This window comes from Drosophila grimshawi, unplaced genomic scaffold, assembly GCF_018153295.1.
Source record: "Drosophila grimshawi isolate 15287-2541.00 unplaced genomic scaffold, ASM1815329v1 contig_1377, whole genome shotgun sequence".
NCBI classification, from domain to species: Eukaryota; Metazoa; Arthropoda; class Insecta; order Diptera; family Drosophilidae; genus Drosophila; species Drosophila grimshawi.
In genome coordinates this window covers 11,669,078-11,806,810 of record NW_025062900.1, presented here as the reverse complement: position 1 = coordinate 11,806,810, position 137,733 = coordinate 11,669,078, and the positions used below count along the sequence as shown (strand labels likewise).

The 137,733-nt window shown below is 39.3% G+C and overlaps 23 protein-coding genes across 30 annotated transcripts; 14 read left to right on the top strand and 9 right to left on the bottom strand.

Annotated features, from left to right (window-relative positions):
- The first annotated feature begins 30 nt into the window (after positions 1 to 30).
- Positions 31 to 3,942, top strand: LOC6562279 (transportin-3). The gene is made up of 5 exons (XM_001988408.2): positions 31 to 231; positions 325 to 1,401; positions 1,498 to 1,664; positions 1,733 to 3,094; positions 3,552 to 3,942. Exons 1-5 carry the CDS (start codon positions 118 to 120, stop codon positions 3,610 to 3,612), a joined length of 2,781 nt encoding a protein of 926 aa, XP_001988444.1. The 5' UTR covers positions 31 to 117; the 3' UTR covers positions 3,613 to 3,942.
- Positions 3,943 to 4,029: 87 nt separating this feature from the next.
- On the bottom strand, positions 4,030 to 8,692 carry LOC6562280 (putative gustatory receptor 28b). The gene is made up of 4 exons (XM_032735811.2): positions 8,048 to 8,692; positions 5,834 to 6,547; positions 4,405 to 4,962; positions 4,030 to 4,269 (listed from the first exon to the last, which is right to left on the bottom strand). The coding sequence occupies exons 1-4, from the start codon at positions 8,690 to 8,692 to the stop codon at positions 4,141 to 4,143; spliced, it is 2,046 nt and encodes a 681-aa protein (XP_032591702.2). The 3' UTR covers positions 4,030 to 4,140.
- Positions 8,693 to 10,040: 1,348 nt separating this feature from the next.
- LOC116805231 (putative gustatory receptor 28b) lies at positions 10,041 to 10,727 on the bottom strand. The gene has a single exon (XM_032735813.1). It carries the CDS (start codon positions 10,725 to 10,727, stop codon positions 10,041 to 10,043), a length of 687 nt encoding a protein of 228 aa, XP_032591704.1.
- Positions 10,728 to 12,617: 1,890 nt separating this feature from the next.
- LOC6562281 (sarcosine dehydrogenase, mitochondrial) lies at positions 12,618 to 15,610 on the top strand. The gene is made up of 3 exons (XM_001988410.3): positions 12,618 to 14,223; positions 14,284 to 14,426; positions 14,500 to 15,610. The coding sequence occupies exons 1-3, from the start codon at positions 12,643 to 12,645 to the stop codon at positions 15,455 to 15,457; spliced, it is 2,682 nt and encodes an 893-aa protein (XP_001988446.1). The 5' UTR covers positions 12,618 to 12,642; the 3' UTR covers positions 15,458 to 15,610.
- A 3,042-nt stretch (positions 15,611 to 18,652) lies between these two features.
- On the top strand, positions 18,653 to 25,351 carry LOC6562282. 2 transcript variants are annotated; one of them, XM_032736075.1, is made up of 2 exons: positions 18,653 to 18,790; positions 24,354 to 25,351. In XM_032736075.1, exon 2 carries the CDS (start codon positions 24,390 to 24,392, stop codon positions 25,047 to 25,049), a length of 660 nt encoding a protein of 219 aa, XP_032591966.1. In that variant the 5' UTR covers positions 18,653 to 18,790; positions 24,354 to 24,389; the 3' UTR covers positions 25,050 to 25,351. The 2 variants fall into 2 exon arrangements, with proteins under 2 accessions (XP_032591966.1, XP_001988447.1); XM_001988411.3 differs by having other exon boundaries at positions 18,691 to 18,790; positions 24,363 to 25,302.
- Positions 25,352 to 26,886: 1,535 nt separating this feature from the next.
- On the top strand, positions 26,887 to 28,337 carry LOC6562283. The gene is made up of 4 exons (XM_001988412.2): positions 26,887 to 27,060; positions 27,117 to 27,414; positions 27,764 to 27,970; positions 28,046 to 28,337. The coding sequence occupies exons 1-4, from the start codon at positions 26,902 to 26,904 to the stop codon at positions 28,165 to 28,167; spliced, it is 786 nt and encodes a 261-aa protein (XP_001988448.1). The 5' UTR covers positions 26,887 to 26,901; the 3' UTR covers positions 28,168 to 28,337.
- A 1,559-nt stretch (positions 28,338 to 29,896) lies between these two features.
- LOC6562284 (protein pinocchio) lies at positions 29,897 to 46,176 on the bottom strand. Of its 2 annotated transcripts, XM_032736663.2 has the most exons (5): positions 46,008 to 46,176; positions 44,964 to 45,282; positions 32,543 to 32,618; positions 30,844 to 31,093; positions 29,897 to 30,777 (listed from the first exon to the last, which is right to left on the bottom strand). In XM_032736663.2, the coding sequence occupies exons 2-5, from the start codon at positions 45,280 to 45,282 to the stop codon at positions 30,574 to 30,576; spliced, it is 849 nt and encodes a 282-aa protein (XP_032592554.1). In that variant the 5' UTR covers positions 46,008 to 46,176; the 3' UTR covers positions 29,897 to 30,573. The 2 variants fall into 2 exon arrangements, with proteins under 2 accessions (XP_032592554.1, XP_001988449.1); XM_001988413.3 differs by lacking the exons at positions 44,964 to 45,282; positions 46,008 to 46,176 and adding an exon at positions 34,203 to 34,568.
- Positions 46,177 to 46,243: 67 nt separating this feature from the next.
- Positions 46,244 to 49,843, top strand: LOC6562873 (TBC1 domain family member 23). Of its 2 annotated transcripts, none has more exons than XM_001988415.2 (3): positions 46,244 to 46,479; positions 47,013 to 48,375; positions 48,789 to 49,843. In XM_001988415.2, exons 1-3 carry the CDS (start codon positions 46,463 to 46,465, stop codon positions 49,488 to 49,490), a joined length of 2,082 nt encoding a protein of 693 aa, XP_001988451.1. In that variant the 5' UTR covers positions 46,244 to 46,462; the 3' UTR covers positions 49,491 to 49,843. The 2 variants fall into 2 exon arrangements, with proteins under 2 accessions (XP_001988451.1, XP_032592553.1); XM_032736662.2 differs by lacking the exon at positions 46,244 to 46,479 and adding an exon at positions 46,642 to 46,791.
- A 625-nt stretch (positions 49,844 to 50,468) lies between these two features.
- LOC6562874 lies at positions 50,469 to 57,238 on the top strand. Its single transcript, XM_001988416.3, has 5 exons — positions 50,469 to 50,882; positions 54,658 to 55,131; positions 55,192 to 55,417; positions 55,839 to 56,143; positions 56,215 to 57,238. The coding sequence occupies exons 1-5, from the start codon at positions 50,681 to 50,683 to the stop codon at positions 56,334 to 56,336; spliced, it is 1,329 nt and encodes a 442-aa protein (XP_001988452.1). The 5' UTR covers positions 50,469 to 50,680; the 3' UTR covers positions 56,337 to 57,238.
- Positions 57,239 to 61,743: 4,505 nt separating this feature from the next.
- On the top strand, positions 61,744 to 65,187 carry LOC6562875 (sialin). 2 transcript variants are annotated; one of them, XM_032736004.2, is made up of 6 exons: positions 61,744 to 61,848; positions 63,008 to 63,243; positions 63,497 to 64,277; positions 64,373 to 64,659; positions 64,722 to 64,913; positions 64,976 to 65,187. In XM_032736004.2, exons 1-5 carry the CDS (start codon positions 61,809 to 61,811, stop codon positions 64,908 to 64,910), a joined length of 1,533 nt encoding a protein of 510 aa, XP_032591895.1. In that variant the 5' UTR covers positions 61,744 to 61,808; the 3' UTR covers positions 64,911 to 64,913; positions 64,976 to 65,187. The 2 variants fall into 2 exon arrangements, with proteins under 2 accessions (XP_032591895.1, XP_001988453.1); XM_001988417.3 differs by having other exon boundaries at positions 61,745 to 61,848; positions 64,722 to 65,187.
- Positions 65,188 to 65,651: 464 nt separating this feature from the next.
- LOC6562876 (5-methylcytosine rRNA methyltransferase NSUN4) lies at positions 65,652 to 67,320 on the top strand. Its single transcript, XM_001988418.3, has one exon. The coding sequence runs from the start codon at positions 65,698 to 65,700 to the stop codon at positions 67,228 to 67,230; it is 1,533 nt and encodes a 510-aa protein (XP_001988454.1). The 5' UTR covers positions 65,652 to 65,697; the 3' UTR covers positions 67,231 to 67,320.
- A 186-nt stretch (positions 67,321 to 67,506) lies between these two features.
- Positions 67,507 to 68,973, bottom strand: LOC6562877 (general transcription factor IIH subunit 3). Its single transcript, XM_001988419.3, has 5 exons — positions 68,711 to 68,973; positions 68,467 to 68,647; positions 68,209 to 68,404; positions 67,725 to 68,143; positions 67,507 to 67,660 (listed from the first exon to the last, which is right to left on the bottom strand). The coding sequence occupies exons 1-5, from the start codon at positions 68,826 to 68,828 to the stop codon at positions 67,588 to 67,590; spliced, it is 987 nt and encodes a 328-aa protein (XP_001988455.2). The 5' UTR covers positions 68,829 to 68,973; the 3' UTR covers positions 67,507 to 67,587.
- A 119-nt stretch (positions 68,974 to 69,092) lies between these two features.
- Positions 69,093 to 69,912, top strand: LOC6562585 (vacuolar protein sorting-associated protein 29). Its single transcript, XM_001988420.2, has one exon. It carries the CDS (start codon positions 69,210 to 69,212, stop codon positions 69,756 to 69,758), a length of 549 nt encoding a protein of 182 aa, XP_001988456.1. The 5' UTR covers positions 69,093 to 69,209; the 3' UTR covers positions 69,759 to 69,912.
- On the bottom strand, positions 69,868 to 76,976 carry LOC6562586 (adenylyl cyclase-associated protein 1). Of its 3 annotated transcripts, none has more exons than XM_032735908.2 (6): positions 73,236 to 73,617; positions 73,017 to 73,141; positions 71,710 to 72,073; positions 71,095 to 71,648; positions 70,518 to 71,038; positions 69,868 to 70,449 (listed from the first exon to the last, which is right to left on the bottom strand). In XM_032735908.2, the coding sequence occupies exons 1-6, from the start codon at positions 73,580 to 73,582 to the stop codon at positions 70,366 to 70,368; spliced, it is 1,995 nt and encodes a 664-aa protein (XP_032591799.1). In that variant the 5' UTR covers positions 73,583 to 73,617; the 3' UTR covers positions 69,868 to 70,365. The 3 variants fall into 3 exon arrangements, with proteins under 3 accessions (XP_032591799.1, XP_032591801.2, XP_032591802.1); XM_032735910.2 differs by lacking the exons at positions 73,017 to 73,141; positions 73,236 to 73,617 and adding exons at positions 74,360 to 74,736; positions 76,315 to 76,326 and having other exon boundaries at positions 70,023 to 70,449; XM_032735911.2 differs by lacking the exons at positions 73,017 to 73,141; positions 73,236 to 73,617 and adding an exon at positions 76,916 to 76,976 and having other exon boundaries at positions 70,023 to 70,449.
- A 373-nt stretch (positions 76,977 to 77,349) lies between these two features.
- Positions 77,350 to 78,735, top strand: LOC6562587 (protein ALP1-like). Its single transcript, XM_001988422.3, has 3 exons — positions 77,350 to 77,603; positions 77,660 to 77,772; positions 77,836 to 78,735. Exons 1-3 carry the CDS (start codon positions 77,367 to 77,369, stop codon positions 78,635 to 78,637), a joined length of 1,152 nt encoding a protein of 383 aa, XP_001988458.1. The 5' UTR covers positions 77,350 to 77,366; the 3' UTR covers positions 78,638 to 78,735.
- A 242-nt stretch (positions 78,736 to 78,977) lies between these two features.
- Positions 78,978 to 81,330, top strand: LOC6562588. Of its 2 annotated transcripts, none has more exons than XM_043214493.1 (5): positions 78,978 to 79,301; positions 79,356 to 79,653; positions 79,715 to 80,110; positions 80,176 to 80,618; positions 80,676 to 81,247. In XM_043214493.1, the coding sequence occupies exons 1-5, from the start codon at positions 79,112 to 79,114 to the stop codon at positions 81,221 to 81,223; spliced, it is 1,875 nt and encodes a 624-aa protein (XP_043070428.1). In that variant the 5' UTR covers positions 78,978 to 79,111; the 3' UTR covers positions 81,224 to 81,247. The 2 variants fall into 2 exon arrangements, with proteins under 2 accessions (XP_043070428.1, XP_001988459.2); XM_001988423.3 differs by having other exon boundaries at positions 78,980 to 79,301; positions 80,700 to 81,330.
- A 494-nt stretch (positions 81,331 to 81,824) lies between these two features.
- On the top strand, positions 81,825 to 84,123 carry LOC116806258. Its single transcript, XM_032742481.2, has 5 exons — positions 81,825 to 82,114; positions 82,169 to 82,466; positions 82,528 to 82,923; positions 82,990 to 83,354; positions 83,489 to 84,123. The coding sequence occupies exons 1-5, from the start codon at positions 81,925 to 81,927 to the stop codon at positions 84,064 to 84,066; spliced, it is 1,827 nt and encodes a 608-aa protein (XP_032598372.2). The 5' UTR covers positions 81,825 to 81,924; the 3' UTR covers positions 84,067 to 84,123.
- Positions 84,092 to 86,895, bottom strand: LOC6562590 (ATP-sensitive inward rectifier potassium channel 12). The gene is made up of 6 exons (XM_001988425.3): positions 86,483 to 86,895; positions 86,205 to 86,382; positions 85,199 to 85,594; positions 85,016 to 85,122; positions 84,623 to 84,959; positions 84,092 to 84,557 (listed from the first exon to the last, which is right to left on the bottom strand). The coding sequence occupies exons 1-6, from the start codon at positions 86,713 to 86,715 to the stop codon at positions 84,483 to 84,485; spliced, it is 1,326 nt and encodes a 441-aa protein (XP_001988461.1). The 5' UTR covers positions 86,716 to 86,895; the 3' UTR covers positions 84,092 to 84,482.
- Positions 86,896 to 87,532: 637 nt separating this feature from the next.
- LOC6561585 lies at positions 87,533 to 101,345 on the top strand. Its single transcript, XM_032736298.2, has 5 exons — positions 87,533 to 87,911; positions 97,420 to 98,281; positions 98,832 to 99,717; positions 100,238 to 100,496; positions 100,641 to 101,345. The coding sequence occupies exons 2-5, from the start codon at positions 97,477 to 97,479 to the stop codon at positions 100,998 to 101,000; spliced, it is 2,310 nt and encodes a 769-aa protein (XP_032592189.1). The 5' UTR covers positions 87,533 to 87,911; positions 97,420 to 97,476; the 3' UTR covers positions 101,001 to 101,345.
- An 880-nt stretch (positions 101,346 to 102,225) lies between these two features.
- Positions 102,226 to 103,026, top strand: LOC6561586. The gene is made up of 3 exons (XM_001988427.3): positions 102,226 to 102,395; positions 102,525 to 102,710; positions 102,780 to 103,026. Exons 1-3 carry the CDS (start codon positions 102,344 to 102,346, stop codon positions 103,007 to 103,009), a joined length of 468 nt encoding a protein of 155 aa, XP_001988463.1. The 5' UTR covers positions 102,226 to 102,343; the 3' UTR covers positions 103,010 to 103,026.
- A 228-nt stretch (positions 103,027 to 103,254) lies between these two features.
- LOC6561587 lies at positions 103,255 to 103,852 on the bottom strand. The gene is given in 3 exon segments (XM_001988428.3): positions 103,255 to 103,466; positions 103,524 to 103,703; positions 103,705 to 103,852. Coding segments are annotated over 3 exon segments (477 nt in total). The 5' UTR covers positions 103,798 to 103,852; the 3' UTR covers positions 103,255 to 103,262.
- Positions 103,853 to 105,069: 1,217 nt separating this feature from the next.
- On the bottom strand, positions 105,070 to 123,027 carry LOC6561588 (probable G-protein coupled receptor CG31760; the record flags this gene model as incomplete). Its single annotated transcript, XM_032736592.2, is given in 14 exon segments — positions 105,070 to 106,413; positions 106,918 to 107,105; positions 107,170 to 107,419; positions 108,177 to 108,385; positions 108,854 to 108,998; positions 109,063 to 109,172; positions 113,747 to 113,900; positions 113,961 to 114,262; positions 114,812 to 115,120; positions 115,122 to 115,194; positions 115,716 to 115,917; positions 121,291 to 121,477; positions 122,840 to 122,978; positions 123,026 to 123,027. Coding segments are annotated over 14 exon segments (3,126 nt in total), but the record flags the coding sequence as incomplete, so codon positions are not given.
- LOC116805218 lies at positions 109,684 to 111,885 on the bottom strand. The gene has a single exon (XM_032735757.2). It carries the CDS (start codon positions 111,883 to 111,885, stop codon positions 109,708 to 109,710), a length of 2,178 nt encoding a protein of 725 aa, XP_032591648.2. The 3' UTR covers positions 109,684 to 109,707.
- Positions 123,028 to 137,733: the final 14,706 nt, after the last annotated feature.

The window sequence follows — 137,733 nt, the reverse complement described above, 5'->3', positions numbered from 1 at the left end:
GCCGATTGCCGACGCATATCGACGCACCGCCACAAATTCTTGCAACAGAAACAGCAACTTTGGTAATAGAGATATTAATTAAATGCTTTGATTACAACTAACTGCAAGCCGAACGCAATGGACACATATTCGGCGGATGTTGTATATCAAGCGATCAGTGCACTATTTCAAGGCACCAATCCCAAAGAGCAGGAGAAGGCAAACAAATGGCTGCAGGACTTTCAAAAATCGGTAAATTTTTGCCACACTTCGAGCGGAACACGGCATGATTTTCTTAGCACTTACGTTGCATGTGGCAAATAATTAATCATTTTGTATAATTAGATCTTCTCGTGGACCATTGCGGACGAGCTGTTGCATCAGAAACGCGATTTGCACGCCAATTACTTTGCCGCCCAGACGATGCGCAACAAAATACAGAATTCGTTCAGTGAATTGCCGCCGGAAACGCACGAAGCTCTCCGAGATTCGCTGATAACGCACATTGGCCAGATCGATGATCAGACAGACAGTGTGATTGTTACCCAACTGAGTCTGGCCGTCGCTGATCTGGCACTACTCATGGCCAGCTGGCAGGAGCCGATCAGTGATCTGTTAAAGGTGCTCGCACCGCATCCGGCATCAATTTGGCCGCTGCTCGAGGTGCTCAAGGTGCTGCCGGAGGAGATTGATTCACGATTTCTGCGACTGGGCGCCAACCGGCGCGAGGAGGTCCACAAGCAGCTGGACGCTAGTGCCGAGTGTGTGCTGGAATTTCTGTGCATGTGCGCACAGCGCGAGGATCTCGATCAGCAGCGGATTTGGCGAGCAACGTTATGCACGTACAGCGCCTGGCTGGTCATACACGCCTTCCCGCTCACCCACATCTGTGACAATGCGCTCTCCCAGCTCGCCTTTCGCCTGCTTAGCCAGCCGGCGGAGACGTCGGGCAAGCTGCATGACAATGCCACCGAATGTGTCTGTGCGCTGCTCAGTTGCATGGCCACAAGGAGCGGCAGTTTGGACGGGGATGCACAGGTGGCGCGCATCTTTGATGCCGTCTGCCAACTGGAGACGGCATATCATTTGAGTGTCGCCCACGAGGACACCGATAAGACGATTAACTATTGCCGCATCTTTACCACACTCTGCGATACGTTCTCGTTTGACATGTTCGAGCAGCAGCAGGCGATGAAGGGACTGGATTTAGTGCTGCTATGTGTCGGTCATTTCGATTATGAGGTCGCCGAGATCACATTTCATTTGTGGTACAAGCTCAGTGAGGATCTGTTCCAGCGCTACGATGACAAGCTGACGGCACGCTTTCGACCCCACATCGAGCGACTGATCAGCGCCCTTTATCGGCACGCACAAATGGAGAGCGATCACGACGGTCTCATCGAGGAGAATAACAATTTCTACGTAAGAATCAAGTTTAATTTGAGTCGGTTGGAATTTAAGCTGCTTTCCTACACATTAAAAATCGATTCCATTTCAAAATGTATTCTTCTTTTGCAGGATTTTCGACGGAAGGTCTCCGATCTGTTGAAGGATGTGGCCTTTATTGTTGGTTCCGGTGCGTGCTTTAAGCAAATGTTCATCATACTACAGACGCCCAACACAACGTGGGAGTCCACAGAGGCAGCACTGTTTGTCATGCAGAATGTGGCCAAAAATATACTGCCGTAATCTATTTTCCAAAAATTGTATCCACTAGTTGAGCAAGCTAATAATCTTTGTAATCCTTGTGCAGGGATGAGAACGATGTGATACCCAAGGTGGTGGAGGCGATACTCAATATGACGGATCAGACGCACATTGCAGTGCGGTACACATCGATAATGCTGATTGGTGAGCTCTGCGACTGGATTGAGAATCATCCGGAGCTGTTGCAGGCCGTGCTCAATTTTCTGCTGTATGCGCTGCAGCAGAAGAACGGCTTGGCGCCGGCGGCGGCGATTGCGCTAACCTCCATCTGCTCGGCGTGCAGACAGAAGATGGTCTGCCACATCAGCGGTCTGGTGGAGATAGCGCGAAGCTTGGACAGCTTTCAGATCAACAACGATGTGGCCATTGGGCTGCTAAAAGGCATATCGCTTATATTGACGAAGTTGCCCCGAGAGCAACTGCAACCAGCACTGCGAGAGATTGTCGGCTTTCAGCTGCAGCCGCTGGCGCAGCTGCTCGAGAGCAGCCACTGTCCACTGGCGAAGGGGGAGCGCAGTGATCCCGTCTATTGGATTGATCGCGCCTGTGCGATTATACGCCACACGAATCCTGATGTGCCCGACAACGTGGAGCATCCAACAGTTGCAATATTGAACGATGCCTGGCCCCTGATCTCCCGAGTCCTGGACAAATACCAGAACGATCTGCGAATCATGGAGCGCACCTGTCGTCTCATCCGCTATGCGGTGCGAATGGTGCGCAAACAGGCGCTGCTCCTGCTCGAGCCGCTGATCAAACAGATCGTTGTGCTGTATGCGGTGCAGCATCATAGCTGCTTCCTCTATGTGGGCTCTATCCTGGTGGATGAGTTTGCCAAAACGAATGAGTGCATTGCCGGGCTGCTGGAGATGCTGCAGGCGTTCATCGAACCGACATTTGGCCTGCTGCAGCTGGAGAACGGTTTGCGCAACAATCCGGACACCGTCGATGATTTCTTTCGTTTGGCCTCCCGCTACTTGGACTGCTGTCCGCTGCAGCTGCTCCAGAGCAGCCTGATCACGCCCATCTTTCAGTGTGCTCTGATTGCGTGCTCGCTGGATCATCGCGAGGCCAACTCATCGGTGATGAAATTCTTCATCAATCTGCTGACCTGGGGACGCAGCAGCAATCATCGGCATACGGAATGTCGACCCCTGGTCACAGAGCTGGCCAGCCAGCATGGCGGGGCGCTAGTCATGAATCTGATACAGGCCTCGGTGTTCCAGTTGCACTCGTACATGCTCGCCGATGTCGCCGAGGTGCTCACCGAACTCAAGCAGGTCGTGCCCCATGCCCAAATTCAGTCCTTCCTCGCCCATGCTCTCGATGCGCTGCCCAAAAAGAATAGCGGCGGCTATGTGACTGCCACACAACAGCAACTGGATGAGTTTAGCAACACGGTGCTGAGGTAAGACTCCCCAGCTATTAGTAGATATAATCGATTCGGATTTTGTTTGGCGGAGTAATCTTCAAGCTCTAAAACTGTTTATAAATATTCCTTAGCTGTTTGTATTGCAAATTAGTCTCTGGCAAATTTATGCATAACAATTAATGATTTTATAATTTTTAAAACTATTCCATGAGTCCCAAATTGATTGTATTTTGGCTAAAAGTAGTATGTCTTTTGAATTTAACCAGACAGAAAGCATGGCTTATATAAAAAATAATAGTTTGATGGAAAATCTTGTAATGCTCATAATTTTTTTTATTATTAATATAATAAAACCAGTTTTTGTTTCTAAAGACATCTTTATCCCGAGCTATTCTAAATACATATAAGAACAAAGATGCATCTTGCCCCAAAATCATATTATTTTATCTTGTTTATTCCGATATATAACAATCTTTATTTTCTTATATTTCAGAGCTGACACCACAAAAGCCGTTTCACAAGCACTGAAAACATTTACGCGACTCTTCCGTTGAAACCACCGCATTCGCATTGCCGCACCAGCAAGCAACGGCTCACCGCAGAGGGCCTGAATAATAATAATAATAATAACGATAATAATATGAGAAATTGTACATTTAAAATGATGTATACGCAATGTTGAGCAAATGCTGCCGCTTCTGTTGGGTATAGTTGGGTTGGGTGGCGCAATGATTTCACAATTGAATATACATATTATATTATTTTGCGTGCGGTCAACAGATCCTCACGTACAACGTACAATAAGTTGATTAACTTAAGAGCACACTAGAAACTAATTTATAAACTGACCTAAAATATACAATAACAATGTTTAATGACGACAACGATTCATTTCGGCCACATCTTTTACTTATTTTGTGCGTTTTCAATCGCAAATCGAATTTTCAATATATATATATATTTTTATTAGTTTATTTAAAAATGTTAGAAACTTTAGCGGCACAACGTTGAACATAACATTAACACATATTTTCACCATCTCCAGATTCAGCTCTATCCTCTCTCTATTCATCCATAAGCAACTAAATCGTGCGATTCGTCAAATTTTGAAATGTTTCACAGCAATCGAATCCATTTCCATTCTCATTGCTCGGCGAACTTGTCGTAAACTGCAGCAAGATGATCAAATAAGTAGTTAAAGCGCCGCTGATCTGCAAAATATAAGTAAAACCATGTTCGAATTTTGCAATTGAGATTAATGGAGGCTTGGCAGATAACAAGAAGTTGTCTCTAATTTTGGGGATTTTACATATATAATAAATTTTAGTTCCTTCGAGTGAACTCACCGTAAAGTAGAGCGAGCGATCAATGTTGAAGAGTCCGGCGGCTGTAAAGTTGATCTTCAGATGCATCAGTTGCATTGAGAACTGTTGCAGCTTCCTTCGGACTTCGGCGCTCTTCGCCTTGTTGAGCAGTGAGTGGACAATGGGGCCAGTTTTCTCACTCTTCTTAATCGCCCGATTGCTGCCCTCGACAATCGATATGATCGCTATCAAATACAATATCATTTGGCATGAGAAAAATGTTACAAATTCAACCGTTTTGAATTTGCTTTCCCGCTTCGATTTGCCCAGCAGCGTCTCGAGCACATAATAAGCATCAAAGACGATGATTAGGAAAGCAATTGAAATGATCGTTAGGAGCTGATAGGTGAAGTATTTGTTGGCCGTGGCAGCTGCCTCACAGATCAGATGATGTATCTCCATCGACTCCTGTATGATCTCAACCGGATCCTTTGTCACAATGGTGTACATCGAAAATGAGTCCAAACATTGAAGAGATCGTTGTTTCTGCACGGCTTTAATGCTACGCGTATCCCACTGATGGGCCAGATTCTTAAGGACCTGCAAGGATATTGAAGAGCATATAGAAGTCAGACGAGAGTTTTTAGTTTTAGGGTAAAATCTAGATTGACAGAAACTTAGAGTGAGAAAATTTAAAACGATAAATTGCTGTGTCTATTTGAAAAATGTTTTTAACTAAAATGGCAATTCCACTTTTTCTTTTAAACTTTTAATAAACTAGAGTTACGGTTTAATGCAACCCGTCACGTCCAACAAGTTAATTCTTGGTTGTTGTTAAATAAATAAATAAATGAATAAATTATAAAGAGCACGACTCTGCGAGTTTGAGAGAACGCTTGTAAGTTATAACTCGCAAGGTGGGGGTTTGAGTTAATTAATTTAATTGAGTTCGGTTGAGTGCAAAATATAATTATCCAGTTACAAATACTAAGACCACTAAGACCAAATTGGTAAGTGGACAAGTTTTACTTGAAGGACTTTAAGTTTTGCAACAGTTTTTGTTTTTTTGGTGCAAGTAATAAGTCCTTTGGGAGGCATCACTTGTGTTGCGAAACAAAATGTTGGCATCGCGGCAATGTGAAATAAAAATAAATAAATTTATTTAAGTAAAATATTTGAAAATATAATAGTTGAAACCGATTGAAAAACAATTGAATTTTTCTTAGCTCTGAGATTTTTAAGCAATTATTTTTCATATCAGAAAGAAATCTTGTAAATTTGCTATTAGCTTATCTTCAAAATGCAAACATCAATTATTATTCCACAATAAGTTCAAGAATAGTTCGTCTTAAGTCTTAAGAAAATGTCTTAAAAATATACTTTCATTGTATTGCTCATAAGTTTAATCATAAAAGCAAGTAGATAAATAATTTTAGTTAACAAAACTTCTAATCTAATTCCATGTTCCCACCTTGTTGACCATTACGAGCCGCATTTCGGTCAGGTATGTGAAGCAGGTGAACATGGTTACGGCAATTGCAATCACGGTGTGCTGAACTATGAATGTGAAATGAAGTGGCACAGTTGGATACACTTCCGATAGGTACAGCCCGGCGAAGGTGCCACACGAGAAGATGATGTTGACAAGGAACATAAAGATCATGTCCGCATAGCAAAAACGCAACACATTGCTATACATGATCTTAATGCCGACGCTGTGCAGCTGCAGATCCATGGTGTGGAACTTTTGCAAGCACTGCTCGAGTCGATGCTTGGGTATGATGGCCGTCAGATAGATGACAGTGACGCCAATGAAGCCGCTGACAATCTGCAACATATCGCCAAAATATGTAATCCTCGACCGAAAGAAGTAGCTGGCAATCGATTCGAAATTGTTGCGTATTGTCAGGATATAGCAGACGGCATAGAGACCAATGTGAACACTGCCATTGGCATAGCCAAACCACGATTTCTTAATGTCCAAGCGTCCACTGTCACTATCACAGCCCACATAGAACGAAGTCAGGCCCAGCAGATAGGTGACATGGAAGAGCGGACGCAGAGACTCGTACAGCTGTTTGGCGGACAGAAAACGACGGACGCGACTACGCAACGGGCTTTCCCTAACCGTTCCCAGTTCGATTTCGACATCAACCGTATCATCCTTTGCCATATCCAAGCTGGGCTATCCGGGTCGACTGCACAGCTGAAGCGTCGCGCGATAACTGAGCAAAGGAAGCGCAAATAATTTGCATACAGCCTGTTGTCTGTTTGGTAAGGTGGAGCCACAATTCCTTCGTGCCACTCTTGTTGACTTTGAGTGGATATAATTTGAGCAACACGAATACGAGAATGTGAATACGATTACGATATGAATGGTGGTTTGAGTATGTCAGAAATTTAATTAAGTATTGGCTTACAGCTCTGCCGTTTAATTAATGTCCATTTATAGGTGACTTGGGACCGTTCCCAGGAGGGATTTACTTACGCACAGGAATCTAATTAGTTGTGCGATTTAACCACATTTAAATGTCTCACTTTTCTTTTCTCTCTCAGTATGCAAATTGTCGAGGAAAGCTGAGCACCTTTTTTGCTAATTACTCACTAAATGATAGCTGTCTGATACGAAATTTGTGTTTCAATTAAAATCTGAAATAAGTGCTTAAATTTAGTTATGAAAATAATCGATTTGAAAAACTTTAAGCAAAATGTGAACGGGCCTAAAAATGTGCTTAATTTTGACAGTGGAAAATGCTAACCAAAATCATGTTTTCATTTTTAAGTGTATAACTATTCTGGAGGTCAAATCGTGAATTGTGAAAATCTTTTAAACCAGTGCCTGGATGCGCTTTTATGAGAGAAAGATTCAATAAGATTTCTAACTAAAAAACAAGTTAAAAAATTTAAGTGTATAATTATTTTAGATGCGAAACAATCGTGGCTTATACAAATCGATTCATTTTTGGCTTTCGATCCCATTCCTCAATTTTTAACCTTTTACTATATTTCACATGCGCACATTTTTATGACTACAACCCAATTATGTTTATGGTGTCAATAAATGAGCTGCAATATGTTGGCATAAATATTTATTGTGCTCCGGGAAATTAGCAACAAAAAAAAAACTTGAAGAAGCTAGTAGTAGATAACACTAAAAGGAATGGAAAAGCTTGTAGTAGTTTTTGCTTCCGTGAAAATTATGAATTATGAATGCCGTAAAGTTTATATAAGCGGCAAAAATATTTTCGGTTTGGCATTCACAAGATTGGGTATATAGCATGATGAGAAGATGCTCGTGTTAATCATTAAGACGAGCCTTAGTTATATGGAGCTCACTCAAATATTTTTGTGACTGGTCATTAATGTGTTTACCTTTGTTGTTTTGGTGGCCAACGTAACATGTGAGATAATATCGAGTTGTTTATCCACAATTTTCATTTATTTTTGTTGTGGTGAGCCCCCCAAAAGAATCTATAAATTTTTATTTGCAATTTCAAAAAATAAATATGTTCTTGTAAGACAAGAAACTAGGCGTCAAAAGCACATAAAAAAATGTCGTAAAAATATTTATATTTTGACAAACATAAATGAAGACAATAAATACATAGATAGCTAGTTATTCTGTACTAGTTTCACTTCTTGCTCAGACCCCCAATCCGGAGTCAATTACGCTTGGGTAACTTACCTGATTTATAATGCTCATGCGTCGCTCAAAACTGAAGGCAATTATGCAGAACAAACAAATGGCAATGGAGACCACCGAATGTTGCAGGAAGAAGGTTATGCAGACGCAAAAGGAGGGTGTAACGCCCAGCGAGACGAGTAGCTGGAACACGCCCACAAAATAAACGCCCAAAATGAGCAGTTTGCAGACGAGCAACAGGATCGAGTAACGAAAGATCCTTGAGTATTTCACACGTATTCCAATGTTGGCAAAGTTCATATCGAGACTGTGCAGAATGGTCAATGTGCGCAGCAGCTTGCAACGCTTCAATATCGCCGAGGCATAGATTACGGCGCCAGCAATGAGTCCATTAAAGATCTGCAAGCGATCGCCAATTGTTGAGATCTCCGTGCGAAAAAAGTAGCCGACAATGGATTCGCCTTGGCGGAGCGATGAGATGTAACAGAAGCCGCACAGAACGATGTAAACAAAAATGTTGAAGATGCCAAAACAGGACATTTTCACATAGGATTCGCCCATTTTGCGACGCACCACATGGAATGGTGTCAGACCGTACAAGAAAGTGAGAAAAAATAATGGACGCAGTGCCTCATAGACTTGCGACGATATAAAATACCTTCGCACACGATGCAACGTAGTTGACATTTTTTTATATTTTTGCTTTGATTCTGTTCCTTTATTTGTATTTGCGACAAAACACAACCGTTCGGTTCGGAGTGACAACTCAAACTGCAGCCAGGACGAATCGGCAGCCAGCGGCAACCGAGCTGCTTTTTGTTGTGATAACATGGAACACAATAAAAACAAAGCTATAAAAGAGTGAGAAAGAGAGATAAACAAAGAGGGAGATGGAATGAGTCATTCAGTGGCAGCGAATGTGTAACCGAAGCGAAAGCGCGTGCGAAAAATTTCATTATGATGTTTGTGAGCCGGAAGTGCGAGGACCTCAACTCAATGAGGCAACAAGTGTGCGTGTCCTTGAGCCAGGCATCCTTGCAGCATAATCAAACAGTCGCCGCTGCCATTGTTCAATTTAGTTTTTCCTCTGCCCTTTGAAATGTGATGATGACGAAAGGGGGAGATGATGCGAACTAGCATTGCCAAAATGATAGCATGACGAAAAGAATCTTCAAGTTACCCATAAAATTTAAATGCGCAGAACTATTTTTAATTTGGGCTTTTCTTTTACCAGAATGAATTTAAAGAATTGTCGCAGAATAGCTTGTAATCATATTACGCCTATGGGATAAACAGGATAAACATATGTATTTTAACCCTTCTGGATAAACATATGTATTTTAACCCTTCTGGATTAGCATATATCTTTTAACCCTTCAACAACCCTTCAATTTTGTACTCACTCAAATGGGTTTTAGGTATTAACAAAATTTGTTTAAAAATATTCTGTTTCTTTCAGTAGTTGAATGTCTGCAAAAGTGTGATAAAATAAGTGTGTTGCCCAAAGCTTGTCAGTTGTTTTGCTGAAGAGTACATTATCAGCACATCATCTTGACTGCCATGAGTCCAGATGCAGACACACACACGCACAGGCACTCATAGATACACACACAGTCGCAATTGCAGACAGTTTTATGGCTGAGCCGCTTACGAGGCGTATACGCAATATTTAATATGCAATGAGGCATTAAGGAAACTTGCTATGCAAAACAACTGAATGATTTATTTTCGCTTGACTTTTGAATGAAGTTAGGTACTCGAAAGGACTCTATTTGGGTTTAACACCAGACCGGAAACTCATTTAACAGATACAATTCTAATCAGTTTCTCAATTGTTATTTAATTCCTCTGCGAAACTTGAATAAGAAATAATATAAATAACAAAACTAATTTTAAATAATAATAAATAATAATTGTGAATTAAGTAAATAGTTTCACATTCTAAACATTAAATATTTGAAAATTATAATAGCCAAAGAATACATATAAATATAAGTTGATAAAGTTTTGTTTAAATTGTAAGCAAAGAAAATGCTTACAATCCACTTACCTTATGCAATAGTCTCACGCGACGCTTCACGGATACTGCCAGCAAGCAGAACATGCAAATTGTCATCGATACGACGATTAGTTCATAGAACGTGACGAAGGTCAGCTCCCAGGAAGGACGCACCTCCATTTGAGCGAGGCACACGACACAGATTGTTATAATGGCTGCATCCAAGATGGTGACTAGCAGCAATACTACTGCAATAGAATACTGAACCTGAAAGTAGTCGACGGGGTTTTCGAGACGCCGCAGACGTCGATCGATCCGCACCAGAGTCTCAATGGCTCGTCGCAGATGGCGACGCATAAGGAGCGGCATAATGAAAAGGACCACAGCGGTACCGACGCCAGCTATATCATGGAGTCGGCTGCTCACCTCCGAGATGTGATTGCGCATGAAGTAGCCAATTAGGGAGTCATTGTGCCGATGGGCGTGCCAATAGCAAAAGGCAAACATAAGCCAACGAATGATGGCATTGGCAAATCCAAACCAGGGTTCACGCACCATCTGCTCGCCGTAGCAACCGTCACGGGTCACATAATATGGAGTTATGCCCAGCAGCAGAGCCATTCCAACAATCAGCCTAATGCTGCTATAGAAATCCTGAGCTCTGAAGATGCGTCGCAGGAAGCGCTGCCAAAATCCTGGCGACCTTGAAACGACGCGTAGCATTTAACGATGCGGTGGCCAACGAAGCACTGAATACAAATCAATTGTTTGCATACTTTGGGGGAGTAACAACCTAATCTCCATTCGTCTGAGCTCTTCCTCTTATCACAGATTAAATATCGAGTATCGTAATCGCATTAGAGTGCCTCGCCAGTCAAATGAGCAATGTAATGAATTAAATTCGGATTCCATCTAGCTATCAAATGTCCAGCAAATGGGCATAATGTTTGTAGTGCGAAATCAATTAAATATTGCAGATTATTGTCCATTAAGTACTTAATCAAAATGATTGTAGGACTAGTTGCACAATCTCTCCAACATTTTCCAGAGATATTGAAATATTAATAAAGCGCTCAATATAGGGTATTTACTCGTCGATCACTCTCCATATGTCAGTCGTATTTGTCTATTTACTTTGGTATTGGATACATTTCATTTCCCGTTTTGGGTGTTATCATCGTGCTTAGCTAATTGCTAATGACGAGTGCTCAACTGAGTGTTTTAGTTTCCCATGTAATTATATTTCAGTGAGTAATTGATCTTTAATGGAGCAAGTTGTGAATTTCAAAGTGGGAGTTTAATTTATTCAGTCAAAGTGATGGCAGTTGTTGCAAGCTAACACAGTTAGCGAAGCACATCCACAAAATAATCGTTTTAGTCATCGTCGTTTTCATCAGCTCCAACTTCAACTGGGTTGCATCTTCAACAATGCAAACGGGATTGCATAATGAGACCAGCTTAATGAGCTGACGCTGACAGCGTCACCAGTTTCGTGCAACAATTCATGCACCTATCTTAGAATTTTTGTCGCACAATTTGCTAACAATAACAATAACGTTGACAGCAGCAACAACAACAATCAAAAGCAGCACAACAACAACCACAGCAAGACATCAACCAGTATTCACAGCAACTGGCAGCAATAACTATACAATGCAGCCACATCTTGTTTGTGTCTGGTTGTGGGTCGATGTGGTTCGACACACTTCGACTAAGTCATCTCAGCAAGTCCCCCAAAATTCTGCTCCAATGAGGCATGCGGCACATATTTCCACACATGCCTCATATTTCGTTAATACATTTTCCACTTTAAAGAAGATTTTCAGTTGCTGCGTTAGCTGATTATTTTTTTTGCGTAAGTTGAGCACATAAATAGATTTAAAGAATGCTTGACTGAGGTAAGCAATAGTATTATACAAATATATAATATATGAGACAGCTCTCAAGCCGTTTATATTATATTTTAAAACTGTTATCAGTATTTGGCGAGCCGAAATACAAATTTCGTATACGAATTTACTACCCTGTACTATTTTTGGCAAAAGGTAGGTTATATTCAGCAATTCAAGAATGTGCAAATAATACTTATTAAATAATGGAATTGAATTAAAAAAAGAGGCTAACACCAAGCGATGGACAAACACTTAATAAATTATATTAAATAAAATTAAAATTTGTTGATTTTTGATTAAAGGTTTATTATAATTTTTATTGAAATTCTATTTAGTTATATTTTATATGATGTTTACATTATTTTTGAAAACTTGATGAAACGATCGACACAGTATTAATTTCAATGTGAAGATTCAAAAAACAATGATAAGCATAATTGTTTTTTGTTCGGTTTGTGTATATTTTATGTTTTTAAATGAGCTAAGTTGATGTTAAATATTCATAAATAGATCTTTTTGTCTGAATTCGCTTGATAACGAAAGTTCAACGCGCCACCTGTCGGCTAGAATCTGTAAGTTTCCGTTGATAATGAAAGTGGGCATGGCATTGTTAGGATGATAAGACCCTAGTTCAAATTGAAGCTTATCACCACAAGCTGACCCCTAAGTTCAGGTCTTGATGGCGTCTCTGATCTTCCTCGTCCGCTGCTCAGCTTAGTTTTCACTTGGAATTCGAAGCGATCGGAATGTGGCGCACTGGAATCGTACAACAGGCGGCTCGTCAGGATTTGAGGCGTGTTTTTGGCCGCAATAAAAGCCACACCGCAGGTTCAGCGCCCATCCTTCCCAAGTCCGCTGATGTGGTTGTGATTGGTGGCGGGTCAGCTGGTTGCCACACGCTCTACCATCTGGCCAAGCGGGGCGTGAATGCAGTGCTCCTGGAGCGAGCTCAACTTACAGCGGGCACCACATGGCATACGGCAGGTCTGCTCTGGCGTCTGCGTCCCAGCGATGTGGATATTCAGCTGTTGGCCAATTCGCGGAATATGCTGAAACAGCTGGAGGCAGAGACGGGCTTGGATCCGGGCTGGATACAGAACGGTGGCATCTTCATAGCGCATAATGAGACACGTCTGGATGAGTATCGTCGATTGGCAACGGTTGGCGCTGCACTGGGCATTGAGAACGAGATATTAACGCCGGAGGAGACACAGAAACTCTTTCCGCTGCTCGATCCAAAGGCATTCGTTGGAGCACTCTACTCACCTGGTGATGGCGTCATGGATCCAGCTATGCTTTGCACAGCTTTAAAGCGCGCGGCAACCCACAATGGCGCTCAGGTTGTAGAGAACTGCGATGTCCAGGAGATTCTCGTCGAGGAGGGTACGCGTGGTGCTAAAAAGGTTGTGGGCGTGTCAACGCCTTTCGGTAATATACTCACCGACACGGTGGTGAATGCAACGGGTGTGTGGGGTCGTGATCTGGTGGCAAGACATGGCACCCATCTGCCCCTGTTGCCCATGAAGCATGCGTATATTGTCTCCGAATCGATACCGGGTGTCCGTGGTCTGCCCAACATAAGGGATCACGATTATTCCACTTATTTCCGGATACAGGGTGATGCTATCTGCATGGGTGGCTATGAGCCGAATCCCATACTGCTCGATTCGGTGGCAAAGGACTTTCATTTTGGTTTGTATGAGCTGGATTGGTCGGTGTTCGAGACGCATGTGGCGGGTGCCCAGAAATTGTGTCCCGCTTATGCCAAGTACGGTGTGAAGAGCACCGTGTGTGGCCCGGAGTCCTTTACGCCGGACCACAAACCGCTCATGGGTCCAGATCCGATGGTGCAGGGTCTAATGCACAATTGTGGCTTCAACTCGGCGGGCATGATGTTCGGTGGCGGATGTGGTGAACAAACAGCGCTGTGGATCATTAATGGGCAGCCGGATTTGCCCATGTTCAGTTTTGATCTGCGAAGATTCACTCAGGAACAGGGTCGATCCATCAAGTGGATACAGGAGAAGTCGCACGAGAGCTACGTGAAGAACTATAGCATGGTGTTCAAGTACGATCAACCGTTGGCCGGACGAGATTTCCAAAAGGATCCCCTGCACGAACAGATGCTGCAGGCGAACGCCTTTATGGAGGAGAAACAGGGCTGGGAGCGACCCGGTTTCTTCCTCGGCTCGAGCGTAGACTCTGCTGGAGTGTTACCCTACGACTGGTATGGCAGCTATGAAAATCAACGGCACAAGGACAGCAACTACGAACGCATCCTGGAGGGTGATCTTAAATACAGCACTTTCTCCGAACATCATGATCTGGTAAGTGAAGCGCTTTGTGGAGACATTCAGGCAACCCTTATTCACTCTTTTCTCTTACAGATTGGTGCCGAGGCCCTGGCCTGTCGCAACAATGCCGTTGTCTTCAACATGAGCTATTTCGCCAAGCTGCTGCTCACAGGTCCTCAGGCCAAGCAAGCTGCCAACTGGCTCTTCTCGGCCAACACAAATCGTGATCCCACCAAGTGAGTAAGCCATATGTAGAGAATTGATTATAGCCTGAAAATACTCTACTATTAAATTCTTTTTGTCCTTTAGAACTGTCTACACTTGTGCCTTGAATGATGCTGGTGGCGTTGAGGCGGACGTGACAATCAGTCGCTTGGCATCTGGTTCCGGTCAGGTGCACGATCCCAAGTTCGAGGGTCAGGGCTACTATATTGTGGCTGGAGGTGCCTCGGCCTATTACACATACAGCCTGCTCCTCAGCGAGATACGGCGCAAGGGCTTTAATGTCAATTTAACAGATGTCACTGCTGATCTGGGCGTCATATCCATTCAGGGACCCAATAGCCGAAATATTTTGCAACCGCTCCTCGACTGTGAACTCTCCGATGAGTATGTGGCGCCCAATAGCACCCGATTGGCCAGTTGCAATGGGGTTGGAGTCCGACTGCTGCGTGTCAGCTTTGTCGGTGAACTGGGCTATGAACTGCATGTGCCCAAGGAGCATTGTGCTACTGTCTACAAAGCTCTGATGGCTGCTGGTGCGGCACAGGATCTGCGAAATGCTGGCTACCGGGCACTGTATGCGCTCAGTAGCGAGAAGGGCTATCATTTGTGGAGCTTCGATCTGAGATCGGATGATACTCCCTTTGAGGCTGGACTCGGCTTCACGTGCCGCAAGACGGGCGACTATCGCGGACGTGCCGCTGTGGATCACCAGCGTACGCACGGCATCAAGAAGCGCATGGTATACCTCACTCTGCAGGAGCAGATGCCCATTTGGGGCCTCGAGGGTGTCTATCGCAATGGTGAGCCTGTGGGCGTGCTGCGACGAGCCGAATACGCTTACACTCTAGGCAAATCTCTCGGTCAGGCGTATATCTCGCGGCCCGATGGCCAAAACGTCGATGTGGGCTATCTGAAGGCAGGTGACTATGAAGTGGCTATTCTGGGCAAACGCTACAAGGCCGATTGCCATTTGCGCAGCCCCTTCGATCCCACGGGTCAAAGGGCACTCGGAAATTACGAGTCCATCAATATAAATAAATAATAATTGAACTAAAATGCTTTATGCTAAAACAATGAAGTTTTACTATCGATTTTGGGGAACACTTTCTGAACTTAAGATAACATTTTCTGAGATCTGATTGAATGTGAAAGTGTAGAAGTGACAATATATCAATATATATATGTATATAAATGATTTGTATCAATGAGCGTTGCTCTCTCTCAGTCTCTCTCTCTCTCTGTCTCTCTATCTTCGCTTATCATCTCATCTGGCTATTCTTCTCCAAGGCCATACATTTCTTACGCTTGACAGCAGGTCTATAAATCAATCGAGTTATCAAACATAATTTAACCATTTACGCCAAGGCTTTAAAACTATTTGTAAACAAATTTCTTTCGATTTTTAATTATTAGTATTTTGTTTGCCGAACTATGTCTATTAAAATAATTTTTAATGATTTCTTTTTGAGCAAATCGTTTTAAAATATATTTGCTATAAATCATAACAAATATGAAGGCTCTTCAAATATTAAAGCAAACAATTGATCTTTGCTTTGTTTTCAATAGCTTTGATGGGGTTCAGGTTTGCCGCATAAATTTTTCCTTGAAAAGTGTTGAATTCTATTTGTTTTCAAAAGCGAATTATTGCAATTTGATGTTATCTTTTTTTTCAATTTATCTCAGGGCCAATGGCTTCGTCTTGGAAAATATTTAGATAAACTTGAGCTCGGCTCAGCAATTACATATTTATACCGTTTCGAAATACACGTCGGGCACGTTGTGGTACTACTAATTATAATCTGACTTTCAGTTTCAGAATCTTCCACTTTGCCACGTGATGGTGGCAAGTCAAAGTCAGTCACTGGGTTATGGTAATGGATGTTGCCCCAGCCTCAGCCTCAGCCGCAGCCGCAGCTCAGTAGCAACAAAGAAGCCAAAGCCATGAATCTGCATAGAGACAAGTTAATTAGCTCTCTGAATGGCCGCAGACACCGCAGACAAAGTTAATTATGGCCATATAATATATATATGTGCCATTGTAATCTATCATTTTGTACGCTTTGTGCACTTCTTGCTGTAGATTCTGCCGTTTAACGGCCTTGCCCATTAGGCATTAATGGAGGTGGGTTGGGATGGGGTTAGCGGGGCTTAAGTGTGCATAGGCAATTGTAATGCCAATTAAATGACAACACATTTCTTTGACAATGCCCAATTTTCAAAATAAAAAATAATATCGTTACATAAAACCAAAGCAATTAAAAACTGTCGTGCTTAATGACGAAAGATTGACATCTGGCTGATTAAGCGCGAGCACCTCAGGTGTGGGTTGCATTAGAGAAAAGTGAAAAGCAGCCAACACAGTGAATGATAAATACATATATGTATATATATATATTGTCTACATACGAGTCATATAAAAATATGGCTACATGTAGAGTATTAAATGATGCAAAGGCCTCGAGCAGTTAGCTTCATGGTAAGCGGCTTTAATATCACCCAACTTTTGTTTGGCTCCAAATTGTTGAAATTGCCTTCATTGCCAGCGCAATTGCCTGGTGGGGGTCAGTTTTGGGGGGGCTCCAAATCTAATTTGCTGCAGTCGCCACAGTCATGGGATAGGGCGCTTGAATCATGTTTTATATTCGACATCACCGTTTGCAAGTCAGCATCAAGTTAACGGGCACTTGGAAGTAGCAAACCACTTCAAGTTCAAGTTCAGGCTACCCTCATTAAGTCAATCGAATGAGCGAACAACAACTGCAATTTGGCAATGTTCACACTTGTTGAGTTCACACATCTAAATCGGCTGCTGGTTGATGTATTTGGGTTTTGAGTTTTTGGGTTTTTGGCTGCACAAGACACTTCAACGAATGCGCTCAAAGTCAAGATGCACAACGGCAGCAATAATTGCGTATATGAGTAATTTTAATCTGTATTTCGATTGCTACTGACTACTATTACTTCAATTGAAATCAATTGCAATTAAAAATTGATTTACTCAACGACCTTGTTCGAAAATGCACTTTGAAGATGCGTTTTGCGACTATTTATATGTTTTTGAGGATGCGCTTTTGCCTTGTGGTGAACTTGAAATTTGAAAGTGTTTGAAATTGCAATGAGTTAAGCATAAAACACCTGCTGGCATTTTCGCAAATTCATAACATAAAAAATTAATTAACATGTTTATGGCACTGTAAAACAACATTAATCATAATCTTAATAATAAAAGTAATCATAATAATAATAATAATAATAATAATAGTGGGGCTGCAACAGCTTATGTCAGCAGATGATATTTAACGCTCTTGGCTTTGCCTTTAATACTATTATTATTTTTTTTTTAATTTTTGGCTAATGATGCTCAATTGGTGCCGGAAGCATTAGCGCTTCATCGATTTTACTGACATTATTGACACAGTTTTTTAACCCCCCGCTGTCCAGGCCCCTTCTTGTTGTTGTTACATAAGTGAAATGTAAATAAAAAAAATAAAAAAAGAAATCACGCAAGTATTTTCTTTCATTTGTTATATGTGCCGCCAGGGGACACAACAAGACAGGCAGACAACAAAACGAAATAAATAAGTAAGTTAATGAAAAAGTGAATCAATAATCGTTTGTATAAACAAAACGCATAACGGCGTTAAAATAGTTTGCATTTTTCTCCATAAGCATTATTGATGCGAATGTTTTTCACCGAAAATTCGCAAAGCGTGCGAAACAAAAGACTCTGGCAGCAAACTTGTTGTCGAGCCTACGGACATGTTGTACGAACAGCAGCTGGCAACTTGGCAACATGACAACATTTCCAACCAACTGCAGCTGAAACCTAGCACAGTGACACAGTTATGTGCGAATAGATATATGTGGTATGTTTGAGGTGTAATTTACTAACGATTCGCTCGCCCATAACTCAATTAACAATGAGATGTCCAGCTGAAGTTTGAGTGTAAATCGTTTTTGGTTTAGAGCACTTGACTTGGCTTCATCTCCGTTTGTTTTAGCCATAACCAGGCATACACACACATAAAGCGCGGTTTGAGCCTTGTTCGAACGGCAACCGCATCATCAAAAGCTGCTCGTTTTATGCTGTTTGCTTTAGTTGTTGTTGGCTGGTTGTGCAGCTATAGTTTTGTTTTTGTTTTTTGTTTTTTGCTTTTGTTTTTGCTTTTCGTTGCTTTTGCTTTTTGTCTTTGTTTTGGCGACAAGCTATAAACCGTGGCAAGATCGTCGTTACGTTCAGTTGGTAAAAGTGAAGCGTTGCGTGCGGTTGTCTTTGTCCACACATATAATAAAAAAACAACTAAAATATATAAGTACTTCATACATTATTCTAGTTCAACTCTCAATCGCCGCTGACTCGTCTGTGGTGTACAAGGTGATTATCTGCGCACATCCTTCAAGGATAATAGCTCAAAAAAAAAAAAACTGTTGACATTATTACAAACCGTTCAGATATGTGTCAAGTTTGTGTTGTGAATTATTCGGTGTTATTATATGGAATGGAAAGAAAAGCATAGAATATTTCAGAGAAAAAATCTTTGCTATTTTGTCTCCAATTGAATTTGTTTACCTAGTTGCAGTAATAAAATAAATAAGTACTGTTGAATTGTAGAAATGTTTTTATTTTAAGTCGAACAAAAAGTACGATGATTTGAAATAATTATTTAGAAGCAAATTATGTTTATAAATTAAAGATGAGATTTATTGTCGATCTTTTGTGCTTATAGTAAGTGTAGTTTAATAGTTATAATTTAAAATTGGAATTTTATTAATATTAGAATAGTCTATTTTAGATATGACTTTTTTGAGATTTAAATAAAAGTGAGGTCCAAAAGTGATAATAAAATCAATTCTTGTCTAAGATTTAACTTAAGCAAACAAACTATTAGATGAGTAATTAAACTACTACTACCCGAGGCCAAAAGCATACTAGAATATATGTAGATAAAGTGGAATGTATACATTCTTAAGTGAATTGTATTTGTAGTATATATTTTTGTCTGGTAAATGTAATCCTCTACTTTAGCCTTGTGTTTGAAAAGCCCTTCTCCAACAAGACGACAACTTTAGTTGTTTGTTCGATTGTTGCATTAGAACTATATGCATTACTAATGCACTTATGGTTCCATATTTTCCGAGGTGCTTATCTTGCAACAGTTAAACATGCCCCAGTTTTTGGCTACTGTGCTATTCACACACATGCACACTGCGTAGGTGTGTTTGTATGTTGTGTGTGTAGTGGGAGCCAACAAATTGCATGCATTCAAGCAGAAGATTGCGCAATATGTTTTGTATTTGGCCACCTCAGTGCAAATGAGCGGAAAATCCCATTTTCCAGCCGCATGCAAATTTGAGTATTTATTTTACGTTTTTTTTGGTTTTATTTTTTTTTTTTTTGCAATATGCCAAAATGTCAGGCTCTGGTCATGAGCTAACTGCTACTGCAAGCAGCCTGAAGTCGTAAACATAAAACCTGCGCGTGTAATGCTTTATGGACTGCTGACATAAATACCGGACAGATAACGCCAAAATAATACCAGAAAACAACAAAAAAACACAAGCTCTAAATTGAATCTTTTATGTATTGTGGTAAGCAGCTGGTTCTGTAGATTACCCAGCTGATGTGCAACTTTTGGGCATCCATCGTGACCAAATAATGCAGGCAATCTGCCGAAGAGCTGTAAGGCAACAACGTACAAATTCCACTAAAGAAATCGCAAGTCACGTCCCTAGCAACTGACAACTGCAATTTGAAGGCTGCCGGAATGGAAGCAAATAATTTATTTTTTTGATACAGCGCGAAAGTCGCACAGCATTGCATTGATCTCACAACAAAGCACAAAGACAGACTCCCAGAGGAAAGTTATTCACCGAAAATCACATACAATTCCATCTGTAATTTTAAGTGTCTTTTTTGGTTATTTTTTTTTTGTTTTTTTGGGCTGCGCCAGCATTTGGGAGTGTGATATATGTGTTAAGACCCAGTGCAGAGTCAGAAAAAGACACGATCATTAACTTGACTTAACAGTTAACCTAAACGAGTCATGCTCTTCAGCCATTACAGCTATGATTTAAGTTGTCTTCTCTTTAGTTGGTTTTGTGTTTTTGTGCCTGCCACTCTACAAATTGTTAGTATTTATTCAAATCATTATCAGCATTGCGTAAATTTCTTGTAGTTTTATCGCATTAGGTACATGAGAGTAGTCTAAAGAGTATCTGCTTAATCACATTGCACATATCTTTTTTTTAGTACATACACATTTTTTTATGTCATGACCAAAAACTGAAAATATTTTCACTATCATTTCGTGACATTGTTATTGTTATTTGTTTTGCTTTTTGGACTTTTTTTTTTTGCAAGAGGAAAAATAAAAAACCTGAAACTGATGCTGTTGCTGTTGCTGTCGCAGTTGCTGTTGTGCAGTAAAAGTAACGCACCTTGCCAGACCAACCTGACAGCTCCTTTGCTGGCTGGCTGGCTAGCTGGCTGCTTCATCTGTCCCACTGTCCCATTGGCTCACTGTTCCACTGTCTCGCTGTCTTCACTGCTCAGTTGTCTGCTCCCAAACTTGCTTACAACCGGCTGACTTTCTTCTACAGTCTGTCCAGTTTTTCTACATCTTATTTGCGCGACTTTGTTTACCAGAAAACCTCTTACGCTCCTCCACACACTCTTGCTGCGTACCTGGCACCTGGTTCCAACTGGTGCCAGTTGAGGCAATTAAAAAGACGCCGCTGTTGCATCCGCATACAACTTTCTTAACAGTATGCGACGCATCCTGTTTTGTCAACAGCCCTTTCAAATTCTAATTCCATTTTCTATTACAAATATTGCGACATTGGCCAACTCGTTATTTCGTTATTTCAGCCTGTTTCGAATTGACAACAGCGTTGTATAAACTTCGCAAGAACAACAACTGCTTGGAGCAGACCTACTTTAAGCCAAGAGGCGCCCAGTTGTTGTTGCCTCCGCAACCAGTTACTATAGTTAGTGTTCTTGTTGCTTTTGCCAGTTGCTTGAGGTTAGCAAATCCGTCTTCTTTATATTTGCTGTCATCGGTGCATCAAGCTTAGCTAAAAAAAAAACAAAAACTCGTCTCACTTTTGCGTTCTACATACGAGTACTAGCCAAACAATACAATCGTGCTAAAAACAACAAAAACCAGCACCATTATAGACAACTGATTTCTCTGGCAAATGAATTATGACAAATTACCTGCTTTTTCTATTGAATGCCTATTTACAGAAAGCTATGCTTAGTTTTAGAACAAACGAATAGAAATTTGTAATATATTTAATCATATTTATGGAAAATATTTATACCATATATAAAGGTGGTATTTTTACAGATTTGTTTCGCATGTTGTATATTATATATTATTACTATTTATCTCTATATTAAACTTTCCATCTTCATTGCTCAACTTGTAATTAACTCTTTCTGCAATTAAAAAAAAATTATAATTAAAATCGCCTAATATCCATGGAAGTCATGAAAGCCACCATATCTTATTGGGATCTGATGAAAGCATTAGTTACAAAAATCAATTATAAGCAAATCCGTTGCAGGCGTTACAAATTGCATATAAATTGTCAAATATTGTTTGTTTTATAGCATTTCATAAAATTCAGCAGCCAAATTGGCGAACATCTTTAAGCACATTACGGGTAATTTATAAACAACATAAAAAATCAAAGACTAAATTGATAGGCGCATTAAAACTCGTGATGCATAAATAAAAATAAAAAAAAGCGATTAAAAAGGAAATATATAAAATTACACAAGCATGAAAACCAGTTGCTCTTAGATGATAGATTTGGCTGCGAAAACTGCATAAGCCTGCGATTAATTGCCATGTGTATATGAATATTCAGGTAGCCAAGTGGATGGCAGAAGGAAAAATACTCGGATGGGAGTACGAATGCAGCTGCATGAACTGGCCAAAACTCTGGCGGATGTCACACGGCATGCCATGGAATTAATTTCTTAGACGCAGACATATAAACACACTGACGACACAGACAGTTATTGGAATGTTGCACAGATGTGCACGGTTAGTGGCGAAAAAAGCAAAATTTCAAACATTTAAATTGTTGTCTATTAATTCATTTGGCTATCGAGCTTGCCCTGAAGGTTAAATTGTTTTTGCATCTTTTTTGTCGTTTTGCTGCCACTTATATAAGGAATTAAGTGTCGTTTGAATTGAAGAGCTCTCCACCTATTAGTCATAACTGTACAAATGTTTATATAAAATATATATACATATGTGAAATGCTACACGATTATTAAAATTCGAACTGCCTTTCTCCCGAATAACCGATCCACGCAATTAACAATTGCCTAAAAATACAAAAAAAAGACAAGAAAATAAAAAAATTATACATTCAATGAAATGCGTTAAATGATAATTACATAACAATTTATAAGCGTTAACGAAAATCGACAAAAACAATTCAAATTGGCCACTACAAAGTGAAGAGCCTACAATTGTATTTAAATTTGGTTTTTACTTTATTTTTTTTTTTCAAATTTTGTTCGTAGCTCTTTCGCCTTACCCACAACAATTAGCTTAACAATAAATACACATGGCATTTAGGAAGAGCAAGTGAAGAAACGGAAATTTGAATTACAAAATTTACAAGCCGTGAAAAAATATAAAAAAAAAAATACCGAAAAAAATATCAGACAATTGCGCGTGGCACGAAAAGATAAAAAAAAAACAAAACAAAACAAGCCAAAGTCGTTAGCACTGTTATCAGACGGAAGAGTCAAGTTGGACAGTTGGATAGTCAGCCAACTGTGTGTAATATATGGCCCAACAACAGCAACAACAACAATAACCCACTACAACAACCCATAGACAGCAATGCAACTTTCTCCATTAAAGCCAAGAAAAAAATGGTTTTGGTATGCAAAGACACACTCTGACTCAAGACTACTAGAAACCGTCAAGTGTGGCATGTGCCCCGTCTCATAGAGTTGTCTTCAGGTCTCGTTTCTGTTGTAGTGCAGTGTTTGCGCTTGTTTTTGGGTTAGGTCAGTTTTGAATTCGGGTCTGGGTATACCATCGAATTGGGTAAAGGTCAAGAGTTAATGGTTGTCCCAAATAGTTGCTGGCAGCAAACAAATCTCATTTCAGGTTTGGGTTGCTTCAAATGCTAATGAAGAAGAATATATTTCATGATTGATTGACTTAATAATTTACATTTAAATTGAGGTTCTGAGGAAAAATAATTACTTTACAGTATGTAAAATTCAAGGCTAACTTGTTGTTTCTCATATTGATTAAGATAATCATAATGGCTTTAAGTCATAACTTCTAATTGTAATAAACATATTTATGTAAGCCCCATCTGCTGTTACAGCTGTCATCAATCGACCAAAAAATTAACATACAATTTTGCTTGTTTTTAGCCATAACTAATGGATGATAGCGATATAAAAAATAAATAACATAAAACAATAAACTCATTTGCATATACTCAGTTATTACAAAGAACCAACTTAATAGAGATTGGATAGTTGCTAGTCGGAATTCTCAGATGCTCATTGATAAAGGGGGTTGAGTTGCATTGCAAGGCCGTTGTCGAAATGGAAAACTACTCAATTAGGCAAAATGAAAATCGAATTGTACGAATTGACAATTGTCAGCGACAAATTCCATACATACAATATACATATATAAAAAACAAAACACAAATCAATACAAAAAAAGCGCAGTCAAAATCGCTCAAAAAATCGATAGACAATGCCGAACTGATATTTCCAATCACTGATTTCGCACAAAAAGATGTCGACTCATTGAAGCGGAAATGGGTTGGGCAGGTTTTGGGCCTACAACCAAATTAAGCCAAAAATTCAGTTTCAATTTGCGCTTAACCGTAACCGCATTGGCGTTTTTGATTTTTGTTTTTTTTTTAATTTTTTGCACTTGCAGCTTTTTTAGATTTAAACCACCCACTCAACAACAATAATGTTTGTGCTGCGCACGTTGCTGCTGCTGGCAGTGAGCGCCACTGTGGCGCTGGCCCAGCGTCGTCTGGCGCTGCCGGATCCGCGCAGCTGCGCCAATCGTGTGAGGCATGCCACCTATCGTGATGCCCGTGGCGTCTCGCATTCATACTTCTTCAGCTGGGAGCATGCGCCGACGCGCAGCTTGGAGGTGGACTGGCTGGATGCGCGCAACATTTGCCGGCGGCACTGCATGGACGCCGTCTCGCTGGAGACGCCACAGGAGAATGACTTCGTGAAGCAGCGTATCGCTCGTGGCAATGTGCGCTACATCTGGACATCGGGCAGAAAGTGCAACTTTGCTGGCTGCGATCGCCCCGATCTGCAGCCACCCAATGAGAATGGTTGGTTCTGGTCTGGATCCGGTGGCAAGATTGGTCCCACATCGCAAAGGAACACTGGCGACTGGTCGGCAACGGGCGGTTACAATCAACCACAGCCTGATAATCGTGAGGCTGCGCAGGGCAATGATGAGAGCTGCCTGTCCATTTTGAACAACTTCTACAATGATGGCATCAAGTGGCACGATGTTGCCTGCCACCACATCAAGCCCTTCGTCTGCGAGGATTCCGATGAGCTGCTCAACTTTGTGCGCTCCCGAAATCCGAATGCGCGTTTGTAATTCTAATACACTATGATAAGCTTAAAATGAAGATAGAAATGAAAAGAAAAACAGGAAATACAACAAATATTTATGTAGCATTAAACGGAGCAATGATTGATCGTCTGATTGACGGATTGATCAACGGCTTTCCACGCGCTTTTTGGCCAATTCCATTCATATTATTTTTATGCTTTTGTTTGCAACAAATTTTACAAGCAAAAATTTGAATAACATTTCCGTGTCGATTCGCGCATGAAAAACAAAATTGTTAAATAATTTTTAAAAATTGTTAATAAACATTGAAATTGAAGCGATAACAATGCGATTTGATTTTTCCTATTTCGAAGTACCATTGAATTGGGTGTGTTGCCTTCTTATAGAGAACATCTTAAATTTGTACAAATGTTTGGGTTCTCAAATGACCTCATAATTCTTGAATGCAGTTCGATAGAGCTCAGAATTTAGGAGAGCAAAAAATAGATCTCGGAAACTACAAGGCCTGTTCCGATGTCCTTTAGACCCACAGATAGTTCTTGGCGTGCATATTTTTTTAATGCAGATAGCTTTGGCTCTTGCAATTCTAACGAACCATGTCCCTTAAAAATCTGTAAGCATTTGGCAGAGTTATAACTACTCTTGTAGACAGTATAAATATTCCTAAAAGAATGCAACATTAATCATTTCAGTTGTTCCCAACAATGTTTCCAGTATAATTGAAAAGCCCAAAAGTATGCATTATGTGTTTTATTTATTTTTCGGTTAGTGATAATCTTTACTACAAAATGTATATTTTCATTTAACTCTCTTATTAATTAATTAGTATTGGTAAGTTATTCAGAACACAATTTCCATCTTCAATATGTATATTTAGTTTGATTTGAATTGTTTCATCTGTAATGCATCTGTTTTCGTCTGTAAAGAACAATTCTTATATATGCATGCATTTTATATGAGATTAAACTGCCTGACACAGAAATAAATGCTAAAGTAGTTCAAACAAAATGTATTGTTAAAGTTATATTCTTCAGCTTGAATCAACACCGAATAACAAATGCATGGTCACTTGAGTCCTCTGCTTTCAATGGAAATGGTCTCGTAATCCCATTTTTTTTTGCTTTCCCTACCAGTTGTGATTATGGTTTCATTAGAATTTGCCTCTTCCGTTTGCAAAATATGCACCCCAACTTGGCAACTTTCACAATCCGTGGCACGGCATTTTTGCACATCATTTGTATTTATAGAAAATAGGGTATAAGGGGTCGATTGGAAGGACAAGCATTCAATAAATTTATAATCGAAACCTTTTGTCGAAGATTTGAGCTTTAAGGAAAATAATTGATAATTTTGTTTATAGATATGTACATAAACTTTTTTTTAAAACATTCTGACTTACATAAATAATAATAATCTAATTGTTTTTAATGATTTCTTATTTTATTCATAACTGCTTAAATACATATGCTTTTAACTATTTTGGATCGAGTTTATTAAAAGTAACTATTTCAAAATGAGGATGTTATTTTAATCAATTTCTGAATTGTATATTACCAGCAAACAGAGTATCTCACTCGTCGATGCTGCTTGCGACTTCTCTTCCTTGCTCACGTATTGTTGTTGGTGTTGTTTAGCAATCTTGACTTGTTGACACAAGGTAATGAGCCAGTCCGCCATTTGCTTGCTTGCATAAGGCAACAGCAGCAGCAGCAGCACAAATACACACACACACACACACATAACTCATCCACACACACTCACACATATTTGTCTGTAGTGCAGATGCTCTTGTACTTTTTATAGCATACTTTCGAGCGGTGCACAAAATGCTAGAGCGAAAACCACAACCATAGTTTGCCGCAGTCAGCATCAAAACATGGCCAACGTTGGAGGCTTTGAATACGGCGAGAAATTGGCAGCAGTTAGTGGCGTTACGAGCAGCACGGCTTTGGCCATACGCAACTCGACAATAATAGCACATCGGTTGTCCATATATTTGCCGCAGCTGCTGCTGCCCTCGCGAGATCCACAAAAGGTATTCAAAAGTGTATTGTGTATTGTGATCTGTTCGCTCTAATGCCTTCTGTCCAGCTCATCATGGAAATCAATTGCCATGTGGCCCAGTTCCGGGAGCTGCTCATCTTCATTGGTCAGTCGCGCGATTCGCCGGAGCTGCGCGAGAAAATCCGTAAACTGCGACGCAGCTGTGTGGATGCCTGCAAGAATTTGGCCCATCTGATAACGCCACAACGGCGCCACTGCCTCGTCAGTCCCAGCGAGAACAGCAATCTCTTACTGCTCTACCACCTGACGCAGCAGTTTCGCCACGAGCTTATCAAGAGCCATCGCCTCATTCAGCTGGTGCCGTACGACATGTCCGAGTATTACGGTGAGTAGCAACAGCTGACCTAGATTCAATATTTTTGTAAATGGCCAAAAGGCCTAAATTTGAACCGTGCAAATGTAATTGACAGGAAAAAAGAAAAGCTTTTATAGATCTCTCTGGAATAGGAGGCAAATGTTCTCTAATTCTACACAAATTGATAAATAAATGTGCCTAAAATTAATTCAATTAAAACTACTATGTATAATAACTTGTACAATAAATTATATTTAATTGTTAATATTGTAGTAGGTATCTAAGGGAGATTCAGAGCTGGGGAGACGATGTCTCCTAGTTGGACAGCAACAATCCGAACATTTTGATTCATTTTGAACTAATAGTTTTCCAATCTTAGCACCCGCTCGCACAGCCCCCTCGAATCTGGGCAATGTCATTAGCCAGATATTGTTGTGCAAGCAAATTAATCCGGACTTTCAGCAGGAGGAGCTGTGCAGCATTAGCAAGGATGCGCAGGAGTTGAGTGAACTGCTCAGCGACCTACAGTCACATTTGCCCAGCCCCGAGGCATCTAGCGAACCGGACCTGCACCTCTCTCACAGCGGTGAGTAAAATGCAGTGTGAAATGAACGATATGAGTAGTATTCAAGCCTGATTTACTCACTCCCCTTGCTTGCAGCTGGTGTTAACTTGGCCTTCATGAATGCACCGCCCGCTTGGTATAAACAGCACCGACGTCGCAGCTGTCGCAGTCGCAGTCTCTGCTGTTGTTTTAAGTCATCCCAAGCGAATTCACTTTGAAAATTGACAGAAAGCTGTGCAGTATCTACATGTGAGACCTCTTAATACCCTATCAATTTCAATTTTAGTGGCCATTGTGCCATTGTTTGCTCAAAAGCTTACGTATCAATAAATTATAGTATTAGTCTGTCATTAGTTATCTGCAATCGCACAGGAAATCCAGAATAAAGTTAGAACTGATAACGATCGACTGTCTAATTCATTGAGAAAATATTACTATGGCTAAATATATTTTATGACAATAATCACAAAAGCTAAAGCCATAGGTTATCTTCATGAAATGTTATATTAATATAATTAATACATTGGACTAATCCACTAATTGAATAGGAATTACCGCAAATAATCATTGCTGTGAAAATTTGTCTTTGTTCTTACTGGAATGCTTTAATTCTATATGTTTCGTTAACTTATCTACATCTTACATAGGAAATTCCACAAAAGCATTTGTTAACATTGATAACGCTTAGTAATTCTCTAAAAGTGCCTCGTGACTATATTTTTCTGGAACGCATACAAAAATGTGGTTTACTCTTTTATATATATTTATATCTATCTAAAGTCTACAAATATGTAAAAACAAAATTGACCTGAATTAAATTTTTTCTTTCTTTCCTTTTTTTTTTGTTATATTTGTTATCTATGCAAACATTTCCATTATACATATTTAAATAATTAAGCTCTTAGAAATGGTTTTTGTGCACCTTTTACATTTTCCGGTAAATTAGGCGCCCACTCAGCATTTCATAAATATAGATTATATCATAAATTAAAAAAAAACAACGGTAAACTTTCGCCCACTGTTTGTAAAAATGTTTACTGCAGTATTTTGCAAACCTGTAACCAGCCAACAAGGAAGTGAATGTGGCACAAGGAAATAAACAAATTGAGTGGGATAACGCTGAAGCGGCAACACTCAATAAAGGACAGCTTTACAGATTTACAAGCAATTTGCTAATAAATACTCAAAAAGAACGAAATAACAATAATGCTAACTACATACATAAATACACACGTATATGTATACGAATATGAGCCAATGCCAAGTCAGGCGGATAAGATGATGAAATCTGTGCCCATTTCACTGGCAACCTTCAAAGGCCCACAAGACCCACAAGTAGATTATCTGGTGTATTGATAAGGTGCACGAGTTATATATTTCTGAAATGTGCAACTCATGGGCAAATAATCTATAAGAGTAAAGAGTTCTACATACAAGATTATAGAACGCGCCTCCGAATAAAAAAATGTGTTTCATTTGATTTTCATTTTTGAATATATTTTAATTTTAAAAATATGCTTTTGTCTTTTACAAAACATATCTCTACATTAAAAATATATAATATATGAATGTGTATATACTTTTATGGAGTTCTATATGGTATATATATATATATATGTATAGGTGTATATATAAGGTATAAACTTCTAGTATATGTCATATGGATTTTCACAGAAAATCTTCAACTTTCTTCTTTGAGTAATGCTTACTTTCCAATTGTTTTTAAACTTTAGTTTAGCATATATTTTTTCCTTTTTCTTATTATTTTTTTTCTTGTGCGTTTATTTTGCGCTGTTTTCTGTGTTGAGCATTAGGCGTTCTATGGAAGATTCATATTATTTTGCATTTCCAACGAATTGTTAATAAATTTTTAACTTTTTTTTTGTGCACAATAATTTGGCATTGTTTTTTTGTTTTTACACGAGGCAAAAAGCAACAACAAACAACTAAAATGTTAACAATTATATTTTTAGATCGTTGGACTCTCTCTTTAGCTACAAATATTAAATTCACTATTTGATTACAAAACATTTTTCGTGTTTTTTTCATTTTCTGGCTAATATCACCGTTATCACTGCAGAGCTCGATTTGAGCTCAAGCTAAATGTAGTCTCTTCTTTTTGATGTATGCGCGTGTCTGTGTGTTTGTGTATGAGTGTGTATCCATGTGCGTGTGCGTGTATGTGTGTGTGTGGTGCCATAATTACAGTGTAAACAAATAATTAATTAACTGCTTAACGCTAATTCAACACAAGCTATGAAAACTCAACGCATACACAACAACATTAACATTTTTTTGCGTATAAGAAAAGAAATAAAAACGCTAAGAACTTATAAAAAAAAAACCTTAGTTAATTAAGCACTAAAATTTAAATATGAAGTGAGAGATTCCCCACTCGCTCCCACTCTCTCTCCCTCTTTCTTTCTCGCCTCCTCTCTGCGTTTGAGTGAGCAGCTAATGCAGCATTAAAAATAAAATGTGGTGGACTTGTTGTTTGTTGGCTCATGGCTGATGATGTTGATGATACTTTTGTGTGTGTTTTAGGTGGCGCCAAAACTTCAGTTGTTTGAAAAGGAACACTGTACTGTATATAAACGCTGCAAGGCGAGAGATCGCCTTTTTCTTTAGATGCGCGTAATTTTATTAGTCGACGTCGACAGCTGCTCCAGACGCGAGCACAGTTCCTGTGCGAGACGCAACTGATTCGCCGCGGCAGCGGCACAGGATGTTGCCGAAGCTGTGGCTGCTACGGGCATTTGCTGCATTGCCATTGCCTCCGGAAAACTGAGGCAAACACCTAACCAGCGTGCCTTGCCACATGCATGCGACTGCAAAGAACAAAGCGAATACAGATTAGCTAATGGTTTCCACTTATTGTCAAGTGTCACACTCACCATAGCAAAGTCACGTTTCCATTGCACTGCACACTGTCCATCGCAGAGGGGGCAGGGACGATCGAGGCTATAGCCACCGCATTCGCTGCAGTCGAGTGAGACATGATCATCGGTCCAGGAGACGCCGCACGTGAAGCAGGAGCCCAGATGCTGACGCAACTCCTCAATGGTCAGCACACTGTCCATGCTGATCTCCAACGGACTGCCTACCAAATCGGGCAACGAGGCAGACAGACCCAAGTTGTGATGACTGCAAGAGAACAGAAGAGAAAAGCAAAAGATGAGCAACTGTTTTCATTTCAAAAGAGACTGAGAGTGTGACTTAAATTTATTATAATTTTCAGCTATTTCCTCTGACTTAACACATCTGAGAAGCTTATATTAAAAGTAAAAAGTACACAAAACGGCCTACATTTATAGCTGTCTGGGATTCACAGCAAGTCTGAATAAATTATGATCTAATGAGCACGTACCCCTTTTTTTTAGGTGCATTAAAATTATAATGCGACGGAGACAACTTCTAGCTGCAAGCTTATAGTAGCTCAGATAAAAGGTGCAGCCCCCCAAACCGCACCTGGACGCCGCACATGCCATGACCTTGCACGGTGGGTGGACATTGGGGCGAGGCGTGCGTCGTTGTCATTGGCGTGATTATGATAATGAGCAGCGTGACGGCTAGACGGCAGAGACAGAGACAGAGGCACAGGCAGAGGCAGCGGCAGCAGCGTTTCGGGACTGTACAAACGACGACAACAACAACAGCAGCAGCAGCAACAACAACAATAACAATAGCAACAAATGTGACACAAGCGGCAGACGGCAGCTTTCGCTTGATCATGTGAGCGACGCATCGTCGCCAGCTTTTATTGTTAGCACCAAGAGAGTGACAATTAATGAGTGCGCAGAGAATGGAGAGCGAGAGAGAGAGTGTGTGAGTGTTGGGGTTTTTTTTTTACATACGTGGATGATGCCTTGTGTCTGATAAGGACAACAACAATAATGCAGTATGCGGCATTTTGCTAATGACAACAAAGACTGTGCCAAATTGTGCTATCGTTGCTACTTGTTGTTCTCTGCACTTCGAACACGATTAGATTGCAAAACTATGAATGGGGCGCCACGCATAATCAGAGTCATTTAACAGTCACTGTTACAGTCACTGTTACAGTCACTGTTAACACTCAGCATTAAATTCCCCATAACTGACCCTGACTTTGTTTACAACGCAGCGAAATTTCGCGCATATATCGAACATATCGAAGGCTGCCGAGAGGTGCAAGCGGGCAGGGCCACATTTGGTATTGTTGTCATTCAAAAACATAACAAAAAACGGAAATGGGGCTTCCAGCTAATTTGTGTTGTGAATCACAAGGCGTATGAGCAATCTGGCCATAGATAGAATGTATCTCATTGTGTTGTGTTTTGTGTTAGCACTGATTAGCATTAGTATCTATAGTTATCTTGAATTGAACGCTTTTAATTATAATTATTACCAAAGTCACACATTTCGTTTGAAAGCTGTATGAATCAATGCAGGTACTTTAAAAACAGTTCGTTTTTTAAATACGATAAAAACAAAGAAGTTAAGTTACGTTGAAACTAAAAATAAATGGCTGACCAACTCTTGTCGCTATACCTATTATATCTTATGTATAATATAATATAATATCTATAATAAAGATCTTAAACGGCTACTTACGCCAATGGACTGCAAATGTCGGCAATTTGGGGGGCATGTACGCTGGCACTCGACATTGTTGCTGTTGTTGTTGGTACTGCAAATGGAAAACCAGAAATAAGAAAAATGTTAAAAAAAACACAACAATTAACAAAAGTTCAGTATAAGGGGGGTTATATAGGGGGGGCATCCATATGTCAGGGGCAGAGTACAACAAAAATATACACAGGTAAACAAACGCACGAAGGTAAACGAGCTGCTTGTGTAGCTTGTATTGGGAAGTTTATTATTAAAGCTAGTTGTGTATGCGAGTGTGTGTGTGTCTGTTTGTGAGTGGGGGTATTATAAAACACTTAAATGTCAAAAAAATAAATAAAAAAAATAAAATTGCATGACAAAACCGCAACGAACCGTGCACAACTGTACTCGATGCCTTTCTGTATACGAAAAAGATGACAAGCTTTATGATCAATATACATTTAAGTACATGTACATATAGAAAATGTCAATAGACGACATTCTTCTTCAATCCGAAAAACAAGAAATAATAGTTTCGCTAAGATAACTTCAGGAAGAGATGGGTTTTTTTTTGTTGCTGCTGCTGCTCCTAATGCGGGACACAATTTGTCACAAAGCTTTTAATACGTTCCGAGTAAGAAAATGTTATAAAATTTGAATGGCAACCAATAAAATCCGGTTAAAAGCGGCCCGCTATGGCTGTAAAGGCCACAACAGTTGGTATAACGCGATGCGTCATATCTCAATGAATGTTGTTTTTGGTTACTTTGCTGTTAAAACCCAATTTAAATTTAAGTTTTAATCTGTGCGTATAATGTGTATGGTTTTCCTTCTTTTTTTTTTGGTGGTAATTTTACATTTGCAGCTAAATTATTTATGAAAGCTTGTAAATGTATATATAGTATATATACTGCACTGCTAATGTATTTATAGCTTATGTGGTCGGCACGAGCGACATGTCTACCGTCAATTGTGATGCGCAATCTTGCTGATTTTGGCAGCATTGCAAAATTTGTATTTTTGACACTGCGAGCGCGACGACAGCACATGACTGTGTTTGCGTTGCTTGGCAATAATATTATACGCTTATACGCTGCTGTCATTCTTGTTGTTGCTGCTTCGGCCCGTCTATATTTAGTTGATCATATGATGCAAAGTGTAATCAAATTTGCGTTATGTGCGAAATTTCAAGCTGCGACCAGAGGCCAGACAAACTGCAGCAGCAACGAGGAGTTGAGCGAAACGCCATTTTACAGCCTGCTAATGTAAATGTTATGTTAATGCTGCCAATGTTAACTGAATGTTTCTTTCTTCTTTTTTATAGCAAATTGCAAATGGGGGATAAAACTATGCAAAACTCAAATATAATTTTTTTTTGCACACGCCGCTTGCACTCAAGCATACACATTAATATACAGACCAATTTTCTGTATATAGATATATATAGATAGACTCAGCATGCAATGCGGTAGCCACAACTCACAACTAGTTGCATTTAATTAAGTTTGATGTGATTTATTTATAGAAGGGCAGTCGCACACACACACATACAGACACACATACACACTGAGGCAGCACAACAGAATGCAAGTTTTGTTTTGCTGTCCCTGTCTCTCTGTCTGTCTGTTAGTGTTGAGTTTACTGTGGGCACGGAAATACTTACAATTTGTTTTATGGTTGTTGTTGTTGCTGTTATGGTTGCTTTTGTTTCAACAGTATATCTGATTGCTAACGGCGCAAATAATTTATTATGCGCTATTAATAAGCCAAATTGGGATTTGTTGTATTATAGTTTTTTTTTTTTGTTTTGTTAGCCTTGCGTAAGCGACAACAATGAAATTGCTTTGACAATTGCTTTTAAATATTTAATTGCAATTAATGGTTTGATTGGTTTAACTTTTCACACGCGTAGCACGTTCGCAACAGTTAAATATACACAATGGTTTATGTTCATTAATATTGTGACAGAAGCTGCAGCACACTTTTATAGTTGGGCTTTTTTTTATAGAAACGTTAATTCGTAACAAAATAAACTTTCTGTAGTTGATGAGCTAAAAGCCAAAAGACCAAGTGGCGTGCACGACAACACAAAATTGACTCAAATGAAGTCGTCGCTCGGCTCGCGTTGCTTTTATAGCAAAATCGGCGAATGTGTGCGAGCGAGTGCGCTACACACCGAGAGAATCCGAACACAAAGAGTGAGCGCGAGCAATGATAAACAGTGAGTGAGTGAGTATATTACCGATATTGCAGTCCCTGTTGCTGAGTGCGCGTACGAGACAGAGAGAGAGAGCAAGATCGCGCGCACATGTATATGGAATGGGATGACAAAGCAAAGCTAACGAACTTGTCAGCTCGAAATTTTAACAGCACCAGCACCAATACATTGACAAGCAGCAACTGCCTACGGCATAGGGTAAATCAAAGTTAATGCCAAAAACTCATTCAGTTGATGCTGGCCAAATTCGCCAGCTATATGCGAGTATTTATGTAGTTGGCAACAGGCCATGCCTTATGATAAGCATTAAAAGAAAATATCACTTTTTCCTGTCTCTCTCTCTCTTTCTCTTTGCTATCAGTCAGCGCACTTTATCTGAGTGAGCAGACATTGAGAGAGCGATAGGGAGAGAGAGAGAGAGAGAGAGAGCGAACGAACTCCCGCTCGTTTAACGGTTAAATATACAAGGCAATACAAAACAATATTGACAGATACAAATACAAATATATATGTACATATATATTGAGAGTGTAATACGTATACGCTGCGTCGAACAGGTCTAGTACATTGACTAAATGTAAACTCGAGGGGTTGTTGACGTAGGTAATTTGGACAAGTCAATACAGACAAAAAAAAACAACACCACGCGGCAACCACCGTCAGCAACGACAGCCTTTCATTTGAATAACAAATCATGTTTTTTTTGCTTGTGACAGGTAGTCCAGGGACGAGAATTGCAGGCACGTGAAAGCGATAGGGGGAGAGAGAGAGAGAGATCCTCAAGTTGGATAAGAGGCACATAAATTACATGACCTGCCCTTTATGACTTAACTGGAACTGTTTATCCTAAATGCTTATCTAAAAACGAGTTCGTAATCTTATCGACGCATGGCACTATAGCAACTATAGCATGAAATCTAAAACACCTGTAACGGTACAATTTCAAAGTCTAAATGCGATCTAAATATATGTACATATATACAGATATATAAATATATATAGGGTGCTCTAGAGGTACCGCAACTGTAATGGAAATTGCCAGCGCAAGTGCTGCAAAGCAACTAAAAAATATTCGCATGTTAATAGGAATTGTTTATTTTTTTGTTGCTGTTTTTTAATCTTTTTTTCTTTATTTATTTTATTTTTTTGCACTACATAAGTCGCGCGTCGCGCCAGCCAGAGCTCAAATTTCGCTAGGTCTACGAAAAAGAAAAACGGAGCAGTCAGATCAACTTAAAATTGACCCTCGCCAAAAATAATGCAATTCAGCAACGACGACAAAGCCAACGTCCAACTAAAAACTATAAACAGACTCTCATAGAAACACACACATTTATACATGCATTCGTATTCTAAACAATTGATCTTTATTTAGAAAGGCGAGACGATACTCATGATTATCATGATCATGATCATGATCGTGATCATCATCTTATTTCCATAGTTCATTTGTGCTCCGGCCCACTTTTCGACTGACATTCAACTTTGAATGCGACGCAGTTTCATTTGTGATTTTTTTTCTCTTTTTTTTTTTTGTTATTATTATTTTGTGGGAAGGGACCATTGTCATCTGAGAAGGTCGCGAGGCAATTACTTGAAACACCTCCGAACTCATTCAAAACATTGCGTCAGACAACGTGAGCGATATTAATATGAACCAATAAGCCACAGACAAATGGAAATATATAACAAACCAAACCAAATAATATTTAAATATTTATTTTTGCAAACCTTTTAAAAAAAATGTTGAAGTGCACTCTGCTCGTATTTGTTGTGTATTTCTGGTACACATTTGAGTTAACTGCTTGAAACAGAAACATGCATGATGTATGCACAGGTAGTTCAAGGAGTGCCTGCATTCAGGGTTATTGCAACTAGCATCCCTGGTATGCATTCATTGAAAGCAATCGAGAAATTGAAAACCAAACTTGAACTTAAGCTAAGAATGGCCTTTGAAATTGATCTACGAGAATGATTAATTACAAAAAGAGTTTATGACTCTCTCTCCCACTCTGAATAAATATCCCGCGACGAAGGCAAGACTGTCAATGATAGAAATCAAAGCTGAGAGTTCAATAACCGACCATCAATTTATAAACTTGTATTTGACCTCAAATATACATAAGTATAGATATATATATATATATATACATAAAACTAAAGTCTGCCAATATAGCAATAAAGATCTCATTATTCAAAGAGCCACCCTCGCTGGGCACATGAACAAGTGCGGCTTGAAGACATGCGCTTCCTCTTTAAGTCATCTGCATCAGTTGAAGCAATTCGCCTTTTATTTCATTTGCTTCAGATACGCAGCTATGCCAACAAAGCTGCGCCTGCTAGTGCCTTTCAATTGTTGTGCGATTTGTGTAAATAAATAAATACATATTTACATATGTGTATTGGTTTGTTGGTTGGCTGGATGTTATGAGCTGGGATCTGACTAGCACCAAATGTACCCAGCTAAATATACAAATGCCGTTGACGTCAATGCGCAAAAGCCGGGAAAAACAAAAGCAAACAAAACTACGCCCCAAAAAAGCAAAATGCAAAAGAAATAATAATATTTATATGTCACAAACAAGAAGAAGACAGATTTCGAATGCATTGTTTTGATCATGAACTCAAAATTGGATGATTCACGATGATTACGGAGAATGAAACAGAATTCTAGTTAACAATATCCAACTAAGAAATTCCGGGTTAACGGCGTCAATCACATGTTAATGAGTTCAACACAAATCGAAACGAGTTTTATAATATATATATATATATATATAAACATTTTGCGGGGTTTCCTCGCTGATAGATTTATGCAAACAGAATGTTTTAACAATTGTTTATATAATTAATGGGAAAAAATATCTCAAACGTAGTTAGCCCAAGTGTATTGTGCCTCTAACTAAGCACGCTCTTCTATTGAGGAAAGCCGCCGTTCGATCAAAAATGAAAAACAAATAAAAATTAGCTTTTAGCACACGAGTTGACAGATAGATGGGTGAAGAATTGCACAGCTGTTGACAATGGCAATTAGAAGTGTGCGAATTATAAATAACCGACAGGAATGAGAACTTTTCTCGATATCGTTCCGTTCTACTCGAATACAATTTGCATTTTGCAAAAATTCCGCTTATTAAATTTGCATGCATTCACAGAATGATCTGCAGAGAGTGAGAAATTCCACAAGTTGGGAGAATTTCGGCTTAATCATTTCAAATTAAAACGTAAAGATTGTTTTTTATAGTTAATGAAACTAGCTCAAAACTTGAACTATGATATTAACATACTAGAAAATTGGCAAGCAAATGCAAGGTGGTTTTGACACACTGTTAAGAAAATCCGTTAAGTCAACATCATTAAATTTATAATGTATGTGTAGCTTTCCACATCAGGGGCTATAAAAATTGCAATGTGAGAAACGACAAAGGCCAATGCCTTATCTTTATAGCCAGCATAATCGATATTTTATTGATTGATAAGGTTGGAGTGCATACCAGTTGGAATACAGCCGGTAAACCAAAGGAATTTGGGTGGGTAACACACTTGTTTATTAGGGAAAGTTTTTACTTTATACTTCATCAATTAATGTACTGTAATAAATAATTAAATATAAACAAAAGAACAGATTGTAAGGCAGTTGTTTATTAAGGAAAGTGTTTACTGTGTACTGCATCAATTATATTGTAATCATAATAATATATAAATAAAATACAAATGTACTTGATTGATTCGCACAGAATATTACTTTTATATTTTGAATTATTGTTTGTTATTGCAAATCGTGTTTATTATTTTCGATTTTTGTTTTTATTTAAGAATTGACAGGGGCGTATTTATAAGAGATGATTCTAGAAAACATTCCTGCTGTGATTCAAACACATTTCAACTATTATTGAAGCTAATTTGCAGCACCCTAACTCAATTTGCAACGCTATTCATATTACAATAGACGGGAGGTCAGTTGGAATATAGGCAGGCAGGTAGGCTTCATATACAACACATATTTATGTGCATATGTATCGCCATATCCATTGCAGCATCCACACAAATAATAATATTATTATTCTTGGAAATTGTTATAAAAATACTCGTTGAGAATTGCGTCATGTACGTATATGTATGTATATATATGTCAATCTGTGTGTTTATAAATATATATTTAACTGATTGTAGTTGTTATAATATAATTGTACTTCGTTTACAATGTTCAGAAGGAATTGCCCAACAGGCGAACGTCAAAAGTCCACGTCAAGTACGTAAATCTGACTTACATTTGCATCAGAAGTCGCTAATCGATCAGTAAATAAAAAATCCCAATAAAAAAGTGGAACAGGCCCCCACCTAGGGAGCCCCCAACACCTTATAGAGGTTAATAGCTGATGTAAATACAATTTGAATTTAACGAGTTGAACATATATAGACAGTGATGCTGATCAAGAATATATACTCAACCGTTTTTCTGCCTGTCTGTTTCTAAAAATCAGTCCTTTAGTCTTAAGGTTATCTATTTATATATATATATATATCGCCAGTCTATTGGAGTATGTAATCTTTGGCGTCTGAGGCCTAAGACAGTTGTTTTTTCTTTATTTTCATTAAATATGAAATTTATTATGTTCCTAACTCTTTGAGAACTCCTATGGTTTTTTAATTTTTGAAACTTGGAGGTTTGTCTTTCGCTTACCAACTATAATTTGCAAGCAATGTCAAATTAAATATTCATATCTTATATTTGATTGATTTATTTGTTAGTCAACACGCTAGTATAGCGTGATAAGTCGTAGAAAAACAAAAGAAAAAATCCCTATAATGCAGTCGGTCAACTCTAGCTTAAAATTGGGTAAACAGTGCAATTAACAGTTTAGTTTGAATTAACACTTAATTTATATGCTAATTACACGCGACACAATTCAGTTTAGTCCGAATAGATTTAGCTAAGGATGGTTTCAACTGCTAATGGATACTTCTCAACCTATATGTATATATAGTATGTAAATATATGGCAAGTATGCCTCTCTGGGCAACTCAAGTGGTCTGACCGACTATTTAGTTGACGTTTTCTTTTATTATTCTTTAAAAACATTTTAACTGGCTGACGTCGTCATGAAAGCAACTTGATGATGAGCATCTTTCCGCTGGCATTTGTGTTAGATTTGCGTCGCACGAATCGCTTATACACACAGAGTGCGAGTGAGAGAGAGAGAGAGACAATGAGAGAAAGAGAGGCACGAAGGGAAAGAGGGAGAACTGACTGAGCTGTGAGTTAAGTTTCCAGTTTAAACCGATTGCTACTAAATAATGGTCGTAGTCGTTTCTCATTGCTCGTCACACGATACAGTCAGTGTGTGTGTGTTAAAATTGTAAATTGATAAAACAATGAAGCGCTGCAATGAAATGAATGAATGAAGCGCAATTTAAATGGAAATCAATATGTAGCATATAGTATTGTATACATGTAGCATATATATATATATATATATATATATATATATATATATATGTATATATATATATAATATACTATATTGTAAAGAATGCGTTGTTGACTGACCTGCAGTTTAAACTGTGTCCCAGCCCTGAGCCACTGTGAATGCCAAGTGGTTTCATATGAACCACATTTGCGCACGTTCCACTGACACTCGACGTCCGAGGCATTAGAAGGCAGCCAAATCAGCGGCGGCTCAAGTAACACCAACGTTGAGGTTTTTACCAGCTGTCAGCCAAACGAATCGGTTAGAGCTTTGAGACAGACAGACAGCCTCTCAACTGGCGCCAATTTGTATTACGAATCAAAAGCGCATCATGCCACCTATCCTCCCATTATATATACATATGTATATATATATACGTATGAAACAGGCGACAAAAAGGTCAAACTCAATCATCGAATTGCAAATTCAAAAAAATTTATTTTATTTGTATTATTATTATTTTTTTTTTTGAATGTGAGGCGACGCGTGGACATGACAGCTTATCAGCTACTTCAAAGTAATAACCACAACAACAATAATAACAACACAGAAGTCAAGTCGGGACGGCCTGAGCCGAGACTGAGACAGCGGGCGAGGCTGTTGCCCCCCTTCGTGTCATATACTTTGTGTGATGATGATGTCGGCAACATTTCAATAAACCAAATTTGAGCAAAAAAAAAAAAAAATAATCTAAAAACACGGCGGGCAACAATGCTTAACTAAACGTTACCCAGTAGCCAAGTTTTAAGTACAGCTCAAGGTGTAGATTTTTGAATAACTTAGTGGTTTACAGTAGAATCGGTTTGGAGTTCTCAGTACACTTATGTAAGCCAATTAAGTTACGTGTGCATGAAATGAGATGTGGGCAAAAAAAATAAAAAAATAAATGAATATGCGCATTGTAAATAATCAGATAAAAAATTTCAAAGAGTCTATCTATTAAAAGCACTGCAGGTATATATGACTAATCCATACCATATACCATACTTGGTGATTCAGTTAAACAATTTTACACTACATTCCACTTGTGAACTGGTCATTGCCAGTTGTTAAAGTAAATAAATAACTATGCAATCTGCCATGGAAAAAACATAAACATTTGACAGCTTATGCTTAGCTATTTGATATTTACTTGTTAAGTATTCGATTTTATCCGATTGTTATTCAGTTGATATCCAAATGCAAATACATAATATTCGTAATTGAAATGAATATCGAGTGCAAATTAATAACACCGTATATTTTCCCAAACAAATCTGTTACTATCAAATACAAATATGATGTGTCTGAGCGGAAAAATATTTATTTGTATTTAACACTACATTTTTTCGCTGAATTACTTGAAAGCAAAATGCGAAAGTATAATAATAATAATAATATAAAGTAAATAAAGAAATTGTTAAGCACTACCTGGTTTTTTCCGGTTATTTCCTTCCGTAGTAGTTGTCTGTTAAAACTGATTAGATCTGGATTCTTAGGTAACTCTGAATGTAACATATTAATTCCTTATAATGTATATGCTGCGTCTGCCTCAAACATGGGGTATAAATAGTCTGCGCGTGGCATACAATTTGCTTTTGTCTATAATGAGCATGGGAACATAAAAAACATTAAAAAAAAACGGCGAAACAATTTCGCATGCACAATCAACCAGACACACCACGAAGGAGCAAGGGATAAGTGGGAGGCAGAGAGGCGGGCTGGCTGCGGGGTAGTAGTGCGAAATTGAAAACGATTTTATTTTTAAAATTTGTCATTACGTTTGTCGTTTTAATAAGCAAAATTTTATGTAAGCAAACAAACAGCAAAAAAAAAAAAAATGGGGAGGAAAAAAACTCATGGGAATAAAAACTTTGGCACCAAGTGCAGTTCTGTGCAGTTTTTTAACGAATGACAATCGAGACGGCAATAACGATGGAGTGGGGGGAGGTCAATGTCTGTCGCCGATCATCGAGCAAATCGTAGACAGACTAATGATGTAAGTGAGTGATATTCTGTAAGCAAATGTTGTTGTTGTGTCTGTGATTCAAGTGATTCATTAATTAGTGAGAGTGCAAAGATAAAATGCAAATCATGATCACGCAATGTATACGATAAGGGACGAGTCTAATTATAAAGATAAGGTAATTACATTGGGAAAGACCAGCATAAGAGCACCAAATCGTTGACTCATTGCTAAAACATTAAAGTGCTCATTTATAGAATCTTAAGTCTAAACCAATACACCAGATTTCAATAGAAGTGCAAAGCCTCTCTTTATACGAAATACTTGGAAATGTATGATAGCATTCTGTTCAATGTTTATTACATGTGTTTTAACGAACTGACGATAAAAGTTATATTATATGCACATATAATATTATAAAGATATAGTGGCACGAGTCGCTTTCCTACTTATTTGAAATCTGACTCTAAGGCAAACAATCGTAAGACTTCTGTTTCTCAAGGCTTATGCAATAACCTCTAGCTAAGGGTTAAGTAATACACGTTAAATCCTATCTAAATATTTATAGTGTAGATGCGATAATAATTATTTCAATAACATTCAAGACCGTATTTATTTTGACTCAGATGTGCTCTGATATCGCTGCAAAATTTCCAAATGAATTATAATTTGATTCTCTTTTTCTTTTTTGGGGTTGAGGGTTATGTTAATATTAAATGTTTATTTATTTGTATAGTTTTCTGTAAACTTTGTGCCTTATAAACAGCAACAAACCAGATTCGAAAACATATTGCTATATTGTAAGCAATTTCCCTTTACTTTCCTGTTCAGCTGTCAGCTTTTGACACGCAAGAACAACGTGGCCGATTAGTCCAATTGCCGGCTTGTAAGTTTCCTAAACGATTTACACGTGTCGACTTAAATTAAACTAAAATAAAATAACAAACAATGGACTTTGCAGTAACACACGCAATTGCGCGTTTAAACAAAAAAAAAAAAAACAAATGTGCTAAAAGTTTGCACAATTTCTACGGGTGACCAGGGCACAGGAGAGCAACTACTGCTGATAGAGTCGTCAACGTTTGGTGGAACAAGTCACATGAGAAACGCGTGTCTTTCATAAATCTAATGCGACATCAGAAACGTGTGAATAAAGCAGACGCACGCTTTGTTTATATGGTTAATCAGATCGCAGATAAACCCAAAGGCAGACACAACAATTAGCACACAACATGTTTTTCAGCGCCGGTAAAGGCCCCATTCACATAATTTGACGGATGCTCAGTGGGTGTAGCATTTTTTTATAAAGCGAATTAGAAATGCGTAACACTTTAAGGCAGTCAGTTCCGACCGCATAAACATATACATATAAATAGTGGACGATCAGAAATTAATATTATTTCCAGAAATGACAACTACTTCTGATCAGTAATGGATGTCATTATAAAGCAATTCATTATTTTCTCATATGATTGATGTCGGTTTTAAATTTAGAAACTGAAGCTAAAAATAAGCAGACATCGATTATTTTATTTCGATACAAAGTGATCCAATATAAATTGGCACAACTTCGAGGAATTATAACTATTTCGCCAGTTTGTATGACTTTCAAAAGGGAACTACATTTGCAATCGATATTTAGCGAGTGACAAGCTGTGACTTAAGATCTTGATCATCATGACAAACACATTTTGATGGATTTCATTTGTAAAGCAATTCATTCCTTTGCCACTCCATTTAATCGATTTCTTTATAATTTTAGAAACTTGAGCTAAAAATAAGCAGACATCGATTATATCATTATCGATTACAGTTGCATTCAGAAACAAAGTGATCTAATATAAATTGATGGCCCAGCATTTGGAATTATATATTTTATGGCGGGGCGACCCATTTGAGCGATAAAGCTAACTATCGCTGCCAATTGATGTTAATAAAAGTGTGCGCCTGTTTCCGCTCAATCATCTGTATGTACAAAAAAAATAAAAATTGCAAGTGGGTCGCACAAAGAGCACAGGGACGCAATATGATTATACATATACTATATATATAAATATATATATATATGTCTGCCATACGTTGACGTACGTACGTGTGTTTACTGGGCCACGCCCACGCACCTGTTAATTAGCGAGCGATTGGAAAATAACGCAGCTGATAACACATTACTAACTGCCAGTCAGCGCCGTCTTCGCAATGACAAACATTGCGAATAAAAAAGTTTCCAGTCCGAGTTTGAGGCCTGTTATTCTATCAGTAGAATGGCCGATTGGACGATCGTAAATATTTATAGAATCATAGGTAGGCAGAGCTCGGCTCGTCTAGACTATAAATAAGTCGAATAGCCAACACGTTCCAATTATCAACGTCTGCTAATATTAGTCTGTTTGCATAACATCTTTATGATATTCCTGCTGTATCTATAAATAACTTAATTTATTATTTGCATGGCAATTCATTCCAACAGGAATATATGATTAAGTACATATTGCTTCTATTTTTAGTTAGTAGATGTTTAACAGTTGCAGTTAATCAACTGATACACTATTGAAAATAGGGGATACAAATGATGTACATATTTATATCATTTATACATATTTTTTATATGATTAGGATATTAAATTTGAACTTCTTCAACTGATAAACTTTTGAAAATATAAATTGATGCTGTTATTTGACAATGAATATGGAATGAGGGCAATCATACATACATACATAAATATTATATAATAAGGAAGATTTGAACAATTGATGGTTTGCTGCTGATAATCATAATTGAATCAAGCTTACCAATAAAATTTAAATTCCTTAACGCAGCAGCGCAGCTATTTGTGGCTGTTGTCAACTTGTCAATAATGACTGCCGGGGGTCCGGAGCAAAAGTCCGGATCATCCACATCAAAGATAATGCCGTCATCCCACTCCGTTACAATTTGCGATGATTTTGACAGCTGTTTTTGCTGTTTCTGAGCTGTTGTCGATGCCTGCAATTGCTGCTGCTGCTGTTGCTGCCCGAAGCTGGTGTTATTGTTAATATTGCTGCTGCTGTTATTGCTGTTGTCGCTGGTAAACGAGTTGTTGTTGCTATTTGCTGCAGCGCGTTGTTTCATCTGCAAGCAAAGAGACGCTATTAGTCGCAAGTAGCGGTGTGTGTTGTAAGTACGTGCAGCTATGCAAATGCCAAAAATTACACGTGGCTAAGTGCAAAGTCAACACAAAATACTCGAGCCGACTAAACATACACTGCACCGCAGCTGCGAATTATATAATACAATAAAAAAATTATTATATAACAATCTATATATAATGTGCGTACTATTCACATGTACAACTTCATCATGTTTAGCTTCATTTTTATTAATTTTATTGAGAACAGTGTGTAAAAAGAAGACAAATTAGTTTTTTTTAGAGCAAGCCATAAAAGGGAGTGTGAGAGAGAGAAAGATAGGGGGGAGTAAGAGTAACAGAACAGGACAGGACAGCTGTTGCTGTCTGGCTATTAACACAGGAGTTCAAAAAACAAACACAGGCACACACACACAAAGGCTCACATGAATTGAAATGCCAAGGCGAAAATATTGCAAGTATGCCGCTTGGCAATGCAAATGCATATGCAAAAAATCAATAGATGCACTATTTAGGTGAAGGCTGCATCAATGTGTGCATCTGTTTGTATACATGTTCACATATATACATATATGTGTATGTGTGTGCCATTTGTTGTAGCAATGCAAAAAATAACGCATTTGTTTTTGTTTTTACAGCTCTGTTTGGCTTGCATCTTTGTGTGTGTGTGTGTGTGTGAGAGCTCGGGGGCACTTACCCCAAGCCTTACCTTAGTTCGAAGACGTTTCACCAGTTGGCCAGTGAAGAGTATTTTCTGTCTACAACAGCAAATAGTTTTCTGCACTTTAAAAATTTTATTTTATTCACAAACTGCTACAGCTGCATTGACTTAAAGCGTTTAAATTCAATGTTTTGCTCAATTTTGCCAGCGGACTAAAATCATTAGCATTCACAGCGAGACGGCAACACGCAAACAGTTGGCAGCACTCTTGTTGTGTTGCACAAATATTTATCGACATGCCACCACAGATACTTCCAATAAAAAAACATTAACTCATGGTAGAGCAATTTTTTTTGGCGAATATTAACAAAGTTCTACATTAATAACGTGCCAAAAATGCACAAAAGTACGTTGCAGCAGCTAAAAAGTGTGCAATAAAAGAAACTGAAGCATTAAAATCGGCAGCAACCTTGCAAAACAACTGTATATGTAGCGTGTCGGCCATGGAGGAGAATATGTGGTAAATAAACATTGACAAAATCAGTCGCAGTCGCATCTGCAGTTTCAGCTTAACAGTCGACGTCGGCAACAACGCCGCGTCAGTCCTATGTAATGTCATCAATTATTGTAAAAAGCTCTTTATTGAGAATTGTTATTGAGGACTATGTGTCTGATTGGCCTTGCCGTGGGGCTGTTGGGTGACATACCGTTGCGATAGATAGAGAGCCAGATAGTGGAAGAAGACGGTGAACAGCTTTTGTCTTATCAGCAACAGCTGTGCTAATTGGACACGTTGAAAGCAGCGCAAACAAACGCATTACCAGTTCTGAATGTGAGTGTGAATGAAAGAAAGCTTTGAGAGTTCACTGATCAGTTGACCGAAGCTTTCGCATTTCTGTTACACTCACTCCATTTCTCTTTAACTTCTGGCTTCAAAATCTTTGCTTTAAATTGACATGAAACGATTTACTTGGGACTTAACTCATTTAAATAAAAATTGTATTACATTTAGAAAAAATAAAAGAAAAATAAATAAGATCTTTTTGTATGCAGGATAATTGAGCTGGAATCGGCGCTGTTGGATGACTGCACGGTGAATGAGGTTTATGGGATATGTCAGGGGAAGCAGTTACCGGAGGCACTGCGTCCGGATGTGTGGCAGGTGTGCCTCGATGTGCGGCACAAAAGCGATCAGATGTCGCTCTTCAATGAGATCTACGATCTTCCATTTCAAAGTCAATTGCGTGAGGATTGCAAACGGATTGTGGAACGCATGGGCAACGATGAGGAGGACAAAGTGTCCGTTGTCTCCGATCTAGAATCGATAATGACATTCTATTGCAAGAATCGTAATCTACAATATGAGCCAGAGAACGGTTGGATTGAACTACTCCTGCCGCTCTTCGCTCTCAAACTGAATCGCTCCGATACGTTCAATCTCTTTGAGGCTATCAGGGACACTTATATACCAAAGGGTTGCAAGCCCAAGGGCAATGTCTTCCACGTATTTCGTTTGCTGCTGCTCTACCATGATCCGGAGCTGTGCACCGTGCTGGATACGAAGAAGATAACACCCGATCTATATTCGCTGACATGGTTCCAATCACTGTTTGCCAACTGCAGCAGTTTATCTGTGATTATCGCCATGTGGGATTTATATTTTCAGAATGCCGACCCATTTATGGTCTTCTTTTTGGCTCTGATCATACTGATCAATGGACGCGATCAGATAATGGCAATGAAGACGTCATCCAAGGAGGACATTATGAAATTTCTCATCAATATGCCGTGCGCTTTGGAGGTGGATGATGTTCCAGATTTTTGCTCACTCGCCCAATACTATGCGCTGAAAACACCCTCATCCTTCAAGACGGACTATCTGAAGGCGCTTTATGGCAAACAGAACGATTCGCCGCGCAGCCAGGAGGAGTCCAATAAAGTATCACAGGCTCTTTGCCTGCCTGTTTCCGTCTACGAACTGGTAGAGAATTCTGCCACCGAATTCCCAGTGCCAGATGCCGTTCGATTCTTTCTCGTCGATTGTCGTCCAGCTGAACAGTATAATGCCGGCCATTTGTCAACGGCATTCCATCTCGACTGCAATCTGATGCTGCAGGAGCCGTTGGCATTCGCAACAGCTGTTCAGGGTCTGCTCACCGCCCAGAAACAGGCCATTGAGGTAAATTCAAATGCGGGCGGTGAGCATTTGTGTTTCATGGGCAGCGGCCGTGTCGAGGAGGATCAGTACACGCATATGGTGGTGGCCTCATTCCTGCAAAAGAACACACACTACGTGTCCTTGCTCACCGGTGGCTACGCCTCCATCCACGACTATTTTGGCGATCACATGGCCGATTGCCTCGAGGATCACAGCGTCAGCAAGTGTCTCGTCTGTCAGCAGCACAATGTGAAGCAGGTAATTTGTATAATTATATTATCGAAACGCAAATGAGCTATGTCCTTATAGCCTTGTCCCTTTCTCAGTTCATCTAAGCAGTATAACTCAGATTTATAATCAAAATTTTCCATTTTGCCAATACCCAATAAAATAAAATCTCTACACAAAGTAGTAGTAATCCAAGACGTTTTGAATCCAAAATCTAAAAATATTTCTATATAAAAAATATATATAAAACAATATTTTTCATTAAATTTGATTTATTAATCTAGGCTTATTTGCAACTTAGAATTGCCTAAATTTTGAATGTCCCTTTTTAAAAATTGTTGATTTGCTTTAACCAGTTACAAATAAGTTAAGTTTAATATGTTTGAGGATGTGTTCCTTGGTCAGATTTAAACCTGTGACTAATCGCTATTCCATGTCCACAGTCAAAGACCGTGCCGCTGAAAGCGCCAGCGACTACGCCGTCCTCCTCCGATCTGTTTAGTAAGTTCTCCGCAGCCATGAAGTCCAAATCGGCCGAGGTCAAGGGACGTCTGATGGACATCATTGTGAATCCGAGTGGTGCAAATGGTGCACCCAACGCCGGCGGCGCTTCCAGCAACGGAGCCCAATCGTTGCCCGCCCAGGAGCGTCATGTGAGCGCCAAGGAGCGCAACGGGAAACGTTATCGGAATGTGGCGCCCGTCTTCAGTATTGACGATGAGAACGAGGATGCCTACGATGGAGATGAACGTGATGCGCCTCAGCCGGCCGGCGATACGAAGGAAATTGTCAATCTTAATCAATATTTCAAGACGGCGGACATCATCAATGCGTTCAAGTGTCAGGATGTCCATATAAATGGCTATATGTACGATAGCCATCTGATAATAACGCCCACACATCTGGTGGTGTTGCGCGAATTGGGACGTGGTCAGGCGCAGATAATGGTCCGAAGACCGCTGGCGAGCATTGTAAAGATCACAGCCAAGAAGCGACATCGCGATTTGATCACATTCAAATACGGATTTCCCGATGGCGATGGTCTGCTCATCACCGACATGGATCGATTTCTCATACCAAATGCAACAGAGGCCACCGCTCTGGTCTCCAAACACATTGTGCAGGTGCTCGACAATGCAAAGTAGTGGAGATCGGGACTTGAAGTCCCCCATTAGTCACGCCTTATGGTTAATCCACATCCTTATTTTAACACACACAGGACACATACAAAAAGCAATGCGTTTCGCTCTGTTCTCTGAGAACGGTCTAATTATACTAACTATAAATTGGCAATGATTTCCTTCGACTAGCTGACAAATTGTAGTCTAAACTTTTAAATCAATGGGACATGCTGCAACTGTAACATACAACACACTTTACCGACAACAAAACAAAACAAAACAAAAACAGGACGACGAAAATTAACCTAATTAAAATTGAATGCGATTTGTTCTAACCCAAAACTAAATTCTAAGTTCAAATAAACGAAATAAACTTACCTTAGAAGCCTTGAGACTTACAATATGTAAAGATTATAACAAATATTTATTACAATTAAACAACGTATAAATAAACATGTATTATATTCGACAAATCAATTCAATTAAATTCAAAAATGTTAAATTAATTCATTTAGAAGTCAAATCGTTTGCAAAAGGCCGTCTTGCTTTTGACAAAGTTGTGGAATTCCGTTAAGGTAGCTCAGTTCATACAATGTTCATTACTAAATAGCGTCACAAATAAACTCGTAATGCGTTTATCGAGTTCACAAATGGAACCAGAGAAGACAACTCCATTAGGCATTAGCAGAGGGCAACAGTTTTCACAAAATTTCTGATATGAGAGGGGCATAATAATTGTGCTGTGCAGACATGGAGCAGGCGCAATGCGACTCCAAGTTGGCCAGGCTCTGTGGAGCTAAATACGTAAGCAGGCAGTTGGATTCGTTCTGAGTTTTGCAGACGGCCGCAATTCTTATCAATGACAATGACGTAGATGGTGGTTTCTGTGTGCAGACAGAGACAGAGATAGACAGATGTTGCTGCGCTGGCCGTGTCTGCAAACGGAATTTGGGGCGATGGAACATTAAAAACTGTTGCACTACGCCAGTAAGCAGACAGTTCATTCAGAACCATCACAGCACGCGGAGCAAAGCAGCCAACAAGCAGCCTGTACTCTGAACCCCAACGGGCCAAACAGTTGAAGAAGCAGCAAATAGCAAACAACAAAAAGGGTCAAACCTGATCAGACCCATAATTGGGACACTGAGCAAACCCACTTAGTTTGTCTGTGTGCCTTGTGTATTTGTTATTTGTGTGTGTGCGTTTCGGGAATAATGCAGTTGCCATTGTCATTGTCAGCGGCCGGAAATGGGCATTGCTTGGGGCTGGGACTGCTGCTGCTATTTGTTGAACTGGCGGCAGCGGTGCCAGCATCTGTGCTCGCCCAGAATACGGAGCTATCCACCAATGCGAACAACAAGCTGCAACAGCAACAGCAACAACAGTTGCAACAGCAGCAACGGGAATTGCCGGCAGGTGAGTGTTAAAGTTCAATTTTTCCGAGTGCGTGGGTCTTGTTATATGTATGTAAATGTGTCTGTTTATGTGTGTGTGTGTGTTAGAGTAGCCTACGTCAGGCCAACTTGTAGTTAATGCTAAAGGTCATTCGAAAATTTCATGTTTGAAAAATGGACACACGTCCCATGGCCCCACGGTATTGTAAGTGAGTGCCGCATAAGTGTACAGTAAATACTCACTAAAGTGTGCAATTCTGTATTTTTGTGCAGGCCACAGCGGTTCACATCGCAAGCTTTAGTTTACAAATAAGTTTCGATTGATTTTTTATTCAACAGAAGCGCTAAGATTTAAGAAGTCTAAAATTGTGTTTTATTATGTTATATCTCCAAAACATGATTCCGATTTAAGTGCAAATGTTCTCGAATAGCAGTTTTCACAATGTAAATAGTTGACAAGAGCTTGATATCAAAAAATATATTAAACAGATATATGCTTCAAAACTAAATATATTTATATCTACAAATATTTAAAGTGGAAGATTGCAAAAAAATTATAAATATATTTTTTGTCATCTTTTTTCATACATTTTAAAAGACTGCTTTTAAATCAAACATACATATTAAAAAAAAAAGAAGTATGTTCTCTAATTTTTTAAAAAAAATTTTAAAAGATTTTACTTCATTTAAAAAAAAATAATGAATTAATAAAAATACCTTTAAGAGACAACGTTTTTTTTTTAAAACCAGCATACATATTTTAATTTATTATTATTATACCTTTAAGAGACAACGATTTTCAGATTGTGGAAAAAACATAATGAATATGTAATTTTAATTTTATAATATCAGTAATAAAGTACTGTACACAAAAATTGATTTCCATATTATAAAAGTACAGCTGATTTTCATATTTCTTTTCGAGTTCAAACTGGTGAATCGGGCGTTGATCTTCAGTGTGGCAAGCATACGAGTATTAAATCAATTTTGAACGCATTTTATGCCAATTTTATATGTAAACTAAAAATTGTATAAAACTCAATTCAGCTTAGTTGTGATTTACTGTACATATGCATATTTGTATGTGTGTGTGTCTGTAAGAAACTTGTAAGTTGAGCACATTAAGCAAAACGCCCACGCGCGCGTTTAAAAACCAGAAGGCAACGGACCACCTAGCATCCTGTCTGTGCTCTCATCTCCGTTTTGCCCCACCTATCGCAATATCCCGCCCGCTTTCCATTTTCCGCTGTTGGGCTTGCAGGAAATTGCGTAGGTGTTTTTGCCGCAGAGGCAGCTCGACAGCTGGTGAGCAGCAGCAAGCAGCAAGCAGCTTGTAACTCAGTCGACTTTAGGCAAAAGATATTTTTTGGTGCTGTCATTGTTGTTGTCAATGTTGTAGTTGTAGTTGGGTGTTGTTGATGTTGCTGCTTTGCACTGCTCGGCGAGCTGGCTTATTGTAACATTACAATCATTGCGAGTCATAATACAAATGGATATGGATATACACACATACAAACACACACACACACACGTATGTTAATACGTGTACACACACCTACGCAATGCGTGGGCGGCTGCTGCACAAAATGGCGGACAGCCTCCTTGGTATGCAAGTGGGGCGTGTGTGTGTCACTGTGTGTATGTATGTGTGTGTGTGTGTGTGTATGTATGTGGGCGCGATTTCATTTCTATTTTTAGACTTTGAGTGGAGCAGCCGTTTTTGCCGTTTGCTTTTTGCTGTGTTGTTTTTTTGTTTTCGTTGTTGCCCTGACGCCATTTGCCTTTCTTTGTGTTGGTTTGCTTAACATTTTCAAGGCTCGCTTAAAAGTATGCAACACATTTTTGTTTGCCGTCAAGTCGCCAATAGAGCTCAAATATCTGAGGCGTTGTCGCATATTTCTTGCTTTTTACAGCAGCAGCGGGACATTCTTTATGTATTTATATATCAATATAATAAATACATATTTAAATATATATACGCCTTGTCTTTGATTGTTGCGAAAGTAGCCGTTGTGGTTTCAGAAAATAATCATTGAAGCTTGTCAATTGCAAAGTCAACGCCATGGTTGACCGCAAAGTAAAGTTGGCTTTGGCTGGCCATATTTTCATTTTGATGTCGCAAAGTTTCCATATGCCATTATTATTAAGTTATTTTCAGGCCGAAATGCCTGCGGACGTTAATTGTGTTGTTGCCAACTTGCTTGAGCTTGATTCTTGTTATTCAGAGCAGCTGCTAGCCCTGGCCAACCACGAGAACAAGGGCCTCCAGCCACAGGCCACCGCAATCACAACTCTGTGCACAACTGTGCGTGTGTGCGTTTGTGTTTTATGTGTGTGAGTGTGTGTGTGGCAAAAATTGAAGAGCAAACAACTTGTTGATATTTTTACAGTTCACTGAATATTTTCATGTTAGGAGCGACAACAAAAACAACACTCGAGGACAATGACAACGCGTAGGACGACGTCAGCAAACGTCAGCGCATATAATTTAGTTGCCTGTTTTATTTATTTATGTATGCCCCGCTAGCACTGCTGCCTCCCAGTGCACAATTTTTCTCGCCGGAGGACATCCAGACGAAACTGGGCAGGGAACGAATTCATTTTTTATGTATATATGTACATATGTTCTTGTTTTTTTTTCTCTTACTTTCTTGTTTCATGTTGTACACATTTAGCCAAGGCTCAAGGCTCATGACGGAGCTCTTAGCAGCATTTGACAAGGCAAACATATGGTCAAGTTGCTGACAACGGGCACCATAATAAAATGCTTATGGAAACTGGGTTACTTTAAATGAAGGCCACAATGTACCTAAAAGCTTATTAGCCCAATATATATTTATTGGAAATGTATTAATATCGCATGCAGCTTTCACTCAAACGAGTTAATAATGTAGTCCAAGACAAATCAATAAGTTTGAAATAAAAATTTCTGAGGAATTAAATGTATTAATATTTCATTCAAAATGATAAAGGAATTTCCATTCCATTGCAATCGGTTTAGTAATGACATATAGTTTGGAATTTTTAGGCAGATAAATATGGGTTTTTATCGCTGGTCTTTCCAAATGCACAATGATCAAGCATATTTACGCAATTTTTATTACTGAGCGTAGTATGTACAAGCAAATAAATCATTGTTCATCAATTGTTTACCACTTGACACTCCGATTGCACAAATTGTTATCATAAAAATCAATTGAAAACACCTCTCAACAATATGGTGTGCTGAAAAGATAAACCAGGTCACAGGAAAATCCCCATAAAAATGTGGAGCGTTAATCGAGTTGTCCCATAGAAAAAAAATTGAATATAAAACACTTCTGATATGTCTGATAACCGTTTGGGGCTTGGGGCGATGGACATGTGCGTTACTCATGACCATTTTCGCATGGCAGTTGGTAGTTAGTTTTGCCAAGTGTTAACTCAACTTTAATTGCTGGATTATCAGGTCCAGCTAAGTCAATTCAATTAGCGTTTCCGCAACGCTGTCGCTACAGCAAATATGATTAGGGATAATGATGTCAATGGGTATTAGTTGTTATGGGGGAGGGGGAATAAACCAACTCAACTGATATTGCATAAACATGACTTTGACAGCGCTAATAGCAATTAGCAATGCTGGCGATAATAAAAAAAAAGGTAGAGAAGGAGAGAATATGAAACAAATTATGGTGGCCAGCTTGGCTAATTGCATTTGGCCTCCGCCGTTTTATTGAATCAAGCAGCCACATAAATTGAAATTCGCAGCGACGCCTAAAAGCACGCAACAACAAATTACATTTAATTTTCTATTTCAGTGAAACGAGGGGAGGATGTGACGGCATCCAGTGCGACCATAGTCCCATCAGCCGATAAAAAGTCAAGTCCGGAAATTGTGCCCGCTACTTTTAGCAACTCACCGGCCCGCAGCGTCCCCAACGGCGAACAGTCGCAGCAGCAGCAGCAGCCTCTAGGTGGTATCTATGCCCTACCAAGCAATGATGAGATACTTGCTGCTGTCGCCGCTGCCACCCATAGCAATCAGATGGTGCAGAGTGAGCCGACGGCTCTGGAGGAAGCGGTGGCCAGCTCCACAATGCGCAAGCGTGGCATTAACTATGAGTATAATCCGTATATGGCCGTTCCGGTTAACGATTATAGCAGCGATGTGCCCAGCGGTGTTTGGACCGATGATTATGAGCCCGCTGCGCCCATCAACTATAACGGCTATAATAACTATAACAATGAGCGGGAAATGCAGGAACTGGATGACTATGTGCCAGAGCGACATGGTAAGTACCATTTTCATAATTCAAATTCTCGCTTTAACTAGAATGTCTATCTTATCGCAGTCAACTCACAAACTGGTCGCAGCAAGGCCTATGATAATCTACAGAATCTGCTGAATGCTGAGGCCTATCTAGAGAGTATTCCGCTGTCGGTGCCACTTACCTATGCCAATCGCAATTACAACCTGGATGAGCGCAACAAGCGTGGCATCTACTATAATGCGGCTGCTGCTAATGCTCCCAGCGAGAATATCAATCTGAACAAGTATCGTCGCTATGGAGATATGCGGTATGTCTGAATTTTATCTTAAATACCATAGAAATATTTTACATTATACAATTTTAAAGCTTACACATATTCAAATATCTTCAAATTATTTGCTTAGCTGATGAGAGTACTGGGGAACCTTTAGGCGAATAAATGACTAAATAAAAGCAAACAAAGTCATATAAAATATAATTGTTTAGGGGGCTTTAATTGAGAGTTCTTTTTGCAGAAAGTTTTCAATTGTTTTTAGGTAAATATGTTTCTTTTAAAAGAAATCCCTTGTGTACATTTTGGAAGGCAAGCAAATCTTAAAGGATAGTTGAAATTTTATATTCTCGATTGCATACACATATAATTTAACTTATTTAAAAAATGTATGAGCCACACAACTGCCATAATAATAACCAAGTAACTTTCATTGCTTTCTCCCTTCCTTGCACAGTCTTAAGCGTGACGCCACCAAACTGACACCAGCTGATATGCTAGCCCTCGTTGCCCTGGTTGAAGCCGGTGAGCGAGCACGCAAGGAGAGTGATGTGGATAGCGCTGTTTCTGTGCCCCTTGTAGACGCTGAGGAACTGGATTATGTGCCTGCTGGCAGCTGGGTGGATGCGCCCCTACAGCAGCAACAGCAACAACAGGCGTCACCCGCTCTGGTGGACTATTATGGCGTGCCCGTGGACGCGCAGGTTGTGCCCAAGTATGAGTATGTGCCACGCCCACAGAAATACGTTGCCAGCAACAGCCGTAAGTGTATCCTTGAGCATAGTAAGTGAAACTATATACTGATTGCTATATTCCATTCACTCACTTTTCAGGCTTTGGCTCCTCCAAGCGATTCATGGTGGCCAAGAAGAAGCGTTCGGTTAACCAGAGCCAGTACATGAACGAACCGGTGGGCGAACGTGGTCCCAGCTATTATGGCGAGAAGTTCTACTAAAGGGCCCGAACGATACTTAAGTAGAACAAGCCAACGAGAAAGAGAGAGAGAGAGAGAGAGAGAGAGAGAGAGAGATAAAGGATAATTGGAAAAGAGAGAGCGAGAAAAGAAAATAAAAGCTTTTAAGCTGAGCTTTCCATTTTTATTGGTAACCCTATTCGAAGAGAAACTAAAATTCCCAATAAATTTATCGTTGCCCAAGTTTGCAAATAGAAATAAATAAATACAAGAAAATTACAAAATATTGAATTTAATGAAAAAACAAAAGAGTCAATGTCAAATGCAATTTTTGAATTTGAGAAAGAAAATTAAATATATCTATGCATATAAAAATATGAGTATTGTATTGTCAAGAACATAATCAAAACCGATGTTTTTAAAACACTTACAACAGGGTTGACAGAATTTGTCCAATGCGAACTTACCTATGCCTAAACTAATCTAACTTCGATTATACCTAACCTTACTTTAATCAATGTCAATGTCTATGTCAAGGTCTTTGACCCCCAAAACAAACTGTACAATTAAACCAATGAAACGCCAACACTATCAGTATATAGTTGTCTAATATCAAAACTAGAGGCTTCCCAAGTAGTACAAAAAGAAAACTAAAAAAAAAAACGTAAAAACGAAAATACTATTTAAAATTGAATGAATCGTTTATCTACAAACAAAAACAATCGATAGATACGTATGATAATTACTTTAAAATGAGCTCAGCGGCAACAGATTGTCTGTCAATTTGCTTTAAGTGTTTTTTAATTTTTTTACAAGGAGGAGGCGCCATTACACTGTACTACACTATTTACACTATTTACTGAGTGAATAGCAACAACTTTTATGCAGATGCAGATGTTGTCTAACAAACTATTTAAAATATCCATGCAACTTAAAATGATATATTAGCATTTATATATATATATTTATTATTTATAATAATCGAAATATATGTATACAATTATAAAATTATGCATACTATTTGTCAAAAATTAAGTGGCTCAGCGCATAACATATTGAAAATATACTATGCCGGTTTAAGCAGCGGCGTACGAAAACGCGTTTATTTATTTTAATGAAAATTGTCTGACTGTTTTATTGAAAACATTGAATAATGAAATATATATATATATATATGTATATATATATACATATATGTATATATGTATGCATACTTATACATACTTATATACACATTTATTTCAAAGTATATTAAAAATTATAAATAGCTAAATACAATGTGTGCGTCTAACATACCATAATACTTATAAACACTCGAAAGAAATTACATATACAATTTTGAAATATGTATTTTTTCATTGGGTCATCAACAAATATTTTGGCCTTTTATTAATATGTTATCGTATATTATGCGAGCTTAATTTTTATTAGTTTCACATATAAAACTGATTTATGATTAATTTCAATAAATAAAAATATCTTTGGTTTGAAAAACCTCAAATTAAATGCTTTTATTATTTATTAAGTGGTTGATACAGATAAGTAAAATTTCGCTATTTTATTTGCGATATTCGCACAGTTTTTGACTGCTGTTAGTTCTATAACAGATTAATATGTTTATCAGCGAGTATTAAATACGTCAAAATTATGCATGCAGCTGCCATTTTCTCAGCACTATTCAATCAATAAACTGCCTTTTCAAGAAATACTTATTTTTGATCGATTTTTGGCAACAACAAATCTAATTAGATTTCAGATTACTATCACTAAGCCCTATGATGTTATTATTTAAGCAAGCTATAACCATGGGAAAGAACAGCCTTAGGATACTCACCGGTCTATTGACAGGACACTGTAGACTAAGAAGTCACCTAACTAAACTAGGTATATATAGTAGCGATCTGTGCAGGTGTTGTGAAAGAGAGGAGGAATCCTCGATGCACATCCCAGCAGAATGTGTCGCCTTAACTAGAAGAAGGCATAGCATCCTAGGGATGCATGTTTTGAATTTCAGAGGGAACTGGGGATGATGGAAGGGGGCACAATAGATCGAGTAAGTCGCGGTAAGTAAGTTTAATAATAATATTTTACTTTATAATAATAATGTTATTATTAGACATTCTCACAACTCGACACACTAGAAATAAAATATTGGCATGCAAAGAATTTTAGCTTGTCATAAAAATAACATTCGATAATCCCATTTTAATTGCTGCCAGCACACTCCTATATCTGTTTCTGTTTCCAAATTGAAACTGTTGTATCTTGGCCAATAATTGTCCAAAGTCCGAATTTCTGTTGAGTTCTGTTCTGTTTCTTACTGCTATAAATATTAAACTATAAATATGTAATAACTTCCTGCCTATAACTGAGTTATTAGACAGGCGCCATGTACTTAAATATAGACAATTCAATAAATGACAGTGTTGATTTGTGTTAGTTGTTCCATAAAACAATGACGTCACAAATGGCGCAGCAAAAACTACGCACGACAATATTTACAGTGAGAATCTACATCGAATTTTGATGTGGCATATTTGGATTCTGTTGTCAACCAGACAGTAACGAAGACTCGGAGATGTCTGAAAAATACCCTGGAATATAAGTTTTAATTGCTCATAACATCGAAACATAATATTTATGATCAATAAATATGATTATAATGTATTGTAACTATACAGATACGGGTTACTTACAAAAAAAGTAAATTATTATTATAATTAATGCACTGAAGTCAGAACAAAAGCGCCAACATTTATAGATGCGTGAGTGATATACACTTTCTACGTAATCTACCCATTGATAAAATTATAGTCTGAAATTGACAATTTTATTGTCAACGAACATTGGAAATGGAGTAAAATAAACGAAAATTGGCAGGCAATTCAATGAAAGGCAATTAACAACTAAACGAAATTAAATAGATGGAATGAAATATAAGCATATATACGGTTTTTATTGAAAGTATGTGCAGAAATCTAATAAAAACCAATTAAACTGTCTATAAGCGGAATACACGCGTAAATATAAATTGATAGAATTGATATGTCTTGAATTATACCAATATTAATGCTGTACCATATTTACAACTTCACAATAGAGCAGCATCCATCGAGGCATAGAACGCACCATCCATGTCCACGTCCCAGATCCACCTATTGTCGGAATTGGAGAAGTAATGGCCCATAGAGCCCGTCACTACACAAACAAAAAAATAAACAAAAAATGCATTAGAATTAGCTAAAGCAAATGAATAAATAACTATGTTGCTGACTGACTGTACGAATATGAAACACACTGCAACAGGAAACTAAGAACAGCACCTACATTTACTTAGAATATAACACCCAACAAAAGAAACTCTCGAATATTTGAGTGTATTCAATATTTATATTGGCAATTCATTTTGACGAGTACGGCTTCCAACTACTCACAGAGTATGTATATTTGTATATGCTCCCTCAATATTCCATATGGAAACAGGCTGATAAAAAAGCAAATAAAAAGACGAGAACAACAAAAAATATAAAAAATAAAGCAAACATTGGACAAGAGTGGCAAACAGCAACGACAACAACAATTGAATCCATTAATATTTATTTCTATATATATGTACGAGCTTAGCTGTCTACCAAATGCCGACCAGCAGTTAAGCAGTCGGGGGACGACTGCCGGGGGGGGAATACTGGCAACTGGCAACTCCCGTACTGAAGTGTTGACGCATTTGCATACATAATCATTACGGTGGAAAACTGGGCCAGCATTTCAGTTGATCTGTTGGTAAATAAGGAAGCAGATAAATTAAAGTTGTACAAATTTGCACTTTAACATAGAACAAAATATATTTCAAAATTAATACCGAAAATTTAGTTTTGTATAAAACTTACTATACAACTTTCTATAAAATCCAACAGCCTGATGGCTAACTGGAAAAATACGCACCTTGTGCTAAATTTCTATGATCATCAACAGCAGAAAAAATGTTAAATATTTCACTATTGTTTACAAAATATCTCTTATTAATACAAAACAAGATCAACCATTGAGTAAATGATCACATTCTGTATTTGTTTACTCCAGGTTTATTTATAAATGTGTACTATTTGTTGCTGAACATAAGAATCAAATTATTTAAAGCTCCATATGCCCTCATATATATCCACATAAAACTAAAATAAAACCGTTTAACTGATAAACACACGCTAAATGATTATTAAATTATTAATTTGCACCTCTACAAAGTCTGGGAGTCAGTAAACTAACCGCTAATTGTTAGCACAAATTGCTTATTAAACTAGTAAATAAGCTAGAGCAAAATTGATAAAAAAAAAAAAACAAAGTGGTCAAACAAAAACAAGACAAGTTTTTTGTAAAGAAATATGTTTTCTTTATTTGGATGGACATGATGATTAGACAATTTATATTTATTTTATGCACGCGTTTTGAATGCCTAATTAAGTGTGCTACAAATCGGCGAACTTTTAAACCAAGCAATTGGTTCAATAAAAATTGGGTAAACGCGAAGGGAATTTCTAGTATTTCATTTGTACAACTGAATTATTTATTTATAAATATTCACCTACAGTTATGTTGTATAACATTTGGTGAGCCATTCACGAATATCAAATTGGAATTATATAATATGTAATATGTGCGATTAATAGATTTTAATCAACATGTTTTAGCATGCCGAAAGAAGAAGACCGCATTTAGCCAAGACAACAACCTAACAGCTTGTTTAGCCTGGACCACGGCAACCAAGTTGAACGAATTTGAAATATTTTGTGGAATGTGGCAGCTATGCTTACATGCTTTTGTGGAATTCACAGTATGACAACAAAATGTTTGAGCGAAAACTTGTCGATACAAGACAGATACAGCCAAAGGTACGCGCAAGCCAACAGGCACGCACTCTCTGCACGTTGGACCCGGCACTCCACCGAGACCCAGTGTCGACGCTGAAACACACTGACAAAAAACACAGAAAACGATGTGTTTATTTCACAAGCTAAAACAAACTAACAAAAATCAATAGATTGTAATCTCGTTGTTCGCATTTAGAAGAGTTCGTGAAACATTTAAATATATTTTTAAAATTCTGAACATCATTACGTAGCGCAGTTATTCATATTCGAAGTTTTCAAGCTTTTAACTATCAGCTTATCAGGGCATAAAAGTTCCAGGAAAGAGCATGGAAGCATGAAAAAAACAAATCAAATCAGTCTGCTCTGCTGGACAGCTTTTTTCGCTCAGTGTGTTGTGTATGAAAACATGCTCTTGAAATGAGAATGAGAAAAAAAAACACGAATTTTACCGAAAATATGAAAACTGCGTCGTGTTGCGTTACGTCGCGTCGTCAGAAGCGGGAATCCAGCAATGATTTTAGTTGTTGAGCAGCTGCCTCTGGCAAAGCACGCGTCGTATTTAGAGTTTGCTGTTGTAATAGTTAACAGTTTGGCCAGATAGAAATAATTCTTATACACTTAAATAAATAATTTAAAAAACACTTTCGAAATGGTGGAGGAAGTGCCTGCCAAGGGCAGTATCTTGGGCAGTAAGTGGGCAAAGAGAATCAAAACCAGCTAAAAAACCAAATATAAATGTGGCATATTGCATGAGGCATAATTTCACCAATGCAATAGCCGAGTGCATCATCGAGTGCAAGTGCAACAAGTGTTGTTGGGGCTGTTTGGATTGTTAGCCTGATGCAACTATTGGTTATATTTTGGAAATCGTTCAGCCCAAGACATGTTTGACCTCAAATACCGCCCAAAGGTCGTGCGCGTGTGTATTCCTGTTTATATATATATATACTTGTATGTGTATATATCATTGTGTGCGTTTATATCTGTGTCATATCCTGTCAGTTCAATATTAGGCGGGACAACCTACAAATTTTTATTATGGCTTTCCATTTGGTTTGGATCCTGTCTTTGTCCAAAACAAATGATTTAACATTGGCAGCTGGGCCTGTGCCTAAGGTCATTTGGATGTCAATGCGATTGGCAAAAATATTCTCGTTACTTGACGTTTGCCAAAATACACATTGTGTCAACTTACCTAGGCCAACAAATGAATATGGAAATTTATGTGCGGATTTAGCTAGTATAAATAAATGGCTGAAATGTCTTTTTGTCCTTCTGTTTTGGCTTGTATCAAATTATATACCAAATGCTTATCATTAAGTACTGCTATAAATTTGTTTACCTAAGCTTTTACTTTCATAATTTGATTGCATTTGGCTTATGAAAAATTTATGTATCTTTTATGCTGAACTTGTATTGAATTTGTATTTGTACTTTATTTTCATTGTTCTTTACGAATCCTTTGGAATATTTTTAGTCTACTTTTTTCGGTATTGGTTAGCTGATTAGCTAAGTACTTAGCTGCAAATCGCTGTCAAGATTAGACTCCCTTATCCAAACCATAAATAAAGAACTTGGAAACTGTTTTAATTTGCACTTTTGCGATAACGACTGAACAATTAAGAAATGTTAATGTTTTTTTACCATCAATTTGTCGCCGTTCTTTGGTCAAACCCGAATATGAACTTGAAAATAAATATCATACAAATGTCAATTTTCTTATCAGGGAGCAGCGACAATTACGACGTCGTCTGCCTCAAACGATGGGCTTAAGTGGCGGTGACCAATCCCAAAAACCAAAAATAAATAAAAAACACGAATTAATCGACTTGTGATTTGCATTTGTAGAACTCGTGCCCGCACGCTATGTGCTCGCTATACTTGGATCCATTGGCATGGCCATTGTCTATGGCCTGAAGGTGAATCTTAGTGTCGCCATGGTTGCCATGGTGAACCACACGGCTATCCACATGCATCAGGAGAAAGGCAGCGGTAACCACAACCTCTTGAATGCCACCAAAATTGTGGATATTGAGACATGCTCGCCACCCGGTGATGCCTCCAATGTAGCGCCCAAAGTTGAGGTAGGTATCATCACATTAAGCAAAATATATATGCCATAGAAATTGAAATTACTTTTTATTATTATTAATGTCTTAAAACTTGACAAACCAAAAAATATTTTGCTATAACTTTGCAAAAATAATAAAGGCGTTTTCCTAGCTACATAAATGATATTTAGAATTCTGTTCGAAGATTTGTTAACAAATTATTGGCTATATCTTTTTCCAATATTTGATCCATTTTGAAAGTAAATTCATTCAATTGTCTTCACAGGATGGACCCTTTGCCTGGAGTGAACCGCTGCAGGGCACCCTGCTCAGCTGCTATTTCTGGGGATATCTTGTCTCGCAGATACCATTGGCGCATGTGGCTGAGAACTTTTCGGCAAAGTGGGTCATGTTATTTTCGGTGTTCATCAATGTGGTCTGCACCCTGTTAACACCTATCTTGACCGAGGCCCATTACGGCGGATTGATTCTGATGCGTGTACTGGAAGGCGTGGGCGGAGGAGCCTCATTCCCGGCGATGCATGTGATGATTGCTTCGTGGGCACCACCCAGCGAACGTATGGTCATGTCCACCATCATCTATGTGGGCACATCAGCTGGTACGGCACTCTCCATCTTGTTGGCCGGCGTCTTGTCCTCTTCCTGGGGCTGGGAGTCGGTGTTCTATGTGATGGGCGCATTAAGTTGCATCTGGATGGTGTTGTGGACAATATTAGTGCAGGACAATCCGAATAAGCAGCGATTCATTAGTGCCGAGGAGCGTCAAATGATAACCAGCTCATTGGGAACCGAATCAAAGGTCGAACATCATCCGAAGGTGCCATGGGGCAAGGTGTTCAAATCGGTGCCATTCTGGGCCATCCTCATTGCGCACACATGCAACAACTTTGGCTGGTATATGTTCCTCATCGAGATTCCGTTCTACATGAAGCAGGTCCTCAAGTTCAATGTGGCCAGCAATGCGGCACTCAGCGCTCTACCCTATTTCCCCATGATCATATTCAGCATTATCCTCGGCAAGATTTTGGACACTCTACAGTCAAAGGGTAAGTGTAAATATCTTTACTCCATATATATTATTCACTATTCAATATGCACATAAATAATCCCTTCTAATATATGCATATATATATTCTTTCAGGCAAGGTAACCACGACCTGCGCCAGAAAGACTGCAACTTCTATCTGTACCATTATACCGGGCATATGTCTGCTGATCCTCTGCTATATTGGCTGCCGTCACTATGAGGCCGTTTTCGTCATGTCCGTTGGTATTGTTGCTATGGGCGCCATGTTCTCTGGCTTCTTGTCCAATCACATTGATATTGCACCCAATTTTGCTGGCACTTTGGTGGCGTTAACCAACACAGCTGCCACCTTGCCTGGTATTATTGTGCCCCTGTTCGTTGGCTTCGTTACCCATGGAAATGTAAATATTACCTGCTGTCTGCAATCTATAAGTCAAATTGTAATCTTTAATTGGTATTGTAGCAAAATATTGGAGCCTGGCGTATAATCTTTTGGGTTACGATCATTTTGTTTGCGATTGAGTTCTTGGTCTTCGTCATATTCGGATCGGGTGCTGAACAGTCATGGAATCGATCGGAAGCCGAAAGCGAAGCAGATGCTAAGGATGAGAAGACACCGCTGAAAGATGTTAAGGCACCACAGAAGGCATAAATTGTAATCTCGTTACCAAGGATTGAATCATATAACAGAATTTAATTTGAATGACTTTTGAATAGTTCAAGCACCGAACTGTCTGGAAACTGGACTGTAAATACTACAAATACAAATTATAGTTTTTAGTTATCCTATAATAATAAGTATACTATTATTTGTGCGCGTCTGTAGACACTTCTTCAATGCATACCCGCCTGCAAATGTACTTAAACCCGACAAGAATTCAAAAGCTAATCTTTGTAAACACCTTAATAAAATGAAATAGTAGAATCTATGAGTTTTTCTCTTGTTTCAGATTTTCGGTATAAAATTTTGGTCTGCCGTTAAATTTAATTCTACTACAAAGTGAAAAATAGATCCATAACAGAGATCTACTGATTAAATTAAATAAAGTTATTTTACTTAAAAAATGCAGCTTTTTCCTACAGTTGAATCAAATGAAACAAAAATGCATTATTTGCTCTAATATTCAAAGTCGATTTATTACATCCGTTGGTAAAATCTTTTTGCTTATCAACCTAGGCGATAGGCCGTTATCGATAACATCTGACATTCGTATTCCATCGACTTAATCGAATGTAAATATGTAAAATTAAATCTAATTACTTAATTCAAATCAAAAAGTCATAACTATTTTATATATTGTATTTTGCAATAGTAATAATACTATAAATCCATTAAAACAAAAATAAAACAAATTAATTATTTTAAATTTGAAACAGCGCTAAGAGCGACAACTCTGACCCGAACAACTTGTTTGTAGTGAAACTGCCGGCTGTGGAAAATGTTGAAAATACGCAACATTTGCATGCTGCAACGACGCTGGAAGAGTGGCAAACGTCGCTGGAATGTGCTGCAGCACAAGAAGAACAACTGCGATCGGGCGTTGGACAGTTTCGATGATTTCTACGGCTCTGTTTATGGCGGACGATGGAAAAATATGCGTGCGGCATTGCTAACCGAGCACAAATATGTTGCCATGGTGAACAATTTCGGTGACACGGAGCAGACATGCAGCATGCTAGAAATGGACGGTGCCATCAACATCAAGTCACTCATTCAGCTGGCAAGGGAGCGTCAGGAGAGTGGAGAAGTTGGTGGGGGCGAAGGCGGAGAATTAAACCTGGCAACGCGTGCTCATTACGACATCGATGGCAAGCTCGATGCGTTGGTGAGAAAGCAAGAGGAACGCGAGGTGGCCGCCATATATCCCAGCAGTGCGTCCGAGGATGGACACGTTCCGCCACAGCAATTGAAATACGATAAAGAAACTAAAAAAGATGAGCTCGAAACTGAGACGGAGTCAACGGAGTTTAAGCAGAGTTTGACGCGTGCCTTGGAGGAGGATGTGCAATTGGATGAAAGTCGCCTGGTGGATCCACAATTCGGCACTGGCGGCCTCTATGAGTATGTGCCCGCTAACAGGATTAAGGGCATGGAGGATTGGGTGGCCGAATCCGAGCATTATAAATACTACCAAACTAACGTCGATTTTCCACTCATCATCGAACCCGACGCCACACTTCAATATCCCGAGCACTTGGCCATCTACACCTACGAGATGGGCAACTGTGCCGATTTCAAGCCGCCCCGCCAGTGCCTGACTGGAGTACTCTCACATTTTCTTATGGATGGGGCGTCAGTGCTGCCGCCGCTATTCCTCCAGGTGCAGCCGGGTGAACGTGTGCTAGATGCTTGTGCAGCACCCGGTGGCAAATCGCTGCTGATGCTGCAAACGCTGCATCTGGATCAGCTCGTGTGCAACGATGTGCAGGAGTCGCGTCTAAATAAACTACGCCATGTTATGCAGGAATATCTGTTCGACTATAAGCAACGCTGGGCGGGCAAACGTTTGATCTTCAGTCATAACGATGCTCGGAATTTGGATGAGTATGGCAGTTACGATAAGATACTAGTGGATGTGCCCTGCACCACAGATCGGCATGTGCTCATGCATCAGGACAATAACATATTCAAGCCGACACGTATCAAGGAACGTCTACGCATTCCCGAGCTGCAGGCGGGCATATTGGCCAATTGTCTGCGTTTGCTCAAGCCGGGCGGCAGTCTCGTCTATTCCACGTGCTCGTTGTCACCGGTGCAGAACGATGGCGTCGTCCATATGGCGCTGCAGAAGGTCTTCACCGATCATGGCATTACCACTCGCATCAAGGATCTGAGCCAGCACACCGCTCTCCTTGGGGATATCTATAGATTTGAGCAGCCGAAGGGCTTGAAATATGGTCAAATGGTTTTACCCTATTTGCCTGCCAACTTTGGTCCAATGTATTTCAGCAAAATTATGCGAGATACATGAACACTTACTAGTTAGTAATACAAAAATATGAAAGTCATTAAAGGACATTTCAACATTTCTTACAAATATAAAACTTTTATGTTTGGCGTGGGAAGATTGAAATAAATAGTATATTTTGAAGAAACCATTCCCAGCCCAAGGTATTCCTAACTTTAGTGTCACTTACTTTTACCTGTATCTATCTAAACTAATCTCTTAGGGAATCTACAGCTTCTAGCTCTAGTTCGAGTTTGTGCATGACGCATCTTAACTAGATATTTAAATAAGTCATAGAAATCTTAGAATACTTGTTTATTTCGTAATTGTAATAATTTGACAGTTACGTACAAAGATTGAACCCGAGTTGTGAAAATTGGATCACATTTGTTTCTCAGTCTTCTTCTTCTTCTTGGGCTTAATGGGCAGTGGTCCCGGCGTCTTGAAGATGGTACTAGAAGAATATAAATGAGAATAATAGTTGCTGAATGGTATTTGTTTGCCTAAATAATACTCACTGGCATGTGGTGCAAATGGGACTGTATTTGCAGAATACGGACAAGCAGACGGAGCAAACGTAGCCAATATCGATGAGCTCACGATGACAAAAGCAGGAGGCGCGATAATCCACCTTTGGCGGCGGTGGCAGCACCAATTTGTGACGCATCTGAGGCGATGGCATGAAGACCCACAGCAAGTACTGCAGCAAACCATCCAACTGGGTAACCTTTAGGAACTGTCCACTGGTGATATCACAGCCCTGTTGCAGCAGGCTCAGCGTCTTGTCCAGCGCACACGCGTCGATCACAATGCTCAGCTTTTGAGCCGTAAAGAAGACATTCATGTAGGTCATGTACTGGGAGGCGCACTCATTGCTGCCCGTCAAGACCAAAATGCGCGAGTGCATCTTGACGCCAGCGGCAACATTGCGTTGCAGCTGCCACAGCAGAAGAGTATTTATTACAATGGAGAAGAATAATCAGTAAGTGGTTGGAAACATACGCGAGATATGTAGCACAGGGCCATGGACATGCTGCCGGCAAGCAGACTTTCGCAGGGTGAGCTCAGGCGTGGCGCATTCATTAGTATGCTGCCCAATTGCTGCTTCACTGTCTTCTCCACCAAACTGAATGCTTCGTACTGGCCATCAATCGGGCGCAGCTCCACTTGCCGGCCGGGCAGCGGATAAAGAAAGTCGCTAAAAGTAAAATACTTTATGACTATTATCAACTCGTTAATCTTTAACTTAGGCCCGCTTACGTTGCATGATGTGAACAGGATATGACAGCCAGTTTATTTTGCGCCTTCTGCATGAGATGTGCATTGCCAAAGGCGATGACTGCCTCCAGGATTTGTGTGAGATTTTGTGGATTTTGACGCACAATGTGCTGTGTGGGATTCGTGTCCAGCACTATGGCCAGCAGATCAATGCTAGCCTCAGCTGCAAGTGTATACAATTAGTTTGAATTATTTTTTATTTAACAGTTTGAAATGTATTAAATACCTTCTTTATTTGCTGCTACTTCCGCTGCGTCCATTTTCGCCGGCAAAACAAAGCGCTGACCGCATTCTGCAAAGCATTTATAAGATTTCGTCAAAAGAGCGCGCAATGTGAGTAGCATACACCAGATGACGTCACATGCACTCAACGCTCTCGCAGTTGCCTCTGCAGAATAGCTAATTGTGCACTACTAGTAAGTCGTAATATAAATATTGACTTTTATTTCGTTACACATTCTGTCATCAAGTGTTCTATATATCTTAAACAACAGATAATAGTCTTAACACATGACGTCATTCAATGACGTTACCTTCTTTTGGTTGCTCATGCCAGGGCTGTCATAGCGTACAATTGGTTTTGCCATTCGCCTGTATGCGCTTACATTGTGAACAGCTGTTCTTGTCAGCACTGAAATTTTTGCTGGGCGTTTCACCAATTTTTGTTGATAATTAAATCGTTTAAAGATTCGGTCTAAGAAACGGGAATTTAACGCAGGCATAAAATGCTCGTTCTAGTACTTGGAGACTTGCACATACCACACCGCTGCAGCAGTCTGCCGGCAAAGTTCAAAAAGCTACTTGTGCCCGGTCGGATTCATCATATTTTGGCCACCGGAAATATCTGCACAAAGGAATCGTATGATTATCTTAAATCGCTTGCCACCGATGTGCACATAGTGCGTGGCGATTTCGATGAGAATCTCAGCTATCCGGAGCAAAAGGTTGTGACGGTTGGACAATTTCGCATTGGTCTGTGCCACGGTCATCAAGTGGTGCCCCGTGGTGACCCAGAGGCATTGGCACTGATCCAACGCCAGCTGGACGTGGACATACTCATAACGGGGCATACGTACAAGTTTGAGGCGTACGAGCATGGCAATAAGTTCTACATAAATCCGGGCTCAGCAACGGGCGCCTTCAATCCGCTGGACACGAATGTGGTGCCTTCGTTTGTGCTGATGGACATCCAGAGTACGACGGTGGTGACCTACGTATACCAATTGATTGGCGATGAGGTCAAAGTGGAGCGCATCGAGTACAAGAAGATTTAACCGAGTATTAGCAGAAATTCATTCCTCACTAATCCGATCTGTTTTGATCTTGGGCTTAAAAACGACATACAAATGGCATAAATAATGTATAAATTAAAAACACGTTTCCTTTTTTTATTTAATAAAAAATGTTTAAATTTTATTTAAATAGAATATAAAAGTTTTGTTTTTGCTTGTTTTTCTGATGATCTCGATTTCTCTTACATGCATAGGGTGCAAAATTATTAATTGTATAATTTAATGAAAAGTCTGCTCTAAAATGTTTGAAAAGTTTCGTGCATATTCTCATTAATTTTAATATATAAATACAATTTTGGAGTCTCGTTTGCGTTACGCCGTTGTTGCTTTTCTGCATTATAAAATAAATAATGTTTGTTTCGAATACTATTTTTGCTTTTAGTTTAGCCAGCAGCAGAAATTTGGCAACGATTTTTTAAATTCTCGTACGGTGAAAAAAAAACCATAAATACACAAATACGAAAATGTTGTGCTTAAAATTAATTATATAGCTTGCTGCAGCTCCATCAATACAAGTGTGGGGGAAGTGGAGGTTGTGTCTTCAAAAGCAAATCGACGTCGCTCATGGGATTCCTGCCGCTTGAACGCATTAGCCAAGGCTGTCCACGCACACAGTCTTGAGGGTTTTGCCATTGATAAAGGTCTTGTACTGCTCCGGCATGGCCAGTTCGGTCTGCAAATTCAATTGATTAAAATAAAATGTTCTTAATTTACTATTTCCACTTCAATATTCCGACTTACATAGTCACCATTTGCCTCGGGCAAAAGTATGTTCATCTCCGATGATTTGGAGCTGACAATTTCAACGCCCAGCGAATCCTTGGACAAATACATTTGACAACCATCGGTCTTATCAATGGACACAGTTGGCACCGAGCCCAACACCTGCATCTGAACGCTCTGACAATTGACAAACTCAACGGAGGCGACAACCGATTCGAACAGCAGCGAGCACTTTTTGCACGAGTCGAACACAATGTTATTCACCTTGCCCTTGACGGTCAGAGTGGAGCCCTCGCAGCGGAACATGTAAACCACATTGTTCATTTCAGCGTTATCCACGAGCAGACCGCTATTGTTCTTCTGATACTCAATTAGCCACTTTTTGCCATCGCGCGTAAAGACGGGCTCTTTGGGGGGTGCAGGTCGTCCAGCGGCGCCTCCTCCGCTGCTGCTGCTGGCTGGCGTCTTAAAGGGTGCGGGGCCAGTGCGCAAAGATGGATTTTTATGCGTCTGCATTTCACCCGTTACCTTCTTCAAATCTACAGAAATAAATAGTTTAGTTGAAGAAGCTGATTTAAATAATTCAATTGCGTACTCTTAGTAATATCGGCGCCTTGATTGATTTGGGCAAAGAGCGCGCTGCGTTCATCGCCACCAGCGCTGTCCAGCTTCAATGCGCTCAGATCTAGTGGGGGCGGTGGTGGTGGCATACCACCGGGTGGTGGTGGTGGTGGTGCACCACCGGCAGCTGGGGCCGCACCCTTGCCGGACCACACCAGGCCCGTGGTGTGATACTGCTTAATGTAGGCCTGCAGTTCGGTCAGCGTTTGGATCCAGGCGCGTGCCCATTCCACATGCTTGGCATCCTTCTCCTTCCACTCCTTGAGCACACGATTCGTATAGAACTGGCCCGCATCGTTCATCTCCTTGACATGCGGTCCGGGCGTCGGCGATACACAGACCCAGCCCAGCGCCGGTATACTCTCGCTAATTGCCGATAAGTGATTGAAGAATGCGGAGGAGCGATGCTTCTCACGGAAATCCTGAATGGCGCTGATTTGCGTCGATGTTGGCTGCAACAGTTCCATTTGCTTTGGTTGAGCCGGCTGAGCGATTTGCGTAGCCAGCTTCACATAACGCAATTGGGCGCTGTAAAATCAAAAGTTATCAGAATGAAATGCAAATGCAAATTGCATTAAAAGCCACTCACTCAAAGGCAGCCTTGACAAATTGCGCATGCTGGGCCACATCGCCGCCAATTTTGGCCGATAACGCCAGATATTGGCTCAGCGGCCCGGCCACAATATCCTCAAAGCCGGCGACACTCATGTTGTTGCTGAGAGTGGTTGGTGCGAGATCTGCTGTTAGTGCTGGTGGTGTTGGTGGTGGTGGTAGCGGTGGTGTTATAGACAGTTCTGCAACTGGTTCGGTCTGTGACTGCTGCTCCGGTTGTGGCTGTGGCTGTGGTTGTATAAGCGTGTGTTCCAAGCGATCAACTAGCGTTTCCAAGCGTTCACAGATCCTCTCCAAATGCTCAACGGCAACCGTGGGCTTTGATTCCGTATCGTTGTTATCTGCGCAACAGCAAATCAGTCAATCAATTATATGTTATGTCACATTGATAGTTTTATTTCTATTTTCAAGTTGAAAGTTGTGCTTTTGCTTAACTCCAAAAAAAGAAATCAAAATGTGCGTGAAAAATGCAAGCGTATTTCTAAATATATATATAAATATATACACAAACAAATATTTTGTATATATCTATAAAGAAAAAAACAAAACAATCCACACCCAGTAAAAACGTCTATTAAAAAAAAAAGAGAAACAACAACAAATTATATACAACTAGTTGTCGGTTGTAATTGATGTCATCGCACAAAAAAAAGACAATGAATCATTGGCAACGACGAACGAAAAATGCAAATGCAAATTGTTGAATGATCAGTTGATGCCAATGATCATGATGATGATAACAAGATAATCGCAGTCCACAAGAAAACAAAATTGACCAAAATACATTCAAGTTGTGCACTTACAAAAGCAGTGAGATAAAATTACATATATTCGGCCAAGCCAAACAATTTGATAACCCTCACAATGATTGTCGAGACATGAGTCAGCCTAAAGCCAATTAAAAATAGTAACTATTATAAAAAATGTTTGTTTCTTGTTGATAATACTTTTGGAGCTGTGATAAGCAAAATATTACATTATACATAATTTTTCAGGTGATTTGATATGAATTACAATTGGATTACTAAATTTATAATCAGAGAAAAATGTAGTAATTGAAATAAAATAATTCGATATTCAGGAAAATAGTTGTAAGTGGAGAAAACATCTTTTTATGCAAGAAAGTACTTATTAATTTGTAATGGGTAAATACAACAACAGAAACGAGAACTTTTTCGAAAACTGGGCATGCAAAAAACAACAAATGGAGTAGTCTAAAACCACACACACACAGAGAGAGAGAGAGAGAAAGAGAGAATTTGAGAAGGTGGAATCATCATTTACCACGGACAGCCACGCTGTGCTCCACGGCGGCGTGGGCGGCGCGCAACAGTTCCGTATAGAGTCGCTGACGTTTCAGCTCCAGCTCATCGCGTCCCACAGGAGTGACGGGTGGTTCAATGCAGCCGCTGCATTCGAAAACAACAACGACAAACAACAATAACAAACGACAGTTAGAAAGAGGAGTCACACAAATAACATGCGATAGAGAACGCGTCGTACTTTTCATTGAGTCGCTCATCATCGAACCACGAGGGCAATCCGTGGGCAAAGGCCAGCGTCTCCGGCAGCATGTCGCCCTCAATGTAAGGGGCACACATGCTTTCCCGCTTGGGCGGCGGCAGTGAGTCCGAGAACACCTCATCGTCATCGCCCAGTGAGCCGTTGTTGTTATTGTTGCAGTGATTGGCCAGCAGCAGGAGCGATGTATCCGGTTCAATGATTTCCGCTCGTGTGCTGATGTTGACCTTCTTCTTGATCGAGTGATGCGTCGAATTGTGGCGCGACAGGCAACTCTTTGTGGGCGCATGTTGTGGCTCCTGCTGAGGCGGATGCTGTTGCAGTTGCATCTGCTTTGGCTGCTGCTGTGATGCGGCACCAGCACCAGCACCAGCAGCAGCAGCAGCATCATCGTCATCAGTCGTCGCACTGGTCATCGATGCGGGCGGCGCCGTTGAAGTCGATGAATGGGTCGATCGCAACGTTGGCGACAATTCTAATTCAATGGCTGTGGAGATGCGACACAAAGCGCATATTTGAACTTAATACATATACACAATAATAATAATACAGGGAACAACTAAACCGTTAAGCTAATATGGATTACAAATGATCTCAGTTAGTAACTTCCTTCCAATTGTTGAGCTTACAGAATCTGTCTCTTAGTTGAGATAGTAAGTTAAAACAATAACTGCCTCAAAATTCTCACTAAAAAGTTTAAGCTTTTAGAAAGAGAAATTTATCTTAGAATATAAATGTATTTGGAATTGAACTGATCACATAATGTGCACATAAAAATAGTTGTCTACACTTAAAATGTACACACGACATATTTGTAAGCAATTTAAGGATTACAACTAAAGAATAAGGTGCTCGTCTATGGCCATTTCTAGAGTGAGGCAAAAAGAAAATAGTGAAAGAGGCACAGGTTCTCTGACCATTTGACAGCTGTTGATGGAACCCGAACTCAGGTGCACAGTAATAATAATAATAATGGCACACACAGCGTGAAGTAATGCTCCCAATTGGTGCAGAGCATTACGTCAATGTGTCCTCGTTCTGTGTAGACTATAAGGCTAGGATAGATTTTGTACTTATGTATTTAGTGCAAATTTGTTTGTGAATACCAGTTTGGGCCTCAACATCAACGTCAACGTCAAACTCAGCTGGCTCTGCTGGCTCCGGTTTGTGTTCGATGACGGGTTCGAGTTCGGTTACGGGTTCAGCTTCAGGTTCAGGTTCAGGTTCAGGCTCTGACTTTGGCTCTGGCGCCGACACATTGCCATTTACTTTGGCAACCGTCTCGTGCTCGTGCTCGTGCTCCTGCTCCTTCTCCTCCGCCTCCACCTCCTGCTTTGCCTCTGATTCGTTGTAATTTGGGCTGGGCAGCTGTTCGTTTGTTTCAGCGTCGTTTTTATTATGATTATCCTTGTCCTTGTCCTTATCCTTTTTGGCTGCTTTTGGATTTGCACGACAACATGAGAACATTTTTGCGGTCTATGCACTTTAAATATGAACGGTGTAAGTATGGAATTTATTTATCACATTCAGATTATGCAATTTCCGCTTTCTTTCAAACTCATTCTCGGTTACAACAACAACAACAACAACAGCAGCAACGATGTTGACGACAACAGCAACAACATTGCCGACACAAGCAGCCATACAAGAAATTTTGGTTAGGCGTATGACGAAAGCCGTAAACGAAAAGAAATTAGCTGGAAAAGAAAAAGAACCACTCCTTAGAGGTCCCGTCCCTATATATATTTATCTATATATATATTTATATATATATGTAGCGTATAACGGATGTCTGGTCTGTATACTATATGCTCATCATTTCACACGCACTTGAACGCAATGTTTTAATTCGTTTCGAGAGAAACCAAAAAACAAAGTTAGCAAATTAAAGCACTTTTCAATGTTCAAGACTAGCACCCAACTGGGTCAAACACACGCACACACACAAACACACACGCAAGCAACACACCCCGAAAAGGGCAGCAGCAGCAGGAGCAGCACAGCGCGCACGCACAGGACTCGGATATATCTGTGAGCGATGGCAGAGCACAGCGCACAGCGGGATAGCATTTCGCTTAACAGCACAATGTTAAATCGTTTGGCAATGTTAGCGACAGAGAGTTAGGCAGGCAGGCAGCATAAGCTTGGCTTGCCCAATTTGGCAGTGCTTGCTAAAGTTTTGTGCGAGCAACTCGAACTGATTAAATGATGAGCAATGAAAACGAGACAAACGAAAAAAAAATTGTTGCTTTCATTGGTGCACAGGGTCAAAAACAGCTGAAGCTGGCTGCACTTGGGGAGAAAGCTTCATGGTGGCGGCCATGGCAACAACAACAATGCGCGACAATAGAGAGGACAGGTGGGATAGAGAGATAGAGATAAAGAGAGGCAGAGCGCGCGCGCGACAGAGAGAGAGAAAAGCTGTGCATAGCTGTTGTTTTTGCATTTGCAGCAGACAACGCAGAGACGAAGCCAACAATGAGTTTATTGCACTTTTGTATTGTTAATGCATTTAGCTTACAACAAATAATGAGCAATTAGAGTGAGAATCCGTCTTGTCTTGTGCGCTTACACAACTTTCGCTCAGCTCAGCTATGCTCTGCTCGCAGCGAAGACGAGTTCTTCTTGTAGGATGTTGCTGTGGCTCGTCTGTTCTTTTGTGGTCAAATGCATTCAAATGCACACACACACGCACGCACACAGAGCAGATTAAATATCTGCAGCTGTGGTACCGTTATGTGCGGCACTGATCGTCTCAAATAACAATTAATTAGAAATTAAAGCTGCATACAACACATACAAATATGGTAAAAACGAAGAAGTAAAAGAAAATAGATAGATGTATATATACATATATATATATATATATAGATACATTGTTTATCTATATATGAGTGGTTCTTTTTTGTTGCTGATAGTGTGTTTTTTTTAGCCATCTTTAATTCCATACATACATACACATACACATGCATATATCAGGTTTGCTCAGTCTTGCGTAAACTTTCTAGAGTGGGAGTGAGTCAGAGCGACAACAACAATAACAATATGTAAAGCGACAAACAGCTGAGAAATTCTGGAAACTCTGCACTCGACTTGCGATACCCTACTAATAATATATTAAATGTTGCACATTTGTTTGGTTGCGCATTTACAAATGGTCAAATGGAAAATGTACATGCTTATATGAAATCATCATTAAAAATATACCAAAGTGAATACACGTACAAGCGCACAAATTACATTAGTATGTATGCGCGTATGTATGTGTATGTATTTAATTTAACAAACAAAAAATGATTCACATAAAAATAGCCAGAATATCGAAATGGCCCGAATAGCCGGCTATGCGACACACAGCTGTCTCTTGTCCTCGAACACTTCACGCCCACACACACACACATATATATATATATACAATATGCATGTATTGCGGGCCATTTTAAAATCCAGACAGCCTGTCCGCCGCAGGAACAAACTGTAACCCCACCCATAGTGATAGCAACGCAGCCGGCACTTTTACGCTGTTCTGCGCTTGCAATAAAACATTTTGCCTTACACGTACACATACATATATTTTTACGCACATTTTGTTTGGTTTTAAGAAAAGCACAAATAAATACATCGGAGCACAACACAACCACAAACGGTTATAATTTACTTACCACAAAATTGTAATTGTAGTGATGAACTTGTTAATCACCAATTTACCGCTGCAAGCGAACAGTTGTGTGCGAAAAATCAACGACGAGTGACTAATTTTTCGCTCGTTCATTTGTCTAACATATGTTCTTAACAGCATTTCAAATTTTGTCTGTTATTAACAGGCAGCTGTCAGTGTTGTCGGAAATACTGCCGTTAATAATTTGAATTGTATTAAAAGAAACATTTCTCATCACTATTTAGCTGGATTATTATTTTGTTGTATTCGAATTTAAATCATTTAAATTAAAACCACAGAATTAACAACGCCTAGCATGTCCATAACAGAGCTATAAAGTGTTTATCGAATGTTATCGAACTTGCTCATTTGGCACATTTAGCAAAATGTTAAAGCATTTGCATGCTAACAGCTGTTGCTGCGAGACTGGCTCAACTTTTTGTTTACCACAGAAAATGAATTCACGCGCCGACAGAGCGTTTATGCTAAACTTTTTCCTGGATGAGGGTCTAGGTCCTCAACTGGCCGAAGCCGTACGACTGGTCACCGCTGAAAGTTCAATTGGTGCCCTAACCACAACTGTTAAGGCGAATGGTAATGAAACAGGGGCAGAGGATGAGATTGCGTCCATTTCGCGTTACCAAGATGATCAGTTCAAGGAGCAATTCCGTATGCAGCGCAGCAGTTTCGAGGTGAATATAAATGAACTAATTATACAACAATTATAATAATACAATTTTGCCAATAGACGCTGCTGCAGGTCATTGGGAATGCTATAGCCGGAGGGGAACAGCATCAACCAATTGGCCGAGTTTCGTTGCCCGAGAAACTTTTGTACACATTAACCCTGCTCAGTGGCGAGTATGATTTTGATTCGTTTACTTAATATTTTCTTTACTTTTCATAAACCAAAAACATTCGCAGAAAATCATTTCGCGAGGTTGGCATTAATTTTGCCATATCAAAGAGCTCGGGCCATGAGATTTTTCGTTGGGTCACCTCCGCCTTTGCGACGCTACTGCCACACTATGTGAAGTGGCCGGCAGATAATGTGTGCAGTGGCAGTGGCATTAGTAAACTGCCCGGCGTTGTGGGCGTCATCGATGAGTGCCGCATCCAATTGAAGCTGCCTGTACGCGAGGAGAACGGTCATTTGCACTATTCGTGGCTGGCTCTGCAGGCAGTGTGTGATGAGCGCAGTCGCTTCTTGGATGTGCACATCGATGTGCCCGGCAATCAGCAGTGTGTGCTGCTCAAGAGTGATCTCTTCGAGCGACTCATTGACGAGGAGTCGCCACTGATGCCGCCGCATAAGCATCTCGTTGGGGAAATGATGTATCCGCTGCTGCTCAATCTGATGACACCCTGTGCGGATAACAATGGCGAATTGACACCCTGCCACATACGCTACAATCAGGCGGTGCATTTGTGGAATGCGCCGGCAGAGCGTGCTTTTGCAGCGCTATTGTCACGTTTTCGACGTCTGGCATCTTTGGATGTTGGCACCATGGAGGTGGGTAGCATGGTGATATCGGCCACCTGCATGCTTCACAACTTCATATTGGACTGTGGTGAGCCAATTGAGGATGCAACCCTGGACTTTGATATGCTGCCAGATAATCAAAATAGTCTCGTCTTCGAGGAGCACGGACTGGTTAATTGGAAACACACATCATCGGCGCAGAAGAAACGCGATGGCCTCATAGCTAGTTTTATACGCAGCTAATATACACAATATGCATTATAGTCATATTTTAGGATTATCAAGATTAACTGTTTCATTTATTTTTCAGTATTTTTTATAGGTTGTAATATAATTGTATAGTTTCTATTATAAAAATCAGAATCCCTTGTGTTATTTACTTGATTACCTTCTTAATAAGTATCGATACGGTTATGCTACTGTCATTTTCTTCGAATTTTATTTAAATTTTGCGAAGATTTTGTAAAGTGTGGGCAAAAGTAAAACTGATAATTACGATAAGTCATTTAAATTTTTTAACTTGAGCTACGCGGGCATTCTGCGTAGGCAAACAAATTTCAAACAGCGAACTGAATTTGTTGCTAGCCGATGGAAATATTCGAAGCGATCTGGCAACTCTACAACTCGGTATTGGCAGTCAGTGCAAAGTTGCCGCATTCAACTGCGCATTCCCAGAAGAGTTTGATTTGAATTAGACAATCAGAAAATTTCATTAAAATGTATATAGTTTCAACGTCGAAGAAGACAATACTATCGGATTTTGCTGATCTGGAAACGAAGTCGACATTTCTACACGCCAATGGCGAAGCAACAGACTTCCAGTTCAACGCACAGCGGTGCGTCTTTGTGGAGGTGGACAAAAAGGCGGGCTTGACTGTGATGCGCATTAAGGAGAAACAAGAAAACGGTAAAGCGCAGGACAGATAAATAATGAATGATTAATAATAGCTTATATGGTTAGTTCCCGAAATACAGCGAGTGAGGAAATTGACCATTGAGAATGCCTATTCGGTTTGCTGTGCGAAAACTGCGTGCAATCAAATTGCCATCGGACAATCGAGTGGATTTGTGAAGCTGTTTAATTTCAGCACCGCTCAGCTGATACACAGCTATCCGGCGAATCAGTCGTCCAGTACGGTGCTCTATGTGGACTACAACTGCACGGATGACTACATTGCGGCGGTGCTCGAAGGTGGCCAGATCAACATCTATGGCACCAGGACCAAACAGAAGATGGAGTCGATTACCATTGATGAGTAGTGAGTAGAAATGATATTTGATGTTTTTATATTTTATGTATGACTAATCCTTTTAATAAAGCTCAACTCTGGCGCGCTTTCACCCCAGTAAGCGGTTCCACTTGGGCGTTGCCTCCTTTAAGGGCACCGTAACCGTGTATGATGTCCAAGCGAAGCGCTCGATCTTCCACCTGGAGGATGCACACGATGCACCGTGTCGGGATGTGAGCATGTGCAGTGGGCAGCCTTCGTTGTTAGTCACCGTTGGCTACGACTGCAAGATTAACATATTCGACATACGACGCAGCAAGGCGCAGGCGCCATCGGGTCGCTTGGAGTACACGCATCCAATGTCAACGGTGGCATTGAGCGAGTGCGGCACCTACTTCTGTGCCGGCAACCTGAAGGGTGAGCTCGTTTCCTACGATATGCGCAGCACCAAGGCACCCTTGGCAGTGCGTTCCGTTCACGATGGCTGGTAGGAGGGTGATTGTATTATCTTTTAATATTCCAAATAATCAGGCAATTTGATTTTGCTTTCAGCGCCGTCACTCGATGCGCCTTTGTGCCAACACCGACTGAGGAACAGCAGAGCAGCAGCTTCAGTAGCTCAAATAGTGTGACTATGGATGTGGGCGGCTGCAAGACGGTAAAAGTGGAGCCAATGCCCCATGATGAGCTACGCAAATCGATTTCCGCCAATTTGCTACTCACCCAGCAGCAGTTGGACTCTTTGGCAACACCGAAAGCAGCTCGCCAGACGCGTGATTCATTTTGTGATTTTTTGGATGCACAAAGACCACACGACTTGAATCGCATGTCCACGCAGATGACAAAGACAACGAAATCGACGCGTGATAGCTTCGATTGGGAGTCGTTGCAATCGAAGGCAAATAATGAGGAACTGCGACAGACTATTTATCAGAACGGTTGTGGTCTCAGCTCCTTGGATAGCGCTGCTAGCTCCACAGCTGATTCGCTGCAACGTGAGTAGTTTATAAACAAACTTGAGTACGGAGTTGTATCTTTGGTTGTTCATAAAGTCACACAGCTATTATCTGTTACAGAAACACTCAGCGGCTCCTTGGGAGAGGGCAATAATATTTCGGTAGATGCCAAATTGAAGAGAATAATTGAGGCGGATGAGCAGGATGAGTTAATTGAGCAATCGGTCAACTGTTCGGCAACAAGCAGCAGCGCTGCCAGCGATAAGGCGAATCCACAGTTGGCGGATATGGAGCTATCGGCACCCACCAATCTGTCCTCGAATACATCGCCGGGTAAGGAGCGTGCAGAGGAGCACCCACAGGAGCAGGATGAATTAGATGATCGTTTCGCTAAGCTGGAACGCGAACTAAAATGGTCAGCTGAGAAAACCAGATTTACCACATTCTTTTGGGTCGCCAAATACTGGAATCAGCAGCTGGAGAAAACACAGGATACATGTAATGCCATAAATCAGCTGCTGCAAAGAGATCGATTTGCAAACAATTATTTTGCTGTGCAGAAGAAAAACGAGATGCTCAAGCAACAACTGAAGCAATTAATCAGCAGGCAGGAAATGAAGGGCGATAAATCTGTCAATGCTTGAAGCATTTATTAAATTATAAAAACAAAAAAATTATTGTTATAATGTTACCTTAATTATTGTGCATAATAAATGAGCAGACTCAGCTGTTGGTTTTTGTGTGTGCGAAATTCTATATACAATTATTCATTTCAGTCGACAGATAATTTTGATGCAGGAATAACTTATATTCTACCGAAAACCCATTTCTTGCCCACTGGCAAATATACAAGTTCCCAGGTATTATTTGCCTCAAGTGACTGAATTTGCTTCTGTTTTGATGCTGACCATTATCTACTTGTTTGGCACATCCTCTTCTCCTAACATATTAAAAGTATTAAATACTTTCCTCGAATAATCGTCTATAAATGTCTCCAAGTAACGCGGACATCCAGCAGACTTCGCGATGATTGGTCCGCATATGTCTGTATATGCAAGAACACTTCTTATGCGTGATTCTGAGATGCCCTTCGAAACGATCCAACGCATATTTAGCTTTCGCGCAAGTTTCGCAGACATTGTATTCAATATCTATGTTTTTCTTGATCGATTTCAAACAGCGATTTCATATAGCAAACTGAATTTGTTGCTAGCCGATGGAAATATTCGAAGCGATCTGGCAACTCTACAACTCGGTATTGGCAGTCAGTGCAAAGTTGCCGCATTCAACTGCGCATTCCCAGAAGAGTTTGATTTGAATTAGACAATCAGAAAATTTCATTAAAATGTATATAGTTTCAACGTCGAAGAAGACAATACTATCGGATTTTGCTGATCTGGAAACGAAGTCGACATTTCTACACGCCAATGGCGAAGCAACAGACTTCCAGTTCAACGCACAGCGGCGCGTCTTTGTGGAGGTGGACAAAAAGGCGGGCTTGACTGTGATGCGCATTAAGGAGAAACAAGAAAACGGTAAAGCGGAGGGCAGATAAATATTGAATGATTAATAATGGCTTTCACGTTTAGTTCCCGAAATACAGCGAGTAAGGAAATTGACCATTGAGAATGCCTATTCGGTTTGCTGTGCGAAAACTGCGTGCAATCAAATTGCCATCGGACAATCGAGTGGATTTGTGAAGCTGTTTAATTTCAGCACCGCTCAGCTGATACACAGCTATCCGGCGAATCAGTCGTCCAGTACGGTGCTCTATGTGGACTACAACTGCACGGATGACTACATTGCGGCGGTGCTCGAAGGTGGCCAGATCAACATCTATGGCACCAGAACCAAACAGAAGATGGAGTCGATTACCATTGATGAGTAGTGAGTAGAAATGACATTTGATGTTTTTATATATTATGTATGACTAATCCTTTTGATAAAGCTCAACTCTGGCGCGCTTTCACCCCAGTAAGCGGTTCCACTTGGGCGTTGCCTCCTTTAAGGGCACCGTAACCGTGTATGATGTCCAAGCGAAGCGCTCGATCTTCCACCTGGAGGATGCACACGATGCACCGTGTCGGGATGTGAGCATGTGCAGTGGGCAGCCTTCGTTGTTAGTCACCGTTGGCTACGACTGCAAGATTAACATATTCGACATACGACGCAACAAGGCGCAGGCGCCATCGGGTCGCTTGGAGTACACGCATCCAATGTCAACGGTGGCATTGAGCGAGTGCGGCACCTACTTCTGTGCCGGCAACCTGAAGGGTGAGCTCGTTTCCTACGATATGCGCAGCACCAAGGCACCCTTGGCAGTGCGTTCCGTTCACGATGGCTGGTAGGAGGGTGATTGTATTATCTTTTAATATTCCAAATAATCAGGCAATTTGCTTTTTGCTTTCAGCGCCGTCACTCGATGCGCCTTTGTGCCAACACCGACTGAGGAGCAGCAGAGCAGCAGCTTCAGTAACTTAAATAATGTGACCATGGATGGGGAGCCAATAGCAATGACCCAGCAGCAGTTGGACTCTTTGGCAACAGCGAAAGCATCTCGCCAGACGCGTGATTCCTTTTGTGATTTCTTGGATGCAAAAGGACCACACGGCATGAATCGTATTTCCACGCAGCTGACAAAGGCATTGGTAACGCGACGTGATAGCTTCGACTGGGAGTCGTTGCAACCAAAGGAAGAGCGACAGACCATTAATCAGAACGGTTCCGGGCTCAGCTCCTTGGATAGCGCAGCCAGCTCCACAGTTGATTCGCAACGTGAGTAGTTCCAGTAAGATGGAATATCTGTAAGAGTTTTGTATAGATATTGAGGACTTTCACTTAGACCCCACCTCATACCTATATTATATAATATTTAGATTATTTTTTAACAAAGCTTAATTATTTTACAGTGACGGTTAGCGGACCATTGCAAGATCGTAGTAATATTTCCGGAGATGCCAAGCTGAAGAGGATCTCCGAGGTCGAGGAGCACATTTCGGTGGCGAACGACAGCATTGGCAACGACAAGGAGTATCCACAGATGGCGGATGCAGCACAAAAGCAACGCCTGCGCATGCTACCATCCAGTCGGAACAGTACACCACATCATGTAGCTGCCACAGCAACTCAGGCGGCAACCTTGCAGTTGCTGCCAAAAACATCCAGCAATGAGTCCTCGAATGGCGAAAATCGTGTGCAGCTGGATAAGGAACAGGCCGAACAACGGAAGCGGATGGATGAGCGTTTCGCCAAATTGGAACGCGAACTCAAAGCGTCGGATGAGCAAACCAGGTGTCTCCTATTTACTGAGGTCAAAAAATACTGGACTCAGCAGCTGGAACACACCAAATATGTACATGATGCCCTCGAGCTGCTTCTGCGAAGCGATCGCGTCATGAACGACTTCAATGCAATGCAGCAGGAGAACGATTTGCTCGAGGCGCAAGTGGCGCATCTACTCCGTCAGCAGGGATCTGGCAATGCTTAACGCAAATATTATATTAAAATTTATATAAATGGTATATTTATGTTTATTATTGTTTAATTGTGCATAATATGTGGCATATCTGTGGTAAATACTTTTAATAAGTCAAGTTTCCTATTGTTTAATATCCTTAAGATAATATATTCAGTATGCTGTATTCTATGCTACAATTTATTAGATTGTTCAATTAAGGTTTAATAATGCTGCAAGTGGAGGTTGAATAAAATGCATACAAATGTTGTTAATAGTTCATAAATTAAAGAACAACAAATTATACTGTTTGGTAAAGATTGTTAAAATAAATAGTAATAGTAAATAGTAAATAGTGTTAGCAACAATTAATTCTGTTTTTCTGGTCTTGATTTCAGTATATATGTGATTTTATAAGTTATATATTGATTGTGTATTTGCATTAGATGTTACTTTCTGTATGCCAATTCTAGCTGCTTCTGTTGCAACTGCTCGGCCGGCGTCAGCTTGACGGGCATGTCCACCTGTCCAGTGGCAGGAAGCAAGTATGAGTTGTGGGTGAGTTGTGTTTGAGAAAACCCATACTTACCGATATGGTCGTATTGAAGTTCTCGTAGTCCACAAAATATCGCTCATTGGCCGCATCGTAATGGATAATGTTGACGAAACGCTGACCCCAGAATATCTCGCGCGGCACAAACGAGGTCTTCGCCTCGGTCCTTTGTGCTGTCGTCGGTGATGTGCCCACAATTGTCACGTACAGCTCAAATTGTGCGGCATTAAACTGCTTCGCATTGCTGAGGTGATAAAGTGGACTTGTCTCATCGATGGCATGGCACACAAGGTCCGGCCAGACAATCAGCTGCTCCCCGTTGCCCTCCAGCCGCAACTGCGTGTGCGTCTTAATTAGCTCGCCCTCACGTGTACTGCAAATAATATCAAATTTATAAATATATATATAGTTTTTAGTAGCCTGACTCACGGTTTGTCCACAATCACGTAGACGCGTATTTTGGACTCGATGGATTGTTGTTGGCGCAGATCGCAAACGCGAAACAACAAACAAAGTTTGCCGTCGCGATAACAAATCTGAAATGCAAATATATAAAATATATATATTCATTATTCATTCAGTGGAGAGATAATTAAAGAACTTTTGACTTACCACTGCCTTGTCGCTAAACTTCAGCTTGGTTAATTGTCTCGCTGGTCGCGCCGTTTTCGCATAGATAATGCTAATCATGATTCCCTCAATGCCTGCGGCGCACATCATTTGCATGACGAAGAGGAAAATGGTTTCGGGGCATTCCTCGCTGGCGTATTTCTCACCAAAGCCCAGCGTCGTCTGCGTCTCAATCGAGTAGATCATCATGGCCACAAAATTGGTTACACCATAAATGCATGGATCGTTGCCTTCGCCCAAGCGCTGACCACTAATCGGATCGAAAATAAAATCGCCATGCGAATAGGCGACCATATAGCAGAGTACGCCAAAGAAGATCCAGCTGATAAAGTAACTGCCCACAAAAATTGTCAGCATATATTTCCACTCCATTTCGATCTGTGTATCGAAAGTATGATTAACAAATGCAATTATGCATATTATTATTATTATTATTATATATTATTAATTATACATTATGCAACCAGGTACAATTGTTGTTACATGTTTGGTTTGTTTGTTAAATTAATGTGTTTATTTTTAGTAAATGCCAAAACCAAAACGACTGACAAAAAAATGCAGTTTCGAAAATTGGCGCCTAAGAGCCGTTATTCATTTTCATTTGCAATTCGACTCACAAGTTATCGATTTGTCGTCGATTGCAGTTGATCGTTATCAGTTTTTCAATAGTGATGATGGAATTTAACTTTGTTTAGCCCAAGAGTAAAATGTTTGTTACATGTTTTGTTTGTTTAAATTTTGTTAAATTAAATTTTGTGAGTTTATTGGTTTTTATTAGTATATGCGATTATGCTAAATGTTAAATGCTAAATGTTACACGCTCGCTTTCGATTGCTTTTGGCTTGGGAATGTGTTTGACTTTCGTCGGCGATTCGTTGGCCAATTCATCCAATTTGCGCTGAATACTGGGCGTTATGTTATATATATTCGATCGCTCAGACGCAGTTAATTGCGCTTTCGTTGCCCTCTGGCCGAACATGGTTCTTACCAGCGTGGTGATCGCATCCCGCATATAGCGCCACGACTTCTCCGGTATCCGCCGGAACAAGATATTCTCATGTCCATTCTTATCCATCACCCGATGATTGCTGCGACGCAATCCATCTGCATCCGCATCGGGACTCAGCTCAATGGAGCTGCCCGCCCAGTCCAGCGTATAAGGAAAGCTGGAAAGAAACAATGGAAATGTTTGAAAATGAGCATATCTTGGGGAAATAAATTATTAAATTAGTTGTTGTTGTTGTTGTTTTTGTTGTTGTGACCCACTTTTGCACGCTGCGCGTCTCAAATTGATCGGGCGACGTCTGCTTGGATTTACGTCGCCGAGAGCAATTTGGACTCTCTGGATAGTAGTCAACTTCTGCGTTATCATTGACCGTCTCCTTTTCGGGGCAGCGCGACAAGGGTCGTGGGGGATCCAGTGGCCTTGGCTTCACTGGCATCGATGTGGATCGTTTCATTTCAAGCTGTTCCGTTGCCGTTGCCGGCACAGCGCTCATTGTTCTGCTGCTGCTGTCCACGCATCAACTGTGAAATACTAGCAGATTCTCTTCCCGGAGATTCTCTGTATAATTGTCAATTTGCGTTTTAATTTCAATTGAATTAGATTGCAGTTGAAGACGACGGCGAAGACGAAGCAGTCGCTGCTCAACAACTTGTCTGACTGACTGACCGAATGACACTGAATCGCTTTACAAATTACACATCTTTCCTTCTATTCAAATATGTATGTGTGTGTGTGTGTGTGTGTACTTTAATTTATTTATTTTCTTCATCTTGGGCCTGAGTGACAACTGTTTGTTGTGCATCCATACCCCGTGGAGATTACTTTGTCAAAAGTTATGTCTCCCTATATATAGTTGCCCACATATTTGTTCTACGAGCAAATATCTTCATAGCTAGGCAGCACTTAATGCAAAATTGTAGCTGACAAGCTAATCAGTCTTCGCTGTTGTTTACACAGCGCCAGCGCTGATATCTGCAATCACACAATTCAAGCTTTGAATATGCGCGCGCATGACAGAGTTGCCAGTGATCCTAAGCGGATTGTTATCGATAATGATAAACTGCACGTGTGTTTAAATTGTTAATAATACAAATTTTTATTATTAAATCAACCAATATTATGCCAATTTAAAATTGTTAATTATTATTCAGTCACATTAGGAATGCCCATAATATTAAAAAGTAGAAACTATCGCACAAATATCGATAAATGATGCTTGGCCACAGCCAACTTCACCTTGTGACAGTAGTGTGTGTGTTAGTGACACAAACGAGAAATAATTGGAACTCGTTGCACGCGCGTATCTCGTAGTCTTCGCACGGTAAAGCTCTTAGTTGCTTAATTGAGATACGTCTTCTTCGTTGATTTAGTGAAAATTGCCTAAATTGATGAAATATCCAAAACGATCGTTTTCAAGTGCACACTTATTTAACTGTGCACAAGTGCAATAATCGCGTACGCGTTGTGTTTGTTAAACAAGCATCAAATATCTAAATACCAATTGAGAAGTGAGCGAAAAAGAGAAAGAAGATAACTATGTGCAAATGTTTGTGTGGCAGTGTTGCTATTGTTGTTGTGGCCAGCTAAATTTATGAATTATGCTTAAAATACAATTTCAATAAAAGTTGCCAACAAACCAGAAAAATATCATAACTGCGACAAAAAGTAGCAAGAGCAGCGATTAAACAGGTAAATAATTGACGGCAACAGCAAAAATGTTCACACTAATCTGGGTTTTCATATATATGCCAGAAATCATTGATAAATTCATTTAATGTTTTTGTGAATGTATATATTTAAATAAGTATCTGTTCATACTTTATGTATATAAATGTATTTGTAAGTATCTATAAGTGTGTATATATAGTGGATTTGTGTCGCCGTTGCGTTATTTCGTTGTGCCCAAAAGAGATACGATATTCCCAGAAACGCATTTTCTAATTTAGACCGATTTCCGAGAAGTGACAGACAGCCAAGCAGCGAGCCAACAGCAGCAGCAGCTCAACAAGACCAACAACAATGCACACACACACACAAACACACTACATGTACACATTCATACTCTCGCGTCAGTGCTGCGCACTTTTGGCCAGTAAAAACAGCCATTTTTGTGATACAAGATATACATTTTTATTGTAGGAAATATAATTGAAGATTATATGAGTTGTTCACAAATATATTTTATTCATAATATGTTATTTATCAGGAGAGCGCAATATTTATATTTTGTTTTATTACTACAGATTAATGTATTTAATAATTGGCTCATCATTTACATGGGAAATTATCAATAAAAAAAGCTAGATTAAAATACAAAGAAACAAATACATTAATATGAATGTTGAAAATTATATAAAAACGCAGAAAAAAATAGTACATTTACAAAAAAAAGCAACAATTTTCAAGCCAGAGTAATGTCGAATATGACAACACTGTTTCGCGCTCACACAGAGCGACTTAACAACAGCAAAAGCAAAAACAACAGCACAATAGCCAAGCAGCATTTGTGGGCAACGGGAACGCGGCAAGTTGGCGGGTGCTGATGTTGGCAGCTGCTGCTGCTGTAGTTGTTGTGGCGGCTATTGAATGAAATGCTGCTACGGCTGCAAACATTTAACACCAAGCTGAAGCTGTCTTCTCACACACAACAGAAAACAAGGCATGGCAGCGTGAGAGAGACAGAGTGAGTGAGAGAGAGACTTGAGTCAATTCGGCTGAAGCCATACTTCATACACGATGATATTTTTCGACGACTTACCCTTCACAAGAAAAGGTGTTATTAACTTTGTTGTTGTAATGCATACACACACATATATATATATATAGTCTCTGTTGTGTGTGTGCACTTTTTCGATCATTCTTGGTAAAAGCTGGTTTTGACCAGCTTCTTCCGCTCATTTCCTTGAATTTATGTATTAAAACTTGAGTGCGTTCTGTTTTTTTTTTAATAGCTTTTCATGTGAAACTGAAATTGTTTGCGGTGAAAAAGAAAAAAGGATAAGTGTAATTTGGGCGTTGTTTAATTGGCTTGTCTAGATACGCCCTCGGGGTGCAAACCGCTTTTGGCCAAAATGCCAAATTATGCTGCAAAAATACACTTAAACATATCGTGTATTTGTATAATGAGCATCTGAAATAAGTTTAAAAAAAGGACTCAAATATATTTTTTGTAGTTTTTTTTTTAAGAAACCAACAATTTAGAAAGTATTTTAACAATTTGTATATTGTAGTCAAAGATGTGTTATTCGTAAATGCTGTCCAATACCTTATTAGGTGTGGTTGCTTAACTTGAACATGTCTTTTTTCCGCTGACAAGCAAGCGGAAATGTCAAAAAATATACATTTTCAGCATTATTTTGTTGTCCATTAGTCATGAAAAAAAAGTCGACTGTGTGAAAAATAAATACAAAAAAAAAAAACAATTTTTTTTTAACTTCCTTTAATTACTCCAATTTCAATTTGGGTTTTCGCGAAAATCTTGATTGTGAGTAAGTGCTTTGTGCACACTATTTTCGCTATACTCTTTGTGGCTGAGAGATATCATAATCGCAGCCACGCATAAACACAATAAAGATTGCTCGTTCTCTCCCTTTCCCTCTGTCTGTCTCTGTCTCTCTCTCTGTGGTTCCTCTCCCCATTGACTTACGCTCAGCTGTGGCTATTGTTATTACCTTCTATTGTATAAGTGTTTGTTATTCGATTAATGTGCAGATTTCGTGGAAATTTAATTTGATTTATGTGTGCATGTGTGTGTGTGTGTTTTTGGGTTTTTATTTTTCTAATTTCTTTGTGCCTTTCATTTGGCGCTCATTGTTAATTGTTCGCGTGAACTTGTTCAATTGAAACGCCGCAATGCCAAAAGTGAAATGTGTGCAAAACACTCAATTTTTATTCATTTGATTGTTTACTATTTGTATTTATACCTAGGGGGGGACCTAGTTATAGTGCTTAATGTTATTGAAAAGGTGAAACAACGATATTGTTATTTGATTATTTTATTTGTTTGCTTTTCGGAAACCGGTTAATTATGGGACTTGTTTATTTGTTGGTTTCTTCATTTTTCTTGTCCATAATTTGTTTCGGTTTTCAACTTCATCTTTGTCACTTTTGTAAGATTTTCGATAGAAGATGTCGCCCTAATCTACATTTGCTTGACAGAGTTTGTCTAGTTACTTGGCACACCCATTGACACCCCCCTAACCCCCTTAAGCAACTAGTTCAGTTATCTAAGCTCTCTCTCTCTCTCTATTTCTCTTTCTTGTCACTGTTTGCTCCTCTTCGCTTCCTTCTCTTGTCTGTTGTGCACATATTTGCCTTCGATTTCCATGGAAAACGAAGCGCTTTTGATTGTTCTCGGAATTATTTCTGCTTTCAACTTAACAACGCTCTTTGTGCTGTGTGTGTGTATGTGATAAGCTCTGTAAGCGTGTGTGTGTTTATTCACGTGAATACTATCAGAGGCCGGACTCGTTAACAATTGTGATTTTCATGTGAACTGTGTGATAATTAAAAGTCATTCTACTAATAACTCTTATGGTGCAATTTCTATAGTTTTTGAGTAATTTTTTTTTAAGAATGAACTTAGTCCTATAATAATACGTTTAGCTTTGTTCTTTTATACTTGAGGCTGCAAGTTCCCCTGGGTAGATAACACACACACACACACATGTACGTCCTCTATATTTATGTATTGAGTACAAGTAATTTAATTATGCTGAGTATTTTATAATTTGCTGATATTCTTTTGCCTATCAGCTTCCGGTCGAAGTCGTCTCAATCGTCGTAATCGCTATATTTATTAATTTAATCGTTGCCATTGTTGCTGTTGTTGTAGCACTAATAAAAAGTGCTGATTGTTGACATTTGTGGAGTGCAGGAAACGAAGGTAACTTCAAGAAATATAATACATTACCTTATTTGGCGATTTGCAAGTGTTTTGTTTGTTTGGAACCTACCTCAATATGAGGCAGAATATGTGCAGTTTTCAAGAATACGTTAAGACGGTCTATTGGAAGTATTTTTGTACAGATGCAGTCAAAATTGTGGTAGTGTTAGTACTAGTACTATTTGGAAAACGTTAATAAATAGTTAAAACGTTAAATATAGTTTAAAAATTATGAACATTTTATTTAAACACAAGCAATCAATACTAAACATAAGTAAACATTAAATTAAATTGCTATAAAAATGTTAACAAAAAATATTAAAGAGCCGGTCAAAATAATAGTAGTGCAATAATTGTGTTTTCTCAGCTTTCCCTGCAGTTAAATAGGATATGATATACTAAATTTGTCTCGATTTTCAACATTCTATTTTATTAAAATGAGCCATATTCTGATTAAATGCAATGAGAAGCAGCACTACTATTATTTTGACCGCAAATGTATATATTTATGTATGTGTGTTTATGTAGAAAACCGTTTGACAATGATTAAATACATTTCCTATTGGGTATTCTTATTTCCTAGGAGATGATGATATTCATCAAGAGAGGAGAAAGATAACCAGTTAAAATGACAATGTATCTGTTAGTAAATCATTAAAGCAACATTTTATATCATATGCATATTTTCTATCACACGCTTTATCCACAGTCAATCTATTTGGAGCCTATCTCTGTGAAGCGAGCTTAAAGCTCTGCTTTGTCTTTGTCTCTTTTCCGTGCTCAAGCAAGCACCGTTATGTTTTTTGTCTCTCATCCGCTTATGTTCATAATTTGTAACTCAGCATATAAGCCACACACATACAAACAAATTGCAAAACTTCTCAGGTCAGCGAGCGTATGTATGTGTGTGTGTAGTTTATCTAACTTGTATCTAAACATTGGCGTACGCAGCAACCTTGACGTCGGCAGACCTCCCCCTCCCCCCCCCCCACCAACCCTTGCAACTGGACTAAAAGTGTAGCAAATTAAGTTGAAATTTTCGTTAGTGCTTTCGTTTAATCAGAAAACAACAACCGCTGTGTGTGTGTGTGTTGTGTGTGTGTGCGTGCGTGTGCATATGTGTGTTGGTTTACTGCTGCATACCTTTAAACAACTTCATGACTTCACCACCCGTAGTATTAGCGTGTATGTGTGTGTGTGTGTACTCATATATTACATACATTCATACATGCTTTCCAAGAATAGGTTGTGTGCCTATGTGTGTGTATGTGTTGTATTATTGTGGATTTATCATGAGAGCCTTTTCTACGAAATGTTCGCCACTTTTCACAGTCGTGTTAATCTTATAATGCGTCTTATTAATATTTTTATTGCAGTACACATGAACTTAATTTCTAAAATGCCATTGTACATTGTACCCGTCGTCGTCGTACATAAAATATTTACATTGAAAATTTATCCGCGTCGTGTGTCGCTGATAACAACGCGACTGTCCAAAATTCGCGATAAAAATTTGAAAGTGAAAGAAAACAAACCATTAATGCTCGACTATGCGCATTCCCTGTAAATATATGTCAACAAATTGCACTACTGAATACCGCAAGTGCGGAGTTTAAAAAAAAAGATCGTTAAGCTTGAATGAGATTGCTCCTGGGAATAACCACATAATAATAAACACCTTGTGCCACCCTGTTGTCTACGTAACACTGCCACCTAGTATAAATAGGCGGATAGTGTGTATGTGTGTGTGTGTATGTGTACATTCATATCTATGGTATGTACAAATACACACGTTATTTATAAACAATGGTATCTAATGGGAATTTGATTTGATTATTTTTACTGTTTGACGCTGTGTTTACCTACGTCAATGAGAGATTTCTCCAAGTATTTCAATAGCAATGGCCAAATCTGAAGCATATCAGTCACGGCGAACCACATGATAAGCATACGCAGAGAGCAGCAGAGAGAGCGTGACGGCTATAGATTAAAATTGGCAAAAAAAAACTCGCCGTGGGTGAGATAGAGAGAATAATTTCGTTGGAAATGCTAATTAAATTGGCATATAAATGCCGAATTGCCATGAGAAAAGTTTGTGTTCATCATGCTACTATAATTTCGAGTGAAGCGCAATGAATGAAGGAGGAGGAGGAGGAGCCACAGCAAATATTTTTCGTCATAACGAGGGAGCGCGGGGGCAAGCAAAATAAAAACGTAATAAATAATTCTCATTTTAATTTTCTTACGAAAAATACATCTAAATAAAATACACTTTCTCAGGCCGTGCACACCGTGTCGGCTGTACCCACCTTCGCCCCTCCCTGTGTCCCTCTCTCTTTCCACTGCCTGTCGTTCGTGCGCTCCTTTGGCACTTTGTGCTTTGTTGTTGCTGTGGTCGCTTTGTGCTTTGCATGTGATTTTGTTTTCAAGCGAAGTTCATTTGCGAATTCCAAGTAACTGCAAAAAGCGAAAAACAAAATGAACAACAAAAAGAAGAAGACGGCGAAGACGTGGAAGAAGAAGAGCCGGAGTCAACGAGAAGCAGCGGCGGCAACCAAAAAGTAATTGAATTCGCTTTAAATCCTACGCCCGTCTGTCTGCCTGTCTTAAATCGTCTTTGTTGTCTCCCCATAGTCCCTCTCCCTCCTCCGCTCTCCCTGCACCAATGTCCACAGTTGAGGTTGCTTCACATTGGGTTGTTGAAGTTGACTTTGTCTTTTAAGTTTTCAGCGATTTTGCACTTGCTGCTGCCTTGCTGACTAACTTCATCCCACTGTGCCTCGTTCTTCTTATCGAGCAGCTCCTTCTGCTGTCCGCGCGGACCGTAATTCTACTCACTTCATTTTGTTGTGACAATTTCAGCGTAAAAACCTGACAATAGGCAGCATCAGCAGCTAACAAGAGTACTTTACTTTTCCCATTCAAATGGGCTTTTAAATACATCCAGAGGGGAATGGGGGTGGGGAACGGGTGGTGAATTGCTTTCAGTTACTTCACTTTAAGTATTGTTGCTTTCAGTTTTATTTTATTTTTCATTTTTGCTATTTTGAATTGGAAAAGTTTTGTCAACTTTTTCCCTAGCAACTTTTCAACTTAACTCTTACTAGTTTTGAACTGCAGTTTGTTTTGGCTATACATTTTATTTAATTTATTTATGCATTTTACAATGATTCAATAAGCGATTTGCAATGATTTTTTGTAATCTTTTAATTCTAATTAGCATCAGTGGTGAAATACTTACAGGTGGTTATGAGTAAAAATTGCGCATTGATAATAACTTTCGACAAACGTGCACCTTTTCCAATAGAGGAGGAGTTTGCTGTTAAACGTTTATCAAGGTTTTTTTATTACCACGAACCAGTTATGTATTAGATCATTATCTGTATTTGGACTTCTGATGAATTTTGTCTGCAGCACCACTTACAGCAAGAAAAAAAACGCCAAGCTGGCTGCTAAATGCACATAGGGAACTCGTTGGGCTGCTAGCTGCTGGGGAAACGAAGCTCGTGCCTCGCATATCGCCTCACACCTTGCTGTACAACAGTGAACCCCATCCTGTGACTCATGCCTACCTACCTACTTAGCTTGTAGAACGCACATCATTGTTGTCGTTGCTGCTGGGCTATGCGGTTTTATCTGTTCCCTCACTCTTTTCTCTCTCTCTCTCTCCCTGTGTATTTAAACTTCAGGTTTCCATTGAAAGTTTTGAAGCCATGCGGGTCTGCCAAGCACACGACTGGATTTCATCATTGGCGTAAATATAGTCGTGTTCCAATCTGTTTTATCTGTGTGTGTGTGTGTGTGTGTGTTTGGGGCTTTTGTAAGAAATTATCAATACAAAATGTATGGTGTCATATGAATGTCGTATTCTGTACCTGATTCATTGATCGAGTGCGATTAAACGATCGTGCAAACCGAATGCATTGAGAAAGGTCGCTGCCATTTGTGGGTATGTATGTGTGTGCAAGCATTCACGTGCTTCTGCCCATAGATGGCGCCACAGTGTATAGCTAGCGAGCTAACGGTGCTTTTTTCTGTTATTCATTCAATTTGTATTTTCAACTAAACGCTTGAAAGCATGTTTAATTACATTTTTTTTGTTGCTTTTGCTTTCCGCTGCACATTGATTGAATTCTGGCTAAAAACGTTTTAATCTGCCAAAGCTTTTGGCTCGTTATTTGTGTGTCGCATTTCCGGGAAGTGAACTATAAAGCTTCTCAGCCCCAAATGGATTTTCCCCTTAAAGCTGGAATACGTTGAATTTTTTTTATGTACAATTCTTTTAATTTTGAAATTAAATATATGAATTGTTTAATGTGGTCTATTTTGCAAAGTTACGGCTGTGGTTGGCATTGGGGAAGGGGCGGGGGAAATTGTGGGTGAAAATTCCGGGAAATCGAGTGCGCAAGAAAGCCATAATTATGAATGTAGCAGTAATTACGCTGCAAATTGTTTAAAACTTAAGCTGCACCACTTGGCAACCAATTAGCGATAGCCAATTGTCGATTTCTGTTGAAAATGCAATTAAATGATGTCAGAATTGGCTGATGATGATGAACTTTTGAAGGCTACAATTAAACGGATAGCATCGCATAAAACAGTTTTAAGCTTCAAGTGAAAAACGATTTTAAAATAATGTTAGTTTTAATGTGCAATTAATAATTAAAATTGCCCATTATGAACACGAATTGTTATTTGCAATTCCGTTAGAATAACTTGTTGCGAAGCTAACAAACGAGAATAAACCTGGCAAGCAACACGTGTAACTTTTTCATGATTGCATCACGAATGGTGCAATTGTCATTGCTTATCGCCTGATTGGTGATCTAATTGTTCCGCAGAATTACCAACCATTACTAGGCAAAATAGTTTTCACCCTGGCAACAATTTCAGCAGGTCCATTTTTTTTTTTGGGTTTTTTTTTTGTTTGGAGGTGGTCAACTTAATCAAATGAGTCATTAGAGACGATGTCTGTATCTGTGCGTGGCAAGTCATGCCAAGCGGTGTCTGCCCTTGGCTCTGGAGGCATGACGCACTACCCATTACCTAGGAATTTTGCTGAATATCAGCGATAAGGATTCCACATTGTTGTTACTCAGCAACTACAAACACAAAGCGGAATAGTGTTTAACAATATTTTCAATGAATCTCAATTCTCTTGGATTACTTGTAAACTTGAATGCGACTCCCGAGTTGTGCAGGGTATTTTATTATGCGGACGTCTTCCATTACGAATGTCAATGATTGTGAAATTAGCAACGCATATCAACACTGACCCAGAAAATGAGCGATAGAAGAAGAGTACAACAATAATAATAAGAATAAGTATTATTAAGAAAAAACGTGAGCGCATTGATTTCATTCTTGGTAGGGGGCGAGTGAGGGGTGGGGTGCCGCACTTTATGCTCTTGTCTAAATATAGCTCATATAGGGTGTGTGTGAGTCTGAGTGTGTGTGCTGGAGCCGAAGCGTGGGATTGCTATGTACGACGCCATTGTTTTTGACCTGGAAGGGAGGGGGTGGTTTCCATTCCTTGGAAGCATCGGCATCGCAGCATGAGTCAGTTTTTAGGCGCTGGAGTTGTTACCAAGTGCTCTGTGTGTGTGCATGTGTGTGCGTGCGTGTGCGTCGGCGTTGGCGTCAGAAAAATGCAAATGGTGTGTGGGGGAGATGCTTGCGGGGGAGGGGAAGGGAATTTATGTGGAAGTGCATTAAATTGCTCAATGACCGCAAAGCTGGAATGTGATGGGGGGGGTGACACACGCAATTTAAATTCGTCTCAAGTCGAGTAATTAAGTCAGCAGTAGCCAAGTTAAGCAGGCAGCTGCTGCATTTGCTGGGGGCGCGTTTGTTACTGTAGGTCAAGACATTTCACACTCGCTTTACAGTGTTGAGAATCGCGTGGATTGCTGTGGGAAAGTGCTCGAAAAGGGCATAGCTAATAAATTATATACGGAACTCTATTACGAATTTTGTATAGCAACAATGAAGAAACTTTAATCAATTCAAAATAATGTGGCAGTTATTTAAGTTCACTCAGTACATTTCATTGGTGTAAACACATATACATTGCTGTTAATTGACATGTGCGAATGTTAATAAGTTTCCAGTGGAAACAATGCGTAATGCTAATAAAATAAACACGTCATTAACATTAACAACTGTTATGTTGGCTAACAGTGAAACCAATGCGATTTGCTTATTCCAATGACTAGGTGGCCATGCTTTTGCCGAAAAAAAAAACTGGCAACGCTAAACAACTGTTTTAAGGAAACATTCACTAATAATTACAATATTCTCTTTAACTTGCAGTAGTTTGGACGGATCTGACTGAGAGAAAGAAAGAGAAAGAGAGAGAGAGAGCTTTCAATGGGTCATCAATTGAGCAAGCAAAGTGTCGTCGTTGCCAGCAGCAAAAGCAAAAGCAAGGAGAATAACAAAAATCAAGCGAATTTGGAACAGGAACAGGAACAGGAGCAACAATTGCCAGCTACAAGAATCAGTTTGCAAGGATTGACGCCTACAGCTGAGGAGGAGGAGCAGGAGGAGGAGGAGGTGGAGGCGTCGTCAGCCGAGGTGCGACAAATCATAATTAAAATACAATTGGCCAAAATGGAGAATGGCAATGCTGGCAATGGGAATGGGAGGAGTGTGGAACAGGAGCAGCAGCAGCAGCAGCAACCACAACAACAATTGCCACTTGCTACGGGAGGCGTCGCAATGTCTGCGGATACGCTCAATGCAAATGACCAAATTGTGAATGTTGAAATGTTGACACTGGCAGTGGCAACGGGAGCGGGGAGTTCAGGTGCGATTCGAACTGCTGGCAGTCTAACGGAAGCGCCCGAAACGAACGAAAGACGACAACAACAACAACAACTCGTGAATAACAATTTCGCGGAAAGCGTTGTGTCGGCGTCGACTGCGGTCAAAATGCTACAATTGTACGAAGACGGTAACGCCGACGCTGACGCCGACGCCGATGCGAACGACGACGATGAATCGGAAATGGAAGCCACGATGTTGTCGTCATTGCTGCGTCGGCGTCGCCCCAGCACAAGCAGCAGCAGCATCAGCGCTAACGGTGCCGAAGGCGTCGATTATTGCGAGGTGCTCGAACCACAGCCGCCAGTCAACGAAATGTTGTCGAGTGGAGCACAACAACGCGCGCAAGGTAAGCAGCAGCAGATAAGCAAATAGAGCAATTACGAATGCGAATTCTACGTGTGTGTCTGTGTGTGTGTGTGTGAACATTCATATATATGTGCGAAAAAGAAGGGGTATAATAAAGTTGTGCAAATAAATAAATGTGACAAGAGCAGTGGCTGGCAGCAGGCCGTTAAAGGATTATAAGCACAATCAGTGTTTGAAAATGTGTCTTAGTTTTTAAAATGCCATAAATATTATAGATAAATCAAGAACAAATATATGTGCATATTCTCAGAAGAATTTCAAAAGCAAAACAAAATATAATGTATATAGATATATTATAGATATATTATGAATGACGGCAGACACTTTGAAGAATTTTAATGTTTCTAGGAAAAACAGGGCAAATTTAATTTGTAAGCGTTTGGGATTTACTTGGGAATTTACCAAAAATGTGCTGCATGATAAACATTAAATGAAAAAAAAAAAAACAAATTAAGTGAAATGAAAATAAATTGTAAATAAAATAAAAATAAGCCAATTACTAATTATATATTTATATATTTTTTCTGCAGCGCCCAGCAGCAGTGGTAACAGCTGTTGCCGCAGTCGCAGCAGCAAAACTTTGCCAGCACAAGGAGCAGCAGCAGGTGGAGGGGCTGAAGCGGGGGCAGCAGCGAGCACAACAAAGCGTCGCTGTTGTAAATGTAAATGTCGCGATGCTTTGCGCGGTCTGCGCGGCATGCTCGAGTCCAGCAAGGACAAAAAGGACACACAAGCAGCAACAGCAGCAGCAGCTGCTGCCGCTGCAACTGCAACTCTTTCAACATCGTCGCGCAGCAAGACACGCCACATCGCCGCCGACAGACGTTCAACGCCGCCAACGCTAAGCGTCGCTGCAGCAGCGGAGCACCGTCGGCGTCAACGCAACTCGGTGGCAGTTGCAGAGGTCAGCCAAGTGGCAATTTGGGCATCGCCCGTCATCATAAGGATCAGTTCAACGCAGCCGCAGCAGCAACTGGTCGTGGAAGCCGCCACAGCAGCAGTGGCAACCAATTGCGGTTTCACGTCGACGACGACAACGCCCCTGGTCACCGTGGGGGGCCACAATATACGAGTGGTGGATGCCGCCAACATGTTGCCGCCGCGAGAACAATCTTCTTCCGAAAACGCATCGGCATCCGCCGGCGTCGCTATGACTCCGTATGGTGCTGGGATGCGAGTACATTCCCAGATTGATTTCATGCATTGTCTGGTGCCCGATCTTGAGCGGATCTTCAACAGCAGCTTCTACTGGGGCAAAATGGATCGGTATGAGGCGGAACGCTTGCTCGAGGGTAAACCTGAGGGCACATTTCTGTTGCGCGATTCCGCACAGGAGGATTTCCTCTTCTCCGTCACATTCCGCAAATACGGACGGACACTGCACGCCCGCATCGAGCAGAGCGGCCACAAATTTAGGTGAGTCAATAGCTGTCCCTATCTCTCTCTCTCTGGCTTTCTCCTTTGGTGAATGACACATACAGTTGCTATCAAAATAATAGCACCACTGCAACATTTTTCCTTTCAAATGCAAAAACAAAGCATTCGTTTTTTTTTTTTTAATATAAATGTTGATTTATAATGTATCCTCCTCGCAATTTTTTCCATATACATGTAGATATATATTTATTGTTGTTAATTTGAAAGTCTTCTTCCACTTTTAAAAAACATTTTCACAAGTTCCCTAAACTTGAACATTTAAAAAATTGGACACATTTGAAGACATTTCTTGTGAGAGTGGTGCTATTATTCTGTTCGCAGCTCTGCCTTAATTGGCTTTTAAGTTTTGATTGAACGTCAAATTCATGCTTATTAATGGGATTTACCAGCTGCTGTTTCCATCCCAGAGTGTAACTTTAAGCACAGGTGTCATTCAACCTAATTTTTGAATCATTTTGTGACTTTCTGACTAATTGCTGAAATTTGTCATCGATTGCAGCTTCGATTGTCATGATCCTTGCGTGTTTGCTGCGCTAACTGTGACTGGTCTGCTGGAGCACTACAAGGATCCGTCGTGCGTGATGTTCTTTGAGCCGTGTCTGACGATGCCGTTGCATCGCCGGCAGACGTTCTCGCTGCAGCAGCTGGCGCGTGCCACAATTGTCTCGAATACCACATACGATGGCGTCAGTCAGATGGAGCTGCCCGATCGCCTCAAGAGCTATCTGAAGGAGTATCACTATAAGCAGAAGTTGCGCGTTAAACACCTACTGCGAACACCCTACTATACCGACATATAGTCCACGGGCACAGCGGCGACGGTGGCAACAGCAACAGTAACAACAGCAACAACAACAACCGCAGCAACAGCTGCAACAAGAAAAAAGCTACTAGTTGCACAGGTGGTTGATGTGGTGCCACCGATGCCACCGCCACCGGCGGGCTTTGCCTACTACGAGGAGGCGGATGATGATGTGGATCTGGATGATGATGATGATGATGATGATGATGCGGTCAACATACGTGTCTCATACGTGCAGCATGCTGCAGTTGTGGCACAGTTCAGGCAGTGTGGCACATCAACAACAGCTGCCACTGCCACTGCTGCCAGTCGTCGTCATCAGCCGTTGCAGCAGCAACTGTTTCAGCTGCCCAATCGCATGGCTGCCGCATTTGGTCGCATGTCCGCCAATCTCAATTGTTATCAGCCCGTCACAGCTGCAGCCGCGTCGCGCAGCAGTTGCAACAAACGTGCCGCCTGATCCTGAAAAACCAAAAACCAAAACAACAATTGCAACTACAACTACACCTACAACTAGAGACAATCCCAGTGCGTCGTGGGCCGAAAGCAGCCTGCAAAAAGAAGAATGCGGAAAAAACAAAAACATAAAAATACAAATAATCAAAAGTGTTTTTAGGAAATGCAAGTAGAGCATAAAGTTAACCATAAGTATTATAGAAATTCAAACTGAAAGATCCTCTGTCTCTATACATACATATATGCATATGTATTATTATCCAAAATCGAACTCGCTGCGCATTTGTTAACAAACAATTACAAAACAGTTTTGAACAAGTATTTTAGTGATGCAATTTTAAATTTAATTGAATTTGTTAAAGTATTTTTATAATCTGTATATTGAATCATGCTATTTATTTAAATATTTTACCATAATTGAATTTAAATTATATATGTACATATGGAATCCCCTTCCAACACCCCTCCCCCCACAGTTAGATATATATTTATCTAGATATTATATACAAATTAAAATAGCGTACAACTCTCATTAGCCAAATTGCAAGTTTGTAATATTGTTTTACATTTATATATATATATATATATTTATATTTAAATATATACATCAAATAGTATTTTATTTATTTATTCTAATTATAAACCGTGTGGCTGCGCTTCAATAACTATATTTTAATTTTCACATTATGTGCTGATGCCAAGCAAATTGTAAATATGAAATACGATAAATAAGCATTAGTTTATATTCAAATACTCCTATTAGGTGGTTGCTGTTAATCGTAAATATTATTATTATAAATATACATACTATATATGTACAATATGCAGTTGTTTCAATACCTTATACACATAGTCACATATCGAAATGTTGTACAAGATGATGATGCGTATAGAAACAAATAAACAAAACAAAAACTATGTTCAACAAATAGAAATTTGTGTATTCTGGGAAATTACTTTTTGGGCAAGGATTTTCTAGTCGTGCTTGCTGTAAATATATTGACATTTTGATCTACTTCTTCACTCATTGCATAAGAACCAAAATTTAAAGCTAATTAAGTTAGTTGCATAAATTCACTAAATGATTTAACTTGAATAATTCAAAACTGGTTGACATTCAAATCTCGCGCTTAATAAGTACCAAATATAAGAAGTTATCCAACACTACATTCGATTAAATTGACATGCCCGCGACTAATCGGTCGACCACCGCAACCAATTGCCAGTCACACAGAACAGCAGCATACATTGCGGTCACACTCATTCCGTAGCATCTTGTTTTTGTTTAAAAGAATTTAGTTTTAGCTTATTTTTATGCGCACAAATAAAAAGCAATAAATAAAGAAAATGTTCACGTTAACACGCTGTGCCTTGCTGCTGCTCTCGCTTACCGTGTGTGGTAAGCACTCACCTAAACCCAAAAGTGCTGCTCTGAGCAATTCAATTCTTGGGTGTGGCTGCCAACTGTTGACTAATTAAATATTGTATCATTTTTGATTTTCATTGCGTTAATTACGCACGAAAATAGGCAGCTGGGCCATACGCTGTTTCCAGTGCTCATCGGATCAGGATCGCAAGGGCTACGACAGCTGTGGCGCCTACAAGCGCTTCAATCGCACCGAACACATTTCCATTGAGTGCAACAGCGATGAATCCCACATGCCCGGATCCTTCTGCATGAAAGTCATCCAGCAAGGACCACGCGGCTTCATCTGTGCGTAGTTAGAGTACATATATACATTTAATATTCATTAACTAATTATATACAACTCCCAACTTGCAGGGGACGGTCGCTGGCGTCAGGTGATTAGACGTTGTGCGTCCGTTTCGGACACGGGCGTCACTGGCGTCTGCAATTGGGGCGTCTACGAGAATGGCGTCTACTGGGAGGAGTGCTATTGCTCCAGCGATAGCTGCAATGCAGCCAGCAGTCTGCAAGCCATGCACAAATCACTGCAAATGCTGCTCGGATTCGCATTGATGGCGGGCACAGCGAAATTGATGCGCAGCTAGAATTCAAAATATCCCATTCCCAGCAAGAAATTTTATAACAAACAATGTGCCTTCTTCAGCTGTTTGGAAGCTTTAGTTATTAAGCGAATTTTACACACATTCCACCCGACATTCCGTCCACAATTTGTATTTAATTTTAAGCTAAACATTTGTACACCGAATCTCGCGACACATTTGTGCATTTTACAAACTCGAAATATATAATAAATATATATAGAATATGTATATAGCAAGTTAGATTTAATATTAAGATCTAATCTTTCTGTTCCGACAACAGCTTAAAGCCGTTCTCCGCCCAGCCACTGGTGGCATCTTTGGCCACCGCCGAGTAGATCATTATGGAGCCATCGTCAAAGTGTTTCATGGCCAAATACGAGCTGCCCTCCTCCAGCCAAATGTGTGTCTCATCATCATCCGGCGACGGCGACGTTTCACATTTATTGCCGCCTTTGCCATACTGCAAGGCTCAGTCGGATTAGGAAAGAGAAGTTCTATACCCTAATTGTTAAGTTACCCATTTTTCGTAGAGTATGATCGGCTGATGCGTTTGCGTCCAGCGCAGCACCCGTAAATAGAATTTAAGAAATTGACGCACATTTTGCTTCACCTCCATCGAGTTCGATTTGTTGAAATTGGACAGCTGCGCCAGTGTTTTGCCACAAATATTGCGATCCTTGGGACGGGCCAGTGTCTCACCAAATGCTGTATGCCACACGAATTAAGCACTCGAAATTCTCGTCCAGCGCTTGACTATGCGGCAACGTCTGCCTCCGCTTTTGCTGTGGCATGTTGGTCAGAAGCTATTGTGTGTAATTTATGTGTATAATTTGGAATGGGAAATTCCTTTTGAATAGATATATGAAATATGATGATAACTGACATATTTGGCAAATGTGTTTTGTATCTGAGAAACATATATAAATTGGAAATTTAGTTTCAAAGAGCGGGGAGAATTTCACATTTATTTTATGTTTCGAATATATTTGGAATTTGTCTTCGGGAAGAGATTCACATACGATATTATCAGAGTTTTTATGGTAGTTTGAAGTTAGGTTTATACTTTATAATAATATGCCAAGCGATATAACAATAATAAAAACAAAATCCGATCCATAAAAACACAATCCACAAATTGTTTTGTTTTGTAACATTTATTTATGCAATTCTTTTTTGATTTTAATATGTATATGTTAATTTTACATTAACTTAACTGTTAATTAATTGTATAATTTGTTGTAAGGTTTTTTTCTTTTCTTGTTTAATACGTAATGCCCAAATATTTTCTGAAAATTGCGCGCCTGTTAACAGTTTTATTTTAAAAATTGTACGCTAAATTCAAAAATCCTTTTATTTTTTATTTATTTATTTTATTTGTATTTTATTTTTTTAAATGTTTTTCTGCCATTACCAATTACACTAAAATCGACTCTTTGCTAACCTTAAGTTGAATGTATACTGTATATAAGAAGATTCTTATGCTGAAATGAATACATCAATTTTGACTAGTTACTATTAAACCGAAATGCAACAAAGTTCTGTGATCGAGTGCCATATATAGAAATAAGAATTTAATTGTTCATTTTGTTTTTCTTTGTTTTTGTTTTTTATTTTTTTGCTCGGTGCATGAGAGAAATAAAAGAGAAAATATGTCTAAACCCTAGGACACAACTCTATGAGCCAAGTGCCATATGACGTTCTACAAGATTTAACTGGCCCCTGGCCAGTATATCTTCCGAATTACACCTTCACAATCCGAACGAAGTGAAAAAAATTTGCTCAATGTTTGCGCTTGATGAGAATTGAAATCAAGAAATATTTCTGAGAACCTAATTTAATACTGGGGGGCATATGTATGTCTACGAAGCCAAACAGAAAGGCAATAATCTAAGGAATTAGATGCACGGCGAATGCGTTTATACGTCGCTTAGATCGTGATCAAGAAGTTGAATAAAAAAAATCTTAAATAATAATTAAAGTTAAGAAAAGAACAAACACAGGAAATAAGCACACAGCGTACTCGAAAAGTATCATAATAAACTATACAAATATGAAATCAATGTTGAAAATGTTATTAATTTAAGTCTAAATTGCACAACTAGCGCATCGTTGGGGTGTTTCTACAGTGATCGCATTGAAATTGTAAATGATGCATAAAAAAATTATGCTACAAATATTCTATAATACAGTAATTAATTAATTAGAGATAATAAAGTATTTTTCGACAGTGAAGTTGAGGCGTTCTAATTATCGAGCGACCACTGTATAAATTATCACGAATCATTGCCACGCATAAGCGCACTGCACAGGCAGACAGGCAGACAGACAGACAGACAGACAGAGACACAAGAAACACACACAAACATTATTTAAGACTAGTTTAAACATTAAGCGATTTACTGTTCTCGGCTTCCTTCCGATTTGTTGTTGTTGTTGTTTGTTGTTGTTGTTTGTTGTTGCTGTTGTTGTTCCTTAGACTGTGTAAATGAAATCACAAATGCAAAGCAGACAAAGCGACAGCTGCCCAGCAATCGATTATTTGTTATCCAAGCTAGACCACAATGGGAGTGCGGCCATCCAATGTTTTGCTATCCGTCAGCGTTGAGGATAATGAGCAGGATGTGTTGTTGTTGTTGTTATTGTTATTGTGACTGCTGCTGTGCTCATCCTCCAACTCGTGGCCATTGCTACTGCTGCTGCTGTTGTTGTTGTTGTAATGTCCATGCCCCGGCGGTGCATGCAACTGCACTTGCTCAGTTATGGTTAGCGGTTCAGTGCACCCAGACAGCGGCGACTCGAGGCGCTGGCCACCACAAGGATGCGCCGGAGATGGCGTGTGTATGGCATACAAACAGCTGCTCGATGTGGATGACATTGAGCCACTGCTGGGCGTTAACAGTGGCAGTGGTAGCGGTGGCGGTGGCGGTGCCAGCGGCAGCTCCATCTCCATCTCCTCCTCCTCCTGCAGCGGCAGCGGTGAATTGAGCTGTGTGACCAGTGTTTCCTCCTCGCTGCTGGTCAACTCGTTTAGCTCCGCAACGGTACGATGTATGCGAATGTGCTGCACATCCGTATCATCCTCGTTGAGCTCATAGTACAACTGCAAGCTGTCATTCATAATGGGCGCAAAGAGGCGACGAAATTGCCGTAATAAATCCGCCTCCAGCTGCTGCGGCTTCTCATCCCCATACACCTGCTTGACCTGCTTGACCTCCATAGCCTCCTCCTCCGCGTCATGGTCTTGCTCTGCCGATTGTTGGCTGAAACTAAAATCAATTGCATCGTCGTCTACAACCCCTCCAAGTCCATCAACAACATTTATTGAGCAATCTTTAACACTTCGTTGACCCCGTCAGACTTTACCCTTCGGCGATTTGCATTTCGATGGCGTCGCATTGCCGGCAACACTATGAAAACAAAACACAATTACATCATTTAATACAATTATAAAAGGATGCCCTGTGTTCATATCCTGTCAGAGGGGTAATCTTATTTGGTCAGCAATAAAATCTCAATTGGGTGGATGAGGCTACACACAACAATCTAAGCTAGTCTCTCAGTAAAGCTCTATTTTCAAATACGTCAGACAGTTTTTGAGATCGGATAAATATATCAAATGCATATATATATGTATATCTTTAAGGATAAGTTATATTATAATGCAGACATTAAAATTGGGGTTTGATATCATCATTTGATTCATAATTAGTATCTACAACTTGAGAAGTATCCTTAGCAGAACAAATTCCAACTCTATTAAGGAATAGCTATCTGACTACTATGTTTTATAGGAAGGATAATACTAAAGTTGGAAAGGATTTGCATGACTAAGATCAACAATAAAAGTCGTATATTCCCCATTTATGTATGTGCAAGGGTATTTTGAATGGGGCTCTTTATTAGGTAGTTACCCGCTGGCTTCGTCCTTGCCGGTTTGCGTTTGTGCCGTGGAAACAGTGCTCTTGCTGTAGGGCGCCTGGAATGAGGTCGATGTGATGGTAAAATATCCACCAGGCTTTGGCTTTAGATGCCGATTGTTCATCTGCATGTGAACAGTCTTCATGAACTCGATTTGATGCGCCAGCTTTTGGATTTGTTCCTGCACAAAAACATATTATTCAGTTAGCTGTGGTTATATATGAATGTATCTGATTAGTGGATACCTTGAGTTCCTCATTCTCCTGATATAGATCGGGCGACTCCTCAGGCACCAGGCCAACGCCATTGAGCGAAAAGGATGCGGTTATGCTGCGCACCTTGGCCTTCTGATCCCATTTATCGCCCTGACCCTTGAAGACCCGCGCCACCTTCGGACCAAAGACCAAAGCAATCGTCGTCGTCGTCGACAGCTGGGTGCGCACAAAGCCCAACATGTATTTGTAATCGGGTCCAGCATGTGGGAAGAGCATTACGCTGTTTTTGTAAAAGAAATAAATTACAATTAAGACTTGAGAGAACTTTGTTATGTAATTTCTGAGTTAATTTGGTTAAAACTTTGGCTCATAAATTTCATTGGTTTCTCATTATGTTGCAACTTCTGCAAATAACTGTCAAAATAGCTACGACCTACGACAAAAACTAAACACAAATGCTAATAACATCAGCAAAAAGTCGCAACAAGTTGGGAGTTGTATGAAGAAAGCGGAGTTTAAGTACAAATTGCATTAATTATCAAAGCACTTGAAAGGATTTCAATTTGGTTGGCGGCAACGTGGCCTGAAGCCGGAAGCCCACACTCAACGCGAACTTGGCAAAGAAATCCGTGGAATGTCGATTGTAAACAAAATGCGGAAAGCAAGCAAACAAATGGACGGGCAGACAGACAGACTGGCAAGCAGGCAGGCAGGCAGGCAAAGACAGACGGACGGACGAACGGACGGACAAGGAAAGGGCACAGCATGTCCTTGCAGGCCGGCAAAAAGGATTACAACGGAAGCGAGCGTGCGCACAATGCAAAAGAATTTAATTAAAACGCAACGTGGAGGCGGCTGCTCCTCTTGGAATTGTGGGCGTGGCCATGGCATACGCTTTAATAGACATGACGTGCCCGAGCATGCGTTCACTTCTGCATGTGTCTGTGTGTGTGTGATGATGAATATATGGCATATGCCATATGGTATCGACATATGCATATATGTGGCAGCATCATCTTGACGTTTGCCGCACTTACTGGAACGCCACCATGGCAATGTTCACGATGGCTATGTTGTAGATGGCATACGAGATCAGGCGTGCCTCATTGTACAGACTCTCCGCGTTGCGCACATTGTAGCAGACCCGTATGCCCCAGGCCAGGAACAGCACCTCGCCAATGGCCAAACTATGATCCCACCAGTTGTACGAGCATTGCTTGAATTTCAGATGATTCTGATCGTAGATCTGTCGAGAAAGGTACAAACAAATTTATTAGATCAGAAAAGAAGAATTGAAAGTTTCAAATTTTGGAATGCAGTATTCATTTCGTGTAATACCAAATCATATAAGTTTTGATAAAGAATTGAAAATATAATATTAAAATGAAAAGTTTCCAAATTGATCAAAATACTAAGCCAGCCACAAACATTTTTGATCTTGAAAATCGATTCAGTTTTGAGAAAATTGGAATGCAACTGCTTTAAATGAATTTCGTTTGATAATAGTCTTTCCAAATTTAAATGTAGTTTTAATCTTTAATATATATTAAGCCATGAGTAAAAGTGCATTGCATTTTAAAATAGGTTAAGTTTTGACGAAGTTAAAATATGATAGTGAAAAATGGGGACTTGTTTAAGTTAATACGAAAAGAATTAAAATTTGTAAATAAACTTAGTTAACAAAAAATTCCAATTATAAGCTTGTGCCACTTACCACCTCCGCCATGGGCGTGGCCGAAATAGTCCATGTGCCCAGATAGATGAGCATTACAAGCAGTATGGGAACCATCCACTGCAACAGCTGCTGATCGTTCAACTTGATCTTGTGGGCTGACTTGACGCGATACGTCAAGGATACGCTGCAAGCAATCAATTACGTTTAGATAGATGAAAGTGGTTGAATGTGACAGTTAATGGACTCACCGCCAGGTCTTCATCAGCAGCGAGGTGTACGTAATGCAGAAGCCCATGTGACGTGTCCACTTTGTGGCAATGCACCAGCCGGAGTCGAGCAACGGGAAAATGGCAACCATCTGTAAAATGCGTAAAAGCAATTTCTTTTAAATCTATGACAATTCTCACTCTTTGCACATTTAAAATGCACTTAAATCTCTGCAAAGCGATTAAGATGGACGCAATCCCAGTGGTAAAGCGGCAGTCGTTAAGTTGACAGTGGACATGCCCCAAAAGAAGTTGACAGTCGGAAAAGGGGGTCAAAATCGCACACAGTATGTTCCTGAACTCAGAGCAGGCACATTTAATATGAATCGAAAATTGATTTTTATTTAAAATGACTTCAGTGCAGACTAAACACTCTGAAAAGCTTATTTTAAATGGAATTTCTTTTAAATAAATTCCTATTTTGCAGATTTTATTGCTCTAATTTTCCTCATCTGCTTCACAAATTATTGATTTGACTAATGCATAAAAATTGTCTCTGATATTTCCCACAAATTTAAGACTTATAATTATTCTTGTGGATAGATTTCGATGATTTCTTTATTTTTTTTTAAATATCTTACAAAACACATAACTATTGCGGTTTCAACTGATGCATTGCATCCATTCTTAGGCAGAGTATTGATTGCCATTTTTTGTGTTTTCCTGCATTTTCTTATTGTTTTCATCTCCATTTTCATTATCATTTTTATCGTTTGGCTGTGATTTGCCAGGCGTCAAGCATTGTTTACAATCCTCCATGCCCGCCGTATAGCCCTCAATCTGAATGGTGGTCTCAAAGAAATTGTAATGCTTGTGAATCAATGTTGTTGCCTGATCCAGTATGATCTGGGGATCAGCATCCTTACCGATGGCCAGATGAGCGGCAAGCGCCACTTTATTAATACTCAACGCCCAGATCCGTAAATTGTGAACATGCTCAACACCCTGAATGCTGAGAAATGTTCGCTGCACCTCACCATAGTCCATATAGTCGGGGGTGGCTTCCATGAGTACCATCAGGACATCGCGCAGTATGCGAAACGTGACCAGGAGCACAATAATCGAGAAAATAAACGTGCAGATGGAGTCGACAAATGACCATTCGGGCTTAAAGAAGATAATGCAAGCGGCCACAAAGACGCCAACACTTTGAATCATATCGCCAAAGACATGAATTATCGCCGCCCTCACATTGATGTTATCCTTCGGTGCATGGGCATACTGAGATACCGAAGCGGGCATCAATTGTGGCTCTCCGTGAGTGGCATTCAAAGCACTCGCCTTGGACGTGCTCGCTGGCACAGGAAAACGAGGCTGTCGCTGTGCCCGGCCTGCATCATGTGAATGTCCGTGGGTCAACTGAATGGCCATGACGAGATTGACAAGTATTGCCAATGCGGATGTGATCAACATGATCTTTGCATCCACATCGTGCTGATTGCTGATGAGTCGTTCCACTGCCAACCAGACGAGTATGCCCGTTATCACCCAGATGAAGTAGACGGAGATCATGGCGCCAATCACCTCGGCACGATGCCAGCCAAAATTCATGCGTTGCGTCGACGGACGAGCGCTCAGATGTATGGCAAATAGTGAGATCAGGAAGCCAGCAAGATCCGTCAGCAGGTGTGCGGCATCTGTGGCAATGGCGAGACTGCGTGAGAAGATTCCGCCAATTATCTCACAGATCATAAAGCACAGGCACAATACACTGGCCACAATCAATTTCCGTTTGGCCATTTTATCCACACCTTCGCCATGTCGCTCAAAGTGGCAGTGATCCCGATAGATGGTCGTTATGTGCGATCGCTTGCCCACAATGGTCAGTGTGCGCATCGATTCGGAGTGTTCCAGGTGGTCCTTGTCCTTATCCGGCTCAGCTTTACTTTTCTGGGGCGGCACAACAATCACCTCGTTGGGCATGCGATTGCCATCGGCCAGTGGATGAACCAAGCCGCCAGTTACCAATCCTGGAACAGTTACAACCGTTTCAGTAACTAAACCAGCCGCAGTTGCATTCTTCGCTTCAGCTACTGCACTTTCGGGTGGATCGCTAAAAAAGTAGCGCATAATATTATTTGTCATGGAATTCCTCAAACTGCCGTTTTCAACATCTTCCTCGTGGGACGTGGCAATTGGAGCTGCTTTAAAAACCGTGCTGGGTGACCTGGCTGAGACAACCTTGCGCAAAACAGAAGCTGCTTCCTTGGAGGCTGGTGTGCTCGCGTCCCTCGCGCTGCTTACCGACGTGGAGCTCTCTTCACTTGAACCTGCTGACCCAGTTAAGGGTCGAGCAAACATCGGTGACTCACTAGTAATTGGTGTAACGGTCGAGCTAGAGCTAGGAGAGATTCGGGTAGCCTTTGATACTCCTTCATCATGATTAGCTGAATGGGGATTCCAGGCATCAGCCATCGCTGGAGTTTCACTTGGGACTGGTCTAGCTTGACTGAACCAAGGATGATCACTAACAAAATATCCTAGTGGCTGCTCTGTTGTAACAGTTGCTGTTGTCGACATTGGAGTAGTTTCTTCAATCACAGGAACATTTTGCGTTGTGGGAATTACATCAACAGCTGCTTGTTGAGGTCCATTTGGACCGATGAACGGCATGGCACCTGGTGTTGACTCCCTAGGTGAACTGATAATTCTTGTAGTTACTGGACCACTTGTTGGAGTTGGTCGATTAAACTCGACAGGAGTTTTCGTAGCTGTCTTTGTGATTAACTCCAAAGCAGCTGGCTTCTTTAGCGCTGATCTAGCTTGGCCAAAGAAGGGCAGATTATCATCAATTGGTGTGATCATATCGTGACTTGGCGACTGCTCATGTTCTTCCTCAGAGTTGAGTGGGTTTCGATGTGGCACCGTCAAAATGTTTATGACGCCCGATTGTTGTGAATTCCTTAACTGAAGTTTCGATTTGTGTTTCAATTTCTGATCCGCCCTATGCTCCTCAATCTGATGTGTTGATGTTGTGGCACCGATGTTGGTGGCAACTTTTCTTCTTGGCGGTTGTAGCCTGGATAGTTTTTTGCTTTGAATGTACGACTTTGGGCTTGGATGCAGCTATGATTCGCTGCATTTTTTCTTGTTGTTCAGGCGTTATTTGTGTAGATAGAAAGGGGGCAGATTGGGAGACGACCTTCTTGTTTGTCTCTGACCTTTTCAGCCTCTCGGCCCAGGTCTCGGATTGCCTTCGATTATAATCTTCAGTTGTCCGCTTCTGCTTGTCCTCCCATGTCTCTGACTGCTGTGTGGTGGTATCATCCACTGGCTGATATTGCTTCCTGGTTTCCATCGTTTCATTGTTCTTGAGCCTATCGCTCCAAGTCTGCAACTGCTTCAGTGTTTCATCTGATTCTGCTTTCGTCAGCTTAACACCAAAATTCAGCGTCTGCTTTCGGGGCTTCATCGGTTACCTTCCTCTTCAAATTATCACTCAAAGTCTGTGGCTTCTTTGGCTTTTCCTTCTTCTTTGTATTATTCAATTTTTCATTCTTGCTGCTGTTTGGCGTTTTCTGCTCGAATAGAGTTGCCGAATTGGAAACAGTCTTGATCCACTTTTGTTGCATTTCCGTTGGGTGGTTTTGGCGTCTCACCAGTAAGTTTCCTTGCTCCACCCGATTGCACATAAGCGGTGCCTTATCCTCTTCTGGTTCGATATCTGGTATTTTTACCATTTCCCGCAATGCTTCCAGCAAGGCAGCCTCGTCTTCACTCTCCTCTTCGATGACGCTGGGCTGGGGCAAGTCATCGTCACGTTTCGATTTTCGTTTATCATCGCTCATTTTACAGATTTTATGCTCCTTTATTTTAAGCACAAGCTTTGATTAGAAAATCAGTTACATTTATAAGGAACGATGATACGCTTGAAACCCTCGAAGCTGTTATTAGCTCCTCGTCTTTGCCATTAAAAAACCTCTTAACCCGTTTGTTGTTCTTGTCGCTTATCCAACTCCTAAGTTTGCCATTGTTGTCTCCGGCTTTTATGTGTCCGGTGGGGCTTCCATTGTCTCGTTTGGCTAATGTTGATAGCATAATTGTGAGCAATACGGCAAAAAGTTTAAAGCAACTGTTTAAATACTCTACAATAAGGAGGAGTTGAAAACTGCTCAAGATTGTTGAATAAAGTTCGTGGAATATTTGAATATGAAGCCCATATTTACAAACTGTTATTGAGAGTTAAGATTGATGTTCATTATGAATACAATTGTGTTAGGAATTTATCATAATTAATGTAGAATATTAGTTACTTGATTGTAATATTAGCACAGCATTTAAATCTTTAAAATTGTAGTCTAAAGTAAACGTGCTTTATATGTTCAGTTGTAGCAAACTGATTTCAGAAAGTTGATATGCCGATACAGAAGCAAGTTACTAAAAGCCGCATTTAAAAACACATAAAAAGGAGTTTTATGTTGCGCATGACGCACGTGGGTAACCACTAGCTCGGGTCGGGGATTGGGGTGCTGTGTAACATGTGGGTCAATTGTAAATGAGACCTTTTGTCACATTAGTAACCACTACCACTCTGCCATTTGCCATTGTCGTCTCATTCACTCGTAATGGTCTTTTTGTGTCGCTGGCACATTTAATGGGTTAAGTTGTTGCCGACGGAGTAGTGTTGAGAGACAGAGAGCTTGAGAGAAGGGTTAACAACACTCACCTCCAGATACATGATAGCACATCCAATGAGCGTGATCATCAGAAATATTGGGCTGGCCACCTTAAAGACTTTGACGCGACGATGACGAAATAGATAGCATAAAAGCCCAAAGGTGCCGCAGGCGCAACCAATTGAAATTGTCAGCAGCGATATTCTACAATAAAAAATAAAATGTAATACAAAATAGAATTCAAAGAAGTTTGCCCAGACGCACCTGAAGGGCCAATGATAGTTGGCCAGACAGGGCTCGGGACCGGTGCAAGTGTCACAGCCGGCGGCGCATTGCAAACATTTGAATACATCCGTATAGTAATTGCTTATATTATCCTGATGCTCCTGCCAGGCAATCTCCATAATGGTGCCATTGAAGCCATCAGGATGCCGCAGCGAATAAAAGCCACGTTTGCACAGACACTGATACGCTCCACGTGACCAACTGCTGCTGCTGGATATCGATGCCAAGATCTTTCCACTGCTTATTGTCGGCGCCTCCGCGCTGGGCTGACGATAGTCGCACTGCAGTCAAACACAAGACAATTAAAATCATTCAACGACTGCTTAAAAAAATTTAATATTCCTACATCTAGTCCATCTGTTAGACAAAATTCTAATGCTATTGTTATCATTAAAACTAATTATATGCCACAGTAGCAAAAATCAGGAAAAGACACTAGGGTTTAATTAAGTCTTTCGCTTTTGACAAAATATATATATATATGTTACTAAACAATAAACAACAAAAGGGTTTATTCAAAAACAGAAATACATTTTATCTATAATTCCATTAAATGCAATAATTTTATATATATAGCTCTGTTATGATCCTTATATCTGAGTAATTCTAATAGGATAAAAAGCCATCTATCAACTATTTATGAGTAGTAGTGGTAAGACAGAAAGGTTGGTTTTATTAAAATGTCGGGTGATGCTGACTAAGAATATATACTATATATGTAAGTGGTCGACACTCTTTTAGCAGCAGTCTTCTTTAATGGCTTACACATCGCCTAACGCAATTAAAATAACCTCTTAAAGAAGTGCTTTAATTGAGTGCTCCAAACTTACCACCATGGAGGCGCGATGGCATTTGTGTGAACTGTGAAAGGCCTGCAAATCATTTATGGTATCCACATCATTGTTAATTGCCGCGACTGTGGAGCGTCGCGCCTGCTGCCTCTGGCGCAGCAATAGCTGCTGGCTGCTGAAGCGATAGGGCGTCGCATCGCACTGATTGACGCGCAGCGTGGTCACATCGATGTCGACACTGATGAAGCCGCGCAATCCATGCCGTCCGCTGGGCGGTATGGCGATGCTATACGAGACGAGCCACTTGCTAAGCGCACAGGAGAAGTACGGGTATGTCCACCAGCCCTTTGTAGTAGTTATTCGGCGGGCTGGGCGCAAACTTTGGTGAGCGCAGTGTTGGTGTACTGCTCTCGTCCTCAAACCTGCAAAACCAAACAAAATAAATAAAAAATAAAGTAAATAAAACTTTTAAAATGATTGCAGTCGGATGTAGCCGACTGCAGAAATACTCTGATACCAAAGTAAAACAAGCTAAGATCTGGTGGATCATGCCTTCACCGGTTCTCAGGCTTCAGAAGATTATGCTACAAATTTGATAGTTTAAATTGATAAATTGTTTTTAAACCCATCTGTAAGGTAGCAAAGTGTAGACTGATTGTGAAGCAAAGCTTTATTGATGCTGCTTTGAAGTTTCATTCAAAATTCTTTTAAGAAAATAATTTAAATACTTTTAAAAACGGTTTCCAAATTTAGTTGAAATTGAATTTTAGAACATGCCAAGGTATAAATATATTTCATGTTTGAGGTCTTTAGCTTTAATAGCATCGAAAATAGACATATGGAATTAGAATATGCCCTGCTACCCTTGGGATCAGTGTGTAAACTAGTTTCGTAGGAGTTCTCTTGTAATTTACGCTGCCAGGCGCTCAGTTGGTGTCCTTACCAGGGATAGCTGGGTGCAGGCTTTTTGCCAATTTGTAGGCCATCCTCCTCGTAGCGCTGCGTCTCTCCAAGTTTATCGTGACCACTCTTGACCCACCAGACGTAGGACTGGACTGCGCCGTTGGTTAAGTTCAAAGCTAAAATGCGTGCACCATTTATGTATTCATCGGTGAGCAAGCCCTTGGCCAGCGCATCAGAGAGACCTATAAAAAATGTAGTATTTTACACGAAAATTAAATGTGTGTACATAAATCGAGAATGTAGGTCAGCCTGCAGGTGAAAGAAAGGTATTTAATAATTACGTGCTGTGAAAAATGGCGGAAATTAAATGGGAAACGAAAAGCGTGATACGGGCGGATATCAAACAGACAGCAGACAAGACACACTCATTAAATTTTTACTTTTAACGTTTAATTTGTTACCCTGGCACTTTGCATTTCATTAATTCATGTAGCGCAATAAATGTTGAGATTCGACAGTGCAGCTCGCCGGTGCATATTGACTAATTATCACTTTAATTACACAGTTTTCACTTCGTTTCGTTGAGTCAGCGGCAAATATTGCTAATTGCTATTTGCCACTTAAGTAAAATCGGTATACTATTAGTTACTAACAAACAAATCAAATTGCTTTAAACATTCAGTTTCATTGTGTTTTTTATTGTATGCACTATCGATAACAATTTGCATAATTGAATAACAACAATAGTCGAAAAATCTGCAAATTGGCAGATGCTTTCCAATTTCCATTTTTACCAACAAAACTGTGCTTATTTTATATATTTTCATATTGTGTGGCACGTTTTTAATTGAAGCCAGTGGTGACAATAACAGTGTGTGTTAAACGTTTTATCCCCAGTAGTGTCCAGCTGCGTGTTTGTTTTTAATTGTATATCAAAATAACAATTAAATTTATTTATTTACACACACACAGACAAATATGTACAATTAAATTCATAAATTTAATGTTCCAGCTCCGTTTGCAGCAGATTAAAAATTTGCTGGCACATTTAATTCCAGCCCAGCTGTCATTGGCGACCTTGAAATAGTTTTTTTCTTCCTTTGGAAAAGTGCCACAAAGAGGCTGCAAGTGGTTTTTTTCTTTTACCCTTGTTGGATTAAAAAAGGAAAACATGAATGAAAACGGCAGCTCCGGCAACAATGATTAATATGCGCGACGGGTGCCAGCTACAACCAGCTACACCAACCCCCTTGTGTGTTGTGGGCTGTGCCTGTCAAAAGTTAATATTTTTTGTGCCACACTCGGCTAAGCGGCCACATTTCTGTTTGGCTTGCCACGGAGCGTAAGGAGCGTAGGGAGCCGAGGTACAAAAGCAACAACTGTTTGCAAAGTAAACTTATTTAAATTCGATTAGCGCAACTTCCGTGGCAATTCCTTTCTTATGTTCTCTCTTTGAAAGGGTATTATTTTCATGGCAGGAAATGTGTAACGCTAATTCTATATTGTATTTCAAATTCAAACTATTAATGGGTTTTTATCTGTTTGTAAAGAATATGGGCTCCTTCTATATAAGTAAATTTCCTTTTCAATTAACCATTCAAATGTCTTGACTGGTCATATTTTAAGATATACCTCAAAGAAACTGTAATAATGCCTTTCACTTATTATTATTATTTTGTCACATTACTCCCCCAGTTTAGAAGTCAAATTTTAGTTTTGCATTTGTACTGTGCGATGGTCTAAAAATGGGATTACATATCGGACAAAAATGTGTCTTGGGAGCAATTTGATTTATTGAAGGGTCTTTAGGTTTCGTCTCTCGGAAGATTGCTTTTCTTTCGTATTTTATATATATTTACATTAGTATGTGTAATGTTTGCCAACTTTGCTGCATGCTATTTTAGAGTTGTTTTTGCTTTGTCGCAGGCATAAAGCAAATACGCAGCCGGCAGCTAATGTGGCAAGTTTGTTCGTGGGCGTTGGAGCAAAATGGCATCGAAGAGGCCCAATGGGGCAACCGTGAAGGGCTGTCGTCACATACTAAACACACACAAGTCACAGTGCGTCAAAGTGTTGCCACAAGCTCAAACATTTGCCACAATACGGCCGACGGCTGTGAATGTCTTTAACTGAAGGGCAAGTTGGGTCTGTCAAACCGAAGGGGGTGGCAGGTTGATGAGAGGCTGGAACCTTATGGTAAACAACATTAGCCGAGGCCTGTCATTCAGCTTAGATGCTCACCTAACAAACACACACGCATATAGTTATTGTGTATGTACACTGAGAAAAAAAGCTCAGATTAATGCAGCATTTCTATTGTTTATAATTTAAAATTTAGAATTTAAGGATTTGTTCTAGATAAATTTATTTTTATCTTGAAAGAAGCAAATAGTTCGTAAAGTCAAAAGTAAAAAAGAAATTCCTGTTTTTTAGTATAACTATTCTTCTCAAAACGAGTAAGTCTAAACATAATTAAAGTAAGTATTGAATATTGTATTGAGTATATTTGAATTTTTCAAACATTTGATATATTTTGTACATATTTTCCTTGATATATATATATATGTTTTTTAGTGTACTTTATAGTCATGTTTCTCATTCATCATCTGCGTGCGATTTCTTGCACTCGGTTCACATCATCAATCTTTTTGGGGTTCCCAGCTTCGGAATTTATGGCCGTTGAGGAGGAGAGGGTTCGTGTAGGTGTGTAGGTCCCTTGAAAGTGCTTTTTGTGTAGATGTCAGAAATAAACATGCGCAACTTGCACAATTGTAGCCAATTTGTTTTTTTTATTTTGCTGCCATGAGAAACTTTTGCTCAGTTCAACGTCGCTTCTACTATGTAAAATTGGCATTTATTTAACACACACACACACACATACACAGACATGGTTGTCATATGCACATATATAATGTAAGTGAGTGGGTGTGTTGGATTATTTTTGCAGGTGTGTGCCCTGCTTTTATGGCTGCTGACTTTTTGTGTGTCTGCTGCTCTTGTTGGGTAATTAAATTTGCCAGAGATTCGTCTGAACCAAAAGCAATTTAACTTGGACCACAATGCCAGTTGTTTATTTTTTTTTACAGTGTTGGAATTTCACTCGACTGTGTATTTGAAACGTTCCTTTGTTCCACCATTAATAATAACATCATAAACTTTATATATTTGACAATACAAAAATAATAATAAGAAATATGTTTACATATTTTGCATAATTATTAAAAAGTTTTTCACTGCGATTTCTGTGAAATCAGTTTTTCACTTGTTGATGTAACTAATTACTGGTAACTTCCATACAGAATTATCTACCATCATCATGTTGTATATAGAAGACAGTGTATAAAAAGTTTTCTGTCTGACATGTGTGTGTCGCTGTACAACGATGCGTATGCTTGTTGTTCACACAATAATTGGCAACTGATTTAATGGAAATCAGCATACGTTCGCTTGCATATCATGTAACAACAGCATGATTGGGTCATATTAAGCACTGCGAAAATCAGAGATGGATACAGCTTGAATGTTACAAATAACAACGCACAACTTTAAATTAAAAATACGATGTAATGTGGGAAAAGGACCTGCTGCATGCATAGCATAGATAGCGAAGGGGACGGCGGAGCCTGGAGGTTTCTGATGTGCCACAAGTGCGTCGTTGTCAACCCCAGTGGTAGACGACACGCTGTCATGCCGAGCGCTTCAGCGCAACTATATCCAAGTCCAACCCCAGCTCGCAACCCGCAAACCGAAAGTCGCAGTCCGCAAATCAGTCCCAGTCAAGGGAAGAACAGCAGCCTTGACAGCAAACGGAGCCAGTGCCAGCTCTGTTTCATGTATATGTGGATGCACACAGAAAAAAAAGCATGCTTGATATTACACAATGTTTGTGCCAAGAATTAATGCATAACAGCAAAATATTTTATATTTTATATAAATTATTATGTTATTTTTTCTCTTAATTTTTTTTTTACTTTTAGTCTTAAAGGTGTTTAAAGTTAGAAATTTTTGTGGGTTGAGAGTAAGAACAACTTGATATATTTTCTCTCTGTATATCTGTATTTAAAAATATCAAGTAATAGTTTCCAATTAAAAATAACCAAGAAAATAATGGATTCGGATTTTATTATTGTTTTTAAATTTTTGTTTTCTGAATTGGAGTGGGCTAAGATTTATTTTTCCTCTGTATTACATATATATATATATATATATATATATATACTTGTAAAAATGTAGTCAAGGACAACAGACGCACAATGAACTCATCGCACTGAGTCGATTCGGGCCCAGGATAATAACAAGTGGAGTAACTGGGTTGTTCAGTGTTAAGGCGCACCAGTTGCTTTTGTGTCCTGGACAAGCAAATGATTTGTGCGCTGAAACTCCCATACCACATCAGCTCTGAAAAGGTGCGACGTGTCAGCAAAAATCGCATAAAGTGAAAGCAAATTTGCTGTCAGTTTTATAGTTGGTTGTTGTTGTAGCTGTTGTTCCGGTAAGCAACAGGACGTCTCATATATGTGTAGAATATATACGTGTGTATGTAAGAGTATATACATACATATGTATGTAAATGATGTATAGAATTTGGCACTTGCTGTCGTATCTGTTGGCGCTGTGGGATCCTTGAAATTTTGATGTCTTGCATAAATTATTCGGGGGCGCAAAAAAGCTTCTCACAAATCGTATAAACTTAAGCCAATTTCTTAAGAGATGAAGGCTCTCACCATCTGGCACCCGAAAGGATATCAATTGCTTGGCTGCCCTTAAATGCTTTGATTGAGAAGCGCCTGCCTGAAAATAACTCTGCTGTCAATTTATGTGAGTCAAGCAAAGGGCTTCAAAATAAAGCTTAACCTTTGTCTTGTGTTTGTGTATATTTAAAATACAGATGGATTCTTTAATTTTATCGTATTCCGACAAAGCCACTAACACATTCAGGAATGTGACACGAGCACATATTAATAAAAAAAAGTTGGTTTCAATGGTTCCTGATAAGGATCAATAGCCGAGCTGTCCTTCTCTATTAAGTAGTCGATATCATAGACTATAAGAGTCAGACTCTGCAAATTAGGGAATATAAGTTCTTGCATACCACTCACAGATCAAATTTACTTCGTTTTATCGATAACTTTCGTTAAAATCGATAGAAATCGATTTGCGATTGAAATAAAAGAACCAATTAATATGGCATTCCAATTCATAAATTTATCTTTCTTAATCAACAGTAAAAATTAAGAGCAGATAAAAACACAGATTTTGTAAACAAGAACAATTTTTCATAAATCAGGTGTTGAGGGTAATTTTAGTTTCGGGTTTGAGAATATGTCTATAAGAGAACGGCTCAGGGCTCAGGGCATCACTTAGTCGATCTGTCTGGCCTAGAGAATTCTTACTTGTTAAGCCTTATCAATGCTCACATATCACAGCACACAATTTACAAGAGACGGAAATGATTTTAACTAGATACACGCTTGGTAAATAAGATGGGCAACATAAATCAATATATCAATTACTCAAAACGGAGCCACAACGTGTGACATACATATACAATAGAATAAGTACAGCCAAAAATACAGACAAACATATATGTATTTTGGGATTGTTGGAGAACTTACCGCCATGTCGTATGATGCCCACTTCCTGGAGTATTGATGCCGCCAAATCTGCCTTTTGTCTGGTGCTCTCGAATCGTTCCGAGTTGATGGGCACTTGAAGCGGTCGATAAAGCGTTGAGATGCACAGTGTGCCCAGATTCTCGGTGGCAATGTCATGTATCGTTACCAGCGATTGCTCAATGGCCGTCTGCAAAATAAATAGAGGAAAAATCAGAGATCTATTCATAAAAGGTATTTATAAATGCCTGCAGGGACCAACTGCCGCCTGCCTGTTTGACTGTTGGACAAAATGTTGGCAGAAGCGTACCCAAATCATTTGCTTGGTCAACATGTTGACAAACGTATTAAAAATAAATTTTGGCTAAATACATTCATGGCCGAAAGCAACCCCTAATTTCAGTCAGCCTTTTTCTACCTTGTCAGCGTCGCATTTTATCGTTTGAGTGGAAAATTGAGTTATTTAGCCTCACTTTGCTCTACTATTCGCCTAAAAGTTGCCCAAAAGCGGGCTGGCTTTAATTCGCTTGCTGACCCATTATTAGGGCCAAATGGATAAACGTGGCCCAGCATTTTATTGTTTTTCTTTTGTTTTTCCATGATGATCTCTTAAGTACTTAGGGAAAGAAAATTAAAATTGTATTGCTGGCCATTCCCAAGGGTCGTTCATTGGTAAAATGCGGCTGCTGAATCACTTTAATTAACTACAATTTAATAGAAATCTATTGAAATTTCGGTCAAATTTTTAAATAAAATAAACTATAAATATCAAAAAAAAAGAAGTGATTTAATTTAATTTTTATTTCTCAGTTGTCATATTGGTACTTCATTCAAGTACTCCTTGCTACAACTCATATCTGCTCGAATCCATTGCGAATTTCTAAGCGTTTAATCTGATTAAATTGCTGAAGTTTGCAAAGGGGAAATACGTAAGCGTTTTCAATAGCCACCGCAGGCTTTTCAGCTCTGCGATTAAGCAGCAATTGTACTTGAGGAATTAAGCTGCCACTTGAGTAGCAGCTGCCTCAAATGGTTGCATGCATCGAGTGCTTACTAAGTTTCATGTAATATGCAGCTAAGCGATGTGCAATTTCCAACGCAATTCAATTACGTTGCCGCATTTAACAGCTGCCACGCCTACAAACTGTTGAAAGGTGCTGACACATGGGCGTTTATTTAAGCTGCAGCACTTAATATAGAACACAAGAACAGCTCACTTAGAAAGAGGTGTGCTCCTGATTTTCTGAATTATATATTGATATATACATCTAAATAACCATCTATATATAGAAATGGTGTTTCTTCATTGATATAGAAGGATATTTTCATAAAGCCAAAATAATTAACCAAATTTCCAGCTTGAACTTTATATTGTAAGATATTTAATATTTTTTGTCAGAAGTTCAGTCCGAAAGTTTCTTCAAATTTCAAGTTCTTTCTTTTCATCCATCTTTTTTTAGTAATCAGTAACGTTGCTCAGTTGATCAGTTTAAAGATTGGCTCAATCGAATTAAGCTTGCCACCTCGTTGCCTCGCTGTGAGCACTACTTACACGTGTGACGATGTTGCCATCACCGATTCGTACAATGTTTTTAAATGGATTGCCTTGGGCTGGTAATGATACGGATGTTGCAGATGACGATGTTGCTGCTGCTGCTCCTACTGCTGCTGCTGTTGTTAGTGTTGTATTTGTTGTTGCTGTGCCAGTTGATTGCGTTGTTGTTGCTGCTGCTGATGTTGCTGGCGTTGTTGTTGCATTCACACATTCAGTTGTCAACAGCAACATCAGCAACAACAGTAGACGTTGTTTTGTTGCTCCTACATGACTGCCAGCAACTTGTTGCTGATGCTGTGGCTGCTGTGGCTTATGTTGTTGCCCCTGGCAATTGCTGTCGACATGTCTTGCGGCCAGCGTTAGCTGGTTCCTGCGCCACTTTCCTGCATTGAGCATGCATTTCATTGTTGTTTTGCATTTGCCACTGTGTAGCTGCTGAAAGAAACAGCAAGAGAAAGTGAGAAAGAGAAAGTGAGAAAGAGATAGAGAAAGAGAGATAGACAGAGAGAGTCGTCAGTTAGGCATTAGTCAAGTTTGCACATAATGCTCTTTTAATAAGTAATTCCAACGCTTAACTTTTCCCAACACAAAGCAAAGAAATAATAATAGTAATTGTCGTCGACGACGGCAAAATGTCCTAGTCGGCATTAAGGACATTCCATCCGTAATTATACATATTTAATTAGTTAAATGAATTGTCTATTTACGCCCTTGCCATTTTTTTTTGTTGGTTTAATTTGTGTGTCTACTGCTCTGTCATCTAATATGAGTTCTTACTGTAATTACAGCTCGTGCACCTGTTCAGCTTTAACAAACTCTACATAATTACATTAAACTGGCTGGCATTTGAATGCTGGTAACGTGTAAACTAATCATTTAATTTAATTGAACTCTTCAGTAGTTTATGATTGGGTTGAAAGAATAAGAATGATTGTAGTCCCATTATTTAAGAATATTAAAAGCTAAAAGCTAAGAAAATTTCTATATGATGTATACTTAACATCATATGTTCGTCAAATTTATATCATGAACCCAAAAATAAATGCTCACTTATCATTTCAGCCAAATGTAATGTGAGAGCAAATGTATAAATAAATTGTTGAAATATTTATTTTGTACCCAACCCTCAAACTCATCCGAAAGTTGTGAGGTGAAAAAGCAAGTCAGCAAAAATAAAGGCAGTTGCAGCTTTTGCCACATTCTGTCCACAACTTTAAGTGTGTATATATACATGTGTGTGTCCACGTGGTTTCTACCACGTCAACCAATAAAAAACAAAAAAAACTCGTAAATAAATATGAAAGCAAATATGAAATAAGCAAAAACACTTGCATAAAACTTTCTACAACATATACTAAACCATCGTCATGGTTATGTGTCCTTCATGAATGCGAACCAAATGTAAATATCAAATAAAAAGTATAAAAAGAATATATCACATTAGAAAATCGACTAAAACTTACCCTGTAAATTCATCTGAATAGTAGTTAACTATTGAATATTGAATTACTATTGGGATCATTATTCATTATTTCCAGCATATGCATGTTCCAAAAATCAAAGTTAGTTGGAACTTGAAGTGTCTTTTTCAATACAACCCGTTCTTAGGGGTACAGGGTATTAAGAATAACATGCAGATGCAAAATGTTTATGTTACATGCCTTTTGGATTAACAGCAGTCTAGCAGTAAAATGACGACTAAACTGTTACGTAGAGAAAGACAGCTGGATTTTCGGTATGCCAGCGAAAGGATTGAGTGGGTGAAAACTGGGCGGCGTTTTTTATTTAATTTTTTATTGAAATGCTTTTACTTTCCCCATTTACTTTGCGTGCACTGCCAAAACTTGTGCGGCAATCGTAAAAAAATGTAGTTGGCGAAAGTGGTCGAATGTTGTCCGCCTGGCTTTTGGCAGGTTTGCCTTGAGGAACTTATCTGCTCATTTTTATTTGCGGTTCTTTGCAAAAGCATTGCCCAAAATGATTGCCAACCATTTTGTGCGAATTACTCGCCAGCACATAATTTTTAATGTCTATAGATTGATTGCATTTCCGTTTAATGGCTTTTGTGGACACTATTTTATGATTGAGTGTCGCTTGTTCAGGCGTGGGAAAATACTTAAGGAGATTAATTCAGTCGTTTTCACGCATAAAACATCCTTATTCCAGCCATTTAGATTCGCATTATAGATTGGGTGGATTTTATTGCAGTCTATAGAATAAATATTCTAGATTCGTGTGTTTTTATATTATTTGCAATTTATATTATTGTTATGTAAGGTAATCAATTCGTAGATCTAGCGAAAGTGAGTCAAGTATGTTGAGTTTTGCGCTAAGCCCCAAAAAAAAAACTAGTCTCAAAATTAAATACAAATTTATTTCGATGTGGTGGAAGTTAATTTAAATGCCAAAACCATAAACCAAAAATTCCAAACAAAAATTAATAATGGCAGATAGTTTCATTTAACTTTTTCCATTCACTATAAACCATAATGTGTGTGAGCAGTTTTAGCGCTTTTATCAAAAATGGGGCGTGGTCATGTGGGTGTACATTTTAAACGGCAGTGCGCGGGTTAATTTGCAATCAACTGGTTGCAAGTGCACGTTTTGTTTGCTCGTGTGGCAGTGTGGGCATGGCAGCTATTTTTGCTTTGTCATGCAAAACATGCAGTTGCAAAAATGTGAGACGAGCTCACAAAAGTCAAATGAAATCGCCTGCAGCACAAGTTTTGTTTGGCCATTTCCTTTTTTTTTTTTTTTTTGCCTCTCTCCATTTGTTATTCTGTTTTCTTTTATTTTGCTAATTTATTTTTTGAGAGTTGAAATACTTGAAACTACGAAGAAATTGTTGTTGTGTGGATTCAGTTTCAGTTCTTGTTGTTGTCCAATTGTTGACAACGTATTTTATGTGCTGTTTTTTATTGTGCGCTTCATGGTTTTAAGCCCATTAAATGTAACAAGCCATAAAGCCGTTTGCAATGTTTTCCCCAAGTTACCATTACGGAATATTGGTTGGGAATTTAAATTTGTAATGGGCTCTACTTGTTATTGTTTGATGATAGTATACTCTAGTCGCTGATTATTTAATACAAATTCTATAATTGTTGTATACAAACTTTGTAAAGTTATTTTTTATTATTTAGAGGTGGGATGGTAATAATATTGTCAGTATTTCATTCACCAAGATTTTTAGATATACTTGAATCTATTATTCCACTTGCAAATGCTGCAGCTCACTTCAACGCCTATCAAATTCAGTCATAAAGTTTTACAAGCTTGCCACAGAATGGCAAATACACTCTTCCAATATATTTAAGTACTTGACCCAGTGAATTGTTTGCTTTGCGGTAATATGAAAAACGTGCTAAGAATAATTATCGGAATCGCATAATATCAAACAGTCATTTAACTACAGTTTCCGTGCTGCTTTTGCAATTTTATGGCACTTGTTCGCCACTTGAAAGCTCAATATGCATCGGGCATTAGGGGCGGCATCAGCTGCAACTTCTATTTGTTTTTGGATTCTTTCTTGAAATACTCTTGTTTGTTTTTTGTGAACATCCGAATAGCGGCATCCGTATGCAAATAAGTTCCCGTCCCACGCCCTTCACTCGTTCTATGCACTCTTTGATCTGCGGCGTCGAAACGGGCTTAATTATATGTTTGTATTTATTGAGACCTCCCCTTAAACGCTATGAGGATATCAAGACCCGCTGAAAACTGCTGTTGAATGTTTGTACAAAATAAATGCTGACACAAGTGAAATCCTGTTACAGTTCTTAAATTTAAAAAAGGGAAAATTTCTGGAAAAAGAGAATTACTTTAATTTTCTTGATTTTTTTTTAGCAAATAAGTAAGTGTATAATATTTTAGCACAAAGTTAATAAAACTTAAGAAGACGTATTGTAAAGTATAATTTGTTATTGTGCTTTGTAACCAAAAAATAATAAAAAATAATATCTACGAAATATTATGACAAAATTATACAATTTTTAAGTATACTCAAAGCATGATTTGTAAGTCGTAAAGTTAATAATGTCATAGTCAAACACAAGGAATCCTTGAAATGTCCACTTCGGTATTTTTCCTCTTCGCAACTGGTCGCAACTGCTGCATTTCGCTGAAAGTTTATACCTTCGAGCCAACGAAATAACAGTAAAATTGTGGCAATAGCAGCAGAATGCACTTCCGCTCTCCTCCACCACTGTGTGGCAGGGGCAAGCACATCAAACGCAGCTGCTGCTCGGTTGCCTTCTTCTGCGTACACATTTCTTTTTCCTGTGTCAAACTTCTTAAAATAGTACTTTGTGGATTTTTATACACGCGCAGTGGGCATTATGACTGACTCATGAAGTGTGTTGTGATTCTCTCTTTGTTATACATTTTGTATTTTATTTTTTTGTTATTTTTATATACAAGAACTTTTTAGTATGTACTTATCAAGATAACTATTAAATTTTTAAAGCATGTTGTTTTTTTTGAGTTCAAATTCTTGGCTTATATTTAAGGGTATTTAAATTTTGCCAAACATGTAAATAGCTACATTTTTCCTCGTGTTCGCATAAGCCGCATAAGAAATTTGTCAACATGTTTATGGTTGTTGTTGTTCCTTTTGCCAACACAGTTGTTGGCCGAGCCAGCTTGCCGGCTTAATTTAAAAAGGCTGGCGTGTTAAAGCCTTTATACTTTATAGAGGCACAAGCTGGCCAGCATTTGCACGTGTCAGAGACAAGTTTATGGTTTTTTTTTGTGCCCCTTATATGGGTTAAATGACTTCCTTGTTTGGGCCGGCAACTAAGTAAACAAAACTTTCAGGACACTTCAGACATGCCCCCTATTTCAAGCTGCTTTCTATCGCTTGTGTCCAGTGGCTTTATTTGCCACAGGCTGGCAGCGTTGATTCATTCATTGGCGAGTGTGGCAGCTTTGGTGTGGCACATGTAAACGGCATAAACTATCTTTATGGCCTTTTCGACCCTTTCATAAGCACGTTTTATCTGCCTTACACATTTGTGCGTTGCTCTCGCTATAAATACTCGCAACGAGCCATGTAAAAGCATTTTTTTTCGCCAATCCTCCCAGGCTAAACAATTGCGTCCAGAACCAGCAACGCCCCCCAATTTGGAAAAAAAAGCAACTGCTGATTTTGTCAGTTTTCTTTGTCATTGATTTTCGATCATAATAATTTGATGTGTGCTTTATGTCCTGGAAACTGGCTAAAATGCTATATCGTGATTTGGCTCTGATACCAGTTTCCAAAAAAAAGCAAACAAACAAACAACAACAGCAGCATCGCAAGCAATTGTCATTGCAATGCATTTGATTTTTATGCCTTGTCGTTATTTTTATGGCTTTATAATGTGCGTGTTATCTGTATGATGCGACTTCAAACTGAACCATCTGGCAATAAGCTTGGAGATACGCTTAAAGTTAGTCAATTTTAAGAGGTGGAATTTATGTAAGAATGCTGCTGCTGTTGAGAGATAAAGTATTGCATGCCATTTGAATAATCCCCTAGAGCCAGTGAGAACAGAACTTTTTCTGAGTGCTTTAAAAGCTATTATTCGCCAGACATATGTTGAAAATTGAAAAACCAATTATTTGGCTTCAGTGCAAAGCTGCTGACTGGAATATTTGACTACATAATGAATTTTAAATTTGATTGTCCTTTGTGTTATTTATTTCTTTATTTAACTCAAGTTAAATGCAATTTTAGAGCATGCAGCTCATAATTTCCTTTTTATCTGCAAATGCAAACTGCTTTCGGAGAAAACAGATTGTTTCAACGCTTGTGAATCACTGATAACGTTGCACTTCGCAGCGAACCATGTCAATTTCTACAAACTAATTTGCAGAGGCCAACAAACACAAGTCAACAAGGGTGGCCAAACTTATCTTGTGGAATCAAATGTTCCTTCGAACGCACACATTATGCAAAGCACCTACATGGCAACAACAACAAATCAGCTTACAGCAGAATGGACAACTGCAACAACATCAACAATAAGATAAACAAAGTCAAAACATCAACAGCTGACAACTTCACTTATTCCGCCTGGGTTGTGATGCCTTTTGGCCACAGAACGACAACCAGGCAACACAACTGGCCCATCAAAAAGGCAAAGGCGTTGAATGCTCCATTTTTTCTTTTTTTTTTATTATTTTCATTTCCTAACCGTCAATGCCATTTTGGCCAACACTTAAAGCAAATGAGATGACGGCCAAGCAAAAGCAAACCAAAGCAAAACCAAAAGTCTAACCGCTGGCTATGGCAGAAAATCTCATTAAATTAATGCCAGCCTCAGGATTTTTTTCTCTTCTTGTGTTGGCTCTCCCCAAAAACTAATTCGTGGGAAAAACGCCTGTGCGCGAAATTGTCTCAAGATTTGAAATGTGTGATAGACCCAATGCCAGTGCAAGGGGCCAAAACCAAGAGAATTGATGGCCAAGCATCAGCCGTAGGCGTCTAAGCACCAGCTTAATTTGTATGTCGATAAAGACTTGGCTAAATATACATACATATACATATACTACTGCTGGATTTTGCTTATGACATGCAAAATAGGCGTATAACAGATCAGCGGATTACCACTGAAGTGGGTGTGCTTGTAGTTGTACACATATTTTGCTAATAATGAATGTAAATCTGTAACAGAAGACAGCATATTTATTACTTACATAGACAAGATTTAATAGATTGATACTACGAAGATGGTTTCAATTTAAGCGAATTTTGAGGATCATTGAGAAAATGATTAAAGTCGCTGCAGGTTATTGGATAATCTTTATGATTTATTAAGATTTCAGTGATGTTTTAATGGAAGCTCGTTTCAATTTGAGCGAATTTTAGAGTGTAGAATCATTAATCCACTTTGGTTGAAAGTTTTTAGTTAAACTTTATGATATGCTGAGCAAATTTTTCATTAAGATTTTGCTTTTCTGAGTATAAGTACAGCGCCAGGAAGTCAGCGAGGCAATAGTCGTTAATAAAAAAGACCGGACCAAATGGAATAGCGCTTTACACTTTGAATTCGTTTGTCTTATGACATAAGCAGCTGAGTAACCTCAATCAATCAACTACCTTTTACTTATTGCATAAATTTTTCGGTTTTCTGGCAAACGCAAGTTTTCGAACCCCTAAAATTAAATTAAATACATGACTTGACTTTTCTCAAAATTCGACCACGTTGTTTGAAGCAAAAAAAAGGGTTTTTTGCATAACTAAGCACGCATAAATATTTTGGAGACCACAGCATAGGCGACACACACTTGTACGCATAAATATAAAGAAGTATTATTCACAGCTAGCTCCAAATCTGCAGCTATCCTCAAATGTGGCCGCTGTGCGCTACAGATTTGTTTGGCACGGCCTTCGCTTGTACAGTTTATTCGACTTATTGCAAACAAGCAAAAAGGATAAACATTGACAGCAGCAACATAAGCCAACAGCAACAACAACAATCGATAACAGGCATATCCGTTTAGATAGCTTTTTATTTTTAGTTGAGTTTTTTTTTTGCGACTTTTCTATAAACATGATTGCTGCATATTGTTCAATATGTTTCAACATCGTTGATTTTATTTTTATTTTTCTTTTTTGTTGGTGTCTGCTTTTCACGGCACGCTGCTTAGTCATGCCCATATAACGCGCAACGTGTTGTGGATTTTCTTTTTCTAACGGTTAGCAATAAATACGGGCATAAAACATGACATTGTCGTCATCGCCAATCGCCAGGATCATTATTATAATCATCTGCAGGTCGCGCCCATCCATTTTGGCAGCCAGTCAAGTTCAAAAAGCTTGCAAATTCGAAGTTTCTTTAGACATATATATGCATAAACACGAAAATGGCTAATATTTGTGTTAGGTTGCGGGTGGTGATTACGTATAGGCAATGTAAGCGAACTTTGGGAATTGGGATGCATTTAAAAGTTACAAAAATACATTTGCTGACTAAAACTGTGTTCCATAAATGAACTTATAAGTAAAAATACAATCTGTATGATTCAAAATTTATTAAATTTATTTTTATTCCAGTGGATAGCTTTTAATCTTCTTAATTTAAGAATTACAATCAATCTAATTGAAACACGACCAAAATGATAAATAGCAAATTAACCATTTTAATTTATAAATATATTTCAATTAGTTTCGTTATGACCTTCAGGTTTTTAGCTGTTTTTCAGTGTTATTTTCATGATTCATTTTAAGTAATTTATATAGTGGGCAATATCATTAGCATTCATTTTATTAATTTGCCTAATACCACCCATATAAATAATGACCATGTACCCATATACTACATATGTACATCAATACTAAATAATTGTGCGGCAAGACCAATAATATTACGCCGCCCTCAAATTGGTCATTAAGTCAATTTCAATGCGTGCCACATAACAAAAAAAAATAAAAATGTGTAGAAAAAAAAAATAAGAGCCATAATGAGTTTATTGATTTGGGGCCTGGCCTCACAGTTTGATGGCTGTTCATGTTCACGTCATGGGAATTTAATATCAATTTGACGCCACTTAAGACTGAAATATGTAGCGAGAACAGAAGTGCGAATGCGCTGCGTTAAACGGATGTAATATTAAATTTGCCGCTTTTTATTTAATAATTTATATAAAAATACCTAAAGATATTATTTTTAAAGATGATTTCAAAATCAATATAAATATAATTTATTATTTCTCATAAAAATTTATAAATAAATTCAATTCCCAGCTTTAGATACAAAAATTGAATAACATCCAAATTAGTTTAATTTTCACTGCTGGAGAAACACAGAATCTATCAGATAGTAACTAAGAGTTGCTTCCCAATTAATTACAGAGTATTCTTTAGTCTAGTGATCTCTTCTGGAGCCTTTTTATTGTTCTTTTCTTTTTTTTGTTGCGTTGGCTTGCCACAAATGACAAGTCCAAATGTAAACAAAGTGATGAGGGAAAACTCACCACCTAGCGATTCCCACAACAAAGTCATTAATATTTATCGCCCAGGCCATCATTGTCAGACCCGGCCACATGGCATTCACTCTTCTTCAATGGTACTATATTGCCGTCTATGTACATTGTGTAGTATCTATATAGATGTGTGAGAAAGTGTGAAAATATTGTGTGCCTTACGGCCTAAACAAGCAACTGTCGCACACAAGACAAGTTGGGCTGCAGTCAAGACACATGTGCAAGAGGCCGCATAAGGCTTATGAACTTGAGCTCATAGTAAAGGGGCATTCAGCCCAACATTGCATAAAAAGATACTAAATAAATTTATATAATGATATGTATACAATTTACTCATTTGCAATTATTGTTATCAATTATTGTTAGTCACTAGAACAATGTACTGGTTCCAGGAGCCACAAATGGCTGCACAACAAACTGCTTTTGTTTAATCATATCAAAAACGAGTGAGCCGGATCCTATCATACACACACACAAATATATACACACCGAAATATTTGTGTAATCCGATACTCAGATATGACGCAGTATTTCCTTTTAAATCATGCGTTAAATGAGAAATATATTTTTTTTTGTTATTCAATGATTCAAATGATAGCAATTATATTATAAACGAATTTTGTGTCCCAAAATATAATTGAATAATTCATACACAGTAATCACATATTGTTGACTGTGTGATTAATTTCAATTTGAGGTGAGTCATCTCATTTCTCATCTCTATTCATTTGTTTTGCTTGTGTTTAATTTATGTATTTAACTCAATTTAATTAAAATCATGTTATGCAAATTGGACAAATATTCATGTGGCCACAACGAGTTATTCGGACGCAAAACAAATTAATTTGCTATACAGAATGCTCTAAATAATAATAAATTATGAAAAAAAAATAATATTTCAAAATCGCAGAATTCAAATTAATTTTCATTACATTTATTCTAAATAAAATTTGTCAATATCGTTGCATACTATTTAATCGTAGTCTAACTAGCAGCTACATCAATGTATCAATATTTCATGGGCTTGCCACATTGATGATGCCGCACATTAGCATAAATGTGCAACCGTTCAACTACCTGGGGATATTTCAACCCGAGGCATCGCCAAACTCGGCAAAATGTTGGAAAACCCATTTGAGTCTATTGTTGTTGCTGTTGTTTTTACTGCTTCTGCCACTGCTGCTGCTGGTCTCAAGTGCAAAATATGTGCGTCAGTAAAGGTGAATGAACACTGTAAGCCGTCAGCAGCCAGCATCGCATCGATATTTATGTAAATATGCATAAATAAAATGGGCAAAGCCCATAAAGTACAGCTACGTGACCGTACAAAAAACAACATAGCATACTTTTCTGCGCAGCGACTGAAAACACATGGAATTGGCTTCGTCCTTAAAGCCATTTAATTTTATTAAGCGAAGGGCAAGCTTTTAAAACTCTCCTTCCCCCTCGCCCAACCTGCCTCCTCTGTCTGTTTCGAGACGAAAAAGGGCCATAAGAACGGAATTCGGGCAAAGCCCATCGAGTGCTTCACAAGTCACTGAGTAAATAATTTAGCGCATTCAATTATGTATAATAATGCGGCATCATTATAAATATTTGTATGTATATATAATATATATAAGCGAACACCCTTTGATAAATATAACACGCTCGGCTATACGCTGCGTATCAAGTTCGCTAACTTTAAAGAGCATTCTAATAGGAGCCGATTCAAGCTTTAAATGAAATGACTTTAATTTAAATATCAAGTAGTCTATCAAGTCACTTTAATTTGAAAAGCACGAAATAAAGTGCGAACGTGCTTTGTAAATGTATCTGTTAGAAGAAACTCTTTTCAATACCCTAGGCGAGAATCTTTTTTATACTCCCATGGCAAATGGCCTGGGAAAACTGCTCAAGAAGTGTATGGATAGAATAGGAAACGGAAAGAAATGCGATACCGCCAGCGATACGTGAAAATTGCTTTTCAAATATATATTTTGGAATTTTGTTTTGTTGCTAAAACAAATATTAAGCTAGATTCATAGAATGCGCATTGTATGTATGTTCATATGTATGTATATATGTATGTCTTACCTCTCTTTCAAAAAGAATCAAATCATGTTAACGCTTTGTCTTCTTCAGAGTCAACCACTTGAAGTCGCTGTCGCTTTTCTGTTGTTTTTCTTTCGTTGGTTAACTTGTCGTTTTGTTCTACGGCTGTGTGCTCTGTCTATGATTGCTTTTATGTACTTGTATAAGTATTTTTTGTATTGTGTTTCTAGAGCTTTCTTATTTTCTTTATATGTATGTATGTATGTATGTATGTTAGTATGTATATATATTTATATGTTTATATGTTCACTTAAAAGACCCACGCACTTTTATTGCTTTTGGCATTCACTTCTTTAGATATATATGTATGTATATATTTCTTTTTGTATTGATATTATTGTCTCTTATAATACAATTTCTGGCGCTGCGCAATTCTATTGAAGAAAATATGTGAAACAAATATTTAAATTTGACGAGACATATGAACACGCATAGGGGACTGTGGTTGGTCTTGTTGTGGTTGTTATTGTCGTTGTCGTTGTCTTATGTAAAGTTAATTTGTGCGTTGTTTGTTCATGGAACTTGTAGCATTTGTGTAGTTTGTTATTGGCTTTTAAGTTGCATAATTTTTTGTCTACATTATTGAATTATAAGTAGCTCAATGGGCTTTGTGAATATTTAAGCGGCTGATAAAATACGGGATTAAATAGAATATATATTTTGTGTGTTTTGTGTAAGGTTATATACGTATCTCGCCTAAACCTATAAATAATGACTGGAATGAAATTGTATGTGTGGTCTTGGAAAGCAAACAAATTAAGTATGGACTTCTTACAGAAATCAGCTGTTTAACTACAATTTAAGCAAGGTTTTTTTTCTTCTAAGTTTATCTGTTATGAAAACAGAATGTTAAAATATACGTCAGATTGTTTTTATTACACTTTCATTTCACTTTGAGCATTTATTTTGGAAAGCATTCTACACTGGCAATTTGTGGTCAAGTTGGTAACTAAGTTATCTAGGCCAAGCTGACTGCTAGATGCAAACGCAACTGCTATCGGGCAACGTACAGAGTCAAATAACTGTTTGACCAACCAACTTGCTGTCCAAAATATGTTGAGAGTGGAAACTTTTAAGTGGCATTCGCAGTTTGACTGCGCCCCCTTCCATTCAGAAATTCCGCATATTTTTATTCTTTAAGTTGTTCATTTATGAATATTTATTATCTGTGAACTTGGCATGTAGTTAATTGATGCGGTTCATAAAATCCTGAAACCTGTTGCCTCATTAACGCTAGAGCCTCGCCCTCAATAAAAAGTATTTTGGCCAGCGGGCCGAAGTTAATTACAATATTTTATGGCTGGGCATACGAAAGAAATTTAATTCCCTAACAAATTGCCGACGGTGCACAAAACGTGACAGCCAAAAGCATTAAGTATATTAAATACAAAAACACTGTGATAAAAATGCTACTAAAGTACTTAAGCGTAAACAGGAACTGAGTATTTACCGTTTACTTTAACAGGTTCAAGCAAACAGAAAGAAAGGCAAGAAAGGGACGAATAAAAACTTGGAGAGTCGGAACTCATTAAAGCAAAGCATTTAATTATGCAAAACTATTCGATGAATGTCTAATATATTCAATATTGTCGGCTACCTAAGAATTCTGTATTGGAAATGTTGTAAATTGAAAATTTGTTAAGTGAAGCAAAAGTTGCGCTTATGGTATTTTCTGATGCCACCAATCAAAAGGAAGGAAAAATGCAGAGAAGCGAGAAAGCATTTTGTTATAGCTTTTGGCGGCAAGTCTTTTACATAAGATAAGAACTAAAGTGGAGACCAGGAGATAAGGTATTTGCTTGTACTGATTTCTGGCGCTCTGCAACACACACTTTTGACCATCCGCAATCGATTCTCTTGCAACTTCGTGCCCAAGTAATATAAACAAACTTTGTCTGCAAGAACTTTGGAGTTGTGTGTTACCTTTTTGGTACCAGTGACGAAGGTATTTTGCGTAGCATACTTTTTGGATACAACAAAACAATTAAATTTCTGTAAAGTTTTGAATTACGTTTCTTTTTTTTGTCACAAAATCTCTATTTTAATTGTAAACTTTATTTTGTGTCATTTAAAAAGTTGAGCAAACAGCCTAACGCATTTCAATTGGAATTGCAAAAAAAGGCGTTAAAGTTATGGCTCCTGTGCCTCGGAATAGACACGTAACACCGTTAGTTAACGAACCTGGGCTACTTTCTATGCAAAACACTCCTCTCCAGCCAAAGTTTTATTACTTTTTTGCAAGGTCATAGCTGAAAGAACAACCTGTAAGTAAAAATCTCAAATAAATCTGGCTGAAAGCATGAGAAGTGATGGTAGGTTGCGGGCTACGGGCTACGGGCTATGGGCTACGGGCTGATGCAGAGAGAAGAGGGTCGGGGCAATTTTTGCCACATACGTTTTTGGAGGCAGACGCCCACGCGGCGCCATTTGCGCATCTCTTTGCTTGTTATTCAACAGCGCACCAAAAAAGGCTGCACATTAAACGCACACAACACACTTCAAATTTTGAAAAGTTACAAATTTTCGAAATCGATTACAAATATAGATTTTGGATACAAAACGTTTAAATGCCTGTTAATTGAATCTGTATAAAATTGATGGAGTCCGTTAGACTTTTACTTTTCATTACAACAAATTGACAGCAGCAGCAACAACAACCAATACACACACAAACACACACACTCGCTCAGAAACGCGTGTGCTGCCACCCACACTGAGTGCTGAAATTCTTCACACGGACACTTTTCAATGGCCTCAGTTTTTTTTTTGTATTTATTTTATTATTAGTAGCTCCGCTTATCAGCGCAGGACAACCAACGCACTCGCAACTCCGCCACGAACTGTTCCGTTATCCTTTAAAGTTCAAATATGGTCTGCAAATATGCTTCGTGTCATGCGCTTCGTGTGCTGAGCGAATGCCAGTTCGGCTCTCTCACGCATCCGGTAGCTACTGTCGCTCATTGTTGTTGTTGTTATTGTTCTTTCTATTTGTTATCAGTTTGATTTGATTTGGTGGCAAGAGGAAGCACTAGGAGCAGCAGTAGCAGCAGCAGCAGCGACAACCAGCCTCGCACAATTTGCCTTGACTTGTGTGAGGGTGTACTGCACGCTTCTGTTCTCCTCAAGGGTATTCAATTTCCGTGTGTGTGTGTGAGCACTCTCTCATTCTCTCTGTCTCTCCCTCTCACTCTGTTTTGCTGTCTCTTTCAGTGGAACTCACCACACTTGTGCTCCTGTTGCTGACTACATGCTGCTCGGCTCTCTGTTGTGTTATTTGTTGCTGTGCCACGCGTAGGCAGACACCTGTAGTGTCTGCGCCTGCTAGCAAAAAGCTTTATTTTTGTTTTGGTTGCAGGCTGAGGCAGTGTTGCCACACTGTTGCGCAACATAGCTAACAGGTTTTAATTTTTAACTTTAATTGTCCAAATAGCTTAGAGTAAATAGAGAGTAGAATGGAGAGTGGTAAATATATTGCGCAGAATAAATTGCTTGTAGTTTTTTTATACTGATATTATTATGTCCTTGAGGCAGCTGAATTTGCTCTTGAAATCTGAAAGGTGGAAAATTGAATCAACTCTTGAATTTTGTATATTAGAAACTTGATCATTGGAGGATAGATCTTGCTAGGATTATTATAGTCTCTGATTATGTTATATAATTTAAGTCATTATTATCGCTTTTATTATTACTACGCCAAATAGATACCCCAATCTGTAAATCGGACCTGAACGCTCATCAACTTATTGCCTTTATGATTGATTTCAATTGAATTGATATCGAATGAACTAAAACTGATTGGCAAATTGAAAATGTTGTATGTCTATTGTCTCTAA

Coding starts and splice junctions, on each gene's coding strand:
- LOC6562585 (XM_001988420.2), top strand. CDS start 69,210: ATGCTCGTTCTAGTACTTGGAGACTTGCACATACCACACCGCTGCAGC.
- LOC6562873 (XM_001988415.2), top strand. Junction 48,376..48,788: donor AGCAGCACAATGTGAAGCAG/GTAATTTGTATA, acceptor CCATGTCCACAG/TCAAAGACCGTGCCGCTGAA.
- LOC6562284 (XM_032736663.2), bottom strand. CDS start 45,282: ATGAAACAACGCGCTGCAGCAAATAGCAACAACAACTCGTTTACCAGC. Junction 32,619..44,963: donor AAGGAATTTAAATTTTATTG/GTAAGCTTGATT, acceptor TTCCATTTGCAG/TACCAACAACAACAGCAACA. Junction 30,778..30,843: donor GGAAACGTGACTTTGCTATG/GTGAGTGTGACA, acceptor TGTTCTTTGCAG/TCGCATGCATGTGGCAAGGC.
- LOC6562875 (XM_032736004.2), top strand. CDS start 61,809: ATGGTGGAGGAAGTGCCTGCCAAGGGCAGTATCTTGGGCA. Junction 63,244..63,496: donor ATGTAGCGCCCAAAGTTGAG/GTAGGTATCATC, acceptor TTGTCTTCACAG/GATGGACCCTTTGCCTGGAG. Junction 64,660..64,721: donor GCTTCGTTACCCATGGAAAT/GTAAATATTACC, acceptor TTGGTATTGTAG/CAAAATATTGGAGCCTGGCG.
- LOC6562590 (XM_001988425.3), bottom strand. CDS start 86,715: ATGAGCGCTGTGCCGGCAACGGCAACGGAACAGCTTGAAATGAAACGA. Junction 85,595..86,204: donor GGGATGCGATCACCACGCTG/GTAAGAACCATG, acceptor TTCGATACACAG/ATCGAAATGGAGTGGAAATA. Junction 85,123..85,198: donor AGTTTAGCGACAAGGCAGTG/GTAAGTCAAAAG, acceptor TTTGCATTTCAG/ATTTGTTATCGCGACGGCAA.
- LOC116805218 (XM_032735757.2), bottom strand. CDS start 111,885: ATGATCACACCAATTGATGATAATCTGCCCTTCTTTGGCCAAGCTAGA.
- LOC6562587 (XM_001988422.3), top strand. CDS start 77,367: ATGAATTCACGCGCCGACAGAGCGTTTATGCTAAACTTTTTCCTGGAT. Junction 77,604..77,659: donor TGCAGCGCAGCAGTTTCGAG/GTGAATATAAAT, acceptor TTTTGCCAATAG/ACGCTGCTGCAGGTCATTGG. Junction 77,773..77,835: donor TTAACCCTGCTCAGTGGCGA/GTATGATTTTGA, acceptor AAACATTCGCAG/AAAATCATTTCGCGAGGTTG.
- LOC6562874 (XM_001988416.3), top strand. CDS start 50,681: ATGCAGTTGCCATTGTCATTGTCAGCGGCCGGAAATGGGCATTGCTTG. Junction 50,883..54,657: donor GCAACGGGAATTGCCGGCAG/GTGAGTGTTAAA, acceptor TTTCTATTTCAG/TGAAACGAGGGGAGGATGTG. Junction 55,418..55,838: donor CGTCGCTATGGAGATATGCG/GTATGTCTGAAT, acceptor TTCCTTGCACAG/TCTTAAGCGTGACGCCACCA.
- LOC116805231 (XM_032735813.1), bottom strand. CDS start 10,727: ATGCTACGCGTCGTTTCAAGGTCGCCAGGATTTTGGCAGCGCTTCCTG.
- LOC6561586 (XM_001988427.3), top strand. CDS start 102,344: ATGTTCACGTTAACACGCTGTGCCTTGCTGCTGCTCTCGCTTACCGTG. Junction 102,396..102,524: donor GCTCTCGCTTACCGTGTGTG/GTAAGCACTCAC, acceptor GCACGAAAATAG/GCAGCTGGGCCATACGCTGT. Junction 102,711..102,779: donor AGGACCACGCGGCTTCATCT/GTGCGTAGTTAG, acceptor CCCAACTTGCAG/GGGACGGTCGCTGGCGTCAG.
- LOC6562281 (XM_001988410.3), top strand. CDS start 12,643: ATGTGGCGCACTGGAATCGTACAACAGGCGGCTCGTCAGGATTTGAGG. Junction 14,224..14,283: donor TCTCCGAACATCATGATCTG/GTAAGTGAAGCG, acceptor TTTCTCTTACAG/ATTGGTGCCGAGGCCCTGGC. Junction 14,427..14,499: donor ACAAATCGTGATCCCACCAA/GTGAGTAAGCCA, acceptor TTTGTCCTTTAG/AACTGTCTACACTTGTGCCT.
- LOC6562588 (XM_043214493.1), top strand. CDS start 79,112: ATGTATATAGTTTCAACGTCGAAGAAGACAATACTATCGGATTTTGCT. Junction 79,654..79,714: donor TCGATTACCATTGATGAGTA/GTGAGTAGAAAT, acceptor CTTTTAATAAAG/CTCAACTCTGGCGCGCTTTC. Junction 80,619..80,675: donor CACAGCTGATTCGCTGCAAC/GTGAGTAGTTTA, acceptor TTGTTCATAAAG/TCACACAGCTATTATCTGTT.
- LOC6562876 (XM_001988418.3), top strand. CDS start 65,698: ATGTTGAAAATACGCAACATTTGCATGCTGCAACGACGCTGGAAGAGT.
- LOC116806258 (XM_032742481.2), top strand. CDS start 81,925: ATGTATATAGTTTCAACGTCGAAGAAGACAATACTATCGGATTTTGCT. Junction 82,924..82,989: donor CGTTCCGTTCACGATGGCTG/GTAGGAGGGTGA, acceptor TTTTGCTTTCAG/CGCCGTCACTCGATGCGCCT. Junction 83,355..83,488: donor CTCCACAGTTGATTCGCAAC/GTGAGTAGTTCC, acceptor ATTATTTTACAG/TGACGGTTAGCGGACCATTG.
- LOC6562282 (XM_032736075.1), top strand. CDS start 24,390: ATGTTTGTGCTGCGCACGTTGCTGCTGCTGGCAGTGAGCGCCACTGTG.
- LOC6562283 (XM_001988412.2), top strand. CDS start 26,902: ATGGCCAACGTTGGAGGCTTTGAATACGGCGAGAAATTGGCAGCAGTT. Junction 27,061..27,116: donor CCTCGCGAGATCCACAAAAG/GTATTCAAAAGT, acceptor CCTTCTGTCCAG/CTCATCATGGAAATCAATTG. Junction 27,415..27,763: donor CGACATGTCCGAGTATTACG/GTGAGTAGCAAC, acceptor TTCCAATCTTAG/CACCCGCTCGCACAGCCCCC.
- LOC6562279 (XM_001988408.2), top strand. CDS start 118: ATGGACACATATTCGGCGGATGTTGTATATCAAGCGATCAGTGCACTA. Junction 232..324: donor TGCAGGACTTTCAAAAATCG/GTAAATTTTTGC, acceptor TTGTATAATTAG/ATCTTCTCGTGGACCATTGC. Junction 3,095..3,551: donor TTTAGCAACACGGTGCTGAG/GTAAGACTCCCC, acceptor CTTATATTTCAG/AGCTGACACCACAAAAGCCG.
- LOC6562877 (XM_001988419.3), bottom strand. CDS start 68,828: ATGCTACTCACATTGCGCGCTCTTTTGACGAAATCTTATAAATGCTTT. Junction 68,405..68,466: donor TCCTGTTCACATCATGCAAC/GTAAGCGGGCCT, acceptor TTTTACTTTTAG/CGACTTTCTTTATCCGCTGC. Junction 68,144..68,208: donor CCCTGTGCTACATATCTCGC/GTATGTTTCCAA, acceptor CTGCTGTGGCAG/CTGCAACGCAATGTTGCCGC.
- LOC6561585 (XM_032736298.2), top strand. CDS start 97,477: ATGGGTCATCAATTGAGCAAGCAAAGTGTCGTCGTTGCCAGCAGCAAA. Junction 98,282..98,831: donor AGCACAACAACGCGCGCAAG/GTAAGCAGCAGC, acceptor TTTTTTCTGCAG/CGCCCAGCAGCAGTGGTAAC. Junction 100,497..100,640: donor ACTATAAGCAGAAGTTGCGC/GTTAAACACCTA, acceptor CTAGTTGCACAG/GTGGTTGATGTGGTGCCACC.
- LOC6562280 (XM_032735811.2), bottom strand. CDS start 8,692: ATGTCAACTACGTTGCATCGTGTGCGAAGGTATTTTATATCGTCGCAA. Junction 4,963..5,833: donor GGCTCGTAATGGTCAACAAG/GTGGGAACATGG, acceptor ATATCCTTGCAG/GTCCTTAAGAATCTGGCCCA. Junction 4,270..4,404: donor ATCGCTCGCTCTACTTTACG/GTGAGTTCACTC, acceptor TATATTTTGCAG/ATCAGCGGCGCTTTAACTAC.
- LOC6562586 (XM_032735908.2), bottom strand. CDS start 73,582: ATGCAACTGCAACAGCATCCGCCTCAGCAGGAGCCACAACATGCGCCC. Junction 71,039..71,094: donor AGGCGCCGATATTACTAAGA/GTACGCAATTGA, acceptor TTATTTCTGTAG/ATTTGAAGAAGGTAACGGGT. Junction 70,450..70,517: donor CCGAGGCAAATGGTGACTAT/GTAAGTCGGAAT, acceptor TTGAATTTGCAG/ACCGAACTGGCCATGCCGGA.